Source organism: Plectropomus leopardus, chromosome 12 (assembly GCF_026936395.1).
Source record: "Plectropomus leopardus strain MGB_pleo_1.0 chromosome 12, ASM2693639v1, whole genome shotgun sequence".
Taxonomy (NCBI): domain Eukaryota; kingdom Metazoa; phylum Chordata; class Actinopteri; order Perciformes; family Serranidae; genus Plectropomus; species Plectropomus leopardus.
The window spans coordinates 20,141,464-20,264,883 of NC_142187.1; the positions used below are offsets into that span (position 1 = coordinate 20,141,464).

General features: G+C 40.6%; 2 protein-coding genes across 2 annotated transcripts in view; both read right to left on the minus strand.

Moving 5' to 3' along the window:
* ephb1 (EPH receptor B1) overlaps positions 1-1,245 on the minus strand; it is a 205,225-nt gene extending 203,980 nt beyond the window's left edge. Inside the window, exon 1 of the mRNA XM_088085417.1 lies at positions 892-1,245. The gene's annotated coding sequence lies outside the window, so the exon portion shown is untranslated. The remainder of the gene's footprint in view (positions 1-891) is intronic.
* A 14,056-nt stretch (positions 1,246-15,301) lies between these two features.
* gpc1b (glypican 1b) lies at positions 15,302-99,610 on the minus strand. Its single transcript, XM_042497184.2, has 11 exons — positions 99,491-99,610; positions 98,803-99,353; positions 53,538-53,696; positions 34,395-34,622; positions 32,702-32,865; positions 24,839-25,004; positions 24,535-24,665; positions 20,661-20,789; positions 20,196-20,329; positions 19,297-19,472; positions 15,302-18,824 (listed from the first exon to the last, which is right to left on the minus strand). Exons 2-11 carry the CDS (start codon positions 98,960-98,962, stop codon positions 18,616-18,618), a joined length of 1,656 nt encoding a protein of 551 aa, XP_042353118.1. The 5' UTR covers positions 98,963-99,353; positions 99,491-99,610; the 3' UTR covers positions 15,302-18,615.
* Between the last annotated feature and the right edge of the window lie 23,810 nt (positions 99,611-123,420).

The window sequence follows — 123,420 nt, forward strand, 5'->3', positions numbered from 1 at the left end:
CAGAGAATGAACATGTAAACATTCACAAACATACAGACATGTCAAAAGGAGTGAGAGGAAGTGAAAACTAATGAAATCCCACCCCTTCTCCATCAGTTATTGAAAAATAATTGACTTGCTTCCATTTTTAAATAAATGAAATGTCTTAAACTATATATAACCATATGTAAATTATGAACTATACAGACCATATATAACTATATGTAAACATATCTACATTTTTTTTAACAGAAAAAGAGGAAAGGTAGACAAAGGAAACAATACAAAACAGTACAAAACAAATCATACAATAATCCCTGGTGACTGTCAAACAACTTCTTCGCCCACGCACCTCATGAAAATCATATTCTCGTTCATCTATTAAATTTGTTCATGTTTGAACATTTCTTCAGGTTAATACTTAAAGTATTCCACAATTTCACACCATAGATTGAAATACAAAAACTTTTAATGGTGATAAAGACCAAAACAAATTATGAATTTAAAATGTGCATGTAATGTAAATCTGTATAAAATGTTCTCTTTCCATGCCTGGTAGATTACAGAGAGGATATTATCAATATCATTAAAAATCACCACTGTCACCTGTCACAAACACACATATTACAGGCACGCACACGCTCACGCTCACGCCAAATTTCTGACTTGTGTCTAACATGGAAACTGACACATATAGTCTACACAATTAATACAAACGTAACTCACACATAAGTGACACTGCTAAAATCAAAACAGTGATGTATAAAAGCACTTTGCCATATAATCCACGTTAGGAACAAGCTCTCGACTCAACAGCGGCTAGCAAGATAGCAAACGCGGCTAACACAGTGAAGTAGCTAGCTAGCAACAAACAATTCAAATGCTACACAAACAAACACACGACTGACTTACTTTTCCGGTGTCAAAAAACAGGTTCTTGAAGGTATCCTCACATAATACAGGGGGGAAAAAATCCTCCGACGCTGACAAAACTTCGTTTGGAGATGTCTGTCCGATATGTTCATTTTTAAACTGTCATTACTGAGCACGTCCCCATGACTTCCACACATAAAACACGCTGAGGCTTTTCCTCTGCATTTCCAGAAGCTTTGGAAAGCCAGTAGTTGAGTTTTCATTCAAATGAAGCGCAAATTCAAGCCGAATTTTCAACAAATTAACGAAATAAAATGGGAATTTATGTGCTTTTCCACTTACTACTGTTATGAGAACGTTGGGCGTTGGTTATAGAGGTAAGCAACAGGTGGCGCTAGTTCCCCAGTCAGGTGCATTTATACCACTGCAGAAGAAGAGCACTAGTCACACATGCGCCACTGAGCAGCTCCTTCCTTAAAATACATCCATGCTGTATCCAGACTTCCTTATAATACATCCATGCTGTATCCAGACTTCCTTATAATACATCCATGAGTCACACCCATACACCTTCCTTATAATATATCCATGCCATAGAAACTATATAAAGATTTTTATTGTATTTAATCTTATCTTATTTTATTTATTTATTTTTTATAAAGATCTTTATATGTGGTCTATGGTCACACCCATACCTCAAGTGTACATTGTTTATTCAAGGATCCCCATTAGAAGCACACAAATGACCCCCCAAGTCTTCTGGGGTCCTGCACATTGAAATACAGTACAAACACAAAATAAAAGTACAGACAATTTATATAAAAGCAGTACAGACATATATAAGAGTATAGAGAACTTCATATATAAAATAATCTGACTGCTAGACTAATACCTAAAAGAAAAGGGAAAAAAACAAAAATATATAATAGTAGTCTCAGCAGTACAATTAGACACAGCAACAAAAAGAAAAACCCCTACAGACATAAAGTGATAAGACGATAATGATATGGCAAGCAGACTAACCAGTTAAATAAAAAAAGGTAAATTCATGAAAGAATTAAAGAATCTAAATAGCAAAAAACAAAAAAGTACATACAGTTAGTACATACATCTGTGTTCATCTTGTTGTTATGAAATTTAGAATATTTCTATTTAAGATTTTTTAAAATATGTCTCATTGATGTAAGATATGATGTCTCTGAGAAGAGAATAGCAGAGTGCTTTTGACCTGTATATAACCGGAGATTTACGAAAATTTGTTCCTGTTACTGTGAACATTATGTGACCAGAGGCTGCACATCCTGTGCAGTAACAACGCTCAGAAGGAATGGAGGAAAACAACTGATGTAAAGTCTTTGATAAAAACATAGAGCACACTACATCCAACAATGGAAAGAGAGTTTTAAACAACTCATATTACAGCCATATTCTCTTTGAAGAGTCGGTAACAGCACTGTGTGCATATACAGTAAGTGTGTTAAAAACCCATCCAGAGACACAACAGAGAGCTTGCAGTGGCCTGTGGGCTATGTTATGACTGTATGTTATTTGCTGAATCTGTTTTTTTGTTGTTGTTTTAGGGGGTTTTCAGTCAGTTTTTTATGCCCAAATTGAAAATGCTCATAAAAGACATGGATGCAAACTTTATATTCATTTTAACCTCATGCACACAATTGAGAATGAAGACAATTAAGTTTAACTCTGCAAGACTTCAGGCAGAGATGTGCAGGCGTTGAGGACGTTTTCAGGTCAAGTTTACGAGAAGCAAAGGAGAAATATAACAACCCCTCACACAGCTCCTTAACTGAACAGTGCTGCAAAAACCAATCCTCTTCCCCTATTTGACAAGAAAAAATAATTCTTACATCACAGGATTGTTACACATTTTACTTTGCCAAGTGGCGACTCATTAGAACCAGGACCTTAGCTTTAGGAAAGACTTCTTTAAATATAGCTTACTAATGTTCCCAATTTAAAAAAAAAAAGTCATCAAAAAGTAATCATTGACTCTACTAAACAATAACTTTAAACTGACAAACATTAAAACATGCAGCCTTGTGGCTATTGCAAACAGTTTACATCACAAATCAGAGCCAAAGCAGAGACAGAGAGAGAGAGAGAGAGAAAGAGGCTTACTTTTTTAACTAGCCATGCAGTTAGTTTTTACCAGATTTATGCCAGTGTGACAGACTGTTCGACATTGGATGGCCCTCTAAGTTACTGAAGGGCAAAGAAAAGTTTTAGGGAACTTCCACTGTTGGGAGCCAAGAAAATAAAAAGGCCAGCGGTTGCTGTTGAAGCTGTCACACCATCTTTTGTCCCGTTTATTTTTTTATTAATGATTGAGTTAGGCGAACCCAGGATGCTCAGCCACACCACTAACCCAATACAGTGGAGGTGAATGGAATTTAGTTTCTGGTGCTCACAGCACAGCACAGCTGCCAGAAGAAAATGTTGGCATTTTATGTTTCTGAACATGTTTCATATATATATATATATATATATATATATATATATATATATATAAATATATATATATATATATATATCAACATGACATAGTTCTGACCATTACCTTGGGGGTTTTGTGCCTTAACATAACCACGTTAAACACGGTTTGGCTGAAATATAAAGAAACATTTCAATATATCTTTTACATAATAACATGCAAATGTTAAATACCCCTGTTTTGCAGAAATGTACAATGCCAACATTTGATTCTGGTGATTGGGTTGCACAGCAATGAAAATTACACTTAAAATTGTCAACAGCAGCAAGCCTTCCAGAAACAATCCACAATCCTCCATATGAACAGTTCTCATTGACAAAAATGTTGGGTTGTTGAACCACCACTTTGAATGCTCATAGTAATTGGCAATTCAATGCTTTATACGTCAAAACTATTATGAATACAGGGACACAGATTAGTAACAGCAGAGGTTGTTCTGCAGTCGGAGCTCCTCTACACGATGCCTCTTTTTAAGTCTAATTGATTCATTCATTTGTTTTATGAGACAGATTCAATTTAATTAAAGTTCTGTTTGTTTTGCTTTGCAATTTTGCATTGTCTTTTCTTATTAATTGCTCTGCCAGCTAAGTGTTGGAGTTTGTGATTGCATTTTGTTTTTAAAGTCATTGTTGTGATTTTGTATTTCATATTTAGTTTTCCAATTTGTGATCTTATTCTGCACCATGAGTTCACTAAATTCAAATTAAAAAGGTGCACCTTCATTTCTTCCATACTACATTTACATGTAAAATGTGCATGTTTTCACACTTAATGCATTCAAAAACAAAGACATGGTTTAAATGGTTCAGGGTGTGATGGTGGCTGTGACAGCAGAAAAGGAACAAAAGGATTCATAAAAAGATGCACAAGCCATCAGTAAATGTCATAAGCTCTCTGCATGGAGGACTGAAACTGTAAAATGATACTTGGCTGTGGGACAACAATGCACTTGGACATGTGTTATTTAGATAATGACCTCATTAAACACAGGCACGCGTCTACAAAACAGTTACGCAGTCACGCACACATTGCAAACAAACAATAGTGCATAGTTAGCACATTGACCTTCTGATATTAACATTGACCTTTGAAAGCTATCTTTCCTCCCAGCATGCATCATCAGATCAATAAACATTGCTGCCAGGTGATGCTCAGAGAATTATCGGCCTGTTGCAGGCTCGATGACAGGGCATGCACACATTCAAGCACACACAAAATGCAACAAAGCCCATGTCAAATCCTAAATGTCAAAACCTTGTTCTGCACACAGAATGTGTGTTACATTTGTACTTACCAACGTAATGCACACTCTTAAAACACACTATCACTCAGCATTGACTTGTTGACCATTACTAATTGTTAATCAGTGTTTTGTGTTATGTGGTTAGAAGCAATGAGCACAAGTGAGAAAAGCAATTAACAGTTTCAGTCCTATCTCTCACTGTTGCTCCTTCTCTGCATTTTCCCATGTCTGTCTTTTTCTTCATTTTGCCCTCTCATTTTTAGTCTGCACCTCCACCACAGAAGTGCAGGTGGCTCCGTCATCTCTCCGTTCTTGGTTCAATCTCCTTATCCAATCAGAAGCAGACCCCATTACCACACAGTTTCCCAGTCAATGATTTCTCATTTAGACCACACTCCCCAGATCCTCAGCTCATTGAGGGCTTGATGGATGACCTGTCGAATATGCATGTGTGTGTGTGTGTGTGTGTGTGTGTGTGTGTGTGTGTGTGTGTGTGTGTGTGTGTGTGTGTGTATAGTGTGAGGATAGAGCTTACCCGGGGCACAAGACAGGTGGAATGAGAAACCAGATTTAAGGGACCATTGGGTCTGAGTCCCCCAGCACTCTCATTCCTAAAAAGTTGAAATCTTTCACAGTGACAGCATCTTCATCAAGTGCTCAGTTTTTGGACAGAAGAAATTGCAAAAGTGACTCCACACCTTCTGAGGATATCCCAACTGCCTCACTGTTCTTCTTGGAAGTATAGTTGTTTATCTGTTATCAAAGATTGCCGCAACAGTTCCATACCACATGTCAGGTCTACACAGATGTTGAGTATGTAGCATTTTCACACTGGAAAAAAAGACGAACTTTACATACTATATGTCAGTATTTGCACATTAAACTAGTATTACCTCCTTGTGATTGTAAGCCTCTGCAAACTAGTTGCAGCTGCAATTTACATCTGTCTGAAAACATGGATGCTTTATGCACATCAGTTTAGTATCTAACCAAATGTCTCCCCTTCTGTTCCTGATATACAGCGTTAAATGACGGCCAGAATTGTGTTTTTGAGAACATTATTATGCCACAGTGAAGTTGACCTTTGACCTTTTGCATATAAGATATCATCAATTTGTCATTTTATCCTATCAGACATTTGTGTGAAAGTTTTGTCATAATTAGCATACAGATTCTTGAGTTATAACAAAAGTTTTGTGAGGTCACAGGCACCTTGACCTTTGACCTTCCACCACAAAATTCTAATCAACTCATGTTTGAGTCCAAGTGGATGTTTGTGCCAAATTTGAGAAAACTCCTTCAAGGCCCTCTTGAGATATTGTGTACACTAGCATGAAATGGACCAGTGACCTTTAACTTTGACCTTCAACATCTTATTGGTACATCATTGATTCCATGTGAACATTTGTGCCGAATCTGAGGAAACTCAGTTATGGCATTCTTGAGATATCACATTCACAAGAAAGGGATGTACATACATACATACAGAAAAAACAAAAAACATAACGCCTCAGGCAATGGCTGTCGCTGACATGGCATAAAAGAAGCTACCACAATGCAATTCAAAGAGGAAATGGGAGACCTGCTCAAAGCTGGAAATCTAAATAAATCATGGATGGTGATGAGACAGCTTGACGATTTCGTGGATAACGAAACAATATTAAATCTTTGGCTTTCTTTCTGCTTTATTTGCTAGTAGCATTCCAAAGTCGCAGGTCGATTGATACCTGTTAGCACAATTGTTTAATTATTTCCAGTTAGTACATAATAGTAGTATAGATTTCTTGTATACAGTAAAACAGCAATCTATAATATACACTATTTTACATACTATATACAGTTCGTATGTATGTATTATAAAACTGACACCCCAAGAGATCGCAAATAAGCTTTCTTTAATTATCACTAAACTGATCTCACTAAAAGAAAAACTTAACCTCCAAAATGATGATTTGCATATCAATTACTCACTCTGTGTTACCAATAATTCATGGGAAAAAAAAAACCTTTTCTTGCACGCCCCCATGTTTTACAAAGAATCTAAAACAGGGAAAATTTTCAATGAAGTGAGGTATTAAACAGCAGAACTATATCAAAACATTTGTTTAAAAACTCTCCAACAACCCCTGCAGTGTAATTTATCCAGCTGTATGCTCCGTACTTGACAAACACATGCATTTTCGCTCAAACCCTTCTATTTATAACACTTCTGCATAAACAGTCTCTCACTTGGACAAGTAGCACACCTGGGCACGCTCGTGCATTTGAACTCTGCTCAGTAGAATGCAAGAGCACAATTTAAATGCTCTCACTTCCCCAGGTGTGCTACTCGTGTGAGGAAGTATTTTAAATAGTAAATAGGTTTAGCAAAAATACATGTGTTTGAAAAGTATTGAGCATATGACATAAATTAGACTTTATTTATACTGCAAGAGTTGTGTAAGAGTCTTTAAACAGATGTTTTGGTATGGCTTTGCTGTTGTTAAACACGCACCACTTTTATTCCATTTCACTAAGAATTTTCTTTGTTTTTAGATTCTTCTTTCACTGTGAAGGCATTTGAGAAAAATAGTTTTCTTCACAAATTCAACCTAACCTGATACCCAAATGATAACTTTGTGGGTGAAGTACTCCTCTAATCCTTGCATGTTCTTTAATACTGTTTCGAAGAAATAATATCAATTTTCCATCAAAATACCATTTATACCCCTGTAAATGTGGGGTGTGAAGACAGCAAATTCCCATTTCACTGTGTAAACAGAGTCAAATAGAGGCCACATAAATCTTGAACACACTCATACTTTGGTCAAAGGAGGGAGGTGACCCTGCAGCTGATGTGAAATTCACCCCAAATGCTCTGCATACCACAGAGAACACAAGAAGCATAATTTCAGCTTTTACTTGGGTCTCATCATATTCCAGGTTCTTTAATTTCAGTAACTTTTCACATTATGAAATGTCACTGTGTCCGCTCCACTGTTTGCTTCTGCCTTGCTCAAATATCTTGTGATGAAGCATAACTAAATGAGATGCACTGTAGCAGTTCACCTCAAGGTGTAACAAAGTGGATTGTCCTTTTCTTTTGTCCTCCAAGACAGACAGAGTGACAAGTTCAGCAGACCGTCCACTCCCAGCTGAACTCCAGGAGCAACATGACAACTGAGAAGGTCAGCGGGTCAGAGGTCATTATGGATTGTTTCAGGTCACAGAAGATGGCTTAGGTCCCAGTGGGTTGCTCAAATATCAGCTGGAGTGTCATCAGGAATCGTTCCAAGCTGCTGGAGAAGTGTGTGTCGACACTGTAGCTTTTCTGTTAATTATATATTTTTGCTTCTTTTTCCTTGTGTGTGCAGCACGAGGAAGTCATGCCTGTTGTGAGAGCACAGCCGCTTCCCAGCACTGAGTGAAAACACATCCACACAACACTTGATTTACTGCTGTGATCGGCCATATGGTGATGCCACAGCGCCACCCAATGACCAAGATATGCCACTGCACTCATACACGGCAATACACATTACTGCATGAAGCTTACCCTCAGAGGCTGATGCTCGAGGAACTCAGAAAGAGGCTCAGTTTCACCTTTGAAAGCAAATAGATAGATGTCAAAGTTTATTTCAAATATTGCATGCAGAAAAAAACAAAGGACTCTTGACAAAATATAAAGAGAATTCGCTGTTATCTAATTTGTAACTATTTAGATGACATTTTAACAGTTTTGACTTTCTTCAGATTAGTTTTTTTAACCTTACTGTAGATTGGTATTGTTGATAACCCCATGAAAACTCTTTTATTGCAAAATCGTTTAAATGCATTTCTTAATCCATTTTTTTACTTTTTATTTTTTCTTGTAATCCCTCCATTAAGTAATTTATATTTTCCTTTTTGTTGAATTACTTTCTAAAGTATTGTTTAATTCAGACAAAAGACCTTTCAGTGTGTCACATCCTTTGTTTAATTATTGCGCTTAACTTTAAAAAGCTACATTTTGCCAGTTTTGCTTTTGGTCCTTTGCCTAACGGAGATGATAGGTGTTGGGCACCTACCGTGTTGTTGTCTCTAATTTTCAATTCCAGTACAACAATATAACATCTTACACCAGGAAATATGTTGCAAAGGTAATTTCTAACACTGCCTGGAGTTGGTGTTGGGTAATAATTAAGCTTGGGCGTTATCTACTTTTCATTCCTTCCTGGGGCATATGGTGTATGATGGTATTAGTATGTGGGGCTAATTACTGTGTAAAGTCCTGGAACATTATCCCCACCGCTCACAGTCGTGTGTTTCTCAGCTGCCTGTTCCACCAGACTTTCCTCTGGTGGGACATAGTGTGCACTACATACATCCTCAATATAACATACCACTGAGATACTGTGAAACTGCACAGGCATAGTGTTAATACCACAAAACATGTACTTTCCTCTATTGTTTCACACTGGCACAACCTCAGCTGCTTCTCAGCCTCTATTATTTTTTAACTGCCAAAATGTCTCAGTTGTGAACATCTCATTGATGCCGAGATATGCTGCAATGTGCCAGCAAAAGGCAGGGAAGAAGAAGACTGCAAGATAGTAAACATCGGATATGGACGGCCATGAGGGTTAGACCTCAGGGGTGCTCACAGTGCATTTTGGTGAGTATAATTAAATGTAAACATAAATTTGTTTACAGGTAGTTTGAAGTCTTCAATTTTGGGGCTTTATAAATATTCACATATTCTACAAGGAAAGAGTATATCACGGAGTAGGCCTATGGAGAACTTTTGCAGCAAGTCAAAATATTACAGTGTAAAAAAAACATCACAAGACGTGTACGCCAAGTGTGTACTGCAAAATAAATACTTGTGTTTATGAGTGGATATGTGAGTTAACAAGTCTTACCTTGACATGCAGTGGTACATGTCTGTTTGTGTCTGCAGAAGGGTAATACCATATATCTTTTAGAAATCTAATACTAATATCGACTACTTGAAAATTCTTCTCCTGCTAAATTTACTCCCAAAACATTGTTCTTCTTTGTTTTCATTGGCAGTCTGGAGGTGGATATTCACCTTACTGCCACCTACTGGAGTGAAGTGTGCAAGGGCATAGGTAGAAGGGGACACATATTAAAGGGTTTGGGATTTGGGGCCCTCTGCTTGAGAATATGTTGAGCATCAAACACTTAATTTGCTGCATTTCTTTTTCCTTTTTTTTTAAAAAGATTTTTTGAGGTGTTTTTTTTTGCCTTTTAGCTCTATCCACTGACCCAGCAGGTGCCCCAATTTCCTGCAATCTTATGCATTAATTTGTGCCTTTACTGCATCCATTTGTGTTGCAAATTCACTTTCTAAATCATGAGGGGGGTTTTCCCTTTTGTTTCCCCTTGAACAGACAAGGGTCCGCACACTTCAGCTACTCTTTACAGCTTTTTTTTTTTTTTAATTTATTGAAATATTCACAAATAAGTGACATTTAGAGCTACATGTTCTTCTTCAGACTTCTTCTTCCAGTCTGAAGAAGATCATGTAGCTTGAAACTTCACTTATTTGTGAGTATCCCAATTTTAAAAAAAGCTGTAAAGGGAGCTTACATGTGTGGACCTTCCTCTGTTTAAAGTTTGCACTCTAATGTCATTCCAGTAACTTTTTCAACATTTTTATGGATGTGCGCATTTTTATCTTTTGCATTCCCTTTTGTTTCCCCTGAAATCTACACCTGTCAAAGAAAAAAAAAAAACTACTGCTGCCTCTGCTTCTGTTTGCCCAAGGCAAGGCCTGCAGTGCACTCTGCTTTGTGTGTGTGACTGGACATCATTTAGGTCCCAACTGTTCTTCCACAGTTTTAAAGGAATTGGCCTTTTCCATGTAATTCTGTTTATCTGTATGTTTTGGGCAGCATTTGGGGTTTTGAGGTTTGAGAGCAGAATAATGTCCTGAAAAGTTGCTTGAAAATGGCACTTGAGAATGATTTAGTATCATCACCTGATAAAGACCTCCATCACTCTTCCACTGGTGCCAAGGTTTACTTTTAGTTATTGGATGTGTATTCTGAACAATGTGAGTGTGTTCTTGTATAATAATATGTCTCTGTTGAGTTGTATTCCTGCCAGCCTTTCCAGGAACAATGCCTTTAAAAGCCAAAACCCCACTGCTTCACAGAGCCAAGCATTCCTAAAACGATGAATAATTGCTGAACAAGCTTTGGTCTTTAATTTACTGCATATCTTCTCCTAGAGTATCAAGACCATCCATGAGACAAAATAACGTTGACCTCTTCTGGTGAAAGTAGAAACCGAATCCCTCCTAAAATGCATAGTTGTAGGTTTCTTGCTCCCCTTGTCATTTTTTTCTTAATTTCTCCTACCTCTATGTTATGTAGCTCTAACTCCCAGGACAACAGTCTCATTATCACTTGCTGCATAAAGCATTTCAACATTCACTGACATGATGGTACAGATGCTCGGGAGCCTGACTGAATATTCCACAGTTTCTCTTGGGGTCAGTCTGGACCATCCTAACAAACACTGTTGTGAGTTAAAACCAAAATGTAAAAGTTTTAAAGTCTATGAACTCTGTTTTATATCAATGGCAGTGGTGTACTGTAACTGCAATAATTAATAATAATAAAAAAAAAAGTTAATCATGTCTTGTCAGTACTGAGCACAATCTTTTCTAAACAAACAACTCAAAACTAGTGTTGGCCTTCAATGAATAGAAGTCAAGTTAGAGCATGCATCTCAATAAAAATCTAACCAAACATTTAACATGTGGAAAACCGAAATCTTTACAGCACAGAAATTACAAGTAAAGCAGATTTCATACACATTTATATAATAGCTTCTCAGTGCCATTTCAACAAAAAAAACCCTGGAAAACCTTTTCTGCTCACATCAGTTCTGTTTGTCTGTCTTTCCGTAGGTGGGAACTTCAACCACCAGAGGTCGACAGACACAAGAGTTTTTGTCTGTATGACTGTTTGTTTTACTTTACAATATATTAAACAAATTCAACAACATATCTCAAGAGTCTCATTATCAAATAGTTTCTACATGAAACTGCTCACAACAAGGTCTGTGGATTATCTTGAGTAACCAGGTCATGATTCCTGAAAGAGACATTGCCGTTGAGGTCGTTTTTGTTGTTGTTTTTTTTTTTTAAATTTTGAACTCTGAGCATTACAGTCATCTACTTCCATTACCTTCAGGAGAGGCAGACATGTCTACAGCACTCTGCAACTTACACCAAAACAATCTAGACTGATAAATACACTACAGTTAAGAGAATAAATACAGTTTGTATATGTTTTTAGTTGTTTTGTTTTTGTTATTATTATTATTATTATTATGGGGTAAACTGTTCCTTTAACGGAGACTGTAGTCATTCAGTGAAAGTTGATTGTTGGCTTATGATGTTTCCTTAACATGTAATGAGACACTGTCCCCACTGGGTGGCAGTCTGTGCATTTGTGCTGCACAATCTGAGGGAGAACTGTATCTGTGTGAGCTTTTTTTTTTAAAGTTTGACCCATCTCATATTCAGTCATCTGACAGAGGCAATGATGTAGAGCCCTTGATCTCAAATATAAGTACTGATGTAAAATTATATAACAGCTCGATACCAGAGAGAGCGAGGGAGGGAATCAGAGAGGGAGCAGGAGGCTTTAGTTCAATTACAAGGCAGATCAAAGAGTGAGAAAAAAGGTGAGAGAATATGTCTGATAAGCCAAAAGGCAAAAGAGCATGGTGCACATTTGCTGCCATGTAGGGAGATTTAGGTGGAGTATTTTTAGCTGAACTCCCAAACTTGACACTGATGTTAAAAATTACAGCCTTCTCTTTGAATTTTTGGCATTTTGATGTGAAAACCTGCACACATTCTTTGTGTAATCCAAATTCAAATACAGGGGATAAAGCCGCTAAGACAATAGCATAACTTCTCAAAATACGGTGTTTATTTTATCAGACATTCCCTTACTGTAACCTCGCGTTTAAAGATTTGATAGGTTTATTGTGGCACCTGCTGCAGAGGAGAGAATAAGACATAAAGCCAATCTCCCCCAGTCCTCCAGGGATTTCTTTTAACTAATTCAGCAATGCTCTCACACTGAAATGGAAATGTATTCGAAATTTTATGAAGCACATCATTACATCTCTAAGAATAATACATTTTAATGGTTTTCATGAGATATTAAGTGCACAATCCTGGTCACATTTTACCTTGAGATATGATGGAGCCTGAAGGCAAAGGCACTTCAGGGTACACTGAGCTGAAGATATTTTATTGACAAGTGTTTTGCCCTGTTGAGTTGATATTTCAAATACGGAGACCATGTAAGGTTTGGCGAAGCAGTCGCTCATAAAAGTGCTGTGAACCAAAGGGCAAGCTGAGAGCCAAAAGGCTGAGAATAACGTGTGTGTGTGTGTGTGTGTGTGTGTGTGCAAGCATGAGTGCGGGAGAAGGTGAAAAGCTTCAGACACAATCGATAGCTGAGAATGTGTCTCCCTGTATGTGTGTACAGGAGCAGCTACTGAGGAGAGACTGCAGAGAGATGACTAATAATTTCAGTGAAATTGAATAACACAATTGTCTCACTGTTGGGAGAGAAATGTACCATATCATTGCCTAGAAATATATTACGTCTGACACTGATTTTAAAAACAGTTTGAGAGCTGAAATTTATTCGGACATAGTTTGTCTTCAAGTCCCTGTGTTGTGACACCAAACAGACGCTGGTGTGAAGAAGGTCGACCTGCAAGGACAGACTCTGTGTATTTTGGCACTTGTTTAGAGGCAGATAGGATGGCCCTTGAGATTTTTGTTGTGACATACTTTAATATTCATACTCTTGGTTTAATATTTCTGCCCTTTTTCTCATTTTTTCACTCCTATAATCTGTAACCTCATGACAGACGTGAAAACATTGTGCAGCTCTGCACTAAAACCCCAAAGTCCTCAGCTTCTGTTCACATATTGGAAGCACTTTGTACACAGCAGAGCTGTACGTGAAGCGTGGCATTTCAGCTTCCCGGAGGATCATGGTCAAGTACACCTTGTTAAAACCATCTGAAGGGGGTGATCATCCCATTGTCTACACACAGAAACAAGACAAAGCACTTAGTGTGCTCTGAACATGTGGCTGTCTTTCCCTGTGTGGTAACACTAGGCAACAGCTGTCACCTCTGACATCATCACTGGAGTGCATTGGCCCTTTTTAGGTGGCAGTGTGCCCCGGTGCGCTCTGGGAAACAATTTAGGAATATGGAATGGATGCTTTGAAGAAGAGCATTTTTTTCCGAAGAAACCTACAAAGATACAATGGATCTGACAGTTGTTTATGCAAGTTAATGGGGTTTATAAATAGAGTGTAAAACCTTTTAAAGTTCCTCCAGATATTATCTAAAACAAAATCATTTCCATTTGCTCTGTCAAACACAGGCCCCCAGGGCGTGCAATGGACTTGAAAGCCAATCTGACATTGTGACCAAACTGTGTAACTACAACTACGTGACGCCATGTGGCCCAAAAGACTTTTTCCCATAGACTTATACTGGGAAAGAGATTTGATCCATTCAGTTATTCAGTTTGATAACATTTTCAAAGTCTAAAAAGTTTGTGCGATTCAATCGTTTTATCTCTGTTCAGGATTGTGGAGGGCTGAACCGCAAGTCTTTGGCTCAGTGGGCGGTAGTTAGCTACTTGGCCGGCGAATTCTCTAGTGCTTCTGCTCCATCGACCCATTGATGTGGAAAATCGGGGGGTTTTTGATACATGGGAAATCAAACTTTAATGGTTTAATGCACCACTGAGCAACTTTCACAGGAATGCATAGGGATGACGCATCTGCAGTTACTTCCACTGTACAAAAATGAAGACAAAGTATTCCAGATACTATCGCTTTAAATTTAAAGTTCAAACAGTAGTGATCGGGAGGTGGAGCTGCAGTATTGAGTTCCCGCCCATACACCCATCTGACACAATCATGAGCAGCACAATGATCATGAGTATGTCTACACACAGAGCTAAATGTGACATCACACGCCTTTTACAGCACCAAATTACTAAAATAATCAACCAACCAAACAACCACTAACTAAATTTATTAAAAAAAATGAACACCTGGCTGTTCTCGTGCATTGTATATGTGTTTCTCAGAAGAGTAATGCACCGGAAATCATATATATAACCTATGTAATCATGAGCAGGTAATTTGTACACAACCTCGTCCTCAGAAATGCTCCATAAGAAACTAGTGTAAAGAGGGAAATTCTCAGTAAGGGGGCAGGTTGGGGTGGTGGATGGGTTAAACCTGCATATCTCTATATTAAGCATGTAACTTAATGTTAAGTACATAATGTGACAACATCATTTGTGGGGCGCTAATTAGTTAGATATCATACAAACTGTTGTATGTGCATTTTTGAAAGATATAGTAAGTGACCTGTTACATTAGTGATGAGACCTACCCAAAGTGACAGAAACCATCCTTGGAAAAATAAAACTTTGATATTTACTTTGATCTTTTTGTTTGGATCATGTCCCATCTGCTTACGTGGTGGAGGTCAGGGTTTATGACCTATACTGCAGCCAGCCACCAGGGGGCAATCAAGACGCTTTGGCCTCACTGTAAGGGAGCTGTCACGCTATCCATCCTTTCAGTCTATGTCAAAAACACACAAACAGAAACACACACACTATCAAGAAACAGGACACAGGCATGTTGAAAATCTTACAATGTATATAATTGACACAAGATTTCAGGTACAACAGCAAATGAGACATTTGTATTTTTCAACCTTTCTGGCATCTATCTTCACCATAAGCACAAACTCTCCATAGATTTCTGATAACAACAAAACCAAAGTACATAAAAACAAGAGAATTAAAAGTACTTTTTTCCTCATAAATTGGCACCTTTAAGAAATTCCTCCGGTGTTCAACTCAGTGTAGGATAAAGCCGTCTTAAAATGGCCGGATAACCAGCTTTGCATTTCTTGCCACCTAATGAATGAGGGCAGGATCGAGGTGCACTAGCTGATTTGAGATCAGCACTCTGGGCAAACCTTTCTCCTGCCTGCTCTCTCACTCACAGGGGGCTTTGTTTTCACACTGTTTCACCACAGCTGAACCAGAGACGTCTTGCTGGGCCATATCTATCTGCATACACACATCCCCAATCAATAGTCGTTTCTGGAAGGTGTTGACTCGTGTATTGATCGACCATCTTGTGATGTCTTTGTGCAGACAATGCCATTTATTGGCCTCATAAAAGTGCAGGTTTTTATAAAAGGGAGGGGGGACTTTGAGCAACAAATTAATTAGATCAAAAGGTGGAGGAGGAGAGAAGGGGGTTGTGCAAATTTCAGCCGATGACATTGTGAGGCAGTCATTGAAACTGAAGTTGTGAGTCGCAAGTCGTCTTTGAATTGGAATGTCACCATCACAGTTGGAGTCATTTCTCATTCTTTACAGGGCTTAACGTAGACGTTCACATTCATATTCAGATTTTTCTACAGGGTCACAAAAAGAAGACCCATGTGGTGCTCTAACTAATTGTTCTTTGTTCAAAATGTGTATTTTTTCCCCCACTGGACCATCTTATATTATTGTAACTCTTTTTGAATCTAAAACTGGACCCCAACCCTAGACAAAGTGTCAAAGGCAGTCACAGGCAGTTAAGCAGGGACTAACAGAACGACACAGACACACATACACACAGCAAACATAGCATTCATTAATTAAGCACGTAGTCAAAAAAAAAGAAAAAAAAGAAAATATCAAAGTAGCATGTCAGGTAACACTTATGCCAACAGCATCAACCATTTTCAGAGCAGTAAGTGTAACAGATGTATTTCTAAAATTTTGACATGGCCCCCAACAAATTCATTTGTTCTGCAATATTATTAGCTATTAGGTGCATTTTTTTTAAATCTATTTTTTCAAAATATGAATCACGGTGGATTGTTCCAGTGTGAAACTGAAGCAATGATGTATCTTAAAACATGTCCATTTCTGTTGTCTAAATTCAATGTATCTGTCACATACAGTTCTGACAAGCAAAGATACCACTAATACAGATTGGGAGTTATTACAGTAGCAGGTTGAAATCACATTTTCTGAAAAATGAGCTATGTTAATCTCCTGTTGCTGTCAGGCGAATTGCACTAGTCAGACAATGCTACTCCAATAATTTTTAATACATATCATTTCCATCCAAACAAGATTCATAAGGGCTCCATCGCCCGTCCCTCTTTTGCTCTATTAATCAAAGACACAGTTGCACACATACACACATGCAAGCATCGTCCCATCCTCCTGTGCACAGCGTTATTAAATGACAGCTTTGACATTTCTTTGAATTAAAATCTGGTATGTGTTTTTCCCCAGCAAGCTTCTCATCAGAAAAAGCTTTACACTGTTTTCCCACAACATTCCCGGTAAGGTTCGACACATAATGAAGCACTAAGTCATTGTCATATTGCCTTGCCACCATGTAGAAGCATGAGGAACGCTTTAAAGGTCATTATAACTGATGAGCGCGGGAGACGGGTAGTGAGAGTAGGGGGTGAGGGGAAAAAGAGGCACTGATATAGAAAAGTTGCAGAAAATGGAAGGCAGATATGGATGTGCTATGACAGATGAATGAAGTAAGAGTTATAGCATACAATGATTTGGCCATTATAAAATTTTGATACCTAATTGGCTATTGTTTTTTTCTAGAAAACAACAAAAAAATATGTACACTGTTGTGTCTGCCATACAAATAGTACGATTCAAAGACATGCACGGCGCGGATTTCATTGTGATATGGATCATTGCTGCAATCAGACAAAAACGCATGACACTGCTAGTTGCAATTATGACGCTAATCACAGGAGCAGTGGGCCTTTGCAGGGAGCACACGAAATTATGCATATTATATTTTTGCTCTGCTGTGCACATAAAAAGAATATTGGAGAAAAACAAAAAGCGCTACATGACAGCAGTGTTTCTGCTTCTGTGTACTTTTCTGTTCTGCTACACAAAATCCCCAACTGTCAATCCTTTGCTGGGACGGCAATCTTAAACCCCCCGTTTCACATACGGTGCTCTATAGTGGGACTCTGCTGTCATCTGAGACCTGGCCCGGCCCAGCATGTGTTTTGCTTACACCAGACTCTCGAGGTGATCCTACGCAGCCAGCAGAGTCTGGAGAGAGGGGGAGATCTGCCCTCAGCAGGTGGGAGCGAGGGGAATATAGGGATGAGTTTGGATGGATGGAGTGACGGGTCACGTTACTCCCCATTAGACGATCATGCTGGCGTGAATGTGATCATGGCTGTTATTGCAGCTTACATGATGAAATGGCAAAAAAGTGCTGACGCGGAGTGCTCGCATCCTCGCTGTGAGAGTGTGTGTGTGATGATACTGTGAGGCCTAATGCTTTAAGAGGTCTGGTGGGTCGTCCTGTCCAGATTATCTTCCCTTAGGAGTCATCAATACTAGATTTCGTTTGTGGTTTGTGTATGTTTTCTATAAATATCGGGAAGTGATGAAAAACACTCTGGGGTCTGTTGTGAGTTACTGATAAATAAATAATTCTACTCAACACAAGTGCTGTTTTCAAGGGAGGGGAATAACGAATATATGTATCTGAGCACCGCTGCAAAGCCCCATTCTCCCTCTCCCCGTGGTGTCAACACCAACATACTGTTAGCAATATAGCCTTACACATGTCTTAGGTACAGCTAAAATCTCAGAGAACCCAAACACCAGAAACAAAACATTAGAAGATGCGAAAAGACCAGCTCTAATGGTGCCATAATATAGCAAGAAATAAAAGAAAAGAGCAAAACATTTATGAATACTTGCAATTCCATTTTGTTCTAATCCAAAACCAAAAGGAAGTCCGTCCAAGTGATTTTTTTTGTTTCCTTATACTTATTAAGTTTTGGCAAAATAACTAACCCCCAACTTCTCCTCCCTCCCCTTTCAGACTCTCCCCCCATCCTCCATGTCCCAAACTCAGTCCCAGTCGGTGAATTCTGCCGTCAATTATCGCCGGAGGAGCAGAATGAGCAGTGAAAGCAGGTAAATGGTGACGCAGGGGAGGTTCTGGTGAGCGCTGGAGGCTTTCACCTCCTTGTTTTCTGGCGGGTATGGGTAGATTATGGGTCGGTCGGTGACAGGGGCGACAAGGCGTGGGCCACGGGAACACATGTCGTCGGCGCACATGCCACTTCCTGAACCGCTGACATCATCACCTGTAGATAGAGGGTCGGGACATGAATTTACCTGTACAATATACAATTTACAAGTGGTGTTTGCTTAAGTATTCATACAATTAACATATTAAAACAACACTCATACATATTAAACGTACTGTGAAACACATGAAATATCAGGTTCTGTGCAGATGCAGGTCCAAGAAAACGGATACGAATCACCTTGTGTTACTTACATGATGTGGTACAAAACAGGACGACAGTGATTCAAAAAGGCACTTTAATTTAGGCCAAGCATTTTTATACCTTTATCCTAATTCCAAATGCACTGCTTTTGCTTTTTTCCTGGAGTTTTTATAAGCTAAAAAAAAGTGTGCTGCCTCCTCAGATGAACAGAAATAGAGTTACTTCCTTTAATCTAGAACTTTTAATCATCAGTGAGTCATCTGGCATGAAGTTTTGTGTGAATGTTCCTCACAAACTTGTGGGCTGTGATGGTAAAAGTACTCACTGGTGTCCTGAAAGTCCACATCCTGGCCGTTGAGAGCGTTCCTCAGGCGGTGCGTCATGATCTTCAGCTGCATTATCTGCTGGCGTATTGTCATTTCTGGTTTGGTGATGTCAATGTCCACCTCAGGATTGTTGATCTGGCTGGCGAGGCCGTCACCCATCACCTCAGGAAGGTACCTGGCACACATGAACATTTACAGGTGAAGCAGAGTGTCTGAAATCTTTTATCATTTCAAAACAGTTAATCTGGGACTTGTAACTTCCTGGGCGGTGGACACTGTGGCAAAACGTGGCAGTGAAAGGATTAAGGCGCATTGAGGTTTCAGTTTCTCTAAAGACATCATCATTAGGTGACAAGAATGACAATGGAAGCTTGACCTTTGTCGTCAGATCAGAGGCATAAAAACATTGACATGTTTCTCTGTAATGAGCTAAAACACTGCATGACAGCAGCACGAGTAAAGAGAAGTCACAAACTCGGTATCTGATGCTCACGAGCTTATCACTTCCTTTTATTAATGTCAGATCATACCAGTATAAACAAGGCAAAACAGCACAAACCCACAGTGTTTTGACCTAAGCATGGATGTCTTAAGCATATATTCAAGTTTTTGTTTGTAAGTGGAATACTGTAAAAAAGTTTTCTTTCAAAATGTACTCATTCTAGCTTCATGTGTAAAAATGGAAAAGGTATTTGATGGCTGGGACTTCTTGTTCAACAGTTTAGAAATGCAGTTGACTGTATTCCAAAAAGAAAAGTTAAAAAAAGAAAAGAAAAAAGATGTTTCATCATCTTACTAGTAACTCACAGTACTTGTCATCTTGTAAGATGTCATGTCATTTACTGTTCCTTTCTATCATATTTTGAAATACATTTCTTTAGTGATTTATGTGTGTTACCTGGCACGGTTCATGCCGTTCCAACACTTATCCTCAGCCCCTGTTCCAGTGGGAATTCTTTCACTGCACAGAAGATTTGGGAGAGAAACCCAGTACGGCTGCATGTCCCTCAGTCTCACGGTTACATCAGACACCTGAGGCAGAGTTGACGAGAGCAAATTCGTGAGCTTTTCTTCTTTGTTCAAAATCGCAGTATGACGGTGCACTCACACAGGAGAGTAAGAAAAAAAATCCCCAATAACCAACTGCAGTGCTCAGTCATCTGACTCATTCATCCATCCAAGCATTCATTCCCATCTAATCACCCCATAGTTGTCTGTGTAAAGGTGAAATGAACAGCAAAAAGAGTTTAATTGCCCATGATGAGCAATGGCTCTTGCGTCATAAACCTTCACTATGAATGGGCCAGATTGGACCGTCAGAGAGCAATAACAAGGACACGGATTCAGTCGGGTAAATACTAACCAGTTTGTCCATTTTGTTTGAGCTGGTTCCCAACCTGTCCTCTACCGTAACCTTCCCTCGCTTCATGAAGTCATCCAGTCCTGTGCTGCTGGTTCCTCCCTCTCTGATGTTTCCACACGCCTGGAACAACTGAGGCAGGAGAAAGCGAAGAAAATGAATGAACAAACAATAGAGACCTCTCCCACGTGCTAGGCATCAACTCCCGGTTAGGATTCCCTCAGTGTTCATTGTTCAGGAGGTCTTCACCAAGAGCTGAATAATCTGCAGAGGTCTGTTCCTCTCCAAAACAAACAGACACAAAAAAACACTGAAAAAAGCTGTTTCATGTTACAAATCAATGATGCCTGCCCAACATTTGCGCTCCCCTTTTTTTCTCTGATAACTTAAGATGTTCAGAAGAGTTTCAGCAGGGGCTGATTTAACTGCAGAGTGCTCCTCACTGAGGGGCTGCTAACTGTGGAGGCCAGTTAAGCTACTTCTGAGCCGCTGTAGAAATATTGCAGTGCAACATGGAGGACTTTGTGGATGGGGACCCACTCTCCACGTAGACATTAATGGCTCATTCTAAGGTGACGAAAACACAATTTCAAGGTCTCCCATACATTTATTTATTTGTGGCAGCCCGCCATGAATAAGACATCTGCTGCCACAAACAGATTTTCTATTTTTGTCATTAGGAGCACTATTAAAACATATATACTGATTGATTATTTATAGCACCTAACTCTCGGAGAACATCAGACGCATTGAAAGAGAAAATGAATCATCTCAGTTTTGTTCTTAACATGTTTAGCTTACTCAAATATCGAAAAACACTGCAGAAAACAAAATGGATTTAAGTGCTTATCATCTAATTCATCAAGTACTTAAAACTGAAGGCTTCAGACTCTCTCTATAAACATTTTTTTCCTACCATATGTAGTTCATACTCTTTATTGGTGTTGGTGTTAACAAGCCTGAAATCTGATGCGGCTGAAACCAACTCTTTGAGTAGAATCCAATAAACCCAGACACATGGTGACTGCGTCAGCAAAACATTTTATTTGACCAGCTTCTGTAGAAGTGCATGAAGAACCTTTGAGCATGTTAGTACACACAAATCTCTACCTTTGAAAGCCAACAGCGACAAGTGGTAATGGCTATTAGCATGACCCCGAGAGTCAATCACAGCATCGCTGCAGCAGAATGATTCACAGCTCAGAAAGCACTACATGTCCCTATGGGGCTTACATTTTATAAACGGAGCCCAGGGAATATAGTAAGACTGCAGTCAATCTGTCATCCAATCTGGCCTGCTTAGAGGGGCTTCAAGCCTTTGAACCTTCATACATAACTATAAAATAATCCTGTTTTAAGCCTCTACTCATGTCTGTCAGCATTACTCGTTGTGGACATAAAAACAAAGTGTCGATTCTGTTACAACGGGAGTGTCAGATTGACCTCAAGCACATTTCCTGATGTGAACCACAGTTTCTTTATCTTTCTCATATTTCTATGAGGAAAGTACATAACACAACATATGGCTTTTGCTGTCAACAGATTATGTAAATATGAGATAATCTGTCCTACACTGTGTCTACCATAATACTAGAGCGCAGACATGAATTGCCTTCAATGGGATCAACACAGCACTTTCCCCCAGAGATGAAGATCAGAAGCTGAAGCTGTGTGTGATTACCATACTGAACCAGGTCAGAGGCAGTTCGCCAGGCTACGGCACACCTCAAGCCAGCCCGGAGCTTTAACAGCACAACCAGCACAGAGGAAGCTTTGTCTTTCCTCTCAGCATCCACACTGTTTTCCACCTTCACCAGACAACTCAGTCAGATTTCCATTGCTGCAAGTGCCTTTTAAGATCATATAAAACTGTTGCTCAAACACCATTAAACAGTGAAGTAAACGCTCGGCTTGCAGGCTCTGTCATGACTCACATCCTTTTATTTTAAATCAGATATATGGAGCATTGCAACCCCATCAATGAGTGGTAGGATAGGTGTTAATTGGACATTAAAATGAATGTAAGGGGCAATAGGGTGATACAGTGAGAGGGGAAAACAGTGTCTGAAATGATGGATCCTGGATGTGTGTCTCAGTTTGCACCCAAATTTTTTACTTCCTCACTCCTGCTTCTACTGCTTTACCGAGTGTGATATGAATATTTTAAAGCCCCTTGAAACTATTTCTCTTTAACATTAAATATTCATGACTAAATAAGCAACAATCAGCTAATCTGTTTCAGCGGGACTATGTGGGTGTGCTTTGAACAGATTTGATTGACAGTCGCCTGGTTACATAAGCAAACCATCACACAACTGTCATCTCATTTTGATTCCAGTGTTGCTAAATCCTGATTGGTGCGTGAAAGCACTTGACAACACATTTTTTTCCGACAGAGACCCACCCACTTGACACAAATACTGAAATCTCTTGTGAACAAAATAAATTAAATTAAAAGTGATGCAACTTTAGCAGTGTGTATGTGTGTGTGTATATATATAGGCTCACCTGGCCGAAAGAAGCAAGAAAACAGGTTTTCAGTAGGGCTGCACCAACCTGTCTTTTTCAACCCCAAAACAGATACCTGGGCTTTGGGTATCAGCCAATACTGAGTGTGTATCCGATACCAGTGTCTAGTTATTAAACTGTATGTCTCTGTGTGACAGCAGCTTGGATTATTATTTAATTTGTGGGGCAACATCAGACTTTAATTAAAGCTGTAGTTGGTAACTATTGTAAAAAAATAACTTCTTTTCATATTTGCTGCCATTGTAACTATATTCATACAGCACTAAATAAGACAGATAATCGATGAAAAAAATCACATTCCCCTGTCTTCTCTATTGCCCTGCAGTGCTCCCAATGGCTTTACTGCATGTAAAATTAAAAAAAAAAAAAAAATCAGACCTAAGGGGTCTCGAACGCAACTGTCAATCATTTCAAATATTGCTTGTGAACTGTGGTCAAACTGTCAAACTAGGCAGAGCTGAGCAAATATGAATCAAGATTCTTTTACTACATTGCCTGTGTCTCACCTTAAATATTTCCAGAAACATATTTTAGTGTACTGTTTAGCTGCGAAATAAGAAAGTTGTTCCAGCTGGTAAGCAGAGCGTGGTACTTCAGTCCACTGTTTCCAACGTGGACACTAGGTCACAAAGGCTCTCATTTTACAGCTAAACAGTATTATAAAATATGTTCCTGAAAACATTTGAGGTGAGAAATATGCAATAAAGAATCTTGACTCATATTTGATCAGTACTGCCTTGTTTGACAGTTTGACCGCAGTCCACGAGCAGTAATTACATCCCTGACAGCTGTTTTACAGAGATGAGCCCTGACTGGTTGTAACTTCTGATTCTAGTGAACAAATGGCTTACGTTCTGCACCTCATGCACCGCTACATTCGTTTCTCTCAGAAGAAGCTTTTATGGCAGAACAAGCGTGTTCTCCTCCATTAGTAAATTGTCACAGTTGTGGCGCAGAGTGAACTGCTTTAATAATCAACTTAATGGGTAATTTGACTGATGATGACTTTTGTCGTCAGGGAGAACATTACCCCTACCAATACTGTGTGCTTCAATGACGTTGTCGTATGTTACAAGCACAGCTCTCTAATTTGTGTCTCACAAGTGAATTTCCATATGCAGACATCAGAAAGTACAGTTTAAATGTAGTCTGTGGTCATCACTGTTTAAATATTATCATACCAGCGAGGGGTATTCAATGGCAATGGTGGTTTTGATGTTTACAACATTGTGGATTAACTCACAATATCATTTGATGTCTTTTTCACAACCTCACATTGAATTGTGTGTAGTAATAGCTGTTTGTGTGTTTCAGTTAGCTGTATGTGTGTACCAGTGTGTGCTCTGACCTTGCTGTTGATGGTCTCTATATTCTCCACCATAGTAAACATGGCTTCTGATATGCGATTAGGGAGGGAGAGGACCACGCTGTCCACACCAGATGGGCCATCAAAGCGACCAGCCACCTGCATCATTGTCTCTACAAAGACAGAGGGTACAGTTAGCGTGAAGACAGTGGGAAATGTGTCATATGCTGGTAGAATGACTGTGCTGTATTCACTGCACAAAGCAGCATCATGTGTCGGGTGAATGTTTGGGCAAGACATATGGCTGAATTGGAGGCATGTGTGAACATGTGTGTGCCCTCCCCACCGGCCAGATGCCTCCACTCGGTGTTGAGGTCAGCCTGGTTGGCTAGACAGCCTTTCATGACATTGCTGCAGTAGTTGGCGCAAGGTTTGGCCGAGGCCATGCCGCGGCAGTGGGGACAGTAAGTCATCCTCATCACGGCCCTCATGCACTCCTGGCTCAGCTGCACCTGGGGTAGGACACAGACAAAAATAAACACACACCACCTGGATGACGAATTACTGTTTTGTCAAGCATATATGATTGAATAGTGTAAAAGACAAAAATGACAGTGGCTGTTGATCAAACTGTACATTTGACCACTTTCGCTCTTAGAAGACCGACTGTTACTGTACAGGAGAGATAAATATGTCAGACAAAATTGTTCGGTGTTAATAAGATGTGAAGATGGAAATTTCCTTCGCCAGACAATGACAGTCGCAGAACCGTGGGAGGTCACCTCCCATGGTGACCTTTTTTTCAGTTTGCACCAGACTCTCATTCAGCACAGTTTCCTTGGAAACCACTTTGGGAGAATTCGCTTTTTGTTTCACATGCGATGAAAAGGCCCTGACATTCATACAAGTATTCTCAGTCCCTCACTCCATCCTTCCTGCTCCTTCCATTTCTCTCTCCATCCAACAAGGCTGCTCCCCCAGGAAAGGGCCTTGGTGCGTGAAAAGTGAAACTGGGTTAATACCAGTAAGCTCTGTTCACAAGAGAGTACAGCTATGCATACAAAACCTCAGGAAGTGTGTGTGAGTGTATGAGAGAGAGAGAGAGATAGTGAGACAGAGACAGAGAGAGAGAGAGAGAGAGAGAGAGAGAGAGAGAGAGAGAGAGAGAGAGAGAGAGAGAGAGGTGCAACGAGCCCAGCTACGCATACAAAGCTCCTCTAAGCTGACATCTGGGCCAGCCTGATGCTTTTCCTGGAAACAGTTCTTCCAACAGCAAAGTCACAGTTAAGACCAGCTTTTAACAAATATACAGATGAAATAGCACAATAAGGATCAGGTGGGAAAACATATCAGAGGCACTTTGAACACTCTGCAGAGCCGTCAGCAGTTTGGTATAGATAGTTGGCATATTTAGACATATAAATAATCATCTGCAGACCACTAGCAGTAGCTTTGTCCCTTGATCAATATAATCAGCACTAACAAAGGCAGCTCCTCTGTAGCAGTTGTCCTTCATAGTGTAGATCGTGTGTGCATGTTATTGTTCGTAGGTCTTTTCAGATTTTCTTTTGTGATTTTCCCTGACGCATATTGCTTTGATGTAATTTGGTAATGGGGTTGTAAAGTACAAATACACTTCATTGTGTTCTGTTTCTAGTCTCTTTTGTATGTGTGTGTGTGTGTGTGTGTGTGTATGTGTGTGTGTGGAGGGGGGGCTGGCTGTATCCATCCAAATGGCTATTTATGGTTGTATCAACCAAATTTCCCCACAAGGACCATTAAGATTAAGATTTGATCTATATATGGAAAAGCAATTTATTGTGACACTGCTTCAACTCTAAACTTTAAGTTACATTAAAAGAAATACATAAAAAGCCTCAATTAGTAAATGCATCTTCGATGTATAAGAGAGATCATTAGAATTGGGTAATTATTTCCAGTTGCACAAGGAGGACTTTATAAAGTTAAATAAGTGACACAGAAAAGCAACAACCGCATCACATTCCCAGGCCTAATCTCAAGTCATATGAGACATGAGTCAGATCCTCACTCCTGCCCTCCTTTTCTCCCCTCCTCCCATCTTTACCCTACCACTCATTAGCCAGGGATGAGTCAGACGAATGCTTCTTCGTTGAGGGAGAAGAGTGAGGGAAGGGAGTGTGCAAGGATGAGGAGGGAGAAAAACAGTGAAAATGAGAGAAATAGAGGGATGTTTAAAAAAAGCTACAAGATTTACCAAGGGCGTTGGCAAGAGAGTAAAAAAAATCGAGGGTGATGTTAATGAAATACTCATTAAGGAGAGACAGGCATTAATCTTGTTTCTGTTACATCATCCATACAGTATTAATGCTGGGAATCCCAGGCCAGGCACAACAGACATGAAACAGTGTGTAACTCCTCCGTGCTGCTAATTGAAGGTTGATGTTGACAACTTCCTCTGTAACCTTGGAGCTGCGGTGCACCAGGCACTGTGAAGGAGGGGCTGTCAAATTAGAAACAGTAATAAGGCGCATAGACCGAGGGCTGCAAATAAGGATTATATTCATTATCAGTGAACCGGTTGATTGTTTTTCTAATAAACTGAGGAAAAAATGTATTCAAATGCGCATCTGAATTTTCCAGAGCACAAGGGGACGTCCTCAAATTGTTCTACCTACTGACAGAAAACAAGAACAAATGTGCAAATACTCATACCTAAATAACTGAAATTAATTTATCAAGTAAAATTGCCAAACATGCTTTTCAGAAATGTTGCTTGATCAAGTACTTAAAATGACCTATCAGGCTATTTCATATTTTCTGTCTGTGTCTGTCGGATTGTGTTTAAAAGCTTTTATTAGTGTTTTTCATGCCATAAAATTGCCTATCGCAAATTTTTTTTAGTATCACAACCCCCGCAAAAAGATTTGTTTCATTATCAAGATTTGAACCATACAGTCCGATAACATTTCAAGACTCTGGAAGAGCCACAGGATTAAATAATGGTATCCCCTTTCAAGTTTGTGGAGCGCCAAACCACAAGTTAGCTGTTTGGCTGGAAGAGGTTAGCCCCTCGGCCACTGTAGGCCGTCTACAGCGCACATGCTCTGTGGGCCGCACAGTGCAGAAGCAGTGCTGATCATCCCCAGATTATACAGTACAGTAGTTGAACCATTTTGTCTTCATGTGCAGCTAAGAAATTTATATATGAACAAACGAGGCCCCACGTTTAGTACTGTATCCATTTCTCTGAGTACATCCATGGTGACCACAGGTGTTCCAGCGAAGACAGTATGAGGAAAATAACGTGTTTTTTGACCATTAAAGCATGTAAACATGTTCCAGTTGAAAACTCAAGTATGAAACTGAAAAAAGAACATCATAGGTCCTTTTTCATTGGTTAATCACATATCAGAACTGTTACAGATACCTTATTTGACGATTAACTAGACGGGGAATATGGAGAAAATCAAATTTCATATGTTTTTGACCAAATACCTCAATATTGATGCTGCAATTGTATTGATGAGTTGACTATAGAACAGCTAGAACAGTCTGGCGAGTTCAGAAACTTGAACGCAGCCTTTAAAACCATGCAAAGACAACACGAGATATTATGATATCCAAAATCTTAAACAATATCTAGTCTTATGTTTATATCATATTGATGTATTGCTCAGCCCTGTGATCAATTTAGCTATTGATTGAATAACTTCCTCAGCACAGTGCACCTTCACACACATACGCTCACACACACACTGGCCTGATTCAAATCATCTCCTGGCCTATATATCAAGGGGAAGTTTTAGGTTTGAAATATGCTCTTTGATGTTTGCACGTGTAGCTATTTGACATGACTGTATTTTATTTTAAACACCCATAGCCTTACATGCCCTTGCTTCACCTTCACGACATGCTCTCCACACCTGTCACTACCTTCTATATTGCTTGTGGCAATCGAGCCTAAGACTCTTCTGTCTCTCTCTCCCCGTCTCTCTGCCTGTCTTTCCTCTGTAATTAGTAAGGATATATGAGCGACCTCTCCCCCTTGTGTTATAGAGCGAAACAGTCCAGACTCCTTGCCTCCAGAGTGAGCCATGTGGCGCGTGGCCTACTTCCTCCACTCCCCTACCCGAGGGGAATAAAACAGTCCGGAAAAAGTTGAGGACACGGCAACTGGTGCAGCTCGGAGCGAAGCAAGGGAGGAATAAATACTGTACCGGAAAGAAAGACTGCATCTTACTGTTTTTCTGTCTCCTAAAAACATCTCTAAATTTATTCAGTTTTTTCCACACAGCTTGGTCGCTTTCATCACCTTTCACTATATCTCCTACTTTTCATGTTTAATCCAATCCAAACATAGCCAGGATTCGTGTTATGTTTCTTCTCAGTTGGTAGCAAACACAAACACTTCCTTGGAAGATATGTGAAGCACACAGAGGGAATTTTATTCTCCCTAGCTCTACACTCAAGCAGTGTAACACCTCCCTGGGCAGTGTGTGGTAAACATCTTCAGTCACTGGGCCCTTTAAGTAGCAATATGTAGCTATAAATAGGAGCGGTTGTCTCGTTAGGACCCAATCAATCGAAGATAGAATTACAGGGAAAAGGAGGGGAAAGCTAAAATCCAAATTAGTATCCAAGCTATTCACACTTAAAGGAGACAGGGGACAGCGCAGGGCACAGCTCTGGGAAATATCAACCGAAATGTTTAAGTACAATTTACTTGGCAAGGAAATGGAAAAATAGATTGAGTGAGCAGTAAGATAGGAAAAGGAGAGGATGCTGGAGTTTGTCACAGCCTCTTTTTTTCTCTCTTGCGTTTTCTCACTGTCTCATTTGTTCCCATCACAGCACAGTGCTGTTGCAATCTGCATAAGTGCAGCACAGTGCTGCCGACTGCGTGCTGGGGAAGAAAGCGACACAGACTGACATACAAATTATGAATTTGCAATTGAACAGTTGGTTGCAGTCTGTGCTCTTTTCAGTCAAGTTGTATCAAACAGGCCCTGACTTGGATGACTTGAGGAAAAACTTGCCATTCTGTCTTCTTGCACAGTTCAATGGAACTAGCTCGGAAATTCCTGTAAAAGCTTCAGTGTGTAGGATTTGGAGGGATATATTGGCAGAAATGGAAAATAATATAACGACTAGGGCTGCCCCTTGAAAGTCATAAATTCAAGTCATCAGTCAGTGACCCCTCAGTTGAGATTGCTTCCAGTTAAAAGTCATTCTTTGTTTGTGCGGTGTACAGCTGTGGATGTTTCGGTCCCCTGATTTGCTGCAGACTGTGTGCTCTTGACTTTTATGGTACTCCTTGATGACACGGAGCTGCAGACATGCTGACAGCAGCACGGAGGAGGAGAGAGGAGAGACCTTCTGCTTTGCGATGGTGAATTTAGAGCTCACAGCAACTTAATATGACACAGTCTCTGGCTTTTGTCTGATATGAAATGTGCGCAAAAAATGTTGCACATTTACAACCCTTCATTAGCGCAGTTAGTTTGTTTACAATTGCCCTTTTCATACTGATCGCCCCGCAGAGCCTGTTCAAACTTTAAAATGCATGCATAGATTGGTAAACTTTACAAGTTTTGTTGTGGGTGAGTCCCTTTGTATCATTCTGTGTCTCCTCTCTAAATATGGAGTTTTTTGCTGGTCCCTGAACACAGGACAGACACTAGTATTCATAAGATTCATCTACATTCAGCTCTGATCTATATTCACATAGATCAAAGCTGATGAGATCAGATCGATGGATGAGTGGAGCAGCTGCTGCAGAGGTGAGCAAAAGCAAAAGTCACTTTCACTGCCTGGCCTTTGGCTGTTCCACCTGTGCCCAGAGTACACAATGAATAATATAAATAATATAATATAATAAATAATATTCCAGCAGTGCTCCTAATGAACGGTCCAGCTCCAAAAATAGAAAATCAATATGTGGGGTCGGATGTTGATGTTGTGACAGGTCGCCACAAATAAATTAATGTATGGGAAACCCTGAACATTACTTTATTCAGTGTTTTTACTGGTTTTCATCACCTGCTATGCTTGTTTTGGAGAGGGAAAAACCTCCTTACCCAAACAAACGGAAAATTCAAAAATTAAGAGGGGGGAGGGGTAAGAAGAAACAGATCAGAATTTATTAAACCTCCAAATAAAAGCTGATTTATTCCTGATGAGAAAAAGATAAGACTATTGTGAGCAGCAAAACTTTTCTCTGGGGAATAATGATCAATGAAGGAATCTTAACTGGGAGTTCATGCTTGGCACATAGGTGATGTTTCAGCTTATTGCAATCTGCAGTCCTCACTGCTAGATGCCACTAAATCTTACGCACTGCTCATTTAACAGAGATTGCTCAAGTGTGTCTATAGTGACTCTTTCCTTCCCTCGTAGGACTTTTGATGAGTGCATGCAAATAGGGCAGAAGGCAGCTGATAACCTTATTCAGAGTGTCAGCGGCTCCAGTGCCCTGGTATTAGCGCTGGAATGACATTTTGTAATTTTGTAAAAGCTGTGCTAATTATTAACATGTTCTCCCCAGACAGCCTTGTTTAATGAACACATCGCTCACTGTCCTTCAGCACAGACACAACGGCATCAGTCAGGAAATATGTGTTAAGAAGAAGTTGCGCAGGGGAAATATGCATCACCATTGAAGGGGAATGATGAAGTGTGTGTGTGTGTGTGTGTGTGTGTGTGTGTGTGTGCGTGTGTGTGTGTGTGTGTGTGTGCCATTAAGCACTTTTGCGTGTGTGTTCTCCTGTGTGTATATGAATGTTTGTCTAAGAGAGATGCTTATCAGTTTAGAGCCTTGCTGGCAGAGCTCTGCAGGGATCATAAGCCACTCTGGCTGGTCCGGGGCTACACCTATGTGACACAAATCATGAATAGCAATTTTACCATGGCGTGCTGCCCATGCTAATTCGGATTCTTACTCCTCTGTTTGCTTGCTTGAGTTAAAGCTTAGCAGCAATGTCTCTAACTCCATTAAACTAGTTACATGATTCCCTTAGCCCCAGGGCAGGCAGTTTTAGTTGTCACTGTGACTGTCTGTCTTTTTATTCACTACCTACCTGATATGCCAGTCTAGCTGTGCTCATGGTTATTCCTGACTTTACTCCCCTGTGGCTGTGATTGGAGTGGGCTTTGCTGCATGCTGCTTCTTAATTGAGACATCCTCAGGTCCTTTTGTGTAGGTGTGAGACATTGCACCCATTTTCTGGGCCAAAGAGAGGCAGAGAGAGATCAGCCAGGCCATCTCACTCTGATGCTGGCAAACAGTACAGTATGTGCAGCCTGCAGTGCGAGCCAGAACACATATATCAGTGTGAGAGGGAGAAGGGTCATATAGATTCTTCCTTTGACATGCATCTAAATGTGTGGCCTTGCAGTCATATTGAAGCACCACAGCCTATTTTGTCATGCTACTGTTTTTTTCCCTCTTGTTTTTTGTCTTGCCTACACCTTGCCTGACCTTGTAATATCTCAAGAAAGAAAGAATTGTATTGTAATATTCATCTCTGGTGCAGCATCTGTTTTCTCAAAGGACGCGTATATTTCTCATGGGGCCACTGCTCTCCACACCCTCCATGCCCGGTGTCTGACGGGAGATATTATTCAACCGGTGCGCCAATACCGGCCACCTCCCTCTGAGGAGCTGGAATGATTTCTCAGTCTTGCTCTGATCTTAACCTTACTCTTGTCTTATACACAGAGGGGACCATTTCTCTTGGGAGATATTAACCCTCCCCTTGGCCTGGGGAGACATTTTTCAGCGAGGAGCTGACATTAACTGTTGTTGCAGGGGCTGATTGTCTGAGCCGTGGGCCATACTTTATGGAGCCTCTCGTTTCCACCAACATTGATCTGCCACTGCTTTATACTATGTGCATGGACTGATAAAAACCATCCTGTGTGTTTGTGTGTTGGTGTTCACCGAGGAGAGAATACAGACCCCTTAACACTAGAATACCAATGAACATGTACTGGGAGCAGAGCATGTTAGCTTTGCGGCAGATTAGACACCAGTAAAAAGGTATGTGAGGCAGTTAGTCGCCTACATCAAAAACAATAAAACAAAGGGGGCATGGGAAGTAGGAAAAAGGGACTATAATTTTAGGGGAAAGAGACTAATCACAGTTATTAGATTGAGGGGAGCCCATTCACTGAAGAAGGGTGGAAAATGGGAGAGAAAACAGTTGCAGGGTAGGAGGAGGCGTCTTACCTGGGACACTTTGCGCACCACCTCCCCACTGACCACCAGTCCCTGAACAAAGGAACGTGCTGCCACAAATGTGCGTGTGACCATCATCTTCATCACACGAGGTGTGTCTCCGAAGGGGCGCAGTGTCTCTATCTGCTTAGAAACACACTCCAGGTAGTCCTCACCTGTAAGCAGCATATAAATTCATTAAAATCGTTATTTATGTAAAGAATACATCAGTAATCTCAATCTCTACAAGATGAGTAAAAAGGATAATAGCCTGGAAAGTGTCATCACATCTGTACAGGACAGTGTTAATTTCATTAACGAAAACTATGAAGAAAAATTTTCATCAACTATCTTTTTTTCGAAGATAAAGAGGAGACATTGATGAGCTAAAAATAGATCTTTGAGAATAAACTCTATAATGAAATGCATGTTTTGTTTTCTTTGCCAAGAGGAAACAGGATAAAAAATGTTAGTAGCTGGCTGTTAACATTCAAAATGAAAGGAGAACAGAATGATAAATTCCTTTTAAAATACATTAGTAATGCTGAGAACTGCTGTGCTTGTAATTATTTTCTAATGCAGTGTGAGCAGTATGAGATATGAGCGCCAACAGCTGGTGAAGCCAGTAAATAGTTACCACCAGGATGTTTACGCTAGCCTGCATAACACCACAACTGAAGCAGCATCAGCCATTAGCATGAGTTGTGAGCTTTAATTTGGCTGAAAATACTCAGCTATATGTGTTGATGGTGGAGTTTGCTGAATGGATTTTTAGAGTTTGTTAGTAGCAGCGGTTGCTGTTAGCAGCTAGCTTCACTTGTTAGTTGCTGAACCACAGCAGAGTGAGCAGACACCTGCCGCCAGAGTTCACATCTGTTGATCCTTGCAGGACTCCGCTCAGATTTAGACTTTTTAGAGAAGGTTTATGGTTTGATGCTGTTTGACAGGCAGGTAGAGTGCTTGATTATCTGTGAGTGTAGCTGTGCAGTGAGTAAACAATCTGAGCTCAGCAGAGTTTTCTCTGACAGCTGAAAGTCCAGTTTTTATCACAGACTTTGTGTGGGAACGTGAGTGTAAACCTTCAGGCTAATGTTTCAAGAAGAATTCAGGCTGAAATAAAGTTGTTTTTTGCTGAATAATGCGATCAAAAAATCAGAGTTGACAGTGAATCTCTTAATAAATCCTAGTTGTCTAGTTGTCTCATATTAGTTATTTACGGTACCCAAGTTTAAGATTGTGAGTTTTAAATGGCGATCAGTAAGTGCATGCTCCTTAATGATCCATTAAACCTGTCAAAAACTCAACTGGAGGGATGCAAGTTTCTAACAGTGTAGAAATTACTGTCATTGAAGAAAACAGAGAGATAATTTCAACAATCAATACAGCCTGTCACCTTGACTCCAAATTCTGCAAATTCTGATTCCTGTATTAGCCTGACTGAAAGCAGTTTAAAGAGACAAAAAACCTCTTGTAATGATTAAAAATTGACTAAAATGTAATGACTTTTTGTCATATAAAACTATGAAGGATAAAAGTGACTAAAACTAATGTGCATTTTTATCTAGATACTACAACAGCTGCCAAAATCAACACTGGTATATCACTTCTGTCCTCAAGCAATAAACGTGTGTTTGTAATGCATCATTAACCTACCAATTGGCTCTTGGTTGTTAACCAGTGTTTTCCAAAAAAAAGCTGGATGTACCTATGAAATATTGCTTGTTTGCCTGGTAGAAGAGCTTCTCCAGCAGCCTGACCCAGAAGTCGTTGAGCACCTCTTCCAGGTTGACATTGGAGCCGCGGTAGTAGCGCCTCAACTCTGAGTACAGGTCAGAGAAGACTTGGGAGTTCTGGGAGTATAAGGGGCCCCAAGTTGGAACGAAAGTCTCCTGTAGAATAATCGCAGAGCGGTTCAGCAACTCCTGGAAGTAACCTAAAAAACAAGTACAGAAAGCAAATGGTTTCATATCAGATCATATTTACAGTGTCAGCAACAACACACTGCATAGTATTATTGTGTTCTGTGCTATTTTCCCCTCCATATCCTCACATGAACCTTAATGCCAGATAAACAAAAAAAAAAGTTAGTCAATAACACAAGATATATCGGCTCTGTGACAATAAAGCTGTTTTTACAGTAAAATCATTAATCATTTTCCACATTATTCTTCCCGCTCTGTGCTGCATACCAACTTTGCCTCATACTGTCAGTGAACCTAAAGCTGCAGTATGTGAGAGCGTCCCTTTAGGGGATGTCAGAGAATTGACAGCGCTTCAGGGTGCAGTATATACAGCTCCGAGGAAGGATTTACAGATATAGACAGAGGCAGGCAGACAGTGGAAGGCAGGAAGGCAGACTGTCAGTCTTGGAGAGAAAAAAAAAGTATAAAAATGATGAAGTCTGACTGAAACAAGAACAAACCAAAAAATTGAATAGAAACAGAGAAGAAGACTGTAAAAATCCAAACTCTGCATGAATGTAATATTTTGTCCAAACCATTTACATAATGCAATAACTACAGATAAAAGACTAAACACACAAAGTAGTCCTCAAAAACTTAAATATGAAGTGTGGACCTTTTGTCTCCCTCTTTGGTTGGTAGAGAAATTATACAAAGTGTTGGTGCCGGCTTATGATGTATGCCACAAACATAGTAACCTGCTCAGGAGCTGTCTTGCGACATTTGTGTCTGCCCTTAGTCTTTTCACTACTTTTCTACTTTTCCACTGAGTAAAAGCTACACCTATGGTGATCTGTGGTATCCTTGCTGTCAATCACTTTCTTTTTTCAACTTTAATCCTTTCCTCTGAATGGTGAGTGTCAGTTTTAGATGGTGCATCCACTCCAGAAACTTTTCCTTGACGCTTTTAAGTAGTGCTCAGTAATATGGCTTATAAATAATATTGCTATATCACGCTATATGATTTGTGTCTTGATATTTTTAAATCTCCTCTAAACTACTGTAGAATACTCTACAACAAAGTTAAATAAAGTACTGTTCTAATAAAGCTAAATAAAGTACTGTTATAATCAAGTTAAATAAAGTACGATTATACTAAAGCTAAATAAAGTACAGTTACAGTAAAACTAAAGGAAGTACTTTTATAAAGTTAAAAAGTAATGTTACAATAAAGTTAATGTATTTTTAGAATTAACTTAAATCAAAACTGAAACTGTTTTTGCTGCAAATTTGAAGGTTTTGGTCAACAGTTGAATGTTTAAGTTAACAAAAAGTTCAGCTGTTACTGTGTTGCTGTTAACAGTAAGGATTTATTCACTGTGAGTGGGAAACAAACCAACAGCTCTCTAGCCATTTTATAAATAATATTTGCAAGCTGCACTGGTGCTCCATGGTTGCAGAATGAGACTAAATAGTTGTGGTCTGGAGCCCTGCAGATACGAAAACACACAGAGTGGTCTAGAAGCGTGGACAAAAATGTTAAATGTATCATGTTTGTGCCATTAAAAACAATTGTGTGATCATTTTTAATTGACATGCACGATGCACTCTTTTTATGCATCTTACCTGGAACAAGGCACGATACATTGAGTAGTATAGATACATCGCCCTCTACTTATGATTTTCCACCATAGCTTCCGTTATACTCCTAGCTATTGCTCAATTACTATTGTCTCTACCCCTTTAATCTCTGGCTGATCGACATAAAACACATCACTTGCAGTGTGCTAGCGCAGGAAAGTCACCAGAGACACCACGCCGCCAGTTAACCCCAGAAATAGCTTTTCCTGGCAGTGATTGGCTTCATCAGCATTGTGTTAACTCGTTTGGCAAAGGCTTGATAACTGATGTTCGTTTCCATGTAAAAGTCCAACACTCCAGCCAAACTGTTTAATTGGACAGCATGAGACTGGACAGGTGTTGCTAAGACTGGGTCTTGGGTGAGTTTCCATCAAGATGCATACATTCACATATCAAATTTGTTTTCATGAATCCTAGCTTTTCTGTGGCCGGTGGCATAAAGATTTTTACATCACCTTGTGTGTAAACAATGTTTATAAATGAGGCCCCTGCTCTGCCAGGTGTATGGCAGCAGCAGCAGATTCAGCACAACAACACTGTCCCCAAACCATCCATCCATTCATGGCCAAAATTTGCTCTGCATCTCCATGCACACAATGGGTTCAAACCTGGTGCATGTGTGTGTGCGTGCTTATCTGCTTGTCTGTCTGTGTGGGTATGCATGTGAGTTTGTGCGGCAGGGAGATGGGAAGCTGCAGTCTGCGGCAGTGTTTACTTTGTAGGTGTCTTATCTTTGCCTGCCACCACCCCAGATCGGGAGGAGACGAGAAAAGCGGAGGTTGTGGCCTCCACAGGGGACACCCTGCCTGGAGGTAGCTTATTCCCTTAACGAAGCTGTTTTTAAAAACATCCACACACACACACACACACACACACAGACACACACAGACACACACACACACACTCCGGCATATTTCAACAATATAAAAACACACCCAGTTCTGTAGCAGTTTCCCTGACGACAGCATATGGGAAAACCTAGCTAAGTTATACAGAAGCAAAACTCCAACACCCACATGCCCAGGGCCTGAAGAGTATCACAGAACTTGGAGTTACATAACTTTTTAATATGCTAAGCTCATCCTGACCCATCTGTGTAGCATTATCTAAGCACTAGCCCTGTTGGATACTATATCTCTGTTCTGCTTTCCCACCCATTGATAAACACAAGCCAGCCTGCTTCACCGCTGCTGTTATTTGCTGCTTTCTTCTGGCAATTTCACAGACTCAGCCAAAAGGTCTATTCTCATTGGAGCCGTTGATTTGAAAAGATGTATTTAGGACTGAATGTTAACAGAGATGTGCTACTGTGAAGACTTACTTTTAAAGCCACTCACAGACGACCGCTCTGTCATTCTGTGCTCAGTGAGTGCTTCTTGAGGCTTACAGTATATCTGAAAAATGTACCCAAGTCTTCTAGGAAACATCAAAGGGCACTCATCAAGTTAAATCCATCTTTGTTTTGGTTTGAAAAGCTCCACATCAGGTCACACTGCCTCTCCAACAACCTCTTTAGTAGCACAACTAATTGCCCTTTGACGTTTCCCCCAGCTGGGTTCAAGCCCAGAATAATGTCAGAGTACATTATTTCTAAACTAGAGTTATAGCAATGTTGTCAGTCACATGCTTTTTTTATGTGCACTCATGTCAAAACATGTACAATGAGCTCTGGGTTTAACTGTGTGCTTCTCAGGGGTTCAAAAATGCAATAGCAGGCTGATATCTCTGAGAACCTACTTCTCGGGCGTTTGCTGTATTGTGCTAAAAACCTGTGCCTGCTCTTCCTAATTGGTGTTAAAAACAAATAAAATATTGCAATTTCAAGTTTAAAACAGTATTTTAATGATTCAAGGCAGTTTTATTATGTCACTAAATGTGTTAATTATATTTTAAAGGGATAGTTCACCCAAAAATCAAAAATACATATTTTTTCTTAGAGATATATATTCGTCTGGAATGTTTTGGTGTTAGAGATATTAGTCATAGACATGTCTCTTGAATGTAATGAAGCATACTGCTTGTGTTTCTCAAAGCAAAAAAATAAATAGATAAATAAAATATTCAACAGCAATGTCTCTTTCCAGAAAGCATCACCTGGTTACTCAAGATAATCCACAGACCTTGTGGTGGGTGGTTTAATGTGAGAACTAATTTCTTTCCACTGAACTGCACCACCAATCGCATCACTGTGCAAAAAGAAGTGTGCATCGAGTCATGGTTAAGAGGCTTACAACAGCATGAGACATAAATATTAATGGCGTCCTACTCAGCATAGCTGTAACGTCAGTTAGCTCACTGGTGCAAGCCATCAGCAGACGCTGCCTTCTATAAGGTGATGTGGTTTGGGGATGTAGTTCAGTAAAACGAAAATAGTTTCTCGTAAAACTGCTCACAAGGTCTGTGGATTATCTTGAGTGAACTGGTCATGATTTCTGGAAGGACACATCGCTGCTGAGTTTTTCAATGTATTTTTTGGCACTCTGGACACCACAAGCTTGAGTGCCATCTAGTTCCATTAAACTGAGAGAAGGCAGACATCTCTCAGACCGATACATCCAACACTCGGCAACTCACACCAAAACAACCTAGATTAATAAATAGCACGACGCACGCTAAGGGAAAAAAAATGTACTTTGGATTTTGGGGTGAACTGTCTCTTGAAAACACTGGAAGAAACCAACCAAACAAAAAAACAATTTGATTTTCAGGCCATGTGTAAGATGACAAGAATGGTAAGGTTTGGATTGTTTAATATATTCTTTAGAAATAATTTTGAGTTGAAGAAAACAAGTCCATTCTCTAAAGGCAGAGAAGGCTGCTGCAAAAGTTTTCAACACGATAGAGAAAACCTTTTAAGTAAGCTCCTCATTATTGACCTCAGAGTGCAGAGCAAATGGCAACATAATGAATAGTGTGCAGACTTCGTCTTTGTGTGTGACGTAAATAATATCTTAGATTATAATGCTTGGAGAGATAAATGCTTGTGACATGCAGCCACCGTATGTCCCTTGTTTGCTTAGTAGCACGACTTCCGAGCTGGATGACACATCGTTCCCCTTTTCTGACCTCCTGTCACTCAAACTATCCGGAGACAAAGCTCTGGGTCAGCCTCAAAGCACCAAGAGAGCTGCATCTATGTCACTCACACAAAAACATACTTCCAGGAGTCAGCAGAAAATGCACACACACACGTACGGGGAGACTTCAAAGTGACAGCAAACTCACGTGTACACGCAGACACACGAGGATCAGAGAGCGTCTCTCACACACACACACACACACACACGCAGTGAGACAGACGGACAGACGAGGAGCTGCTGTGACAGCTGCAGCTTTGCTTTTAATCCCCATTAGAATTCGTTCCTGCTGTGTACTGTCAGCCATACTGTAAAGAAGCCTTAAGTCTGGTTAAGCGAAATGAGTTTCAGCAGAAATAGTTTCAGGTGATGGAGTGAAGTTGTTCTTTCCACTTAATGTATAATCAACATTTCTGTTTACAGTCCTTATGTGGTTACGGCATGTTTTCAAGTGCTCTGGGTTCAGCACATGAGGAGAGCAGATTCTGGTAAAGGGAATCATGCTGTCCAGTTCTCCTCTGCCCTTCAGCTCGAGTGAATAATGATCATCATTAGTATGACACAAAGCCCCCTGTGCACGTTTGTGTGTGTGCCTTTGTGTGCGGAGATGACCTTTCTCATTCTTTATCTGTTTGTGTCTCCATGAAACAGGGAGCTACAAGCTCATGCTTTTCTCACCCCGGCTTCCTTTTTAACTCCACCTCGATCTTTCCATCATCTCATAAAGCCTAACCTCCACCTTCTCTCCCCCGGTGTCTGCTCTCCAGGGAGGGAGTGATGGGAGAGGGCACCTAATTGCTTATATTCCAGTACACTGGGTGTGGAGGGACAAAGAATAGTTCAGATAGTTGAACAGTTTTAATCATTTTCAGTGTGGTAGTCATGAGGATGCTGTCTCCTCAATGTATGAATTTAAAAATATGTATAACCTTATACAAGTGATGCCAGTTAATTGTGAGGATTTTCGTTTTCTAGCTCTGTAAATCTCAGTTATTTAGCTTTCCATCAGATACTTAAATGTCATTTCAGTCAACAGCAAAAATGTTTTATTAATTAAATTACAAATTTGATTAAAGGGGCTTTACAATCTGTACAGCATACGACATTGTTTGTGTCCATAATAGTACTGGACTGATTATACTTGAAATACTCAAAAGACTGAGCTATAATTTATTATTGTCATGTATCAAGTTTAAGCCAAGTGCAATCCCTGATGCAAAAAATGGATCCAGTGTGGAAATGCCAAAAGCTGCAGTTCCATGAATGGCCACTTGAGAATTGAGTCAATTAGACCACCATGTTAAAATGCCCATAGACCAAAAAATAATGAACGTAACTACTGGGACATCACCCACTGGTTTGCGGACTCCCTTTTTGCAGGCATTTTGGCCACTGATATCTTGTTTTTTTTTTGGAGTCAGAAGTGACCAGATTTGGATGAGAGGGTGAAGCTGTGGAGGAGTGAGTCTCACAGACAGCTTGTCACTCAAAGCAGCCCAACTTTAATCATGTGTAACTTTAAGCCTTAATAAAATATAAATGGATGAGTAATATAAAAATTAAAATATAAAAAAGATTTGCAATATTGTGTTGCATATTAATATTGAAGATTATCCTCTTTGATATCATGAAAATACTTCAACTGTTTCCTCAGCTGTATGACAGACATACTGACTGCATACTCTTGTAATTAACAGCATTTTTTTTTCTTCTTAGATTTGCAAGTAGATTAGGAAATTCTCAGTAGCTCCATCATATTCTGGCTTTCATTCTTTCCCTTCTCTCTCTCTTTCTCTCTCTCTCTCTCTCTCTCTCTCACTCACACACACACACACACACACACACACACGCACTGCACTGTACACACACACTTAGAACAAGCAAAGTCAGGCATGTGTGTCTTAATGACTCTCTTCCTGCGGTGAGAGGGGAGTTAATGATTTCATTTGTAATCACTCTGAGCTTCACATCCAGGCCACCTTGACATGTCAGAGGCTTATTTTAACTCAATTCCTACATTCACTTATTCCACTGCTTCTAAACCTGATTAAACACACACACATTAATGTGTACACGCAAACCCTCACGCACCATAAAATTACTCTCAAGTATTTTGTCCTCTTCTCCACTGTCTTGCTCTCATATCAATCAATACAGTGCTTTAAACTAGACAGGCTGCCTCTACCTCCACGTGCCCTCGATCTCTGTCTCTGGTGTCTCTCTATTTCCAGTCCTCCCCCTCCTCACTCTGTCTCCTGTGTCACGTTGTGTTATTGACAAGAGATTCTGTGTAACACAGAGGTACCGTCGATGTTTCTCCGGCTGCCAATCACTCTCGCTGAGGGCTTCGACTGATCCCAAGTTACTTTCTCACACAGAGGTATTAACTGGTCGCGGCTTGTGCTGCTCATTCCAGGATAATCCAGATTCAGGGTTCTCATCCAGAGAGGCTTAGCGCGTCTGGCAACATTTGCCACTGTCTAATACAGTTGCGACTCACACCAGCTGATTGAATAATCTGATCTGAAATTTGTTGGTGATTAAACAATCAGGGGCTAACTCTCTAGGCTCCTGTGAAAACTCCGGTGTTTGTTTCGTCCAATTGGCAGTTAACATTGTCTTGCATGTCCAGGAAATGTTTCAAAGCACCCGGGACCAGGCTGGAAGACTGAAAAATCGTAGTAAAATATACAATCCAAATTCTGGGAAAAGCTAAAAGTTTGATTTACAAGTTTTTTTGCAGGAGAATGACACTAACCAGACAATGAAATGGAAGAAAAATGAAAGTATACTCATACACTGATAATGATATGAACCCTTAAAGGGGTCCTATTATGCTAAGATTCAGGTTAATACTTCTATTTAAGGTTTCCACCAGAACATGCCCTTATGGTCAAAAAACACCATTTTCCTCACACTGTCTGTGTAGCTCCTAAGTTCATCACATGCTGTTATTGGGCCCCAAAAGACTTCTTCCTGTACATTTGCATTGTGAAAAAGACATCAGTATACAAATCAGTGGATACGTTTTTTTGAGCATCACAACTCCCGTAAAATGACTCCCTCCACTATCAGGATTTGATCCATTTGGTCCCATGACATTTAAGTTTTATCCCCTCAGCCCCTTGGCCAAGTTGTAAATTTGCTTTTGGAGGACAGCAAAAGGTATTCTCTGCAGGCCTCACCTGATATTACCGCCCTGCTCCTGTCCACTTAAATGTTATTCAGTTTGCTTTATATAGTCTCGCTTACTCCGTGATTCCATTATTCACATACAGTTAATGACCATAAATTAAAACTAGCTGAGAAACATGACGACCCCCTCTGTGTCCTTGCTCTGCTCTGTCTCGCCTGCTTGTGTTTTCTCCTCCAGCTGAAGAACTGGGCTGGCAGCAAATGCTACTAGTGAGTTGGCTCACCTTGGCAGATGAGCTCGAAAGCCTACAAAGCCGGCCAGTTCAGTCTGCCTCAGTCTCTGGAATCTCTCTCAGCTCCCACATTTGACTGCTTTGTTCTGTCTCTGCATCACGATCATTTCATACACTGTTTTCTGGTCACCATGGCTGGATGCTAGTTCACATCTCATTAATTTGTTGTGTAGATAACGTTTAATAAATTGTTTCATCTCCAGTCTTTTGTGTGTTCTCCCTCCTTTGTCATGAACTGTGAGCCAGTTCATGACACATGACTGATCAACTGAGTTTTGGCGATTTGCCAGATAATGACATGGGAGGACTGGATAGAAGAAGAAGATCAGCGAAAGAATGAGAGGGAGTAAGACAGGAAAACAGGGCTGCAAAAGCCGCAACAGTATATCTTGTTTAAATCTGACAGCCTTAATTCTATTTGTCCATTTGGCAAGTGCTGAATGATCATATTAGCTGGACGGGTCCTTGGCAGGGAGAAGAGAGGCAGAGACACACGGAGCAAAAGATGAGGCATATGCCAAGAAGAGAAAATCAGGTGCATTAAAAAATAAAACTAGAGAGTACGTACAGGACCACCACAGAGCATGCACACTGCTCTAAATTTGTTATTTTAATGATGGAACATTTTAAGCTGCATCTGGATCAGATTTGCATCAAAATACACAATCATGTTGATTTGCTGGTGGCTGCCATGACTTCTGGGAAATATCCAAATCCTCTCTGGGAAAAGCAGGTGTTTGTACAAGAACAAATTGTGCAACATTCAGGTGACTCAAACTTGGGACTAATTTGGGAGTTACAACCGTTAAAATGAGTCATGTTGCCACCTGTAAGCTAAATGCTGTCACGTTTTGTTTTTTTTTAGCTCAGACTTTCACCTGCAGCTGGTTAAAAGTATCTGACACATTCAAGAGGCATTTGGCAATGCATGAAATTCATAACAGTAGTGAACAGGTTTTTTTTTTTGTTTTTTTTTCCTCAATTCAATTAAAGAAAATCATATTTGGCCTAAACAGATGGCCTAAACAAATATTGTTAGACCTCAAGCAAGGAATCCTAATTTCATTGTATCCCTCCTGGTTGAGAAATTTTCATTAGATTAAATGTGAAGGGTTTCATAAATGTCGATATGATGGTCCAATTCACACAAAAAACTAGGGGTGGGTACTATTCACATTTGAACTGATATTAGCTACCTGTTATTGCGGAGCAGTATCCAAAGATACCTTTTATCAGTTCCTTACTTTCTATGTAATATCAAAAATGTAATTTTTGAACAAGATGCTGAGGTGATGTAGCATACCGAAAAGCAATTCTGCACCGCTGCTCTTTTCTAATCACACTCTGTCTGCTTGTGTGTGTGTGTGTGTGTGTGTGCGCGCTACGCTATTACTAAAATCATATAGAAAAGAAAACAGACCAGATACCTAAACTATCATTGCAGATAAGTGCTGCGGCAAAAGTTGTGGCTCAGCTGGAATCCGACAGAGTATGGCTGGCTTCTTGACTTCGATGCACTCCAACTACCAGAGCTCCGCTGCTGGCCCCAGGGCTCCATGAATGGCTTGTTAGTGCTACACGGCACTTCCATCTCTTGTCTTAACCCAGTATTCTCACCTAGATGCACGTTCAGGTACTGAAAATTGGCACAGATGGATTTAATGGGAAATCATACTCATACAGTAAGTTGCCTTCACAACCCCATGAAAAATGCACAACAAATAAACTTAACCTTAGCCACAGGCCGAAGTACTTTCCTCCATAATTGAATTTAAGTATGTCAGTGAGGATCTGAGATATCCTGTAAAGTAACATACAGCCAAGAGAAACAGCCAAACGGGGCCAAAGATGTATCTTCTACAGAGTGCCCCGGGGATATCGTTTTCCTGCAGGCGACCCCAGAGGCTAATGTCGCCCTGGTTCCCTCATCAAAAAGCCTATGAGATTTTTTCATTGAATTTTGGATCATTGCAGAGAATAAGCTCTGCGATAAACAATGTTTATGACACTTACACATTTTGTTCAGCAAGATAATCTTCACAAATGAACCCTGCTAACAGGATTTTTGAAGCCTAGCTGCAATCGCCAGAAGTCAGAAAAGCTAATGTTAGGCTGTAACAAACTACACTGCTGTCTAGTCGCCACCACTACAAGGCTGTAAAGCCGTGTTTGGCGTGGTTCAGCTTGATGATGTTCCATGGTTTCATTTAGCCACATGTTATCGACCGCCTTTTTTAAGACAGTTCACAAGTGGTGTATTTAGGTTTTTTAATGTAAAAGACCAAAACATGAAAGTCTCTTTAGCTAGTGTTAACCACAGACGTCATTTAAGGCCTCTAACCAAAAACACATTCAAAAAACCCATTGACTTTGGGACAAGGGAACCAGAGGTGCTGAAATGCTAACAGATTCCCAGGTTTCTGGACTCTTTACCAAGGTTCTCAATGTTTGAGGTGACACAAGTGACCTTCAAGAAAAGGAAACAAAAGCAGACTGCCAGACTGAGAGACACAGACTTGTAATATTTCTGGCACAGCGAGGCCAGTCTGTACTCTCTATCCCACCCATTGCTTCTCCAGCATGCACCAGATGGTTTTGTGATCTCCACTTTTTCTACCAGAACCACCGCCCCCCCCCATCCACAAGTACCCAGAATCCTCATCCTTTCCCTTTGTTAGTCCCCCCACCTGTGCAAGGACAAAAAATAAACAGGCACAAACAAACACTGCTGTCCTGGGCACACTGAATGCACAAATGATGATATGGGAGCCATTAGACTGTTTATGTGTCAGTCTGACTCTCCATCAATAACAACACTTATCACACACATACTGTGCCCCGGGAGCACTGCAAGCCCCTTAGCCAGCATTTAGATGCTATTAAAAGGTCCCTTATATTAAACAAGCCGACACATCACATAATGCATGTCATTTATCAACAGGCTCTCCGTGGAAGATTTTATTCCACTTTCTCTCTTCTTTCTTTTCCTGGCTGGCATTATGCACCATTTACCCATGTCTGTTTCCTTTTCTATCCATCTGGTTCTCTTTTTCAGCTGTTTTCCCTTGCTTGTTTCCTCCCAAACTCCATACCATTCCTTACCCTCTCTATCATTTTGTTCTTTTTTTCCCTCTATCTCATCTTACTTTCCACTGCTTGCCCCAATGCCATTCTTTCTAACACTGCACTCCTCTTTCTTTCTCTCTATGTCTTGTTTTCTCTCTCTCTTTCATTTTATCCTTCCAAGGCGCCATCGCTCCTAGTGAGTAATGTGTTTGGCATAATTAGGCCAGTGTACTCCAGGTCCCCATCGACGTGATTTGCATGTAGATAAAATGAGCCAATCAAGCACCACAATGGGAGCAGATGTCCTTGTCTCTCATGACATCATCAGAGGTGACCCTGAAAGCAGGAAATTAGAAGGTGGGCGGCGGGAGGTGGGAGTGAATCAAATCTGTTGCTTAATTGTTGGGATGTTGCAACACAGATGTAGAATGTGCCACTGGTGTCCAATCCTAATAAGCATGGGTTTAGTCATTTGGAGGTGAATAGAAAAGAACACTGAGCTAAATTTGGTAGAAAGCAATCAGATGCCAGCTTATTGGCTACACCTTATGCCTGCCTTGTACCAAATAACTTTTCAAATGATTACACCGTCGCAGACTAATTTCCAGTGTAGTAATAAAATCATAAGAGGATTACATTAGTTGTATGTGCCCGTGATTTTGATCGTTTGGTGTAAGTTGCTAATGAAACTTAGTCCAGGCCATCTTAAATCAGTCTTTCTCATCTTCCCTTTAAGACAAAAACAAACATATTTAATATTACAGTATGTTTCTGGTTGTGGGAAAATTGTTAAGCTCAGTGAGCTGAACATTGTCAGCAACCAATAGCTGCAGTCTCTCCTGCACCAGAGAAGAAGCAGCAAACCGGGTGGGCATTAACATGAGGGGACCTCTGCAGAAATGCAACAATGTTAACGCTTCTCGATTCCATTGTACTATGGAAAGGGAGGAGAAAGTGGTGGAGCTGTGGAGTGAACAAGAGTTGGTGTTTAATTCAGCATGTATCTAATCCACAAACCAGCGCTTATTTTGGTGAAAAATCTTTTTTTGAAAATGTTTGCCTCTTATTTTCACAGGTGACTCCCACTAAAATCATGCAGCTCATCAATGGAATCTGGCTATGAAATGAGGCAAAAGAAAAAATCCAAAATGTGAAGTTTGTATGTATTTATAGTTTATCTTTACAGATGATATCGATGCCGAATTCACTACAATAATGTCAACATATGACGCCTTTTAATTTGTGTTTCTAGAGTCATTTGTTTTTGTGGACCGAAAGGAATTGTAATGTATCATATTTCTTAAATGGAGCTTGGTGTAACACCAGGAATAGGATGGGAAATAATTTCAAAGGAAGTTACCTAGTTGTGAATTGTGACCTTGGAAGATCCCCAGTCTTTGCAAAATCTTATCGTGTGTGACTAAAATCTTGCATTGTTTTTAGATGTGAGAGGGTGTCAGACATTAGTCTTTAAAAGTATTTTCAAAGTCTTCTAGAGTATGGCAGGCATTCGTATAACTAAGGCAGTCAAATACGACAGCCTGCAAAAAGTCTTACCTCATAATCATCGAAAGATCTTTACTTTTATACTTAACTCAACTTAAAGGTCATTTTGGAGGCTGTAGTTTGTATGTAATACTAAGAGGTGTTTCTAAAATGTTGTCCATCCTATATGCAGCCTTCAATGTATAGCATGTAAACTACGCACTGAAATACAGTCAGATACTTAAAAAATGCATTCCAGTTTTAACATAGAAACGCATGTCTTTTTCACTTGCAAATCACTAAAACGGCTCTAATTGGGATCACAGTACATGTTTCTCTGTATCAGAACTCCCTATGAGCTGCCAGACTATTCGCTGAAAAGAAACACAGCAGGCTCCTACTTGCTATCCTCTAATGGCGATACAGACTTGTCCTTTGATCCAAGTTTAGGGCCTGTTTCCTAAAACTGATAGGATTCAATTGAGAGTGCTTGATGTCATTCTCCTGGATTGCTCTCCCTTAGTCTATCTCCACGGGAGGAGACGGAATTACTTAACAGTCCAGCTGGGAGATGTTCCGAGCTCGACTTAAATGAATAAATAAGCGAGTCCTGCTTGGTCATCTACAGCAGAAATGAGTGTGCCCATACGCCAGCCAGCCAGCCAGTACTCTTCAAATCAGATTAAGCTCTATGACCACTGATCTGCCTTGAACTGAAATGGGCTGGAACACACTGGCCAATAAGCATTTGGCTGCTCATAAATACTGTGTGCCAGTGCACGAATGTGTGTGTAGTCTGTGTGTGCCGATGATTCAAGACCTGGGTTTAAATCTCTTTGACCCGTGCATATTAATCAACAACAAAAGATACTGAAATCAGCCTCATACACCATTTGATTCTGATGATATTCACCAGAAAAATTTTTGGCTTCTTGGCATAAAAAGCTACTTTGACAATGAAAAGAGTATCAAAAATGTTTTCAGTCCTTCTCTGAAGTCATGCTGTCATAGCTATATACACAATTAAAACAAGTGGTCAGGCGAAGTTAAAATGTGTTTTAAATTGTTTCTTAACATCAAAGGACTGACAAATCGAATAGATGAATGAATTGGACTTCTATGATCTTTAGCCAGTTATGAAAGCTTTGTCCCAATTTGATCTTTTTCCTCAATCACAACACAGACACAAGTCTGCTGTTACACCGCAGATATTTTGCTTTCTAACTACATGTTCGCATAGGCAACTGGCTGCGCCGTGAACAGAATCCATAACATTGTTGCCTTTATATGTGCGTGTTACTACAGGTTTCTACTAGAGGGAGCACCAGAGTACTAAAACTTTGTACAACTTCCAGATTTACATGATACAAACAATAAAGATGGCAACACTTGAGGAGGTTACTATACTGTTAATTCTGAGGATCAGACACAGTGACGCGGCACAGTTGTACATGATAGGTCTCATGCAAATAATGACAATGGTGAGTATCATTCTCTAACGCAAAACAAATATCCTTTTTTTTTAAACATCAGGTTGTGTTTTTAATTTGTCAACCACCTGACTAGCATCAGGAATCGGTCCATTCGGCCTCTTGATTTTCCTTTTTTAAAAATAAATACAGACAACTGCCCTTGGCTGGTTTTGAGATATTCCCTCTCATGCAGGTGCAGAACTTATGCGCTAGTTGGCCACTGGATGCAGTTTTTGCAGTGTGTACAGGCGAAACCTTCTGACTTACACACAAGCGACATACTGCAACGTATCAGTTGGCCTTCATTGCCCCTAGTCCTCTGATATTGATTTGGTGTGTCTGGGCCTTGAGAAGACCTAAAGTTTCGTAAGCAGTGGGTGAAAGTCAGGAGTTTGCAGGTATACACACAATCATGCAGAGTCATGGAGTACTTTATATACTGTGCCAAGCCTTAAATTTGAGTAATAATTAAAAGGCATGAATTTTGCTAATATGGTCTTTTCTTTTGATCTTGAATAGTCTAAACAAATATCCTTTTGTATAAAGTTTGCATGACGCTATATGTGGCAACGGGACAAGTGAGCGCGCACACACACACACACACACACACACACACACACACACATATACACACACACACACACACACACACACTGGAACCAGATGCAAGTGATGGCACCATTAGGCCAAACACCACCTGCCAGGTTTAAGGCTTCCGTCTGTCTAACACACCTGGTTGCCATCTAACACACAGCTCCCTTTGGTGCCATCACTCTGTGTCCTCTCTGACCTTTTCCCTCTCACTTTCATATCTAACCCCATCTCTCTTTCTCTGTTTATCCCCTCCACACTCTCTCTAGCTACCACTCTCCGTTTCCACCTGTTTATCTCCTACCCTCGTCCTTGCTCTGACGACACGTCCCTTTTTCTCGATCTTTTATCCTTCCATCTGTCTCATTTTCACTCTGTCCTCTACTTCACCCCCTGTTTTCCTCATCTGCAAAACAAGCTGCATCTTTGTTTAACGCAATATATTATTTAGTTTGTACGTCTCGACACAGTGTGAATGACAGTGAAGAGATTGGGAGTACCAAGTGCAAACCACATACACTATACAAAAACCATTTTCACTCACAAACTGACAAACACATGCACATAAACACACATCGGCATGCTCACATATATACAGCGTACAAGCTCGCAGGCCCAGAGCCAGCTGTATGTAAGCACGCTGGTCCTCTAATCTGTGGCTTGGTTGGGACATCTTCCAAAGTCCCTGGACCTAAAAAGGCCTAGCCTGCCTGGGCTGGAACAGTAACACCCTACACTTAGCCACATGGCGCTAGCTAGCCCACACCCTGCTAAACACAGCCAGATGTGCAGGGACTGGCAGCATGGTACAATGTCGCTGTACTCTACTTCAGCCATATGAACAGAAAACTCTGCTCTGGACGTGGTTAGGAATCAGCTAATCCTCGCTTATTTTTAAACATAAATATCAACTTTACTGAATATTTTTCCAAGAGCCAACCATCAATCCACCTCTGAGCTGCGACACAAGTTGACAAGTTAATTTTACTTTTAAAATCCTGGAAACCGATTGCCTTGAAAAATGTAAGTAAATGTGACTTCATGTGTAATTGTTAAGTTTACTTGAAATTAACTAAAACATTTACTTGATCTTGTAAAGTTGTTGCAACTTTAGAATGACAAGTTTAACTGAATCAATCTTTTTAAGTGTGAGCAATTTCAGTAAACGTAAACATGTTAACAAAACAGAACTTGCAGATTTAACTCATCACTTGCAAAATCCTCGTCACGATCAATTTAAGACGGACTAACTCAGTTTACTCAGGTATTCAACACTGAAAAAGGACAAAGTAATTTATACATGTCATTTTTAAGTTGCAACAATGTCACACAATTAAGTAAATACAGCTAAATTTTGGGTAAACTTAACAATTAGATATAAAGTAAACACTGAATAAGATTAATAGTTACATTTACTTCCCCTTTTCAAAGCAATCTGTTCCCAAGATTATTTTAAGTAAGATCAACCTGTCAGATGTTATAGTATAAAGCCTGAAACACAACTCATTTTACTTTGCACTTTTCAACTGCTTATGATAACATGAGGATGTCTTTTGTAATGGTTGGATCCTCCCAAATGCGCTGATCGACTGGCAGCAAATGTAGCATATTACGGTCCAATTAACCCCAGTCTATCACTTAGCTCTCGCCTTCAGTCAACAACAGATGGTTTTCAGACCTCAAGGTCTCAATGCACATATACTTCTCTCCTCCCTCTGTCAGCTCTGCCATCCCCATCTGATGCTCGTTGGGGTGAGATAAGGGGACGTGAGAAACAGAGACAAAAATATAAAGTTGAAAGAGAGGAGAGGAGAGGAGAGAAATTTCAGAAATTTTTAAGAACACAACTGGCAAACACACAAGGACAAAAACAAGCTACAAATATGTTCTTTCTGAGGAAACACAAGTTACCATGTTCGTGATGTGTGTCTCTGTGTATTTAACTACGAGTTTTTGGATGCAGATCATTCGAATGTTTAGAGGTCGAAGCTGAGTGCTGTTTGAATGTGTGTGTGTGTACTTTGTGTTGTTTACTGGCACGTTGTGCTAAATGAGGTGTTTTCCTGAAGAATGGGAAAGCTCAAGAACTGTAGGATGACAGAAACAAACTTTTAGAGAATTGTGTGTGTGTGTGTGTGTGTGTGTGTGTGTGTGTGTACTTGGCAGGGTGACTGTATTCCTTTGGCACAGTACAACAGCCCCCTGAGTGAAAAGGAGGGACTATGAGAAAGAAGGACACAGAGCAATAGAAGACGAGTAAAGAAATGTCACTCTGCCACTAATCACTGTGATTTGAAAAGGTCAGGCTAACTAGCCAAACTCAGAGCCCCAGCTGACAGATCCATTGTCACCGACTGGCCAAGGGGAACAAGTGGAGCACAGAGACACCCTTCTATTAACTGGAGCAGGTCATTAGACACAAATAATTGCCTTGGTGCACCAATGTTCTAAGATTGAAAATCCCTCTCTCTTTGTCTCCCTCTCTCTGCCTTTCTCATTTCTTCTCTCTCACTCAGAGAACTACAATTAAGTCCAGATTTTATTTCATATTATTAAGAGCTTAAACAATATTTTGCTAGTTTGCAGAGTAGATTTAGTAATTCAGACTCCTGCTCTGGTACATGTCGCTACAACACAGCAATTGCAACGCCATTTATGTCAACATTTTAGTGCAAAATGTTAACATCATTTGAAATAGTAATTGCAATGTGTCATGGGACTTGAGAGTTGAATGCAGGAAGGGTTTTTTGTCAGTAAGGTAGGAATGTCTCCATCTGATCTCAACGATCATTTCAGGGCAGGTCAAGACCTTTTTTAGCTGATTGGGATCACCTTAATTGAGCTATATAAAGCCCAATTCGATCCTTTGTTTTGCGTCAGCTGTCAGCTGTTTTTACTCATGAACTTTCATGCACAGCGACTGGAAGTGCAGCTGTCCTTAACTCTCCAGCTCTCTGCTATCTATCTCTCCTTTAGTTTGCTGAACGCCTGTGTAAGAACTGGGGCTAAGCAATGACCACGGTGAAACAACATATGCCAACAACAGCAAACGCACTATAAGATTGTTTCTTCATGTTATTTAACAAAGTTATGAGCACTCTTTTCATTTAAGTTCAGTGTGAGAGCGTGAGAGTGGTAGTGCAGTGTTTTACCATCTTGCTCAGAAAAGAGACAGTTACCCTGTGCTTATGACAGCCACACTCACCATTCTGCTAAAAAATGCAATAAAAGCCCCCTTAGAAAAAAGACTTGATTCATTTGTTAATGTAGCCTAATCTTACCATGAAAATCAGCATCCAATAAAACAGTTTAATTAGGTAACTTATGCCAGGCTGCAACAAAGCAACAAACACTGAGAAACCCTTAAAGGATCTTCTCTGTCCCTATAAGGCCAGGGCCAAAAAGATTAAAACAGGGTTTGTTATTTTATACTTGATTTTGTAAAAAATTTTTTAAAAACAATAAACATTATGAAACAACTTGGATACAGGGATTTTTTTCTTACTGAATTGCAGACCTAATCATTTGTCAAGCATAGGCTATGCACTAGATTTATTTTTAATAACCTGAAATACTTCAAGTGTGCACTGTGCAGCTGTGTTATCTACGAAAATAACAGTTTCTGAAGGGCACTTAATATTGGCAGATACTCAGTATAAAAAAGACTAGAGTTAGGATCAGGGACAAAAAACCTTGAAAGTGACATCCCTTAAATAAAGTCTTACTTGATCAAGTTAAAGGGATTCAAAATATGATTTTCCCATAAAAGTATTGGTGTGATGGATCAAATTTTCAGTGGATATGACCTCAGAAACCTGGTAATAATGTTTAAAGCTTGGCATTCTGACATCACCTCTGCAAGGCATTACCAACCTCCTCTGTTGAAGCATGACAGCAGATCAATGCTCATCATCAATCTGCGGACTGTAAAAGGGCTTTAAATTATCTCTCACACTTCTTGTCAGTTAGTGTGTATGTGCATGTCTGCATTATTGTGTAGGTGGGGTATGTCCAGAATTAAACTGTGAAATGAGAAACACCACAACTACCAAGACAATGTACAATCAAAACTGACACAAAATACTCCAAACTTGGTATACGAGGTCAAAATTACAAGTATGATGATGAATGTGTTCGCTCATCTCATTCCCTCACTCACTCGGACACCAATGAATACACAAACTGACCGTCAAAGGCCTTGTACTGTCCGGTGAGTGTGGCCTGTAAAGACCGTCCATTCTCTCTGAGTTGGCCCTCCATCTCCCTACGGCTTAGTATGGCGAGTTTGTCCTCCATGTCGCTGGTACAGCAGGTGTATCCCTGGGGACAGATGCGCAGGTGCTCCCCTAGAAAGAGGACAGGTGGAGACGAAGGAGGTGTAAGGGGCAGAAATAGTAGAGAGAAGGAGAACACACAGGGGAGAAGGAGAGGAAGAGTAACAACAAATGTAGCGTTAGCATTAACGGGTTCCATCAATACAGTCAGCACTCAACAAAACTGAGATTAATAGTCCCTGTGTTGCGGTTGTATAAAATACACAACAGTGAACGTGAACATGACAGGATGAATTAGCTAAAGTGGCTGTTTTTATGGCCTTAAACCCGAGCCTGTTGGCAGTCGAGGTGGCAGGGCTGCATGTGTTCGCCCGCCTGATTACCTGGCAAGATGTGGAGAACTCTGTGGAAATGGGAGCAGTGGAGCAGGAGTACAGCATCAGCTCCCATACAATTTTAATGAGCACTCCTGACACGCATGCCTGTGCATGCCTTTGCAAACACACACGGACGTGCGTGCGCGTGCACACACACGAAAACTCAGAAAACCAGGCAAGTAGAAAATATCTGTAAGCTCAGTGTGAGTATACACACACACAACCAAACACCATATGAGATAATTTAAATAAGGGCTGTCAAAGTTGGTTAAAGCGGCAGTCAAGCTGAAACTAAAATGAGAAGAAATTATGTAAGACGGAAATACCATCATCCACATCAACACAACCGAGCCTAGGGCGGACGGAGTTAATGTGGGTGATGTTCATTTGCAGGTGAAGAGTGCAGATTATGTGTGATGCAACACTTTTGAAGTTTACTTCCAACAATTACTATTTCCAAACCCATTCACACACGCATAGTATGAATCCACAGTGAAATACGCACGCACACAAGGATGCACCGTCACACCAAAAAATAAATAATAATTGTGGTGGGAAGAGGAATGAATAAAAGTTTTGGATGATTCTGTTGGATTTTTAAAGAGGAAATGAATGCTTCCTAACAAAGAAATATTTATTAAAGCTTCTGATGCGCCCACATGGACAAAAATGCTCAGACAAACATCAAAAAGGCTTTAGCAAATATGCAAAAAAGATGGCAACCCTTTCTGAACTCAGCGCTCCTCCTGAGGCAGCATAGAGGTCACATCTATTTGCTCGATGCGTGCTGCTGTTTATGTGAGGAAATACGTTTTAATGAATATTTTCATTTTTTGCAAACAAGGAGCTTGCAATTGCTGCGCCAGCCTAGGTCTGTTTGGAAACCCTTTTTCTCCTTATTTTTCTGTAGTTGAGTCAGTGCAGATTTTCTACCAGTTTTATATCAGAACAACATTGGTATTATGTGAAAATGATCTATGGTAAACTTCCCTTTATCTTACCACTGCACAGATTTCCCTGCTCATCTTCCAGCTGTATAGCTGTTGCTTTAACTGCAGATTGTGCTTGCGCATTTTTTTTTATACCCGTCCCAATGGACACAAAAAGTATAGAAGCTGATCAAGACAGAGACTAACTCTCTCTCTATCAAACTAAGCCCAAACTCAGATTACAGGGTAGAACTAGGCAGTGCTGATCAAATATAAACCCAGATCCTGGGTAAACCCATTTCTCACCAACAGAAACATTTTACTGCACTGTTTGGCTGTAATATGAGTATTTGTGAACAGGAAGTGGGTGCCATACTTTTTCCTTTATTCTAAAAGACAGAGACTGATCAAATGGTAAAACTGAGCAGTGCTGATCAAATATGAACCCAAGACTCTGTGAGAAACATATTTTAGCTCTCAGTTTGAGTTAAATTTTAGAGCATTTGTTACCAGCCTATTTTTATCAAATCACCTCTCCAACAGTGAAACATTTCTTTAACCAACTGTCTATTACAATATTGATTAAAAAAATGTCGAAATATTGCTTAAAACCTCTACCTTTTCATCATAAAATCACTAATTAGAATAATATTTGATCTTTTGTTTCGGAAGACTTCTACAAACCCCACAAAACTGGAAAAATGTTGGCAAAATAGCTTAAATGATAGTCCCACACTTACAGGATAAAATCAGGTGATAACAATAGTAGTGTATGTTACTGACTAGTCCAAAGTCTGTAGTACAGAAGCCAGAATCTCCATTGTTATTTGATATCAGTGTGCCACTGGTTACACTTTGTATTAAGCAGTGTTATATATAGAGTGCAGATTGTAGCATTTCCACTGTAATTGCATTACTTTCTCCACGAAGAAGCACCTAAGTGAATCTCACTGAGTCTACCTTCCCACCCAAAGGCCCTGCAGTGACAAGCATTCAAACTGCCTCCCTGTAATTCTCACCAGACATTCCTTTCTCTTTCTTCTCTTCCCTGCTTGAGGGTCCTCTGAAATCCTTGCATGGCTTTCATCGGTGTGTTACTGTACATGAGTTCACTAAGATTTACACACAAACACACCAGTGAACATACTCAGACAGACAGACAGAAAGATGTATGAATGCACGCACGCATGCATGCACATACACACACACACACACACACACATATACACACACACACACACAAAAGACCCTAAATTTTATGTTGCGTTCAAATGATGATTTATTGCTAGTCGTTGCATTTTATTCGTATCTAACATGAAAAATTTATTTCTTTTTTTTTTTGATTTTCTGCTTCTCAGTGTCACAGCAACAGATCTGATGTACAGACAAGAAATTCATGTGATGGTTTCAAGAACGTTTCCATGTATTTTAAGCATTTAAACAGCACAATGATATTAACAATTATAATACTAAACGTATTTTGTTGCAGTGCTGTAAAACTTTCAGGTTTTACTTTACAACTCTTAAAACAAACTGCCCTCAACAAAAAATGGTGATATACTTTAGGTCGTCCATGCAAGCAGTGCATTATGACCCATATTTACATCAACTGTGAGGCGGTGATCTCGAATGTTAAAACGCAGAATACAAAAATAATATACGGTGTCTGCAACATACAAAAACACATTGTGTTTTTAATGTATGTACATAACATTCAGTAACACATGTCCCTGTTCTATCCCTTACTAATTGACTGAAGTCAAAAAATAAGTCTAAGCCTCAGTTTAATCATTGAAGCTTTGCAGCTTACACACATTGCGACAGGTCTTGAAATGTTTAATTACTGTAATATGTCTGCTTTATCATCGCATCACTGAGCTTTACATAACCCGCACAAAGGCATATACAAATGCAATAAACACACCTAAGTACAGGATTAATGATTAAATGTCCCTTGGGCGGATATTAGCATACACCTGGCGGAGTTTCAGTCTATAGGAACAGTGCTACCATCAATAAGATTGATCCTACCATCCTCTTCATCGTTAAAGCTACTGATTTCTGTGTGCACCGGCTCAACGATTACAAGCGAGCATTTCAGCTTCATTTACTGTAGCTGTGGGCTGAGTTAATCACTGCGCACGCCCCCATCCAGTCCATGATCTCAAACATATTTTGCAGTGTGTGTGACAAGAATCCATGCACTTCACTGATTATGTGTCAACCAAGTTTCTGTAACTGTCCTTTAAGTGCCTCGTCCAGGCCAAGTCTAAAGTGGAGCAATTAAAGGCAATTTTCCTCTTCGACCACGGCAGTGGAGGACAGGCTGCTCAGATCAGAGAAGGTGACATTGAACATCTCTCAGCACCCTCTCACTGGTCATGGTGTGACTCACATTCACACACACCAAGGCAGAGAGAGTTTGGACCAGGAGAAGGGCACTTGTATGTAAGTTTGTATGATTTGTGCGCGTCGGTGGGAGGAAAATACATAGAATGAGAGGCCCAGAAAGTGAAGACGAAAGCACAGAGAAATGGAGAAGGAAATGACTGTGGGGGGGATACGAGGAGAGAGAGAGAAGCTTGGTGGAGGGATACAGCACTATCAGGGGTCAGCTGCAATCTGTCAGCCCCTGGGACGGCCGTTTAAATGCCTGGACTGGTTTCAGTGTGTATGCGTATTATGGGCCTGTGGCCATTTCTTCCAGTGCAATCTGCTCGCTGCCTGCTATTTGAAGGACATCTGTGTACAAAGAACAATACACACTTAGAAGCCCAACACGCTCACACACACATGGAGAGCTGGAGGTGTGAGGCTTCCAGATGCAGCCAGGCGGAAACTGTTTAGAGGGTTCATGTTTTTATATATATAAAAAAATGATGATTTTCCATTTACACTCACAGCATCTGCAGAGTGGACACTCACTTACACACGTGCAGTTTTAAACACACACTCAAGGTCCTGCACACACATCTGCCACACAGCAGGAAAGGTCACTTGTAACAGAGCATTACATTTCCAGTTGGCTAACCTAACAGTCGGCTAATGTTACACACAGGGCTTCCATTTGACTCAGTAAACTGGAGTAAACCTGTGTGTATATGTGTGTGTGTTTGTGTAAATCTGTGTGTCTATTTGGGTGAGAGCGACAGTAAGCCACTCTTGATCATAGTGTGGAGGAAATGTATCCTCAACAGCCAGACACAGCTCTTGCTTTTACACTTACACTCTTTCATTCTCTCCCTGTCTCTCTCTCTCTCTCTCTCTCTCTCTCTCACACACACACACACACACGTTCAGTCTCATAGCCAGGGGATACTAGAGTAATCAGCAGAGGAGGACAGCTCAATCTGGAGAAGAGCTGTTTTAGTGGGAGGCTCCAACAGTGGCATCTGAAGAGCCACAACAGAGAGGGCAGCTAATGCTAAAGCTTGAGACGCCCAATTTTCTCTGCTTACAATACCAGACACGTCACATTTTCTGTACTTAGACACAGCTAAAAAAACAAACATGTTTTCATTACATACCACAAGACCACTACTCATACATTTACTCCTGCATTAACCAATTTCCAACCTGCCCTTGCCATTTCCTGTCTCTATTGTTTCCAAATTGTTCCTGCAGTCTGAATAAACTTCATGGAATGCACGATAGACTTGAAAAATAACGTCCGTGATAACAACACGGTTCATGGCCCGCAGGGGGAATTACAGAGTTTAAAGTGATTGCGCAGTTTGGTGCACAGAGCTGAAACAGAAACCACACATGAATAAGATCTGCTCAAAATTAAATGATCTATTCAAATATATTCAAATTGACAGAGTAGGTGTTCTGCATTAATCAGCCACCTTCTGCGAGGCCAATCAGCACAGAGGTAGCGAGCCAGTTATAGGGCGTCTCCTAAAATTACACACTTGCATAAACCAAACACCCACCCACCCAACAATTAATCTATGCATGAGGGCAAAATTAGGAAAAGTATTCACCCCATAACCGTCCTCCATCACTTATTCCTCTTTTCTTTTGACAGACACGGCTGCTAAATGGTGAGCAATTCCCTAACCATTAGCTTATCACTGTTCACCAGGGAGGAAGGCTTCTATTAAACAGCAATCTGGGAAGGCAGAATAAGGTCGTGGACACTGTGATAAAGCATGGGAGAGACTGACAGTCAGCGGCTTTTAGAGATGGTGGGAAACACAGAGAGAGGAGAGGGCAACAGGAAATTAAGAATGACTCAAAGCCAAAGTGTCTCCGTCATTTGTCTGGGAGTCTGTGAACAAAACAAGAAAAGTCAAAATGCTGCCCTTGTTCAGCTATGTCACCGTCGCAGTGGAGGTTCTTTCTGGTCCGTGGGTGCTAAAAAAATAATAAGAAATAAACACAACACAATGCACCATCACTGTAGCAGTTTATTTTGTCCTTTCAGACAATTTCATGCATATGGCAAATTTTTTTTTTTTTGATGCCACATTAGTTCCATCAACTCAGAATATGTTAACCTGAGCAGGTGGTATGCTGATTGAGATAGGCAATGTTTAAGCGGGGCAATTCAGACTTTGACTATTCAGTATGTTTACGGAGGGTTTTGAGAATGCCCCCAGTTGTGCAAAGTTTATTCAAAACATCAGTTTCTTTGTCCTCTATGTTGGTGAGGTGGAAAATTGAGCCATAAAATATTCATATTTTCATTGTTGACTGCTGAGGCTTTATTGCCTTTAGTGTATATTTAATTCATTTTTATTATGACAGCTGTTACCACAGTAGCACAGCGGTTAAAACTACTGCCTCACAGGAAACAAAGTCCCCATTTTTGCTGGAAGTTTGCATGTTTTTTCTGCCTTAATGAAAGTGTGCATTTAGCTCAGTTGGACTGGAAAATCAGAAAATGCCCATAGGTTTAACTGTCTAGACATAAACACCGTCTAGACGGTTGGACCTATGGGCAACCAATGACGTCTCTTTACTATCTGCTTTTGTGCATTCTACACTCTGACCATCATGCATATTCCTTGGTTAGACATTGGGTGAAATACCATACAACACAGCCTGAATGCCATTGGCATCTGTTTCCTAAAAAGCAAAGTAAAGTCTCATACAAAAGTAATCCCTCTCAGTCATCACTTATGACCCACTCTGCCCCTCACCTTGTATTTTTAAAATTTTCTTATTTTGTTGAGGTCCAGATATTCCCTGGATGCTTAACGCAGGTGAGATTGGGACTTTATAAAAAGGCAGCGACCAGGTGCCAGACCTCACACAACATGCAACCAAGAGGAAACTATGAAAACTGCAGATGGAATGTCAACAAAAGGCAAATATAGCAAACCAAAGTGAACAGTTTAACAGAAGTTGACAAAAAATTATCGATAATTCATGCATAGTATACCTTTAAAGACATAAACAGGTCATTATCACTCTGCTTTAAACCCAGTTCTAGTTGTAGTAGTAGGTATCATATTTCAATATCGGCTAAACCATAAATTCAAAAAATCCTAAAATTCTAACATCATTATATCACAAAATCATAAATCATTAAATCAAGTAAGATGCAACATCTTAAAAGATTACAGCTGTTTGAAGTGAAGATAGAAAGAGTTTTCGGCCTTTACCAGCAAAGTCATTAAAGACTAGAGTGAAGAGATAAGTTTTTAGTTTTCTTTTAAAAATATTTAGCAAGCAAGCTTTCCTAATAAATTGTTCCATCGCTCTTGGCGTAATTGGCAAGCTGTATCCCTGTTTTTTTTAATTTGTTTGTTTGTTTTTCGGATGTTGCTAGGAACTTCCTATTAACCAGCAGCAGATGATCACGGTGTTCGTAAGGTAAATAGTTAAAAAAAAGACTTAGCAACATAAATCATGTAGGTAGGCCCAAGTTTAACTACTCCATTGACTGCACATCATTGTTGGAGCCAAACAAATCACTATATATAAACTACAGAATGTAGTTTAAAGTCAAGATCTGAGTGGGACCAGTGATATTTTTACACTTGTATTCATAAGGAAGAAAGGAATTAATGCTAGACTTTACAGTGAATCTAAGTAGACCAGAGTTCTGCTTTTATTTTTGCAGTCTGACACTGCTGGCACTTAAGCTTTGGAGAAGTATGCATGCAGGAATCTCGGACGCATTACATGTGAACAGTTGGTAAATCTCCATGCCTTTTTCTCTGAAGCACATTTGACAAAATGGCATGTAAGCGACCACACTGATATGCTGACATACATAACCGATTTCTCTGAGATGCCATTGCGTAACTGACACTTTCAAACACCGATGTACAGCATGTGTGTGCATTTGCACGCATGCATGCGTGTGCACACATGCTGTGGATCTGAGAGATTAGCAGCTTAATCCAGTCAATGGTGAGAGTGTGTGCGTGTGTGTCCACAGCTTGGTGGATTATTGCCAGTGCCAAGGAAAACACCCATGGACACCAGGAATCACACACACATGTGCACACACCCATACTTGAGCAGTGGATTAGGGTTCAACAGATGAGAAATAAAAGGCCTGTTTGACAACTGAGCTTTACATGTCTGTATGACCAACTGTACACAGTGAAATTTCACATGCCGAGCAAACAAATGCTAAAAACAGGCAACACTATGGTTTCTGTCCAGCAGCTACCACCCTGCATTCCTGTTCGCTGTTACTCTGTCTGCTCGTCTGTCTTTCGTTGCGCCTCTAACTTTCTCACACAGAATGACCTATGGGCGACCCAGGCTTTAACCTAGACCCTAGATGCTCACCAGTCTGGTAATGTGAGCCAAGCATAAAGTCACATAAATAGCTTCCTCGAGCCAGACGGCGTGGCGGCCACACAACACATTAATAACACATAACCACTGAGGCCAGCTGATCTTCATGCTGCTTTCTTCACACTTACTACCTGGATACCTGCACTGCTGTCTGACCCCGGAGCTATTTATTTATACATGTAGCACCGTGGCAACACACTCACGAAACACTTGTGAATACTGCTCTCACCTGTCACACTGAACAGGTGCTCTGAGTTGAATCAGACTCATTTTAATGGGCTGGGAAAAGTTTGACCAGCTACTCATTTTGACGACAGGGGAGAGGAATGACCAAATGAATAATGTGATAATGTAATCATGTGGGCCGTGGGAAGTAAATCACTTGGTTAAGAGTTAAATAGCTCTGGCTGTGATTAACTCTGTGGTCAGTCTGTTTTAACAAATGGGCTGGAGAAAAATGGACTAGGGCAACTGAGTGTAACAAACGGCAGGACAGGATGAGACGGTTTAGGACTGGGTAGGATAAAACAGAATATTGTATTTAGCCCCTATGGTCTAAAATCCTGCTGACTATTTTTAAACCATAACTTTGCGCTTATGCTGATGCACCATTCAGTTTTCTGTTGCCCTACTGCAGAGAAAAAGTACAAAACACGCGATTATACAAAAAAATGCTAATACAACTATTCAGATCTTCAATAAGTCACATAAAGGTGTGACCTTTCCCACTGAAAAATAAATAGCTCCGGGGGGGGGGCAGTGGGACCCAAAAGTGATTAAAATCATTATGGATTGTGTCCCTAATAGTTTATATCATCTCCCATGGCAACAGATGTGAACCAGATGCTAAAACATCAGGCTGCAGAACAACAGTGATAGTGTCATTGTTTACATATCAAAATGGATTAGTAATGGCAATTTATAACATTACAAGAGAGACACAGAATGTAAGCTGGAGAGCAAAAGAGACACGCTCCCTATGTATTTACATGTATATCTGAATGACGAATGGGAACAACTATTTTTAAATCTGATCCAGTAGCGCGAGGGCTGCGGACAAGCCAGCTGCAATGTAACCACTTTGGGCATGTATGCACTGTCAATTTACATCCTCTAAAAGTGCCTGTTTTGCCACTGACAGGTTCAGATTTATATTTTAAGTGTCTGACAACATTATGGAAAGCATCTTTTAGAAAAAGACATTTTTTTAAAGAGTAAGATCCTTTTTGTGAGACCGGAAACAGCCCTAAAATTGCCATCACCAGTTCAACAAGACTCCATTTAAATAAGCAGTAATTTTAGCGTGAATAGAGCCAGCATATTTTCACTTCTAAGTGGGTGAATTAATGGTTTATTTTAACCATTTATTATTGGAACTGTGGAAAGATGAACCAGGATGGTTTTTGTGAGTTTTATTTTGGTTCTGTTGACTTTGAATGAAGTGTGTCTTAAAATGATAAAATGTCTGTTTATTTAAATGGAGTCTGGTGAGATGGGCGAGGCTTATTTTGGGGCTATTTCTGGTTGAACAAAAGGGATTTTACACTTAAACCAAAAGGTCTGTCTCTGTAGGGATTCTTTCCATAATGTTGTCAGACACTTAGAATAACAACCTGAGCCTGTCAGTGGACATCAATTGACAGTGCCAACAAACCCCGAATGACATTGCAGCCTGTTTTACTGCTGCTGTGCGTAGCACTCTTGCTCAATACTGGACCGATTTCTAAAACTATTGTTCCCATTAGTCACTAAGACATAAAAAAACATGAGAAAATAGGGTCCAAGTTGAAAAATACTCAACTTAATCTTAAAATGGAAGGAAATGCATGACATTAAATGCTTGTTGAGCTGCAAAAATTTGTGCTAGGTCGGACGGCACCTGCGGGATCCAAGTCCTGTTGCAGCTCCCTAATGGGAGTTGTGATTTATAAGGAACATGATGGATTACAACAGGTTTTGTAATTAAGTTGCTGTAGCCCTGAGAAACATGCTTGACTGCCCACCCTGATAAGACGGGCATAGAGTGACACGCACGCACAAATCCGTACAACTGCATTTGCTCTTTGTCCTGTTCATTCTGTCTCCTTTCGTCTCTCTCCTTTTCACAGACACACACACACACACGCAGACAAACACTAAAATCCCAACGGCCAATGAATAACCAAAGAGTGTGAGAGCCAGCTGCTTTAAATGGTGGCAGTGGCCTGTCCCATTCACTTAGCAGGTACAGTCACAGCGCTGTCAAAGAGGCTGATGTGGTGCTGTAGCTTTCCAACCAGCCTGCCAACTTGCCCAACCATGTCCTGCCTTCTTCAGTGTCATCTCCACTCTTTTCTCCATCCCCACCATTTCTTTTTCCACTTTGTGTGTTGACTGAGATTAAATTGGACTGACCTGGAATGCGGGAGAATGTAATTTACTCAGACTTAACAAGAATAACACATCCAACAATATACTGTACAGACAGTTCAGATGCACACTGTCCCAGTTACACCCTATAAACAACCCTTCTGCCGCCTGTTACAGACATGCCTTAACTTGAGCTAGTCTGTGTGTTGACTTACTTGCTGAATCTCAATGTGTGTGAGCAAAAAAATAAGACGGACGGGGAGTGGAAAAAAGTGAAAAAGTTACTCTGAAGAAAGTTATCCTGTTGATGTGTATCTGAGCCATATCTAAGGCAAACTCTATCGTATAGGCCATCTCAAAATAAAAAGAGTATCCACAGGCTGCAGAGAGCTGACCTCATTTCTGTGTCTGGAGGAATGCAGTGTGTTGTTTTGGAGTGCATGTGTGGGTAGGTTTTTCCACGGTCTAGCAAAGGTCTTTGACAAGAAGTGTCAGCAGTTGACACACATCAGGCGGAACATCCTGTCACATGATGCAGACTGACGCTCCTGCCTCCTGTCTAACTGCACGCGATGACGTCTAGAAGCTTGACAAAAACTCCTCGAGATGAGGGAGGATGAGGACGGAATAACAGGAGCCCTTTTCACAAAATAAACCTGTTGGCTTCAAACATCCCTGAGACAGCATCAGACTTCTTTTCATTCGCTTTCCCAGAGAGGAACACTTCCGTCTTTTCACAGAGGACAAGATGTTCATTTGTCTGCACCACCAGCAAACAAGAATTTTGAATATAAAGACATTGGAGGAGAGCAATGTCAGTTCCTATAGAGTTTGACAAACTGATTAATTTATTTTGCTGTTGAATGCTGTCACTGCTAGCTTTTTTTGCAAATTTCTCCATTGTGGGACTAATAAAGGATTATCTTATCTTAATGAGAGCGCCCCTTGCAGTGGTTAGGGGCAGGCTAAGGGGTTTGGCTCAAGGAGACGAATATCAACAGGGAAGCAGTCTTTAACACAGCTGTGCTGCTTTAAAACGTCACCGAATTTGCTTTGTAACAATTCCCAATCTGTCTTCTGCCGCCTTGACCGCCTCGTCTTGGGTACAAGCAAAAAAATATTTGGCCTTACTATTTGCCATCTTTGTAGTTTTTTTTTTAACTAACCAACCAACCAACAGAGTAGGCAATCTGCCATCTGTTTACATTGGTACGTCCATGTCAAATGTATGTGAAAGGTCATGTGATATGCATTTTCAGGCATATTAATATGGACAGATTAATTCTGAAACGGTCAGAAAATGCACGTGATCATTTTCATTTTAAAACGCCATTTAAAAAAGATGTCATGCCAGATAAAGTCACCACTTTTATATATTGTGCTGTTCTCGCTCTATTTATTAATGCAGCTGCTCTATACTCAAGACTTCAGAAATGTTACAAGCTCCTGAGTAGGAAAATAACCAGAGCAGCGAGAGCTGATACAGTATAGTATATAAGTGCCTATGCCTGTGTGAGAGAGAGCTCATGGCTTGACTCCTATAAATGTGCAAGCTTCCCTTTGTGGCAGGGCTGTCTCCTGATGGTGAAAGAACAAACAAAGCAGCCAGTTCCCCTCTGCTCTGCGCTTCTAAGAGGTGAAGAGGCTGACAGATAGAGGCTGACCTGCTGTTGTCAGAGCCTGTCAAAGCAACAACAGCTAGAACACATTCAGCCAGGACTGAGTCAGAGACACGGACACAGAGGGTGGTGGGTGATGCAGCTGAGAGAGATGTACGCAGGAGAAAAATGGGAAGGTGAGCGAATAAAAGAGCTGGGGTGATGTGAGAGAAAAAAAGGCAGGGAGGATGAAAAGTTTTCACAAAGGAACCAAAGACACACAAAGAGAGATGGAGTCGAAAGATTCAGTGACCTTCAACGAACAACTGTTTTTATTATAAATTAAAGCAGCATGTTTATCTAGTGTTCTAACATATTTTAGCTCATTGTTTTTTTGTGTTTTTCTTATGGCCTGTCATGCTCTAAACCCCCTGTACACTACCTGTTCATGGCAGAGTTGTCTCACCTTTAAGTTGGCAGCAGAGGTAGTAACAGCTCCGAATCAATGTGTAAAAGAACCATCTGGCAGGATGGGACCATAAATGGGACAGCCGTTATGCTGTGATGACATGTTATGTGTTCAGCGCACTACTAAGAGATTTAAAAAGCAGCTAGCATCCATCATGCCTGCAAAGTGGGGAGACATTAAAGTCCAGGAGGGCGAGATAGGCCGCTATATAACAGCGATGGTAAAATATTGTTGTTACCATTTTATCCAACTGTTATTGTTTACAAAATTGTTGTTTGCTGCTGATGTATATGTTATATGTAACACTAGGCACTGTTGTGTTACACAATTGGCCCATCACAGTTTTTTTTTGCTTTTGGGACACCGACATGCAGTGTAAAATAACACACCTGGGCGGCATGATGCAGCTGTTGTTTGATTTTGTGTAAAAATGTATATCTATGTATATGTATATGTCAGAATTTATTCAACTCACCAATATTCGGCATTGGTCCCAAAAAACAGTGAAAAAAAGTTTGGTGGGGCTCAAGTATAAAGGGGTATGGTTAGTGACTAGCTGGTCAAAGGGAGACGTTGTTTGGACAAACACAAAACCACATTACATTTTAGACTAATATTTATCACACCAAATAAATGTTAATGTCCCTTTGTGTATGCTGGATGTGTAAATAGGCACCGTGATTGTGGAGAAATACACATGATCCACTCCACTGAGCTGTGACAAATCCCCATTACTATCCACCAAGTCCTAATGTGATGTCTTCAGATTGAGAACTGTCTGACATGCTGCCAAAAACAGCTACAAAGGGGTTAAATATTAAACTGAAAGTTTCTTTGAATCCATGAACATCAAATACACAACACTGAGTCAGTAACAACCGTTTATAAAATTGCAATCTAATAATTTCCTGCCAGTTGATAAATGATTAATGAGCTAATCTTCTCAGCAGTAGATTGCAGAGGAGTTGCAGACACAGCTGTTACCTGTCAAGACCTTTGACTCTGTCAAGCTCACCTTTTTGTTCTCACTCTCCTTTCTCGCACAGAGTTCTTGAAATTGCACAATGTACAACACACAGGACATTTTTATGCATGGTGCAAAATCACAATCTTATCTCCAAATCTCAGTCTGCATCTAAAAAAAACACTGAGTGAAAGATTTACTGTCACTGCAGCCATTACTTTTTTATAGAGACGTAATTCGGATTGCTAAATAATAATAATAATAATTAAACCACTTAGACCTCTTGCATTTACATGCTGTCATCTAAGATTGATGCTTCCAGCTTCCACTCCACAGGAAGAACGAGCAGTCTGTTCTCTCGCTCTCCGTCTTTGGATAGAAATGAACAGAAATCCATTCTTAATAGAACACAAATGGCATATATGATGGAAGTCTCTAACGTAATTCTACTATTTAATCCGGCTCTTTTCTCTCTGCTGCCACAGTACAATGGCCCTCACAGAGAGCCATCAATCACCAGCTCTTAACCCACAAGCACAAACCTCTGCCACTCCCATCCGACTGTTTTCAAAGCCAAACAGAAAGGTTGTCAAATCCTCAATCAGATCTTTAATCCTCGATAATGAGTCAGGTACGTGTTAAATGTTGGGCGATCTGATTATAGATCAGTGCTTGGTGAAAATATGACTGATGCTCTCTCTGCCTCAGTCATCACATCAAAGCACAGACAAGTCTCTCACTCCATCTCTTAGTTCACTCAACCCCCCCTCCGTGCACTCCTCCCCCCTTTCCTTCCTTCGCCTCTGGCTGGGAATCTGGCCAGGGAATCTGGGCTTCCAAAGAGCAGATCCACACATGCCCAGATCCTCAAACACTGGCATGTTTTATTTATGGCTGGGGCTAGACAGCCCTCTTTACCTTGGGGGGTTTTCTCCTATCTGTATTATTTTGTCATTTGTCTACATTTGATATAAATCAAGATAAATAGTATCATCATCTGTCATTTGGTGGCATTATTGGTTGGATGGGAGTTAAATTGCACAATTTACTGGTTATGTAGTGAGGTTACGCCTGTGTGCACTCACTGAGTCTAAGCATTAAAATAAACAATCTAGCTTGGGTCTGATCAATCAACAAACGCACCAAACAGCAGCACTTTAATCAGTGAGTCAAAAGACAGAGCTGTGTATTCCTCTGTGTGAGTTCCCGTTAACTGACAATCAGACTCATTATGGCTGTGGGCTTTAATGATTGTTCTCAAACGCTCATAAGTCTCATAACCAGTGAGTCATCCAAAAAGCCAGATCTGAAACACGTGCTGACATGGGAACTAACGCTGTACAAGGAAAGCCCTGTTTTGGGCGATGTTGTGTGTGTGAATGGCGTGCGTGCCAAGCTGTCTATTTTGAAGTCAGGTCAGAACAGGCTAACACTTCAGGCCTCACTTAGTCACTGTGAGTCAGTAAAATGTCTTGACAACAGACAGATAGACACGGCTAACTGACAGCCAGGCCGGGAGACCAAAAGGCAAATAAACAGAAACATAAAAGTCACATGGCAAACAGGCAGCGAGACAACAGAGTGGACGGCATTTTCAAGAGGCCGGCAGGTAGGCAGACAACAAAGACTGATGGAAAAGACAGTCAACACATACACAAACTGCTGAAAAGCAACAGCACTGCTGAGATGAAGATAAAGATGCTTAGAGAATGTCAGAACTATTAAGTCTGTGGTCTCTGTTTTCCTCCTCGCCTCGAACCAGCCTTTTCTCTCAGCAAACCACAATGACACTCCATGAAACATCACAGAGCACCATTCGCCACAGTAGCTCATTTCGGAAACCAGGCCACCAAATCATTGTTCTATGTAGGCCACCATCGCTGATGTCACACACTTCTCCTGCCTGATGCAAAACAGCATGGTCCTTGGCCATTCACGAATAATGACTGAAGAACCACAACCCCCAGCTGTGCCTCTGGTAGTTGGGGAAAAAAGAGCTTTATGGGGATGATGAGTCACCTCCAGGATGTTTGCGGTGCACCAAACACGAAGTAAAAAAAAATCAGTATTTGGTTTAGTTTAGATACAAAGAAAAGCATCACAGATTTGTCGGCAGTTGACTGTGCCTGCACTGACAAACAACTTTTTTGACAAGGAACACATATTGAAATCATACAACACATTACAAATTCTTTTTGCACCCTTTAAGCCTAATGTGACCTCATGTTACATTTCAAAGTACATATGGACATTCAGTTCATTATCATCTTTCCAAAACCCCTTCTGATAACTAATCCTGTAGTTTTAAGAAAAGATACAGGACTTCCTAAAAACTTGGTATTTCACCCGGATGAGCGTGGTTTTTCCAAGACACAGAGCTCAGACTTCGGTGAGCTCTTTGGCCGTCTCAGCCTGTGGGTACACATTCATACTTAATGATAACGTGAGTGTATCTTCTGTAAGAATGCAGAACAAACACTTTGAATTATTTCGGTTTTAATTAAAATGAGATGTTGAAGTGACAAAAGATGGGCTAGTTGTATTTCTAAAGCTTGGAAAAGTAGGGAAACTAGACTGAATAATACGCATATACAATATGAGATCAGTTTATTTGAAGTATGTTAAGTATAAAGGCATACTGAAAATACTATTTATTTTGTCCTATAATTTGTATATTTGGTGTTACACCTATGTAGATGAACACTGATAGTCTGCTTTAGAATTCCTTTGCTGGGCATTTATTGCTGTTAGATACCACATTTACATCAGAGTACAGATCTCCATCTGGATAGATTTTTGTTGTTGGACATCATTTGGGTCGTCTAAATGTCAACATATTTCAGCACTTTTTAGTTGTACATATTTCCAGTATAGCTTTGTGATCGTTGATGAAGCAAGTTCACACTTGCAGACTTGCTTAGTGCTGTGTGGGAGCAGCTCCCAGCCCTATACTGGGTGATTTCTTTAACATTATTAATTTAAGAATTTATCAGTAGTCAGGTAAAAGTTGTTTTCAAATCTGCCAGGAAGTGTAGTCGCAGATGGAGCTATGCTGGCGGTAAAAGGAAAAGCAAAAACGGATCTTTGTAAATTGATGAACACAAAAAATAAAAATCAACTATGTTTGACGTTAGTTAGGAATAAGGTCTCCTGGGGGTTTAATCTTGGGATAAGGCAAAGATAAAGTCAAATAAACATCATTTTAGGTTACGTTTTTGCTAGCTTATCTAAAGAGTGATGAGCCCAATATAAGCTGACGATAAAAGACACACAAACACACATTCTGTGTGATGTTGGATGTAAGGAACCGCACCTGGGTGAAATAAAAGTTTTTAGGAAGTCTCTAGCTGGATGTACCTTGGCCAGCTAACAAAGACAGTAAACGGCATGCTTGCAACATGGTGACCTTTTACCTTAGATCTAAACTTTAGATCTAGCGCTTGAGTACAAAGATTGGCGGCAGTCCATCTAGTTCTATTTGAGCGTGTTGTGTTTTGCAAATAGCTTTAGAATACATGATATATAATTTATGCATCTAGTGTATTTCAAATTCAATGTACAAGTGTAAAACACTTGACTGTATGACTGCAGGCTAGAATTAATTTTAGGCTGTAATTTAAGGTTTCGTGTTTTAAGAGCATTTGCATGCAATAAGCTGGGCCTGCTGATCACCTTATAATATCACATTATTCAGTGATGCACGCACAGAAATAAAAAAAACGATTCAAACTTCATAATAAAGCATCACAAACTAACACCGGCTGAGTAGGGACAGAATACTGTGTTCTGTCCTGTGTTCTCACTGCACAAAGCTGTGCATAATTACTGTTAACTAAATGAACCACTGTTATCTCTGTTAGAAAGAGCCAACACTGCGCTATGCCTTTTTTTTATTATATTCATGTTAAATTAAACATTAAATTCAATACAAATGTTCCAGCTGTGATATATTGTACTATAGGCTGTATAATCACCATAAAATATACATCTTAAATATTATTAAGTAAAGAAGATGTCCTACATCTTAAAATAAAGAAAAGCCAAAAATATGTGAAATGTTGACCGTACTAGCTCCCGTGTTTGCACAGAAGTATAGTTTTAACCAAGAGTGCAGTAGCTGTGCTCTCTGGCCTTGATGGACTTACAAATGCTTCAATGGTGGCGTAATAGTCTTTGACTGGAACCAACAGTACAGTCCTTTCCTGGAAGAAGGTCATTTTAGAGTAGGTCAGACTGGACCACTTGATCTCTATCAAACTAGGGGATGAAAAAAATGACATAATAAAGCCTTTCTCACATTCCACTGCTGATAGCCAAAACTACAAATACTACAGAATTTGTCATGGGTTAGCACTTGTTAGCGTGACAGTGCAAGGCTGACTGGTCACACAATGACCCCTCAAGCACTGGAACAAGCTTAATGATGTAAAAAAATCATTAGTCCTCTCCGCGCTGACAGGGACAGTGGACAGATTATGTGCAGTTTGAGGATTTATGTTTCGCGCGGCACAGTCCAAGCATTCTTCGCAGATAGATCAGCGAGAACCACAGCAAATTACTCCTCGCCATAGCTGTGGGCTTGGAGCCGATGTACAACTCTGATGCTAAAAGGTCAGACTAGAATGTAGAAGTCAGAGGAAGAGAAGAAGATATATCCTCGCTTCAAAGACTGTAAATCTACTCTACTTCTGATTTACATTTAAATAGAGTAGGGAATACTGCTAGAAACTGGAGATCAAGGTGTGTACACATTATAGAAATATCATTTGGCTGTAATTTGAAATTATTTTCCTTAACAAAGACACACAGCCACTGTGGAGTTAAGATTTTCACAAATGGCCCTTTAGGCCTTTAGAATTCAAAATCTTGGCATACTGCCCATGCGGGAGCAGCTTTATTGCAGCGCTCTGACAGGTAAATGCACAAGATGTGTAAAGGAATGTTTGTGTCTTTCACTCGCTATGCCTCTGTCTAATCCCCCTTTCAGTCCAGGCCTGAAAGAGGGCTTTTCATGGGTTCTTCTTTGAAAAAAGAAAACCTAAATGCTTGTCAAATCTGCACTCCTGAACTTGGAAGTGCAGCAGTTTTTCGCTGCTTGCCTTCCTCTTGTCCTCCTTTCCGTCTGCCTCCATCATGCCCTCATTCCTTCACTCACTCGCTCTGTCATACACTCTATTAATGTCTTTCCTCTCAGAGCTCATGTGCCTGTTGACTTCAAAGTTTCTTGTTTTCCCATTGCTTGTCATGATTTCTTGGTCTTCTGCCGAGCTGTGCTTTAAACAAGGATCTTGAAACTCTGTCTTGCTCCTCTCAGGTTTCTTTATCCCCACATTTTGTTAGTCTTTTATCCATTTTACAAACATCAGATTTTCTCAAACATGCCTTTTTTTTAGTGTCTTCTTTGTCAAGACCTCAAATTTTCTCTTCTCTCCAAATTTGATTCTGCGTTCTTGTTATCAGTCATCAAAACTTCCCCACCTGCAGAGTTACATCTGAGAGATTGTGTTCGGTGTACAGATTAGATGAGAAACTTGGTGATCCATCATTTGATGCAAACAAAAAATTGATATGATGTTGTGCTGATGTCTCCAATGCACTAGCAGTTGTGTGCATATTTTCCATTTAGATTTGAGTTTAGCTTAAAGTCAAACTCTGTTTAAGTGTAGTGGATTGTGATTGTTGAACTTGACCTGTTAATTAAAAAAAAAATAGCTCGGCAAAGCTATGAAATAGGTAGCCGCCAGATTATCTGACATATAATTTCCCCATCAAGGATAAAATTTAAAGAGGCAGGAGTCTTATCTCATCTCATCTTGCCAACACATTAAATTAAATGTCCTTCTCTGTGGTGCTGTCCAAATATTAAAATATAGACTTCCCCTTTCCCCTGAGCTGCTGAAATTCACCACAGTGAGCGGGACAAAGCTTCTCCACTGTCCTCCCTCACTGGAAACAGTCATTAGAAAGAGCTGGCCTGTGCTGAAAGGCTAGATAGTTATCCTCCCTGAGCAAGATGAAGGCAGAGGAGAAGGAGGGAGAGAGAGAGCTGAGAGGGAGGCCAGAGGGAGACAGATAGGGCACTGGCTTTTGCTGAAAGGGTAGATGGTTATCCCTTCAACTAGGGAGGGGGGAGGAGAAGTAGAGAGCAGAAAAAGAAATTGAGAATTTACAGACAGAGTATGGAGGCACGAAGAAAAAGCAAGAGGAGAGAGAGAGCGTAAGAGACAGAGAGAAGGACTGAAGGGCTCTCTGTGGTTATCTAAGCCACTCCTCTGCGACTCTGGGTCTTATCTGCGGTCCGGATGCCAGTCAAAAACAGGCACAGGATGGCTCGGAGTCAGCAGCATCACTGCACACAACCACCAGCCTAATGATGCCACAAGGAGACAGAAGCTACTGAATTTACTGAGCTGGCATCTTTATTGTAATGTGAGACTATTATTCATTTTATCATCCCTTAAAAGTAAATCTGTTCACTCTACACATGCATATTCTAAGACACAGACTGGCATAATTTCCTTTTTCATTATTGTCCCCATAATCACAATAATAAGTTTTAATGGACAGACTTTTGCAATCCATAATGAGAAAAAGATTGCCTCTTTTTAAAACTTATTTTTACAGTTTCATTTAAAGGAACAGTTCAACATTTTGGAAATACAATTATTGTCTTTCTTCCAAAGAGATTGAAACTACTCTCAGGTATGTACATTAAGTATAAAGCTGCTTCTAGCAACCAGTTAGCTTAGTGTTTTGAAGCAGCTAGCCTGCCTCTGTTCAAAGATAACAAAAGACACAGATATGTCATGTTTGCTTATTTCTGCATAAACCAAAGCGTAAAAATAACAAGATGGGATGGAAACCTCTGTGACTTCTCTTAATCTAACATGCCAGAGGCTGTTCACCTTGGAGACCTGCTGCAGATATGGGTACGGCCTGGTGCAAAATTCACACCTTCTCCCCTGGATTTTCAAGGGCCAGTGAGAGCTCACCGGACGCTGCCAGAACCATCAGGGAGACAACATTGCTGATTGCACTGGTCGACCCTGTGACTGTGTACCGGGCTTAAAGTTTGAGAATATATCAAGTGCATTTCAGCCCCAAGACTTCTAATCATTTGCTTCACCAGATAAAACTGCAAGACTCACCAGTTTTGTCCAGGGTGGCCTCCAAGAGATGGGCCTGATAGAGGGCTGCCTGGGGCTGGCTGAACTTTGCATGGGGCTTTGGGAGGGGCCTGGAGGGACTGGAGGTCAGCATGGGGGAGTGGAGCCCGATAGAGGGCTTCCCAGGCTGTCCAACTCTAGTAACAACAAGCTTTCAGAAAGCTATTGCGCCCAACCAGAAAAAAAAGTCCAAAATAGTCCAGCCCAAACCATGGAAATACAACTTCTGGATCAGTCACATGATGCTTTGGAGCCTAAAACTACTTCTTTTCTTAGACTTGCTTTGTGAAAGAGACTTTTTTGGCTTCATGTGGTACTTACCAACTTTCATAGGAATGAACTTAGCTCCACCTCCAACAATGTATCTAGGTCTCTTCATACATCCACAGGGGATAACCGCTAGTTTCCAGTCTTTATGGTAAATAGCTAACTAGCTCCTGGTGGTAGCTTCATATTTAGCATATAGATATGAGATTAGTATCAGCCCCCCCATCCAATCCTCAGCAAAATATCCTTTGATGCTGTATTATACAAGGAATATTAAACCAAGTATGGAGGCACTGAGCTACTCAGAGTATGGTGAGATAGAATAACTTTTCACATCAGCTTTAAATGAGATCGTGAGAAGAGTGCAGATATGCTAAAATGGGTGTAATGTGCTCCCTTTTTACTTGTTTTGTTCAAAACTCCGGCAGCTGCATCATGTACGAGTTGAAGTCTTCTTACTGATTTCTTACTCCAGCTGAATGATTTTATCTTTAATGCAGCTGCAAAGTCTATGAGTACATCTGACATATAACTCTCTTTGAACTGCTTATCAAAATACATCTTACTCCAAATTATTCTCCACCACATTATTCCCAAGGAATGTAGTCTATTGTACTGCAGCTCCTCCTGCAGGATAGATTCCCACCACCTGCTCCTCCCGCTCCTCCTCATCCAGCTGTGAGAAGGTGTTATAAATGCTCTGAGGAAGACCACTGGACTTGAATATATGGACTGAAGCCAGCCTGACATCATGTAGCCTTTCCCTACATCACAGCCACCTACAAAGCCCGCCATTGTGTGGCCCGGCCTGTGCCCTCCACCCACGCCCGTCACACCACCCAAATCCCGCTGCACTGGCATCAGTCAACGGACAAAGGAGCACTTTTAATTAACTTCAGATCTGTCAGCTACCTCTGAGCCATGCCAAAGCAGACATGTCAGATCATAGCCTCATTTGATCTTTATGGGGATTTTTGCCCCTAAAATTAAAGTGAAAAAAAAAAAACCCAACAGCTAACAGGAAAACTATCACATATTTGCACAAACAGACGTCATATGATAGAAATCCCCTTTCATCTGTTACGTGCAGACCTTTGTGCAGTTATACAACAGATGTTGTGTGTGTGCTCCTTAGATGTTGTGTACACTGAGCTTCTGAGCTACAAGCCCCGACTAGAGAGGAATGGCTCTGACAGCTCTATCCTCTGAAACTCTCAAACTCAAAAAGGAAGAAAAGGCAAAAATGTTAACCCATTTTACAGCTACTAATCCAAGACTTGGTTTCAATCTGAATCAATGTTAGAGTTTGTCCTGATTGATTGATTGAAACAGTTAAAGAAACCAAAGGATGTCTCGGATGCTATGATGATAGCAGATATAAAAACAGCTCATATTTGCTGTGACAGATTTGGCGGTGAGAACAAGCTTTGATAGTACACAGGAGGGAAAATAAGTGTTGAACACATCAACATTATTTCATTAAATACATTTCCAATGCAGCTACAAAAAAACAACAAATTCTGACCAAACATTAGTATTAACTCAATAAAACCTCACAGATAATGAATTAAAAATGTTAAAAACGTTAGATGCAAAAAAGTAGAATGACACAGGAAAAAGTATGAAACATGTTAACTGAAGTGTATTTACTACTTGGTGTAAATGCGTTTGCTTAAAATTCCAGCTTCAAAACACTTCCTATATGAAGAAAATAGAAACTAGTGTTGCTGAAAAGCTTGTCTGAGGATTGCTACACAACATTAGACTAATTTAATGTGGTCAGATGGGACAAAAATCAAGCTTTTCAGCAACACAAGTGGCCATGCCGTGATGAAAAATGGCCTCTGGGTAGAATTCAGAGGTGGAACCATCATGGTATGAAGCTGTTTCTTTTCTCATGTTACCAGCAAATCCAGATTATCACAGGGAAGTGGAATGGAGCCATGTAACAGGAAATTCTTGAGAAGAATTTGGTGCCATCCACCAGGATGACCTTCCAGCAGGACAACAATCCAAAACATAATACAAAGGAGATTGTCAGCTGGTTGAAGAGGAAGAAAATTAAGTTTCTGGAATGGCCCGGTCAATCATCCAGAGTTCCCACACATTTTCATGGATGAAATTTCAAATCTTTTCTGTGACTTTTCTATACCCATCATAAGAAATCATTTTTCTTGCCTGTTGTTTTTTAAACATATCAGATTCAAACTCTATTTTATCTGGCTGGCAGACATGAAGAGAGAGAGAGGAAACACAGGGAGAAAATTAAGAAACATGCTTTAAAATGAAGCTAAAAAGAAAGGTACCGGTCTACAGTAACTTGCTTTTATGTCTGGTGTTGTGCTCTTAATATTAACCTTAATGTATAAAAGTTATTTTTATTACTCCCTGTCAGTGGAGGTGAAAATGTAATAAAGTGAGCATGGAAATAACCTTTTCTCCTAATTACCTGTCTCCTTGGCTTTGCTAGTGTTAATCGCAAGCTAGGTTGACATTCAAGCCACAAGTAGAAAGCAAGGACGAAAGGAGAACCTCACCTAAAATCGGAGAGAAACATTGGCTACATCTAACAGCTGGCTGAACACAGTTCTCACAAAAAAAGATTCTAGGGTATGAGGAGCAGTTTCTTTTCACCTGCAGTGTTTAAAAAAAAGGAAAAGAGAGAGAGCAGGGGGAAAGAGATGGGGTGTTTCTTTGGTAGCAGAACAGCCTTATTTCAGAGAGTAAAGACACTGAACATCAAAGTGTGCTCTGGGCTAGATATGAGGAAAAGTGGGGGGGTGGGTGGAGAGGCAGCAAGAACTTACAGCCAATGGCCCTACAAGAATCTCGGCGAAGGAAAAAAAAAGGCAGGGTAAAAGAGAAAGGGTGAAAAGGATGTGGAAAGAAAGAAAAGGTCCTTTTACTTCAGAGAAAGGAACATGAACTTGACAGAGTCTTATTAAGGCGGCTGTCTCCAGACAGCACGATGGGTTCCCTTTACACACCACAATAATAACTACAGGGGTAGTCGCCAGTTAACTGCCGGGGCAGATGTCTGTATCACCAAACGCTGCTGCAGTTCAAGACCAAGTGCTACAGGCTGGTTTAACTACAAGGACAGACCTGCTCATAAAAGCACGTATCTCCTCCACACACATTCAGTAACTACATGCAGACTGCAGAAACACCTTGAGGTACTATAAAAATCCTAAACTGCGACAGATTCTGTTTGCTAAACAAGGCAGAGACAATATAATTCTGACAAGAAGACAGAGGAGCTCTCGAAGCATCTCTACAAGGACACACAGATCACAGCGCACAGCCTTGAATTGCATCCATTTCCACTTTCCCAACTGGCAAAAAAAAAAATCATTAAAAGCTCACGGGTTCAGACGCCAGAAATTCATGTGGTCGCTGGGAGACCAGAGTTGTGTTTGTAGACAGGCTGTAAGTGTGGCAATCCCAGGGAACTCAATAAGAGGAGATAAGGATCTAATCAGTGAGTAAACAGTCAATGGTCAGAGTAGAGCCGCAGTTTCCTCTGCATTCTTTTTTTTGCTTTTTTTGCTTTGTTTTTCTGTCATTTGCCACCTCAACTACCAAGGAGGGCAGATCTTGAGGAGGATACTCTACTTCTTGACTAGAATCAACAGAATTAAACATCCGACTTCTAACCTCATGCTGGGTTTGCAATTGAGGAGGCCTTAAAGCTACAGTTGGTGACTGCCATGCAGTCAAGTTGCACTTACAGCTTATATCCATGTCTGTCAAAATATGAACGCTTCACAGGCAGAAGATCGATACAATCAGCACAGTTTCAGGGTGGACACCCAAGGTTCCTGAGTTATGGCCAAAAAAATGTTGTATGAGGTCACCGTAACCTTGACTTTTGACCTTCGACTTTTGTCCACCAGATTCTCATCAGTTCATTCTTAAGTCCAAGTGGACTTAGTTGCCAAATTTGAGGAAACTCCCTCTAGGTGTTCTTGAGATATTGCTTTCACAAGATTGAGATGAACTTAAGGTCACCGTGACCTTGACCTCTGATCCATGAGCACCATGATGCAACATGCTCTTCTTTCAGTCTAAGTGAATGTGCATCGCCGGCACAGAGGCATAAGAAATAAACATTCGTCATATTTGCTGGAGCTGTCATAATATTCACACAGCACTGAATGAGACATATAATCTGTATCAAAAACATGATTCCTTCTTTTTCACAAATATGTCTCATGTACTTCTTTCAGAAAATAGTTTTAAGCAAATGTTGCACAAAGTTATTTTCCCAAAGGTTACCAAATATATTTTTAAAGGTACTTTCTAGCTGTGCAAAACCTTTTGCTGATGTTGTATTAACAGAGAGTAAATACTATTAAGACTTGCACTGGACCCACAACAAAGAAAAAGGATGAAAATGCTGATTTCATGGTGTCAAAAACATCAAAGAGAGGCAACAAAACAAGCAAGAACAACTAGTATTTTTTAGGATTTTCTACAAGAAAATATCTTGAAATGCTTATGTTTTATCATTCACTTCATTAAATCTCACTGGGTTAAAAGTGGGTTTTTTTGTTGTTGTTTTGAGTAATAGAAAGCAGAATGAAAGTTATATATGCAAAAAAATGCAAATTGCAAAAAAATATTAAATGCAAGAAATTATTACTTTAAACTCTAATTTGAGTCCAAAATTTATGTGGAATACATGAAAAATTACACTCCGTGCCATCACAAAACCTCTTATTTCAGGAAAAAATAAGAACTATTAATCATTTGGTATAAGAGAGACAGAGTAAGATGTTGCATGTCGAAAGAAGAGCATTTCTCTCTGAATACAAACCGTCACCAGAGACACCATAGTTGGTAACTTTTTTTTTTTTCCCATTACAAACGACACAGTGGTTTCTTTTGTTATCTAACCGTACAAATGTACAGCATAAAGACGACTGTTGTATACATTTCAGCAGAGCATTGATCAAAAACAACTTCTGCTCTGGGGGCAATTAGTGAAACACAATTGAGCAAAAACACTTACTGCTTAGGGATGCTGTATATTAAAGCGAAACAAACTGTAAACTGGCACATTATCCATTTGTTTTTCACTCTGGTAATTGTCGGACACATGGGACAAAATTATACCTACTTGGCTACGATCATTTCAAACAGCAAGACTCCACTTCCCCTCACACGACACCCATGACAGCAGGTGGAAATAAAATAATAATCACATAACAATGGAAGTGTGAGCCTCGTCCCTGGAAAAGAGTATTTATAGCAGTGTAATGGTGCATTAGGCACCGTGTTCCCAAGAGACAAGGGGGCCTAGCTACAATTTGCAAAATGGGTGATGTGGGAGGTGGGAACAGTTAAAGCAGCCTCTTCTAACAACTGCTGCATGTCATTTAGCAACAGAGGAGCTGCTGCGCTGCCACACAGAATAACTCGCCATGCCTGTTTGAGAGAAGCAAACTGAGAGAGTAAGAGAGCAAAGTGCTTTTAAAAAAGGTAACAATACGGTGAGAGGGTAGGTGGGGGGTATCCTGCAACTTGACAGTGAACACATCTCACCAGAAGGCCTGAAGTGCTTTCTATCACAATGGAGAGTGTCCTTGGAGGGTTGTCTGAGACACATTTAGCTTTCATTCAGGTTATATTGCATATCTAAAAAGCGTGACGAATACAACAGTCATCAATGTGTCCAAAAAGCACGCAATTCTATTTACACTGCTGTACAACGGGTTTCTGTCAGTGGTGGGTAGTAACACGTTACATTTCAGCTGTTACATGTACTTGAGTCATTTTTCTTTTAACAAATTGTGCTTCTAAGAGTGGTTGGTTTACTTTTTATTCTTTCTCAGATACATTTCTTCTCTGTTACACTGGGGCACACGCTTCTCGTTACATTTACTGTTACATTTCTGTAAAAAATGTTTTCTTTTTTCTTTATATCATCCTATTTTCTTTTCTGCTCTTTTCATTTCGTGTGAGTTTGGGATGATTGGTGTCTGTAGGGTGCATTGAATACATGTGTAAATGCACATGTGTAACACATATATCTATATAAATACATACAATCGTTTCTTCCTTTTAATGAGAAAGAGAAAGAGAAAAAAGGAACCGAAGGAAAACAGCTGTGAAGAATTTAAAATTATATTCAACTGAGATCACACGAACGACAGCAATTGTCCAAAACTGAGCGAAAAGATAGCCTGTACACACACACACACACACACGCTATGCAGAATGCAGCTCAGCCGGAGCTGATTGCAGCCACAGTAAACAATGCATGTGATGCCACCAGACACACCAAAAGAATTTCAGAAAAGTCCCAGAAGCAACACTCCTCTCTGCTCCGTGACACAAAGTTTTCTTTTTGTTGTTTTGTTTGACAGCATGTATTTAGTCATTTCACTGGTTCTGGATATGACTCCATAATTTCTACTTAAGTGATCACACGAACGACGATCACTGTTGTTCATGTGATCTCAGGAGAATATAAATAAAACATTTTTACAGCTTTTTTTTCCTTCTTGTTTCCCTTTTTCACTTCCTCTCTGTAATGGCATGAGTCATTAGAATTCTCAAAAAGTAAACGTAGGCCTACTTTCATTTGAGTACCTGTTTTATGTTAATACATTTATATTCTTTACAATGGTAATCTTATTATCTTTAGGTTTCAGGCTGTCCAGCAAAACCTATTAGAGGATGTCTTCTTGGATTTTGGGGAAATTGTAATGGACATTTTTCATAATTTTCTAAAATGTATGGAAAAAATGATCAACTATTAAATCAAGAAGATAATCAACAGGTGAACCAATAACAAAAAAAATGTTTATTGTTTAACTGCAGCCTTAAAAATGAATAAATTGGACTTCAAAATAAATTCAAGTTTGTGTTTGGTATTTTTAATTTGCTTTTTAAAGGATTTTATTTAATTTGTAGCACTTTTTCTTTTCTTTTCTTTTTTTTTTCTTTTCTTTAACTAATTCTATGACAAATCATGTTAGACCTAGCCAAAATGCTTTTAAAACATACTCCATATTCTGCATACCGCACCACAAAAAAGTATTTTATGCAGCCCATATTGGCTGCATTATGTCACCACATAACCGTCTGAGAAAGCAACAAAAACACACAACCAACCGCTCATTTTCATTTTGGTAACATGTTTTCTGGAAACCAATTTTATTTGTTTTATCAGGCCTGGAGCGGTTACTGTAAAGCATATGGTCTTTTCAGTGAGGATACATCGTGGAAAACTGAGGGCCAACAAGTGCAAGTGTGTGTGTGCGCTATACTGTCCCTCTCTAGAGGTCATCTCACCCTTCAGCTCCACTTCTGCCCAGCTAGCAGCGGATAAACACAGACAATGGCGAATGATTTAAGTTCCCATCACCTCAATGTCACAGCCCAGTCTGCCACGGCCAGACTGCCTCGGTACCCTGCAGGTACAAATCTCTGCCTCACAAAGTGATTCAGAGGGGCTGAGCAGTGCTCTCGTGTCTGTCACATGTTTCACTCTCCTCCTCATCCACACTGCACACGCTACCATTAATAAGAGTTTGATCTCATTCTGCTGCCAAAGATGGAAAGATAATAATCAAGTCAGTTATAAGAAATTGAGGGGAGGGACATGTTTGGAGAAGCAATTTGTGATTGATTTTAATTTAATGAGGACGCCTCGTCGGTGCACACTCACACACACACATTTATGTATTCGTTGAACGACCCGAGTCAGAGCAGTCAGAGGAGACAGAATCGGCTCTGTGTTGAAGGCATAAACAACAGTTATTGACGTCACCCAAAATCAACAGGGCCAGGGCCTGAGAAAGACAGCCAGCCAATTTATATAACAATGTGAAAAAAGAGAGGGGCTTTGCGATGAGCACGACAGCTGTGCTTAATCACGGGAACTAAGCCAAGAGAGATGTGAAAGGACACAGAAGGCCTGAAAGAAGGTGAAGAAAGCTGGAGAGAGGAAGAGAAAGCTTGAGGGGAAAGAGGAAGATGGGATATAAGAGTGGAGAAAGGGAACAAAGTCTCAACTTTCAAACTCATATCTCAAACACTGAGAACCTGAAAAAGGGATGGAAGGTTTAAGAAGAGAAGGGCTGTTGCAGCGAGAGTTCATCCCGGTGAGCACAAAACTCTCCTGACAAAACACTCAAAATATGAAACATCAAAGCATCTCTTTTTGCATCACCACCACATTGAAAAGAGGGGTGCATTTGCCAGAGCCAAGACAGAGAAAGTGGGTTGTTGTTCCCCTTTTCTACCCTACTGCGCTTTCAACAACTTTTCTCATCTCTATTTCATTGGGAAGATCATCAATTCAATAAATGCTGCAGAGCAGAGACCCAAAATGTTTGCTGAAAAGCTTTTCAAAAGATCATTCCTCTTTGAAATCTTATATCAAGTTTCAAAATAATTTATTTTTTAGGAGAATATTCTCCACTATAAATCCTCCTGTGAAAAGACGTACACCAGACCCACTTTCCTTCAGTCCATGCTGTCCTCTAGACCCTGACCATTCATCAGAAGACATCACATGACGGACCCAAGCCATTCATCCAGAGCCCCACGGTCTCCTCTGCCCAACAGGATTTGTGATTCAATTTGACTGAGTGATGCCCCGGTCCCAGCGCTGCAACTGAGGCTACTGGGGGTTTGCTGGGAAAACTGAGGTGCAGGAAACAGGGACACACGGGAGAAGAATATTGTAACAGCAGAGCTACGACTCGTGTCGCACAGCCCGAGGAAGAGTCACATACTGTAGATATGTAGCCAGTTTATCACACCCAAGTGTGTTAGCAGATATAAGCACAAACTATACAGCACACTGAAAAAAAAATGTGTTGTTTGTTGGGAAGAGCAATAAAAGTAAAAGTAATTATGCTGAGGTGAAATAAAGATAAAGAACAACACATGAAGGCAAAAAATGACAGGCAAAAACAGAAAGTGGGTAAAAGTTACTATTACTTCATAAGCCCTTCACATCATCTCTGCCTCTCACTTTATCTCAGCAAGAAAGTAGCAAAAGCATGAAAGATTTAAAGAGAAGGCTTTTAGTTCAAACTAGATCCTGGCCAAACAAGGCACTCTCAGGCATAAAATAGAGAAGAGAGATACTGGTCTATCTTTGACAAACGGCAGCGGCATCACTGCAATACAGTGGTCACTTGACACTGTGATGAGGTCATCACCACATTTTATTTTTGAGCTGCTATAAAAAATATTCATTGAAAAGTCGCTCTGATGCAGTCAACCCGTCTGCAGTCACCACTCTGTAGCCTCGCTTAATGTCTTGCCCACAACACAAAATTAAAAAATTACAACCAAGAAAAAACCCCAAACTTACTAAACCAATATTGTGTACTTACAAAATTAACTAAAATTAACTTAGTTATGTCTTTGATTGTCATCAATTTGGTCAAAGTTGCCAACACAACAAGCAGGAGGAAGCATCAGTGCATGTTTATTAGGACTAGGATGTCTGTATAAGACTGTGAGTCAACTGCCTTCACAAAGTGTTTCTGTATTGAACTACATAAACCCACTCTAAAACCTAACTGAAACTAAACTGAACTGAAAAAAAAACACAACATAAAAATGTAAATATAACAATAAAAAAAATGATGATAACTCTGCAAGAGTGGGCTGCTGTGCCACAGAAGGCAAAGACGAAACTCGGCAGCTATTCCGGTCAGTGAGTGGACTCAGAGCTGTGCGTGGTTCATAATGCAGGAGATATTACTAAAGCTCTGATAAACATCACAGTCTCTTATACTGAAGTTGAAAAAGCAGACCAGGGTTCAGTTGTGCGATTGCAACAGTTGCAAAGAGGAGACGAGGGAGTAAGACTGTGCCTGGACACTGCAAGGGATGTGACCGGATTATCATCGTTTATAAAAATGCAGTGCTGACACAGACATTTTGAACACCAGGTGTATATAACCCGAGACCCAGGCCGCAGTGTCGTTCATACATGTCACTGATAACCCACAGAATTATACAGTGATGATGTGCACATGCATAACACTTTGTGCATGGGACACCAATTGCCAGCAGTGACACTGTTAAGTCCAATAAAACTAAGATTGTAGTTCTTTTGGAGGAGGGGTGGAGAACATTGATGATAAACAGCAAAACAGTGGTGCTCTGTTGGTTTTTCACTGCAGCAAGAAAAAATCCATACCATAACAGCGGTAGTTATAATCAGTTAGTATATACAGTATAATATCAGGATCAACTGGATAAAAAAATGTAACATCCAAACACACAGACAGTTACAGATGGTCACGAGCACCTCACATGCCTCAGGCCCAAAAAATCCATCTGATATGACTCTGTTGAGTCAGGGATTCAAGTTGGAATACAGTGCTGCTAGGTGCTGCACTCACTGCATCACCTTGTCCATGTGCAGCTTAGACACATTTAAAAATGTATAAGGGGTAAAGACATGCACTGCCTTAAAACAATATGATGGCCGTCCTGCAGATCTGCACTCTGTGTTCTGTTCAGAGAGCTCAGTGTTACTGCTGGCAACATTTGGTCCCAGATAGGTTGAGGTTGTTCATGATAAAAGCTTTCATCTTTACTGTCAAACTGACCTTGAATGAGGCACTTAGCGTCCAACTATTTAAATGAAATTGCTTATAATTATACTGTAGCTGTCACTGATTGGCACACAGCTCAGCAGCTCCCTGTATATGTGTCCAGTATTTGCATCATGTGTTCCTGCACAAGCCAAGTGCTGTAAATAACATGTTCTCTGTCACCTTATCTGGTGGAATAACAGTCGAATAAACAAATGAAAATGTTATGTAAAACATGTATTACGTGCTTACTTTTCAAAAAATGTCTGAGAAACAGAGTCGTGCATTAGAGTAATGCAGCAAGACTCATGCAGATGAACATTTTTTCATAGTATACATTCAAAGAACAAACACTCAAACACACACACTATACATAAACACATTATACGCATTAGAAACACACAAGAGAACCAGCCATGCGCTAAGCTTGGGTTGACAGAGTTCATTTGGAAGATGTAAAATATTTATGAGAGAAGACTCTGCAGGGGAGGTAGAAGAGATGAAAATAGTGAGGGAGCAATGGAGGCATAGCAAATAACGAGACGAATGAAACGATGACGAGCGGGCCCAACTGAAATGCCCTCTGTTACGGCTGAGCGGAAGAAATGCGAGCTAAATAAGTCATTGTCATTTCAAGTTCATTAGCTCACTGCGTGCCATCCCCTCCTGGGAGGAAGGAGAGAGGGGGAAAAGGTATGTTTATACAGTGACAAAATCCCCTGAGCTCATGAACAATGGAATATAAATTCATTATGAGATTTAGGTTGTACTTTTAATTTATATATTTCTCGAAACAAGAAAACTCTGCATTTCACTATTTTTTTACGACAAATCCTTCACTGTGGCCTTGCCAGTCATATAAACACAGCTTTGTGGAATTCAGTCAATTGCTACAATGCCTAAATGTGGAGCCATTTGCATCAAGAAGTGGTAAGTTACAAACCCATTTTATATGTTGAAACATTTCCTTGCTACTATTTGACTCTTCCTTTCTGTTATTCTTCTGTCTTTTCAAGTACAGATATGAAAAATGAGTACCAGCAACTTGCTTTTAACTGGTTCAAACTCCAGGTGCACGTGGACAAAATGATGCTACATAGCACTAGGGGTGTAAACTGTTAACCGACTAGTTACACATGTCGGTCTAATGGTTAATTTCGCTATGCTTTCAACTTACTGCACTACGCATCAGCCAGGTCTGGTGAGAACTAGCAACCAGCGCCGGCCGCTCAGTTGGCAAGCAAAGTAGTAATACTGTCCCAACCTGACAGCATTGCTCTCAAAACATTGTGGCTCCCCTGCTTTTCCCTCAGGTCGCCCCGATAAGTAAGAAGCTTATTTTTGGCCGCAAACCCCATTTAGCATTGTTGAATATCACTGTTAGCACCATCAGCAGTGTCAGCACGATAAGTGGTTCTAACATAGCTCAAGAGGGATTTGAGACTAAAAATGAAGCAGATTTCTCATTGTGGGTATCTCGGGGGAGACCAGAGGGTAGCCATCATGTGTCCCAGACCACGCTTTCCAGGTATTACCAGGTGTTACCAGCTGTATGACAGTGTGGCTAGCAAGCTCCCACCCAACCCTGGCAGTGCGCAGTGCAGGGTAGCCAAGGCTAACATACGACCGCTACAAAAACACCTTGGAGGCGCATCTGGAAAAATAGCTGGAAGCTCCTCTGGAGCACGGCTGCATGTGTGTGGCCAATAGTGACACTGATGAGCAGTGCAACTCCGTGCCTTGAGCTGAGAAGTTGAAAGTATTTTAACTTTTATGTGTGCCCAAAATCCGCCAGAAATTATTTCTTTTTCAAATTTTCTTAAAAATAAACTGGTTAGTTAAATGTGAACAAAAGTGACCAAAACTGACATCTCTACACAAGAAGTACAGATATCTAAGCTAGAGATGGTTTCCATAAACTTTCTCTAAAAAATGGGACACGCAAAAGAAATGGACTACAATTAATGAAAAGGGAGTGGAGGATGGAAAGTGGAAAGAAAAATATAAATAAATAAGGATTTAGGGAATAGAAAGCTAATCCTGTCCCTGTAAACAGGATGACAATTGACAATAATTACATATAAAAGCTCATAATTATGAGCTTTTTTGTGCCCCCCTCTTCTTATAAGGCCTTAGTAATCCTCTGGTCATTCCCACTCCTCCATCTTCAGACAGTCACTCTACCTCCAGATCTAAATAGCCGAGCGTGGTCAAGCTAAATAAGCAAACCACCATGAAGTACATGGGGCTTTCCTTCACCACAAATAACGTTTGAGAAATGATGTCACATAAAACCAGATCACACTATCTAATTACAGAAAAATGTGCTCAGAAAGCAGAAAATCTAACAGGAGATGAGAGTTGGAGTGGACGTTGGAGTGAACTCAGAGAGAACGGAAGAAAGCTGCTTCACCACAAACTGGGAGAGGGAGATATATAAAGAGGCTGCAGCACGCAGCTAGAACAACTCATTTGGGTATTCTGGTTGCTAGAAGAACTAATGTTATGGGGGACCAAGGATCTCTGCAGTTTAAGCCAATTATACAGTGGAGATCCCGAAAATGTACCGGATGGAGAGAGAGAGATGCAGCAGGATCACAGAGCACTAAAGCCAGGAAAAACTGTGCTTGCTCAGCCTCCAGGAAGCCAATAAAACAACACACAGATTTCACTGTAATTACATTCGAACTCAGAGCAAAGGAAGTTGGGGGGACGGTTAAAATGAGTGTGAGAAAGTGGATTCCCACAGGATTATTTTAAACGAAAACTAACAGGATGCTCCAGCATTTTAAATAATGTGCACAATTTTAAAAATGATCTTACTCTCATATATTTTTTTCTCCCAAATACCAGAAAACAAATGAGTCGCAAACAGTTAAGATTTTCTTAGATTTTCTATTTGTATTATTATAACATATGGCTTTAATGTTCTGGCTATAAAATGCGTGAGTAAAATTAGATTACAAAAATATGGAGTCGTAAAATTCACAGACAAGTACCAGAAACAAACTAGCAATGTTTTTGGAGAGCATCTGTGAGCATGCAGTAAATTTCACATGAAAAATAAATGAATTCACAACTTCCTCCACGGGAGCAGATAGGGGGAGAATTAGAGATAAAGCCTCAAAGGCAGAAACGACTTAGGGAGAGAGAAAGAGGGGAGGAAATAATTACGATAATGGAAACTAGTGTGAAACAGTTTATCTCGATGAGAGAAAACCTTCAGGAAATTATGAACGCCAAGTAACAATAAAGCAAAATAACTATTGTATGGAGCCACTTGCCTAGAGGAGCTAAAAACAAAATCCTCCAAAATGACCAATTTAAAAAGCCAAAGAGGGAACTGTCAGAGAGCGGCAGATTCGATAGAGATGAGGAGAAAGAGGCGACTGTTCTGCATCCCAAGTATGAAAACATGCATCTTTGGAAGAGATTAGGCAGAATAATGTTGACACCTCAGGGGAGAGGAGGGGAAACTGGAGACAAAGAAGATATTCACAAAGTCTTGAAACACCTGGGATATCTGCCTTACACCCACATCCAGTTACACATACGCTAACAGAAGGCTTGATAACTTGCAGTCCAGTTTTTGTACAGCTACTCCTGCACTGTTTTATTCTGCAGATGTGAGCTATAGTGTTTTTAATAAAAACCTATGTGCGGAAGAAAGGGCCACTGTTGAACAGAGCAGAACAGAAATGATTGCTTATCAAAGGGAAGTGTGTAGTTGAGGGATATGTGTACTACTGTGCCTGTGTGTCCTATCTTTATTAAATCTGTATTGTGTGTGCCAGGCGTCTGAGCAGCGAGGTGCTGGACACATTTCAGGCATTCAACAGTTAGACGGCACCTTCCTGATTTTATCATCTCTTCCAATCTTTTTATATACAGGCCAATCTCTCATCTTTTCAATTCCTATTTCCTCTTTTTTATATTTGAGAGATAGGAGCCTGAAGGCTGTCTCCGTCAGAGAATATCTATCTATTCTGGCAATTATATTGGGTATCGAGAACGAGATCAGAACTGGGGAAGCGCTCAAAAGTGTACCTCGGCTTCACAATAGATAGTGGTGGGCCAAAAAATTTAGCTGCCACACACAAATCATCGCAAACAATGGTAAATATGACAAAGTAGTTCAGAGTCGTAACGCCCCACAATCAGCTGATCCCAGATCCTCACCTGACATCAAAAGACCCAATCAAAGATGCGAGTGAAGGTGGAACCTCTCAGATGTTTTAAATTTCCAAGGGCTGTTATCAACAGTCATCAGCTGTCGACCAAAATCCCTCTTGATGACCTCGATCGACCGACAACCAATCAGAGCAAAGAAAAATGCAACATAATGTTGAGTAATGGACAAATGTGAACAGACTACAGCGTGCAGAGATGAGCTACGATGGTGTACCAACACTACGTCTGTAAACAAGTGCTGCAGTTTTTGCCATCAGAATCCGAAAAATGCCTCAACAGTGCTCCTCTTAATAAAACAAGGTTCATGCCAGCCGAAGTGTCCCTGGCACAGGGCAAAACTGACATTACTACGCATTTTGCTTAAAGCACAAATGCTCAGCAAGTTGTCAGTCATCGTTGTGAACACACGCTATATTTGATAAATGGTTCTCGTTGATCTGATCACCCGAGGTCTGATTTGGATGGACACGAGACATATGTGCCAGAGCAAATCAAACATGATCTTGCAGATTTGTCTGGTTTCCAGCATAAATAGATCCTATCCTATTAGCCGATTAATAGTTTGGACGACTGACAGGATGTTAGCCAACAACTATTTTGACAAGTAATCAATCATCAGTAGAGCAAAAATGACAAGATTCTCTTGAATAACGTTTTTTTTTTTTTGTAGCTTTTCTCTGCTTTGTATAAATATAAATTGAATATCTTTGGGATTTGTGCTTTGGTTGGACAAAGTAAGTGATCTGAAAAACCTTGGGCTCTGCAAAATGGTGATCAGACTTCCTGGTTCAGTTTTGAGACTGAGATTATTCAAAAGCAAGGCTGCAATTAACATTTACTTTAATTATAGATCAGCTTGTCACTAATTCTCTTGATTAATCGTTAGGTCTATAACATTTCAGAAAACAGTAAGATATTAGGGATGCACCGATCCAGTTCTGATATCGAAGATCAGGCCAATACAGACTAAAGTAGCTCTATCAGGTATCAGTGAGAGTGAGGTCAATCTGTTTAATTCCATCCTGTCTTTGGATCTGAGTACACATGTGCGTACTACGTCATGTGTCACCAGTGTGCTGATAAAACAAACAGCTGAGAGAGCTAACAACAAACATGTCACCGCTTTGGAGGTATTTCCCAAAACCTTTTACAGCTACCTGCAAAGCCAATGTTTTGAAGGGTGGGTTTTTATCAAGTTGCTGGTGCGCAATTTATTGCTTTAGTAAATAACAGTTTTGTAAACATATATCTATGATTTTTTTTGTGACATTTTGTTTTTTGAAGTTAACAATAAAATGGTTAAATGTTAGAAAAGCAATGTTCAGGCCTGAAGTTGCCTTACACATAGAAGAATAATCCCGCTCACTTCCACAAAGTGAGGCATACAGCGCATCGACTTAACACTGATGTTAGTTATCAATCAATTCCCAAAGCCCAGATTTCAGGTCTGAAAAAGTTTGATCTGTGTGTCCCTGTGAAAAATGCCATTTCAGTTTTCTAATCTCCATAATGATGTCTTCAAATGTCTTCTTTTGTCTGACCAACAGTCTAAAAATGGTCTCATTTGACAAAGACAATTTGAAAATCTTCACATTTGAGATGGTGAGCGATTCAACAACAAATAAATTGACAATAAAAATAATCATGATTTGAACTTCTGAATAAAACAAACAAAAAAAACTGAAAATATTTAAGCTTTTCTTTAATTTAGCTTCACAAAATACTCCATTATTTACAGGAAATGGCGATATGACAGACTGAATCTGCTAAAAATGTACCCATCCTTACATAATTCGAAATCAAGAGCTTGAATCAATAATCAGAATCCGAGTCAATAAAACCTACAAGCCGATATGTGGGTGTTTGTATGTCCTCTGGGCCTGCTGAATTTGTTGCCATAGTGCCATAGCCACAGGATTTCTCAACAAACACTCTGGTCCACAGCTGCAGACAGTGTGCATGTGTGTGCGTGCGTGCGTGTGTGTGTGTGTGTGTGTGTGTTGGTGTAGGGTGTGTCACCCTGTAAAATTCATACTGCGTGCCCTCACTTAATATTGTAGTGGGCGTCCTGGTTTGGGTCTATACCATCTGTCAAGCAGCAGGAGGGCAAGAGGAGAGGTAGCTGGAGCAGAATTGAAGCCACGCTGAGAGCTAAAGCCAGTTCCTTGTCACTCCAAATATTCACATACTCTACAGAAAGCGCAGCTGGAGGGGACATGAGCCACAACAGCTTGCCATGGTACACGTATGCATTTACATAACTGACGAAAGGGCGACACAAAAAAGCCAGCAATCACTCGCACACAATGACAGCAAATGGAAAGGAAACGGTTTAATAACATTCTCACTACGGCTTTAGAAGTCATGCAGAGTCCACATACACACGCACACACACACACATCTGTGACACAAACACACACACAAATGAGTGCTCCCTCATTTACTGGGGCACATGCACACACATCTGCAACCACACACACGAGAGACAGTGAAGGGGCTTGCTGTGATGAGGGAATAATTCTCCTTTTGACACAACCAATTCCTCTGAAGACAAAAGAGGAGTCATACACCAACACACTGCAGCCCTCAGTGGAACAACAACCATGCCCTCCCTGCCACCACCATACACACACACACACACACACACGCCTGTTGCAGTGACACTGCAAACCCCTGTGGTGACATAAAAAGACTGGCCTATGCTGTCATCTGTGTGTCTCTCGGTGTGTGTGCTTGCCAAGGGAAGGCTGTACGTGTGAACTCTCACATTAGACGAGTGACAGGGAACAAAAGACACGAGAACCGCAAGAAGAGAGAGAAGAGAGGAGTGGCAGCAGCTGAAGTGCATGCTGGTCCGAGAAGAGGCAGCTGACACTTGTCAAGATGGTGTATTATTTTCTAAAAAGCAGTCTTTCTTGGAACTCAATTTCCTACCTTTTACACATTGACGTAAATTGCTGTTGTTTTTGAAAGATAGAACATTTGTCTTTCTGTCCAAAAATGAATAAATGTAATTACCTGACTACTCTCTTTACTTGTGCTTTTAAAGGAAAGAGGATTGTTCAATTTTAGTCTGACGTTGAATTATTTGCCCAAAAAATGATTCAGATTAAAGCGACTACGATTGTGCTTTACTTGAAAAAGTGGTCAGTGTGGAACCTGTGATAAAGGTTTATCCATCTTTGTTCGTGAGTTCAGAGCCATTAAAAATGTTTGGACAGACTGTCCTCCAGATTTCCATGTTTCTAACAGGCCCAAGACTCAAAACAATCATGTCAGGAAATGCAGCACAGAGTTTTTAAAAGGAGTGATTTGGTTTCAACCATTTTTAACTTCATCTTTCCTCCTTAAGTTGTGTTATTTTTTCCTACATATAGCCCATCATAGGGCGGAGCGGGGACTAGCAAAACCAAGCAGACCAGGGCAGCCCAAGTCACAGTCAGCAGTCCATCAGCCCTCTTTTCTCTCTCTCTCTCTCTCTCTCTCTCTCTCTCTTTCTCTCTCTCTCTCTCTCTCTCTCCATGGTGAACATCAAACATACTGTGGTCTGTTTCATGCTCCCTGCAGCCCATTATGGCTTAATGCTTCAAGAGGCTTCTTACTGACTTCAGCATTTTAACAACTCCAGCATATTCAGTTGGTAGGAAAACACACGTACACAAAGACTTGTGCACGCTCGCAAACACACATAGAGATACGCAATAACAGGCACAGACAGGAGCCCAGATGCAGGGATTCACACACTTTAAACTGCAGCAGAGTTATGAGCCTGCACACTGAGATACAGAAACAACTGTTGCTTTTGCTTTAATCCGTCTGTAGAGGAAGACCAACAGATGCACGGGGGCTTTATGCTGACGTTAACCTTCAAATAAACCTTGGCCCTCTTATCTCTAAGTCAGTTAATGAGTTCAATTCACAAGGCGGCAATATGTAATTCAGTGCGATCAATTAGTTATCCACCATATGGAGAATATAAGAACACCACATCAGCGGGGATATTAATGGGATGGAGATAAAGCCACTGTCCAGAGCGGCCACAATGACAACACTGCAAGCTTATCGCAACACACACACAGTATTTACTATTTATGGTTATGTTTGGTCTGTCCCTTTATCTGTCTATAGCCCTTTTCAAAAATGGAATACTTAACAGTGCTGGCTTTATGTGTTTAAGTAATGCCTTTTTGTCAGTCGGGTATATGGTAAGTGTGTAATTTGAAAATGCTGTTATGGCTTTTCTGAATATGCATTTAATCGTCCATGCAGCTGGCATGAATGAAAATGTCTGTCTTTCACTTACAACTTTTACTGTTTTGAGGAACAAAACAATTGTTTTCTTTCTGCATAACAAATGATAACCAGAAAAGTGCACTCAGTAGATTGCAGATCTCCACCAGGCAGCCGTATTACGGCTGTGGCACGGCCGCCGGGGCTGATCACAGCCACTTTATGCAATTCACAAGGCGCAGCTGCGCCCGGTGCCATTATCCCACCTGCTAACTAACAGTCAAAATGGCAAAAAGATAGCAAACAGGGATTTCTTTTTCATTGCATATTGTGCCTAACTTTAGTGGCTCATGCGTATTTGGTATGGAATCAATACGCAGATGTTCTAGTTTAAAATGAGACCAAACTTTTCTTCGGATGCCAGCTTTAGAACCACAACAAATGCCAAAATGTGCCGCAGGACATACTAGGTAGGTACAGCTTGTTGTGTTTAGACAAGCCAATAACAGAAATGCCTTTTGCTCTTTGCCATGCCATGTAATTTGGCAGTTAAAAGAGAGTCCGTAGTCAATGATGCAAAAAAAACAGGTTTTTCAACAATAGCAAATCACTGAAACCCAGCACACAAAATATTAGGCTGATTGGTCCAGTTGTTCGCGAGATTAGCTGCGGACAGACAGACGGAGAGACAGAACACATGATGCCTGGTGGAGATAGTCAAGTGACATATTTACTGCAGCACTCTTAATAAGGCAGATATAAGAAAGTTTTTTTTTTCTTTTTGCATTGCAGTTTGTATTATTCTGGTGTGGCAGGTACAATAATGTGCTAGTTAGGAAACTAAGAAACTAACAATTTAGCTCAGTAACACTATCAGCAGTGCAATGTCAGTACTAAACAGTTACCAAATAATTGATGACACTGTGAACATATCTTTATAATCCTTACAGTCGTGAGAGTGCATTGCTGTGGGGATACAAATGAGGTGCCACCAAATGTCAAGCTGCCTCACAGAGGGGCCGACAGAGACACTGGAGGGTCTTAAGCTAACAGCAACTGGTGGTAGATATAGAGATACTACACGGAGATTAACAGCTTTAATACATACAACACTGTACTTGGACTTTACTCTGTAACATGAAAACTCAAGTAGACGGGCCAGTTGGACTGCAGATAATGCAGAGATCTGTATACATATTCATATGACTCCTTCATATATTTTGCTGTTTTGTTGTTGCAGCCTCTCCCTGGCTGGCCAGATTTATTTTATTCTGGCAGTGGACTCCTATCTGCATTTAACCTCTGGCTGGAAAATGGTGTAGGGGGCAGCAAATACACAAGCAGCCATTATCTTATCATTACCCTCAGTCAAGGAGGTGAGGTAGTCGCCCGAGGAGATCTCCTACCCAGCGTGTGAAAACTCATGCTCTGTTGTAGCTACAATGCTGCTATTATGCATTTCAAGACTTATACCCAAATTCACAGTCAAGCTGCTGAGTTCAAAACATTCCCATACTTTTTTCGCTGTGGGCTGCCATACTGATCAGCCCATATTTCCAGCCACAAGCCGGTCTTTAGTCGACAACAGTTCCTAGCAAGCCTGGTGAGCAGCAATCCCACTGTATCATTAGCCAAACACTGGTTAGAGATGACACTTCAGAGCAGTGAGCCACTCGCAGTCGGCCTGTAGCAACCAGCAATCAACAACAACACAAATACAGCATGGGAAAAGCCAACGCCATACCAAAGTGTAACCAGCCTTCCTGCAGATGTCTCATGCAGCTCGTCTCTTTGTTTGGGCTTATATGTCATTGAGCATCTAACACTCATTGGCTGCCAGCTGCTTTCAAAGAGCGCCTGGCGCCTCTCGCTTTAAGAGCCGATGAGAGAGAGAAACAGAGAGATGAAGAATGTCATCCCCTGAAAGACAAAAAGATAAGTCATCAGGACTGTAATGATGGGGTGGGACAAGGAGGGGGCAGTGCGGGGAGGAGACAGATGAGCCTCATAAAAATCAATCACCCATTTTTGGTAAATACCAGCCCAAAAAAAAAAAAAAAAAAACAGTTTCCAAAACTGATTACACTCGGCAGAGTTAAACTAGTATCATCACAGTCATTTTGATTGCTTGCGAGCCCTCGCTTTTCATTTCTGCTCAACTGATGCTTATATCATGGTCCAGTAAACTCTGCTTCAGCACAATAACAAACAGCTCACCCTTAACTCAATAGCTTTCTTCCGCGTGGCTTTTCCTCTAGGGCAAATTACTTAAGAACAGGGGGACTATCCAAGTTGTTATATGAGGCGTATCAATGTGAAAGCAATATCTAGGAATCTTCTTTCACCGCTGACTGGGCATAATCAAACAGCGACTTGGATATGGGTGTGTTGTTGTTTTTGTTTTTTTTTAAACACACACATTCAGAAAAGAACCTAATTCAAACAAAAAAGCAATGGTATAAAAGTGGGAAGAATATCTTTAAAAACCCAACTAATTAAAAAGAAATCTCATTAACATGGGAGCACTAATAACTTTTTGAAGGGCGTATTATTTGCAGACTTCGTTGCGACTTTATCTGCAAGTGGTTCCATCTTTCATTACAAGTTTGTGCATATGTGATGAATGAAGAAGAACTTCAGAAGTAAATTTTGTACTTTGAGAGTCAAGGAATTTAATCTCATATATTTTGCATCAAAGTATTTGAAAGTGCTGCGATTGGACATCGTTTTTAGAGTTGGGATGCAGCCGCCTGTCATCATCCTCCCAGTCTGACTCAGGGTGATGTACTCAGCATGTGACCTTGAGTCAGGCCCGGCCAATACATTACGTTGATCAAGCTCTGGTGCCACAGCAGGAAATATCCTTCTTTAGATGTCAGGGATCATGCACGGCATCCAGGTGGCTCATAATTTGGAGGCATAAATTAAAGCTTTCATATTTTACTCAGGTGTTTAATATGCCAGACTGGAGCAGATGAGCGGTTATTTATGCTTGAGAGCCAAGAGACGGGGGACACAAGGAGAAATATTGTCAAAGCCAAATCGCCACTATCTCTCTTTCTGTCCCACATCTATCCACTTCTGCATCTCTCCTTTTCTCCCTCAGTTCTCTATCCATCTTGCCTTGGCACTCAGTGTCTGTCTCACTCCCTTATTTTCTCTCTTACTAAAAATGCATTGACCCCAGACTTAAGTAAGCTCCACATCATTGATCGAAACAAGAGGGATAGGTGGTGTCATGACAAGACAGATTTTATCTTTAAAGCGTTATAGATTACAGACATTTGGAAGAAAAGGGGATTTTCTAAGGCACCGGGGCTGGCGTTAATTCTGTCAAATGATTTATTCAGTATGGTCAATCAATTAAATTAGAAGTGTCCAGTTACTACTTGGCCCTCATTACCTTATGATGTATGGCGTGATGACATGAGCTAACAGTTTCATCACATTACTGCCCCACCCTCAAATCTTATAATCTCTCCTATCCTGTCAGTGCAATCACTGGGAAAGATCTACTGTGTGTCTTTGCATCGGATATCGTGTTCCACTCTTAATGCTCCATTTATGCATCTTAGTGGCAGCTCTGTATAGTTAGAAACCCGAGTGATATCACAGGGAAACACCTAAAATCTGTAGGGCGAAAAGTAAAACCCACAGCACGTTATATACGTTCTATTTCTGTCACAGCACAATGCTCTTTCTGCAGCCGTGCTGTGCGAGAGCCCATATGCTATCAGAAAATAGAGCAGTTTCTACTTTAGGAGTGGGTGACCTTTAGGTGAATACTGCAGAAAGTCACCCTTGTATGTCTCAGTGCCAATCAGCCTGTGCTAATGGACAAACATCTCTGTCTTCACGGGGAGGGGGGGGGGCACTCTGTGGAAAATGAATTGAACAACACAGAGAAGGTGACTGACGCAGAGTCTGGAGGGTCTCTTCGAGGAAAGGGTTTGTTATCAGATTGGGAGGGACTGTTGTGGTGTTACAGTAAGAATCATTGCGCACATCCACACTTATTTCCTCTAGATAACTTCAGATATTATACCTTCTGCACTTAACTTCTGAATAAAAACTCTCCACATTTACTGATTAGGCAGTTTGGAGACAATAAATCAAAAAGTATGCAACCTCAGAATTTATATCTATTTCCTTTTATTCCGTGCACAGAAAAGTGGTTGTCTAAGCATGCATGGTCACAGTCTCCTGTCTTGTCCATGCATGTATGACACTGTAACTGTAGAACCTGAAATTGCAGTAAAGTGTGTGTGTGTGTGTGTGTGTGTGTGTGCGTGTGTGCTCGTGTGTGAAAGCGTTGCACTGAATTCCAGAGGAGGCACACGTGTAATCATCTGAACTGCAGAGGGGCTTGTGACTGTCTGACATCAGACCATGAATGACACAGTGAACAACATCATATTTGTGTGGTTACAGCACATGGTCAAGTGACTGTCTGGTTATCTGTAAGGATGAATTCCTCATATACAGACCTGATATAGCTTAAAGGAGAGGAAAGATGAGGGAGTGTCTTTATGAGTACCAGCTTAGTTCAGGGTGAAGGGAAACTAGGAAACAAGAACAAAAACAGAGGTGCTGATCCTGCTTCTCTGTTTCTGAAAATGTCAAGTGTGTGTGAGAATTTGAAGGGACATCCTCTTAATTCTGATCAGGGATCAAACACAGAGATTGTGTGCGACATGTCTGTAACGTCTTGATATCTTGTTCAAAGTAGTGTTTCATCTTGAGAAACAGCCGAGAGCTAGAGCTCCTCTGCTTTACCACGTGACTAAAATGAGTGTGACTACAGGTTTATAAAGGTACAAAGATAGAAACAGGGTTTGCTCATTCTCACAACAAAACAAAGTACACTCTTTTAAGCTTGTGGTTAACATGCCGTTTTTTTTAAGTTGCAGTTCCCTGTGTGCCAACAGCATTGTGTGCAGTTTGTGACCCAATGCACACAATCGTTCATTTTCAGGATCATTCATTTCTACAGCATAGGTCACAAATACACACCAGCACTTACACAATAAATGCTGCTACTGCAGGTGCAACTTTGGCCCCAAAATAGACTAACATTCCTCGGGGGACTTGCAGAGGGATTATGGTTCTCAGTGGCAATGAGTTTATAGCAACTGTATGGGGGTTGACAGTGTGCTGAACATTTTATGGCACGGTTTAAATCAAAATGTGCTGTATTTGGACAGGTAGATGATCCTGAAAGTGTGTCTGAACACACAGAGAGAGTGCACACGACATGAGGGAAGCAGACTTTGGTCAAGCTGTCATTTCAAAAGGAGCTTACCTGATATTTCAGACTGGGGGACACCATCCAGAGTGAATCCTTTCCCGCTATAAAACTGCCTGATATCCGAACAACTCCGGGCTTTGCTGGTCCCTTTGTCCCCATAGGCTGGTGCCGTTAGAGAGCACACTGCCAAAGCCGCTATGATGAAGGAATCCATCCCTGTCGGCTGCTGCGCGTGGACTTAGTCAAGTGCAAATCCGACCAAGAGGCGAAGCTTTGAGTCCTGAACGGAGCAGGAGACTCCCAGCGAGTGGCCGCGTGTCAAACGGGGCTACTAAGTGCTGCTGTGCGTAAAATATCCTCCACCTTCCTGAAGCCCCGCTGCCCTTTCAGTGCGTCTGCTCTCCGCGCACTGCTGCACGGCAGAGGAGCGACTCTTCACAGCGCAGAGGTCCCGTCTCTTCCCTCTCCTAGGGGCCGATGTGGACTGGGCAGATTTATTCTTTTTTTCCTCAGACAATTGAATCTTCTCACGTTGTGCCCGGGATGACTCCCCTATCTCGTGTATCCAGTTTTTTTTTTTTCCCTTCTTCTTCTTTTTGGATCACCTAGAGGGAGAGGGAAAAGCAAGAGAGATGAAAGAATTAGGTTACGCGTTTACAGCTGTAATAATTTAGGTCGTGTCAGAAAATAGCACTGTTTTGCGCTGACGCTGTGCAGCCAGGTTTTGTCGCCGCACGCCTACCGGCTATGACGGCCCGGAGGGATCTGAGTAAGGAGGTGCGCACAGTCAGGCAGCAGCTACCGCAGCTCGCTCCCGGCTCAGGATATTGTGAACGATGCTATGCCAGCGCTGCCACTGTGAGGAATGAGGAGGAGGCGGGAGGGACAGGGAGGGAGAGGCAGACAGAGAGACAGGGAGAGAGAGTTTCGCGTTCCTCCTCATTCTGTGTCATCTAAATATTATTTTTAGACATGTTTCACTAACAGGTTTGGGTTCAGTTCTGGGAACATCTGTTATTTTCATTTAAAATCAGGATCGTATACGCTGTATACTCACAAGCTGATCTTACTGTTGTAGATCTAGAAAACCGATTGCCTTGATAAAGGCAAGTAAATGTTTTTATTACTTTTATTTATTGTTAAGCTTACTTAAGTTTTGTTTGTATTTGCTTAATTTTGTGAAGTTGATGCAACTTAAAAATGACTGACAGTGAACTAATGTGTGATAGCAACTTAGATTTTTGAGTAAAACCAGGTTAATTGAACTTAACTGGACAATTTTATGTATTTTGCAAGTTGGTTGAAGTTTGACTGAGTATTGTTTGTGATCAAATGGGATGGCATGGGTCCTGCTAATATCATAAATCAAAGAGAAGGATTTAGATGGGTATTTAAAAAAAAAAAAAAAAATTATATAGCTTTAAAGTGGATTTGTTTTTTTCAGTTTTTGGTCCATAAACAGTGGTCTTGTTGTACGAGACTCAGAAAGGCATTTTGATAAAATGAAAACAATTCAGTGAACTAATCACTTTTTGTTGTACTTTATTGATCAAACACAATCAGTTTTCTAAATACTGCCATGTAAACACAACAGTTTAGCTAAGTCACATTATCTTGGTCTGATTAAGTTGCTATTGCTTAGAAAACACAAGTTAATCTCACTTGTCATTTTTTTAAAATGACTTCACCAGATGAAGTAAATACAACAAATTTTTTAAGTAAACCTTTCAAATGGATATAAAGTAAGCATAACATGAATAGTTACATTTACTTACCTTTTTCAAGGCAATCTGTTTCCTAGATGATTTTTTTTGTATGCGGTGTTAGGTGTATCATAAAGTGGTCTGGTTCTCAGGGAAAGAATGTGCTCTACAGGTCCTTACAGCAGGATCTCAAACAGCCAGATGTCGCAGGTGAATTGTGGGAGTGCCTTCGACCCCCTGCACCCGCCCACCACCAACACAGGTCACTGCTGAGTATACCTCTCCTCCTCTCTGCAGAGTGTGGCTGCATACATGTGCCATATCACTCCTCAAGGTGCAATTAAGCCACAAGTCACTACCTGCCCCGTTGGCAGTTTACCTGTCACCTGCTGAATGCCGTCATTATCTCAATTTCTGTACGTGTATGCGAACTATACCAACGTTCAGAGTGAAATAAGTTCACTAAGTGCACTATGGACAGATTATGAGACAATAGGCCCCTGGGCTCAGATATGCAAATGGACCCGCCACCTCTCCTACATAGGAGCAAGACACACAGACTTTGTGGTGGCTTTGTCTCTTCGTCATCATCTTTATTCTTTTTGTAGTTTTGGTTCTCTTTTAGGTCATTTTATGTCATTTTCTGTGTTGCCTTGAAGTCATTTTGTGTCTCTTTGTGGCAATTTGGCTCTTTTTCGTAGTTACTTTGTGTCTCTGCAGTTCCTCTGCATCTCTTTGCGGTCACTTTGAGCCTCTCACTGGTCAGTATGTGGTAATGTAAGGAACACTTTGCAGGTGAACGCCAGGGAGACCCTGACACTTTGGGCAAAGTAGGCTCGTTCAGACAACCCACTGTTTGCACGGGTTGTCTTACGGCAAAAATACATGGGACACTGGCGCAGCGTGCCCTCGGCAGTGTGAGGCCATTTTAATCAACTGAAGCTACCGCTCAACACAGAAGTTGCACTTGCTATGTAGGCACGTATTGCTCAACTCTATTTTTACGCGGCTGGTCTATTTTGTCCCCTCTGCGCACAGCTCCATGGCCCATCAATAGGTAAAAACCTGCATAGAATTGCGCAAAAAATGCATTATGTTGTTAAAACAATCCAGTTGATTCATCCAATACCGGTTGATATGGCCTATATGCTACCAAACCCTCCATAACCACTTGTTTTATCACTACTCAATACACACACAGTGAAACTTGCAGCAACTAAGCAATGCAAAGACGGAGTCTGTGTAGCATGTAAACGTCTCCTACGTGACATGTTGCATCTGTGTGCCTACTTTATCTATATGAAGGCTGATGACGGCTTCATTTAACATAAGCCATTTCTGTTTCTTTTTACATCTCTGAGGGATCTGCTTTGTTTATGAAACGGGCTACATAAAATTCATACTTGGAATGTTTCTGTTTATTTGTTACTTCTAACAGGATCAGTGTGTCCCGGTTCCCAGATTCAGCAGGCCAGTGCCTTTTCATGGCCCATGGCAGTAATATGTCCATAACTAATGCATTTTTTCTTCTTCTTCTTCTTTTTTTGTATGTGAGAGGAAAAGTTCACTCAGTTCAGGTCAGGACCTCTCTAAGGCAAAAGTTGAGTTTAAAAGAACGCTTCAATTGCAAAATGACTATATCTCTATCTGCATCAATTACGGCATATACCGTTACGTTCAATTTATTCCACAGTGAACGGAGAATCCTAAAAAAAGCAAACATTCCTCATAAATTAAAGTCATAGTGGGCCGCATTGACCAGCAGCTAAACTATATCAAAACATCTGTTTACCAACTCTCACAGATGTCCTGCAGTATAATCCAAGTCATATACTCAGCACTTCCCAAAAACATGCATTTTCACTAAAATGTTATAATATAAAACACGTCTGCTGATGAGTAGCATGCTCTGTGTGGGCCTGAGCACACTGTTTGTACTGACATGTTTTAAATTATAATGATTTAGCTAAAATGCATGTGTTTGGGAATCACAGAGCATATGACTGGATATATGAGACCTGGATTATACTGCATGAGTTATGTGAGAGTTTGTAAACAGATGTTATGATATAGTATTGCTGTTGTAAACCGTCTTGTATTGTTATGAGCAAACTGACTGCACTTTAGCTGCTCTGACGAATGCAATGCTCATGCATCATCCAATGCATGTGAACATGCAAAGGCATTATTTCAGGTAAAAAGTGTTACATGTTTCATGTTACATAAAAAAAACCATAAGTGACTCTGGTGTAGATCTTACATCCTGGATAGTTGTGTTGTCGCACTAAAAAGACATCCAGTTCTCTCACTTAAAATACTCTCTTTAGTCATCTCAGTGTGTGAAATTGAATCAGACGGTGTCTGATGGTGTCACTCCTGTGGGAGATGCTTTTTAAGGATTGTTTGCGGAAGAAGATGCCACTGCACATTATCGCAGTGACACATGGAAAAACTCCAGTGCCGCCTGAAATAACCAGCCGTCACACGACAGATCGACAAACAAAAGTAAGAGGTAAAGACAGAAACGGCAGAGAGAAGGAGTGAGCCGCATGGCAAGAACAGTCATTGCCTGCCTCCCAATCATTCTTTTTATGAAGGCAGACATTGTTTATGAATACATTAGGAAAATGTTACTCTATAATTAGTCTGTTCCTCATGACTGGATGAGTCCAAACAAAGAGGGCAGCATCTCACATATCGCTAACTGACAAATGGCTACACTCGCTTCCTATTATAACAGCTCTGAAATGACTAGGCATGAATTAACACCTTCATTCTGCAATGTCAAGTGTCTCGCTCATTTGCATCCTGTGCATGTGTGCTCGGGCAAATCTGGCACTACACCATCGCAGTTACTCTGCTAAACTTGAGGATTGTGTAATTGTGCCACACAGCAGACAGAAAGCACTTTCTAATTATGTATAATACTGCTGCTTCACTTTTCTTGTCGCTGTGGAGGAACACGAGGCAGAGTCAGACACATGTGGCCAGAGGTTAATAAGTCTAGTGGCCTCAAAGTGTGTGCGTGTGTGTGTGTGTGTAATGAAATGTCTGTTGGTATTATATATGGGTTTGTGTATGTATGACCTTCTGTGTATGTGTGCACATTTCGTCTGTGTCAGAGGCAGTGTGTGTGTGTGTGTAATGTGAGTTTATGTGTCTGACTGTGTCCCACATGTGGCCGTAGGTCGGCGGCGCTGTTGGGAGAAACTGATTGGCCCTCCACTGTCTGGTGTGGAGATCATGTAATTAACGCTCTGTAAAGCCACAGAGCAGCCATGTTTTCTTCAGACTGCCTCCCATTGAAGTTTTATTGGCTCTGACCATGAAAGGCTTTCTAATGAGGAGCAGGATGCTGGGGGGAAGTTGGGGAGACCGGAGAGAGCAAAAAGAGGGGAGGCCGAATGGTAGCAAAGGGAGAGGAGAGTATGGGGTGAGAGACCGTACAACTAAGCAACTGTCAGTTTAGTGTACACATGCAGTAATTATGCGGTGAGCGTTTTCAGGGCGTGATTAGGTTATTCTAGTGAAAATGACATTGCTTCCATACAGGATTTCTACACGTGTTTTACCACTCAGACTAAGTTTCAGTCTAAATCGACGGAAGGAAATGTTAATATAACACAGGCCCTTCCCTCTAAATGCTCCACAAACTTTACAACTCATCTTCTAGCATCTACAAAATGTAAATGTGTATGTCCCATTTGTACTCAGGCGAACGGGATAAGCTGAGTCAACTTTTGCCCAACTCTATAGGGCAGTGAGTACACCACTCTTCACCCACATACATTTGGTGAAAGTGACTCTACGTAGCCAAGAATAGCTTTTGTAAAAAAGACGGCTCTGGGTTGCTCCAGTATGGTCACTACAGCAGGCATTCACATGCAGTGGCTCGTGTTTTTCTGGAGCTGAATACAGCAACGACAGCCTCTATTACTGCTTTACTATTGTAGGCCTAACTTCTATTAGTAGTTTTCTGCTACGACGACTTTACCACCCGTAACGTGGAGCTCCCATAACCTGAATTTATAAGAAGCAGTAAGATTTCCAGGTTCTGCCTTGCCTTTACATTGTGTTATTCAAATGACTTTAACAAAGAGAAAGTTCAACCCAAATCAAAAATACATATTTTATCTCTCACCTGTAGTGCTCTTTACCAGTCTACATTGTTTTGGTGTGAGCTGCTGAGTGTTGGACATATCGACTGTAGAGCAGTCTGCCGCTCAGTTTGTGATGCTCAGAGCTCCAAAAGATACATTTAAAAACTCAACAGCAATGTCTCTCTCCAAAAATCATGACCCGTTTATTCAAGAAAATCCACAGACGTTGTTGTGAGCAGTTCTATTAAACTAAACCGGTCAACTGTATCACAGCGCGAAAGGAGATCCGCATCTACTGATGGACAAAAGGCTCATGCTCATGACAACGTGACTTGTAAATACTGATGGAGTCCTCCTCGGGTGAGCTGTAATTCTTAGTGCTAGGTGAGCTAGCAGGAGATGCACGCTTCCTTCTACACAGTGATACGGTCAGCAGGTGTAGTTTAGTGGAAAAAATAGTTCCTAGATGAAACTGCTCAGAAAACATCTGTAGATTATCGGATCATCATTTCTGGAAAGACACATTACAGTTGAGTTTTTCAAGTGTATATTTTTGGCAGCGTGAGCACTACAAGCTGAACTGCTACCTAGTTCCAATAAATCTGAGAGAAGGCAGACATCTCTACGGCTAATATCTCCAACACTTGGCAACTCACACCACATCAATCTAGATTGATCAGCTGCACTACAGGCAAGAGGGGAAAATATGTTTTTAATTTTGGGTTAGACTGTTCATTTAACAAAAGTTTGCACCATTGCATTACTGCCTAACACATGGATGAAGAGATGGACAAGCCAAGGTCAACACTGGGTCCAAAGGAACTTAAAAATAGAGTAGCATGTCTCCTTCACCTTCAGATTGACTCAATTACAGTATTCACAGTATGACTTATTCAACCAGTTCTGAATAAGAAGGACAGCTGATTATTAATTAATTATTGTGTCTCAGTGCCCTGAAGGCATCAGGAGATGATACATAAACTGTATTTTAGTCATCATCAATAGTCTACAATACTCTGCAGGTAAAAATATTCCAAACACAAACTCAGCAGGGTTGCCACACCCAAATGTAGCACTGGCTAATTAAACGCTGATTACACCAATTCACTTTGCTGTCAAACTAGAGACTCTTTTCTGTGCAATCAGAAGAGTCTGAAACATGCAGCTTTATTAAACATTGTTGAAGCCAATTTTGCCACGAGCCACAGGCATGCCCTTATTCTAATGCAGCGAAAGGAAATGTTGAACGACTGAGAACTTGTTGAATAAAAATTAATTAGTTTCTGGATTAAGAAATGTTAGTGAATTTTGGTTCCCAAATCAGTTTAAAATATTGCTTGGGAGAGATGGCAAAAGCAGATACTAATACTCAGAGATGATTGTAAAAAAAAATTTATGATGTCATTCCTATCATATATTATCAACCCAGCCATCAGAAAAAGCGTACGCTGCTGCAAACCTCAGATACATTACATTCGCACCTTATTATGTAGCAGATGAATTGAAACTCAGTGTTTCAACAATGCTAAGGTTAAGGTGTGGTTAGGTTTTGGCACTAAACTACTTGGTTATGGTTACATAAAGATGATATCTTGGCATAAAATGCCTGGTTTGGGATGCAAAATCCCCACTGGAAACACAGTGATGTTTCAGTAAAAAAAAAAAAAAAACACTTTTCATGCCACTATTCCAACAGGAAATACAGCACTGTCTCTGTAAAAGAAATCACTTTTTGTGGCATTTTTCTGCTGGAAAAACAGCAGTAGGTCTCAAAACATTGTGGTTTCGGGGGCTTAAAAGTCACAGGAAAAACAGCAGTAGGTCATTAAAAAACACCCACATTTGTACCTCTCATTTGTCTCTACCTCCTCATGACAAAGTCAGCTCATCTATTAACGTCACTTTGGAAACATCGATATGATACATAGTTGGTCATGGTTTGCAGAAGCGTACAGTGACAGCATTTTCCTCTGGTGACTGGACTGACTGCAGGAATCACTTAGGTAAATGTTAATTTAGAGTATTCTGTGTTCATAGAGCTGTTTACAGCATGTCAGTTATACAAACATATGTATGGTATGTATAATTGTATGTATACATCTATATGTGTGTGTGTGACTATATATGCATTTATATATTATTTATATATATGTTTTATTTCCTTTTTTTATTTTTATGTCCTACCTATGGACCTCTCTTTGAGTCTTTTGAATTGAATTGAGCATATAGAAACATGAAATCTGATCCTTCTATTCAAACTAATGTAACCATATGAATTTTGGTGCAAAGAAGGATTTTGTCATTTTCAAACTGTGGCTTTGAAAAGCACAAGTACAGAGTGCTCTCACCCATCACAGTTTTATGAAGACATTAATGACACAAAGAGCAGGGTACAGCCAGAACTGATAGAAGACACACACGGTGATGCAGTGAGGGAGCAGCAGGATTGGCTGACGTGCAGGGCCCAACGCCGGGCCTCGGCGGGGTTTCTATGTAAATATCAGTGTGCTGTTTCAACAGATGTAATCAGCCTTTAGAGGGAGATCTTTGTGTCCTCTCCCTAAAACCAGTCTCATTCTGGCCTCTTACAGATAGCATCGATTCTGCCTCTTTTCTGGGTTTTTATGTCAGCCATTAGCCTGAGTTCAGCACATTCGCCGGAGTGCTCGAGTGTGTACACATTACTCACCGGGTCTATCTCTTCCCTTCTCGTTCACTGTCTCTTCACTCCATCTCGTTACTATTCTCTCTCTTGTACGCGTACTCTCTGCTTTTCTGTCTCAGCTCTCTCCCTCTTCCCTTCTGTGCCTCATGAGAACACACGATCATGCCTTCATCCGTGCCTGTTAAAACACAGTCATGCGTGAAACTTAAATTCAGACTTGTTTTAACGCCTGCCTTCTCTTCTTGCCTGTCCTTGCCTGTTTGCCATTTTGCGACGCTACATCTTCCCTTGATCACATTTACCCAGTGTCTGTCTGTGCAAACACATCCTCCACAAACAGCAGATCTGCATATCTCCCCGCACGGAGCCCTCCCCAGCTGCCGGAGACAGATGATGACAGAAAAAGTAAAAATTTGATGGTAAGTGCAAAGGGTAGACAGATAGTATTGTCGAGAAAAATGAGAAATAGCGAGGAAAGCTGGAAAGAGAGGGAGGTGAGCTTATGAGGCGAGATAAGGAGGGAGAGAATATGATGATGGATGACATGCAGAGAATGACAGAGAAGTGAGTTGGGGAAAAACGTAGCAGGGAGGGATTGTACATTCAAAGTGGAAAAGGATAAAGCGCTGGAGATAAAACAAACAGAGAAGTTTCAGAAGAGAGGAGTGAAAAGAAAAGGGTTAGAACTAAGAGGAAACAACCGATGGCCAGCGTGGTCCGGGCCTTGAATACTTGGGCTTGTTCTTGTGAGCGGGAGCTATCATGGATGAGAGATGCCCCCTGTGGTGTGTTGCGTTGTGCTTTTGTATGTCTCTGCGGGCGCCCTGGCACTTTTCTGTTGAGTAATCTGCGTACATTCCAGTCTTCTCCAAGCATGGACACAGACGGAAGGAAAAAAAATCTTATAAAACAATGAAATCCAGTTCAAAAACACCGAACTATTTTCTCAGAAATTACCACTGAATGCAGCGAGATGGAGTGCATTAAATCTAATAGATACACTACTTAAATCTGAATCATGCTTTAGTATTTGTTCATTTACAGTAGCTTATGTAGTCACCGATATCTCATTTATAGACTTCTGACTTATAGTCGGAATAAAACGCTGACCTTTTTTCCGTCTCTTTCTCGCATACACAACAGCAGGCTGTACCCCTCTAGCAATGACATCTCCTCATTCCTGCACCAACCTCATCCAATTACTCTGTTCATTTGCCCACATGCTGTTCTCATATAAATATTTCACCTCCTCTGTTTGTCATGTGTGTATAAGGATAAATTAACCACTCTCCTCATCTGCCTCATGCCGTGAAAACTAATAAACTTGTCACAAAACTGAAAGACTCAGATGGCCACTTGTGACCAGCTGTCATGTTGTTTGCTGAGCATTAATGTCCATACAACCCATTCACCAGGCACCATGCATATGTTATGTTTACATTATTATGTAATGGATACTTTGAAACTTTACATTTCTTTAAGTTGTGATTACGTTTTGGCACTAAAACCACTTGTTTACTGTTAGAACAAATGGTTTTTTTTGGCACAATCATGGCTAGAAATGTTGCATGTGTCCTGTTAAAAACCATCCACTTTTGGTGGTAGTTCACAGCTGGAAATACTGCCAATGTCCGACTAAAAAACATGCAACTTTAGTGGCAAAATCATGACTGGAAATGCTGCTAATATCTCACAAAACACCCCCTTTTGGTGACAAACTCACAGCTGGAAATTCCACATAAGACAACAACTGTTTTTGTGTTTTTGCTGGTCTCGGATGGTGGTCTCCATTTCTTCCATTTCAAAGTCAGCTCATATAGATGTAATCAGAACTACGTCACTTCAGAATTGTTTATATGATACAAATAAAGTGTGCAAATGTAACGCATCTGTCGTTTGCATACAATGACAACATTTTCTTCTGGCGACTGGGCTGCTGGGCGTCATGGCCGCATAGATTAGGAACCACTGACCTAGAGTATTTGCAGAAGACATGTTGTTTTATGTATAATAAATGGTGGGGCTCCACACTTGGTGGCGCCATCCTTGCTGGAAAGGCAGCAATGTCTCGTTATGAAAACACTCTCTGTGGCACTTTCCCCAGTGAAAACACAGCTACAGGTCACCTAAAATCACCCACGTTCAGCGGCTAAAAAACTGCTGGGAATGTGACACTGATTTGCCATAAACAACCGCATTTGCAGTCTGCTGGTCTCAAAAAATGTCCAGCTCACATACCAAGTCACTTCAGAAATGTTAATATAATATGTATGACAACATACAAATATAACGTATCCGGGGTTTGCAAAAACATACCAACATTTTCTTCTGGTGACTGGGCTGATCTTTTAATCATTAAAAATCATGGTGGTAACTTTCATGTTCGGAGTTACAAAAATAATAAGGTTGGTGGATAATATTTTCCTGACAGCAACCTTGACAGTGACCGTGGTATTATAACAGAAATTAAAACACTGAAAATGGCCACAAGTCTTAATCTGAATTTTGATACATGCAAATGGTCCAGACTCAACTAACCTCAACTCTCTTCGGGTTTCATGTGGTTCTGCAGCAGATCTTGGTCCAGATTGGCAGCATCCCCCTCCACGTGGACTCTGGAAACAGTGGGAGGCTCCAAGTCTGTGTGGTTCTCAGCCCCCTGTGAGGAGTCCTTCATTATTTTCCCCCAGCCACTTCAGAATATCCACACATTCCTAAAACATTCCTCAGCCCTCCCCTGTACAGAAGCGCTTTATCACATTACTCTTCCTCACACTTCTCCAATTTGTTTTTAATGAGAGCGACTGTATGAAAAGTGTAATACACCAGTGCTGACTCAGTTTGATCACCAGACACAAATACAGTGAGTGACTGCGCGAGCGCTAATTCCTACCACTGATATAAACTGCCAGTTTTCACCAGCAGTTATTTTTCTATTTTAAACAACCCTCTTTTGAAAGCTGCCCAGCTTTAGTGCTGGCATGGTTTTGTCTGAAGTCTTTTCCTTCGCCCTGTCTGATCAGAGTAAAGCTGCTAATGGGGAATTGCCATTTAGACGGATGGTTCTCTCAGCGCTCCCCTCATATGGCGTTGTAAACTGGATTGTAAAACAAATCTAGCCTTTAAATCTGTCGACGGAGAAACAGTCTGTCTTAGGTTGAGTTTCCAATGAAGCTGGAATGCTGTGTATACATTTCCTGCAACCCTAAGTGGAAAAATGCTTTGTGCTCATTGATGTAAAAGGGCCTCTTGACTGGTGCATCATTTACAGCGGCAAATGTGACAAGGGTGTGCTTAGCATGTAACTTTGTCATGATCAGTGATGCGTGTTTTACAACGTGCTTATAGAGTGCTCCAGGGATGATGTTTTTCTGTAGCTCGATGCAGAAGTTAGTGTCGCCCTGGTTCCCTTGTCAAAAAGCCAGTGTGATTTTTCCATGGGATTTCGGATTATTGCAGAAAATAAACTCTGTGGCAAACAAAAGTTTATGATACTTGTGTTCAGCAGGATAATCTTCACAAACAGCTGATTTTATGATTTTTGAAGCCTAAATGCAATCACCAGAAGTAAAAAGCTAATGTTAAGCTATGAATGAACTAAACAATGGTCGCATGACTTGACATCCACACCATAACGCAGCTGTAAAGTAGTGTGATGATGTTCAGTTGTCTTATTTAGGCACTTGTTAGCACTGGCTTATTAAAAGACACCAAAAGGCTTTAAATTTGATCACTGTAGTATTTACTGACATATTTTATGACATAGACATTAAAATGAAAGTCTTTTAAACTTGTGTTAACAGACCTTAATTCAGGCATCAAACCAAAAACCTATTCATAAAACCCATCGACTTCAAGACGAGGGAACTGGGAAATGCAATCTCATTTCCGGTTTTTAGGACTCATTCCTGCAGTACTCTATAATGACAGTTTTTTTTTTCTAGGGACATCAGAGAGGAAATGACTGTCGTCATTATATGCAAAACATTTTTAATTACAAGATTTAAATGCATCATCTGACAAGACAACAAAGTCTCCAACACACGATTACTCACATATCATTCTCACTGAAGTTAGATCTATTTCAGGTCAAACTTTTTTCTATCTTAGTACTTTGAGAATCAGCTCCGATAATGGAGTCTCCATTAGATTGGAGTCTTTTGACACATTATTCCCCTAATAGATATCAATATCAAGTCAAATCAACTTATTTAGAACTGACCTGCACAATATGCACATGCATCTGCACATAAGTGCTGTTGCTATTTTGTGAAAATCTGCACCAGTCATATCCAGCTCCCTGAGCAAAGTTTGAACAATAGACATTTTGGTTTGTGACAGCAAACAGGTGTTATTAATATCATGAATGATCGCTCCATTGCACTGAATTATCCCAGTAAAACATGCCAGTGAGCCTGCATTCACAATATTAAGGCCATGGTTGATCCGGTCTGAATGCAGCCATACAGTCATGACTGTTATTAATTACAGCTGTGGTTTTTCTGCCATGATAAGTCAAATCATCTGCTGGGAAGGAAACTTTAACTACAAATGCTAGCAAAATCAAAATAACTCCATTGAGAAAAGTTGGCTGATAACAGTACGAACTTTAAAATCAAGTAGCCTAAAACCAAATCCCTGTTAGCATCAACATTAGCATCAGCTTGCTTTGTAGCGCGTTACTGTAATCTCATTACCTTTCACTAGTAAGCTACAGGAGGGTACAAATAAAAAAAAAACAGTAATTACAGAACATTTCTGTAACTTAATACTAAGTTATTTTGACAACTTAGGGGTGTTTGCTGTCTTACCAGGAGTGTGATGGACTACAGGCATCACTGCGGTCTTCTGTCTTGCGGAGACCAGCCGGCTAACTACGTTAGCTCGCTGCGGTAAAAGGAGGAGCTGGAGGCGGCTAGCCTTCGAAAAAAGAGGAGAAATAAGACTCCCGACATTGCGTCTTCTTAACACGCAGGCTAACATAAGCTACTGACAAGCCAACATTCACAAAAACGTCTCATTTTGGTGTTTCCGCCGCACCTGTGAGGAGGAAAGCTGCGTGCTAAAACCGGAAATAGCCTTAAAGGGACAGTCACACCCCAAAAACAAAACATATTTTGACTCTTACCTGTAGTGCTATTTATGAATCTAGATTGTTTTTGGTGCGAGTTGCCCAGTATTGGAGATATCAGCTGTAGATATGTGTGCCTTTTCTCCAATATAATGGAGTGAAATGGCACTCTGCTTGTGGTGCTCAAAGTGCCAAAAAAATACATTTGAAAAACTCAACAGCCTCTTTCCAGAAATCATGACCTGGTTACTCAAGATAATCCACAGTTTTTACCAAACAATACCTGCCAAACCATATCATCGAGCATGTGCAGCCTTTGCTCATAGACAACAGGCTCCACATGTAACCTTCTTGTTAGATTATATTTGAAAGGAGGCAGACAAATACACAGCCCATATCTCTCATGTTCAGTGACTCACACCAGAGCAATGTAGACTGATAATTAGCACAATAGTGGTGATGTGCAGGTTGACCCACAGTCAGCTGCTTGTGCAGGCTGACCTGCAAATCGGACAGTTTGGGTAAGCTTGTCAGAACATAGTGCGTTTCAGACGACTGGGTCATAAGGCAGCGTTCTGAGGAAGTTATTTGTAATTTTCAGAAATGTCCAATAATTCAAATTCATTTTTTTTTGCTTTCCCTGCCCCTCTTACAGTCTCTTTCTCTATCTCTCAGCACTAACGTGCTCGGGCTTTTCATTATTTGGCTTTTGACCAGGAAAATCTGTTTAAAGTTCACATATTTAAATATCTCAGGTCATAATGCACAGTAAAAATATTTCCCCCTGCAAGTACGTAAGCAAAACACTGTGTCCTAATAACAAGCAAGAGCCTCTCTGTTCATACTAAGTAGGCCTATGTTAAATATGCACTTCCCTTACATAATGTAAACAAACAGTATGTATGAAATTCTCATTAAATTCAGTGCTGGAATGTAAGTAAGAACATTTACTCAAGTACTGTAGTTAAGTATGAATTTGAGGTACTTGTACTTTTCTTTAGTCTGTTCTTTTCATGCCACTTTATACTTTTACTTCACTGCATTTATCTGAAAGGTTTAGTTATTAGTTACTTTACAAATTAAGATTTTTGCATTAAAAAAACATGAGAAAAGTTTATTAAATATGATGTTTTGTTTTAAATTAAACTACCCAACAGTACAACAACATAAGTAGAGCTGAAACAATTAGTCAAATAATCAATTAGCCAACTGACATTAAAAAAGAATTGGCAATTATTTTTGATAAACTTTGAAGTTGTTTTTTACTTTATTTTGAATAATATTGGGTGTTTTTAATGTTTTTTTCCAAATTGGGTTCTTTAACTTTTAACACTTTAAGTACATTTTCTTGACTCTATTTACTTACTTTTACTTATTTACCATTTTTAATACAGGACTTTTGCTTGTAACAAAGTATTTTCACAGTATGGTATTAGTACTTTTACTTAAGTGAAACATTTGAATACCTCCTCCACCACTGATTATATCTTTGTCATTTTAAATCATCTGCTACAGGGCAGTTAAGTCATTTGGAAAATGTGTCATGTTTGAGGCGGTAATTTATGTAGGCTACTTTACCCTGCTGTATATAATCATTTTCACATTATAGTAGCTAATGTGTGCACGATGAATGTTTGAGTAAAGAAATCATAGTACAGGGAGCAACTGGAGCTTAACAAGCTCACTGGCTACAAATGCAGACTCCACCGCTTAACATGGCAAGTACAGGCCCCTGCTCAAATTTTCAGAAGCTGGCTGCTTTGACCCTAACCTCACCATTCCTACACTACTTTTAATACTCAAGCACAACTAGCAGCTACTGGAGAAATACCTGAGAGTTTACAAGAATGCACCTGTGAAGAGTCACCTCTAATTCAAGTTGTACTGTGCCAAGTAAACTGTGAAAAAGTGGACTCTTGTTGGTTCAACAGTAGTTAAATCAACCAGCAATGTGTTTTTACTGTCATTAACGTAATCAAAATCCCGTCTGGTATGAGAGAGGGTGGATGTGTGTTATATGTATGAGGCAGGAGGCCGAGTGGCCCTGCAACATTGATTTCCCCTCTCTCATGACCTGCAGAATCGGACAGCAGCAGGCATCTCTGAATCCGTAATCAGAGCCAATCAATGATGCTCCCATCTACCAGCACCCTCATTCATCCTGGGTCACACACATGTGGCAGACATGCTTACATACACACCGACAAATTAGTTCATGCTCTAAATATAACATAGAAGCCAACACAACACACTGATGTGCGCTATCCAGACGACAAGTACACATGGGAAAACCCTGATTGGACAACGGAGCATAGGGAATAAAAAAACAGACCAACTAATACAACAGTCACACACGAGAACGTGTGAATTCGGTTCCAGCCTGATAGAGATGGAAAGGGAGGGAGAGAGAATTGGAAAGGTGGAATGGCACCCAAGGGAGCCATGGAACATTCACACCAGTGCTCATCCATCTCCGGGACATGAGGAAGGAGGCTGCTTGTAGCATGCCAAACAGAGCGAGCCTGACAGAGAATTCAACATGAGATGCTGGCCAGCCTTGAACATGTGTGACACGCACACGCACACACAAACTCCTTCTTAAACTCCTCAATCACACCTCACGCACACACACACACCAGCGCAGACCACACTGGTTTAATTGGAATGGGGGCTCATGCTAGCGGCCACATTTCTCTCCGGCTGGCCATTGTCATGTGGCGACATTGTTAATCTGTTTTCCTAACAGGCAGACTTTCATGATGACTAATGTTCGGGCCCGCTCTGCATAGCCTTATTAAGACACAATACATTCTAATGACAACTCGTCCTCACCCAGCACTTCTGTTTCTTTCACAGGCCAGGAAATAACTTTGAGTCTTTGTGGGCATGTGCACAGTGTATCTGTTGGGAAAATATATAGACTGATCTGCAGGTTGATTTATGTGCTGCGATTTTTTGCCATGCTGCCATCACTGCAGTAGCATAGTTAAGTAAAAAGTTTGATGTATGGTCTGATCACTGTCAGCTATCAAACAGTCCAATGCATGAAAATAGCCATCACGTGACATTCCTTTTTTACATTTTTAATGTTTTATTTTTGTTTCGATGGTTTATATGATAGGAACAGATGCAGTATACAAAAACACAAATGAAAACAGGTCTCTGATGCAATTATTATTTATTTATTTTGTTTATAGCTGATGCGAGTTTGCAGAAACTAAGACATGTTGAATGCTGATGTTATACTGTCTAAAGACATTGGTTTGAAATTGATTTTTTTTTTGCCGGGGGTAGGGGGGATAAATAACATGAACAACAGTGATTTTATTATAATGCTTTAATGTTGTAAATAAGCCCTATCCAGTTTGTGGTTATAATTCATGTCATCTGCATTTTATTTCATTGTAACTAGATGAAATACACAATTTTAAAAAATTAAATCATGAAAAAGTTATTTTTTAAATGCTTGCTGCAGGAAACATAAGTACACAACAACAGCAGCGCGGTTTTTAGACATCTGGTTAATACAGTATAACTCCTAGTTCAACTGCATTTTAATAACTATATGAAAGAGATCATGTGCAATCAGTCATCTTTGCAAAATAAACCCAAAAAAGAGTTATGTAGGTTTGTGTCTGCGATCAACACTGCATGTTCTCCTATTCAGAAATAGCAGATCATAAAATGCCATATATGACCATACAGAGTATTCAATGAAGCAATAGAATAAGTGAAATATAGTCCTCAAAATGCAGTATAAATCAAGTAATATTTAAATGAATATTTTCAAATTATGGATTTCTTTAGTAAGTGGCTATAGGAGGATAATGTACAGCAAGTGGGTAAATACTGCAAAAATAAACCTGAATCATCCTAGTGGTGTTTATTTTGCAATAATGACCTCTTCGCTCTTCAACTATTGGCATGAAGCAAATGAAAAAAAAAAAAAATTCTGCCCTCGGACAGTTGTCATTAATGCGGAAATTGGCTACAGACACCAAAACAGTTTACTGTACCAGGACTGCAGTTCTTGGCTACCCCGCACTGGCTTCAATTTTCAGCCCTAGATAGTGCCATTTGGCTGTACATTATCTTTTACATCTAACAGGTGCTACGGGGTCCTGTTCATATATTCTGACAAAAACAATATGAAATGTGAGATACTTTGCATTAAATTTAGTGTGTTTGCTTAGGTCTGTAAGTAAGATGGCACTAATGGCGTAATATTTATTTCTGCCAAGAGCCCGCATTACTCTGTACAATATGTAGAGCTGGCAAATGAGAACACACTGATGCTCTATAAGCAATGTCTATTTGTTGCATTATCATTGCCTCTGTTACAGGGCATATCCTTTTTCTATCTTGCTCTATCTTAGATTCTTTATTTTCTCTTACCTTCTTGAGACATAGAGACACATGTGAGCATAACCCCACCTGACCTCCTGACACCTTCCCTTGTGTGATTTTGGACAGTGAGTGGTGGGCAGTGCAGTCCAGTAAATCTCTTCACCTTTGGGTCTTGTCAGAGCGGTTAGAAAAGGTCCCTGCCAGACGCCCAGTCCTTTGGCTTGTGGTGTGGAGGTTCATGTCTGCCTCTATTTTTCTTTCCTAGCAGGCAGAATAAATTGGGATTCTTGTGGGAGATCTGAGATTATTGCACAGCTGAATGGCTGTTCTGCATTATTGTGTTCATATTCTGTGCTGTTCGTACACATCCAGAGTGACTTGCCAGAGGAAGATCTCTACTGATTGCACAAGATGACGCGCAATCTTCCACAATTCTTGGTATGAATTAATGTTTTACATGCATTTCCGTTTTTATGTTTCAGTCTTCAGTCAGCAACAAACTGTTGTGCATTGCCCCACAACATTTTTCTAGACAGAAAATGACAACAACCTCACGGTAGCTGACAGGAGGGTAACACTTCCTAACACTGTTTACCTGCCCTCTGCCAACAACACAGTGCATGATGGGAAACAAAACTGACAAGTGAGGCCAATCAGTGAGTAGGAAGAATCGAGCAAAAGTCCTTGTGTCCCTGTTAGAGATTTGATCTCTGTCAGTGTTGCTGAGGCTCTTCTTGATGGTCTGTCATGTCGAAAATTTGTTTAATTGGACTCAATTAGTCAGCTCGAGAACTCATTGAGCATAATGCTAATGAGCTGTCGGAGCAGGGTGACAGAGGGAGAATTGGCAGTGACAGTTTGAGTGAGCCCGTTGTGAGTGCATAGGGAGCTCAGCGCAGAGGGGGACGGATGCAGTTGACGACTTGAAACTCAAGACGGTGAGCTGTGGTTAATAGGAGCCGCGAGTCCCCCTTCGTTTCCCCTTTACCTCACCCAATTGTTCATCTTTGAAAAGCTATTTCCAGTGCCTCCCTCCTCCTAGTGCAAGCTTGTCACTCTGATCCCCAGGCTGAAAAGGTAAGACAATCTGGGGAGAGAGGGGGTGCTCCACTGCTGTCACACTCCTACCACACAATCAGCTTGACTTCAGGGAAGATCTGTTAGAAAATTCACTTTTTTTCATGATGTTTGATACAGCTGTAGCTCATCTCTGAATGTGTGAATAAGCGTTAGATCTTCTCTTCACAAAGGCAAGACTTCAGTAAGTGTGTGGGGACGTTTAGGTGTGGACTTGGCCAAACCAGTGGGACAGAAGCGCTGATGTGTGCTACCGTTTAAAATAGCCCAGACAGACAGCTGAGCAGCTGTGACCTCAGGTCCCCGGATCTCTCAGTTACACTCACTGACCACGCTGCTCCTTGCAATGTGTGTGTGTCTGTACCTACAGTAGATAAACTGAATCATCCATACCCATTTACTCTGTCCATGTAAAGCTAACTTAAATGTTCAGTGACCAGGATTTAGGGGGATATACTGGCAGAGATAAAACATTAAATACGTATGTTTTATTTAGCGTATAACTATTTGAAAACAAGAATTGTTGTGCTTTCATTATCTTAGAATGAGACATTTATATCTATATATGGAGCATGGAGTCCGCCATGTTGCACCATAATGTTCATACAGTAACGTAGAACAGACAAACCAACACTGGCGCTAGACTGGGTCATTCGTGTTTTGGCCGCCATAGTTAGAAGCCGCTCTGCTATGGGTGTCTTTTTTTCTAAGCTTATGTTTTGGGGGGTTTTCCCTTCAGCTTTTGGAGTGAAAGGGTGAGAGAGAGGGGATGATGTGCAGCAAAAGGCTGCAAAGGGTTGTAATCAAAACTGCGGCCAGGACAGACTTTGTAGATGGGGGCGCCCACTGCTACTGGGTGACTCAAGACTTATTTTTTTTACCCTGATACTTGAAGTTTTATATATTGTTTTCACATGTTTATATCACCTGGTTGTTTGTTTTTGGAGACCTCTGCAGATAATACAGCTCTGGCGAAGGCCCAGAACGTAAGTTATAAGAGAAAATAGTGAGCACACATTAGCAGGTGCTGGTCTGGCAGCCAATCAGCAAAAAAGAAACCGTTTTAGAGAAACACTGATTTGTAACATAAAATCACTTAATTCAGTGTTTTATTGGTTTTAATCACCTGGTCTATTTATTTAGAGAGGAAGAGACCTCTGTGGATGATTTGCCTTTGAGAAAAAGCTTCCTGAACGTTTGGGATTATAAAAAAGATGAGCACACATTAACAGGTGTTGGACTAGCATCTTGTCTGCAGAAAGCCAAACAGTGTTGGAGAAACACTGTTTTGTAAGGTGAACCTGCTTTATTTGGTGTTTTACTGGTTTAGATCACTGGTTGTGTATCAGTTCAATTACCTGGTCCTTATGTTTTGGAGAGGAAGAGACCTCTGAGGATAATTGTGCACCAAGAAGAAACTTCCTGTATTAAATAAAGATTACTGGAGGGGTCTTAACTGGGAGTTGACACTTGGCACATGGGAGAAGTTTCAGCTGGTTGCAATCTGCAGTCCTCACCACTTGATGCCACTAAATCCCACACACTGCTCCTTTAAGAGAAAGAAAACGCAGTTCAAAGTAATTTTTGGACTAACTCTTTTCCAATGTCTGAGTTTGCTCCCATCATTGCCCATATTTTAAAGTCATCCATGGCTTTCTGCGTCAGTCAGCGGAGGTTATTAAAGGACGACAGACGGCTTTGGTTTTGTCAGGCAGGGACAATGCAGTCCAATTACAGCTCAGGCAAAGCGGAGGCACGATATCCTTAGACTGGGCACTCTCTCTGCTCCTCAGCTGCAGCCAGCCAGACACTCAGTTTCACAGCAACAAGCATGAAATAGACTCCAAGGATCAAATACAGACTGCGTGCAATTGGAAGTGTACAACTGTGGGACAGGGTGTGTGTGAATGAGATCACCGGTGTGTGTGTGTTTGTGATGATTTTTGTGTTCCTAAAAGTGTATGTGTGTGTGAGAGAGAGACAAAGCGAGTGAGAAGGAGCTCGTGGACATTGTGTGCTTTAGCCAGGAAAGTGCTATTAGTTATGTGCTCCCAGGCTGATGGCTAAAACAGTGGGAGGTGTGGTGAGACTTGGAGGGCCACTGTCGCCTGATACATTGCCATCAAATGCTTTTATAATCACTGTGGAAGAAAAAGATCAGTGTTAAGCCTTAAGACCAATTATAGATGTTATTTCTAAATATTTTTCTTGTGCTTTTTTGTGACAGAGGTGTTGACTCAAGTCACATGACTTTAACTCTCAGCCACAAAATTGGTTACTGAAGACTCGGCTGACAAAAGTAAAAAAAAATTTGCAACTTGACTTAGACTTTAACACCAGTGACTCGTGACTTTACTTGGACTTGAGCTTTTTGTCTTGAAAATTATTGATACCTTTCCCCCAAACTCAGTCATAAAAAATATTTAAAAAGTGTGCCACTCAATTCATTTCCCTTATTTCCTGATTCAACTAGGCTAACATTCAAGCTATTTGTTTGCAGAAAGTAGACACTTTATTCCCCAGATGATCCATTTTGAACAAATCCAACTGCATCCAATTAAGCTGCAGGAGAGAACCATGAAAAACATAACCAAGCACCACTTTTTAAAAATTTATATTAGATATTTGTTTGCATATAAATGCAAAAGTCAAGAAAAACAAAATTTGCGGTATGCAAAACGTGCAGGCTGAGACACAACTTCCAACTTTGTTTGACATTTCAAGTTGCACAAGGAACAGTAAGTTAAGGCATATTTTTACATAGTTAGTGAGCTAATTCCTGGCTTACTTTGGCTTAAAAGCTAAGTAACTTTAACAAATGTGTTTTAACAAATGACTACATTTTTAAGAAAAACACATTTTTTTTGTATGTTTAGTACATTTATGTGGTTAAAAATGACGATGCATTTGCTGAGGTGCACATTATGACTTGCTTAGGTCTTAAACTGAAAGTTTAGGACTTGAGCCCTAACTCGTGACTTGTAAAACAATGACTCGGTCACACCTCTACTTTATGCCGTATCTAACTTTGTCTTGTGATGCTATATTAATACATGAAACATGGCATACACCCTGATTTAGGCCATAACCTCACTCTGTTTGAATGTCAATAAGGGTATTCTGGTAGTTTATGTCACCCCACAAACATGTGTCTGTTCTCACCAACAGTGGCTCCCTTCATGCTTGCTTTGTGTTTTATGTCCTACAGTAGCTAAGCTGGGCTACCAGTGGTGCTAACATTGCAGCTGACAGCACAGACTAATTCAGGGCAATTATAGCCCATGAATAGGCAAAGTTTCCCCTAAAGGAAAAGCCAGCGGGTCAGCCACACATCAGCTGAGCGAGCAAACTGTCACTGTCGACGCCGCTGTCATCACGGCTGACCGTCCTTTCCAGCAGCAAACCTTTTCATGTCTTCTGCACTCCCACACTTGCTTACTGCCTCTATTCCTGGTGCAAACACGGACTGATATGTTTAGCAAAAGCCTTCCTGGATGCAAATAGAGAAGGTCAGGCTGACACGGCTCTCCCTGTGCACAGTACATACGCCCTCATTACTGGTGGTGGATAAAGTACACAGCTTTATTAGGCTGTTGGAATCAATGTATAGCTTCTATTGGTCAAATATTACTACAATGCAAGTGCCTTGCCTTGTCAAATAGCCCAAGTTAATATATGTGAATACTTGCTTTAAAAAAAAAAATCTCAGGACATAAATGTGTATTGCGAGAATACATTTGCAGAACCTAATGACTCTAAAACAGCCCACTGACTTGCTTGAGGAACCTGTTGAATGAAAAGCTCACTGAATATGCTGCACAGAAATGCCCATAGAATACAAATTAAAGGGATATTTTACAGAACATACTGATTTAAGTTAGAGCTAATTAAGTGTTAATACTTGGGAGATGGTGTTCCCAAAAAGATAAATAAATAATCTGCTTCTGTACAGATGTCTCTTCCACAATGTAAGCCTATGAGAATGTAATGAGGTGTGGTAGGACCCAATTGCAGCACAAAAGAGCAGGTGAGTAGTTTGAGTGGTTGGTAATGACCTTTATCTAATCTTTTGGCAGGTTGAATGGAGCAGAGGAGAGTATAATCAGGTTGAAGGTAAGTAGCGACAGTTGTAAGTTCTGGGATCGAGCAGAGTTTGTAGAGAGACTGGGGTGAGCTCACGTTCACAGGTGATACTTGAGAGTTCGAGTGGGGAAATTGTGAATGTGGAGCAGACAGGCAGATGAATGTATCCAGTACATTGCAGAAACACTTACAGCAGGGAGCTTGTGGGAAAAGCGGGGACTCCAGAGAGGGGCAGGCAGGGCTCGTGGTCAAAGAGGAGGCAGAGTTGGTTTCAGGCAGGCAGGAAGGCAGCAGAGCAGACGAATCCAGAAGGAGCAGGAAGCGGAATCGACGAGGACAGGCGGGGAATCGATGCACCTTTAGAACAATAAACACCAGCGGCACTCACACGGAGGAGATGTTTCGCTCGGCGGGAGGCTCTGAAGACAGCTGAAAGAATGACGATCTCTCTCGACAGAGCTGAAGTAGTAGAGCACCACACAGCCACTGGCAGAGGAGAACCAGGAAGTGCACAGGCAAAACTCGTGGTCGGAGACAGAAGGCTGTTAGGTCTACCAGGGCAGAGACGAGGAGAGGTGGTCAGAGGCGAGCCGAGACGAAACAAGGAAAACAGTCCAAGAGTGAGCGCTGGAAGGTCAGGCATGGAAGTTACGACAATCTGGCAAAAAGTGAATGAAGTGAGGATGCTTCAATACTGGCTTGATTGGAGATGAGGAGCAGCTGGGAGCACCAGGTGGAGGTGTTGAGGCTGATGAGGGGGAGTGGCTGGATGGAAAGAGAGGTGGGGGTGGAGTAAATGGAAGAAATCCCACAGCAACAGGAGAGAGGCAGAGCAGACTGTGACAGAGAAACAGTCTTTTTGGCCCTATCTCATCACGTGACAGACCTGGAAGTTGATATTCCACAGTTTAGCCACTGTATCGAATCTTCTTCAAAGCCCAGCGCTATTCCTGGGTGTGTAGGCTTAGCGGAAGTGACTTCCTGTATTCTTGTGGCTCAAGTGTGATACAGTGTGTATACTTCAGAGGTGCTACTTTGCAGCAATTTTCAAGAGGCGGATTAAGTGAAATTCCCAAAGTGTCACATTCTTCCTTTAAAAGGCTCCAAGGATAGCACTGGATGTGCATAATTTGGTCACCTCGCTGTTTAATATTCCTTTTTGGGGACAGGGGCAATGTGAGTGCTGTCAGCATGAAATATTAAAGAGCCTGCGCTACAGCAGTCAATCAAGCAGTCTGTGCAAGCCCACACAGTCTTTAGACAAGGACTAATCAGGAAAAAAGTGTGTCATATATGTGTATTTTAGAAAAAACAATTTTCCAAGCAAAACACATCAATGTAGTATTCGATATCAGTCTTGGTCTCTGATCACTTTTTGAAGGTCTCGTCTCAGGACTCTGGATTTGATTTTATTTCAAGGCCACAACTGTGGGGATGTCACTGAACTGCGTGAGCAAAAAAGGAGATTAGATAAAGATGGTTAGGTTGATGGCTGTAGTCGTGTTTGTTGCGCTCAGAGAAAACAAAATTCCCACACATAAAATTAACTTCTGCAATGCCTCTTGAATTTTTTATCAAGACTTTTCTTATGGTAAACTTGTACTTAAATATAGTATGGTAATAAAA

Excerpts from the sequence above, each read along its gene's own strand:
- gpc1b (XM_042497184.2), bottom strand. The coding sequence starts at position 98,962 with ATGGATTCCTTCATCATAGCGGCTTTGGCAGTGTGCTCTCTAACGGCA. Across the intron at positions 53,697-98,802 it reads CCCCCAGTCTGAAATATCAG|GGGAGCACCTGCGCATCTGT; the intron begins GTAAGCTCCTTT and ends TCCTCTTTCTAG. Across the intron at positions 20,330-20,660 it reads CAAACAAAATGGACAAACTG|GTGTCTGATGTAACCGTGAG; the intron begins GTTAGTATTTAC and ends ACTCTGCCTCAG.